This window comes from Diceros bicornis, chromosome 8 (genome assembly GCF_020826845.1).
Source record: "Diceros bicornis minor isolate mBicDic1 chromosome 8, mDicBic1.mat.cur, whole genome shotgun sequence".
In the NCBI taxonomy this organism is placed as follows: Eukaryota; Metazoa; Chordata; class Mammalia; order Perissodactyla; family Rhinocerotidae; genus Diceros; species Diceros bicornis.
In genome coordinates this window covers 36,660,376-36,804,554 of record NC_080747.1, presented here as the reverse complement: position 1 = coordinate 36,804,554, position 144,179 = coordinate 36,660,376, and the positions used below count along the sequence as shown (strand labels likewise).

At 36.2% G+C, this 144,179-nt stretch overlaps 3 protein-coding genes across 7 annotated transcripts; 2 read left to right on the top strand and 1 right to left on the bottom strand.

Annotated features, from left to right (window-relative positions):
- The first annotated feature begins 29,611 nt into the window (after positions 1-29,611).
- GNPDA2 (glucosamine-6-phosphate deaminase 2) lies at positions 29,612-70,964 on the top strand. 4 transcript variants are annotated; one of them, XM_058546990.1, is made up of 7 exons: positions 29,612-29,745; positions 32,738-32,899; positions 36,693-36,794; positions 38,058-38,240; positions 43,935-44,119; positions 47,935-48,109; positions 70,918-70,964. In XM_058546990.1, the coding sequence occupies exons 2-7, from the start codon at positions 32,776-32,778 to the stop codon at positions 70,920-70,922; spliced, it is 774 nt and encodes a 257-aa protein (XP_058402973.1). In that variant the 5' UTR covers positions 29,612-29,745; positions 32,738-32,775; the 3' UTR covers positions 70,923-70,964. The 4 variants fall into 4 exon arrangements, with proteins under 4 accessions (XP_058402973.1, XP_058402972.1, XP_058402974.1 ...); XM_058546989.1 differs by lacking the exon at positions 70,918-70,964 and adding an exon at positions 57,501-57,561 and having other exon boundaries at positions 29,648-29,745; XM_058546988.1 differs by lacking the exon at positions 70,918-70,964 and adding an exon at positions 56,461-56,540 and having other exon boundaries at positions 29,649-29,745.
- Positions 56,492-81,948, bottom strand: GUF1 (GTP binding elongation factor GUF1). 2 transcript variants are annotated; one of them, XM_058546987.1, is made up of 17 exons: positions 81,907-81,948; positions 79,777-79,888; positions 79,477-79,625; positions 79,121-79,201; positions 77,757-77,834; positions 76,942-77,025; positions 73,411-73,475; positions 72,697-72,900; positions 70,959-71,098; positions 69,399-69,522; positions 68,913-69,045; positions 67,669-67,812; positions 66,565-66,698; positions 63,605-63,706; positions 62,583-62,702; positions 61,041-61,077; positions 56,492-60,234 (listed from the first exon to the last, which is right to left on the bottom strand). In XM_058546987.1, exons 2-17 carry the CDS (start codon positions 79,874-79,876, stop codon positions 60,097-60,099), a joined length of 1,833 nt encoding a protein of 610 aa, XP_058402970.1. In that variant the 5' UTR covers positions 79,877-79,888; positions 81,907-81,948; the 3' UTR covers positions 56,492-60,096. The 2 variants fall into 2 exon arrangements, with proteins under 2 accessions (XP_058402970.1, XP_058402969.1); XM_058546986.1 differs by lacking the exon at positions 81,907-81,948 and adding an exon at positions 81,599-81,900.
- An 18,210-nt stretch (positions 81,949-100,158) lies between these two features.
- On the top strand, positions 100,159-124,646 carry YIPF7 (Yip1 domain family member 7). Its single transcript, XM_058546992.1, has 5 exons — positions 100,159-100,274; positions 108,743-108,901; positions 115,542-115,689; positions 121,410-121,591; positions 124,484-124,646. Exons 1-5 carry the CDS (start codon positions 100,159-100,161, stop codon positions 124,644-124,646), a joined length of 768 nt encoding a protein of 255 aa, XP_058402975.1.
- The last annotated feature ends 19,533 nt before the right edge of the window (positions 124,647-144,179 follow it).

Below are 144,179 nucleotides of genomic sequence, written 5' to 3'. Positions count from 1 at the left end.
ATCCACACCCTCGTGTTCCCAATTACTATGTATGAATGTGAAAGCTGGACAGTGAAGAAGGCTGACAGGAAAAAAATTTATTCGTTTGAAATATTGTCTGGAGGACAGCTTCACATACACCCTGGACTGCCAGAAAGATGAACCAGTGGATCCTAGAGCAAATTAAGCATGAATTATCGCTGGAGGCAAAAATGATAAAACCGAGGCCATCCTACTGGGCACCTCATGAGAAAGCAGGATTCTTTGGAAAAGACAATAAGCTGGGAAAAGTAGAAGGCAGAAGGAAAAGAGGAAGACCAAATATGAGATGGATTGACTCCATAAAAGCAGCCATAGGCATGAGTCTACAGGAGCTGAGTAGGGCTATCAAGGAGAGGACACTGTAGACACCACTCATTCACAGAGTCACCAGGAGTCAGAGTCGGACTTGGACTTGACAGCCCGTAACAACAACAACAAATTGGGTTAGGGCCCACCCTAGGGGCTTCATTTTAACTCATCATCTCTTTAAAGGTCCTATCTCTTAATACAGTTGCATTCTGAGGTACTGGGGAGTTAGGGCTTCAATATAAGAATTTCGTGGGGACAGAATTCAGCCCATAATAGATGCAGAGTAAGACAGTCTACTAGCCCAGAGTCTCAAACACAAGAAAACATGCCAGAACCGAACTATGTGAACTTTAGTATAAAAGAGAACCTGGGTCTTCAGAAAGAAAAAAGAATATGAAATTTGGAGATTGAAGATCTGGGCTCAAGTTGTGGTTAGCTTACAAACTAAACAAATCACTTGGATAAATCACTTACTCTTTCTGGATCTTGATTTCCTGAACTCTAAAAAGGGGTTGGTAACACTACTTGCTTTATTACTAAACAGAGTTTTTTGAAGATAAAATAAAATGTGTGAAATTCTTTGTAGAGTATACCACAAACACTAGTTATTTTTTTTTTTTGTCATTGACAGATCTGAGGCACAAGATCAGGGGACACTTGGCTTATCACTAGTGCTGGAGACTGAAACAGCACCAGGCCTGAAGATGAAGGGTAAAGGATTCATCTGAGAGTAAATCTTTCTTGGCCAAAAGTTGGAAAAGAAAAAGAACCCAGCAGCTCCTGAGCCAGGAATCTTTGGATCAATCAGCACCAATTGAATAACGGGAAAAAAATTGATAAAATAATAATTCATTAAGCAAAACTGATCAAAAGCATGTCACCCTGACCTAAAACACTATAAACTTCCCAGAGTGTCGGCTCCGCCTTGTGCTTCACATTCACCACGAAAGAAAAACTTCTAATAATAGTCACTTCATTCTCCTGTCATAAATGTTAGGTACAACAAAAAAAAAATAGTACTTTTGTTGTTGCTGTCTTAGTATTTGTCTATCACGGAAATGAAAGAGTAAAAATAGTTTCATTCCCTTTTACCTGAAAACTTTAAAATCTGACAGATACTAACAAGGATCTGTGCTCTTGAAAGACAGGACCAGAAGGAATACTGAAATCATGGAGGCTTCCATCTTCATTTTACAAAGGGAAAAGCTGGGAGTAAGAGACTAGATCAGGTCCCTAGCCAGTGAGGGATAGAGCCAGAGTGGAACCCAGCTCTCCTCCCAAGTTCTCAGTCATGCTCGGTCCATTTCCCTGCGCCAGGTCTCCTCCATCATTCTCTGGACCTTGGAAAGCATCCAGCCCATAAACTGCCTCAAATTTGTAAAGTATTTTTACCTCTCCTAAAATACATACATGGCTATTTTGAATATAATTACTCTTTAGTTATCTCTGAATAAAATCTCTAGAAAAATCATTGGCTCTGCTGAATCACTTAATTTTCCAAGGACGATATTTTAATCTCTAGGAACTTATGTCTAAATTTAGACTTTTCCTGCAGCAATGCTTCTTTAAACTGTAAACCACACACTACATATTATCCAGTTACGTCACCTCAACTTTAAGCAACTGGATTTTCAAAATATAGGTAAATAGTGACCCCCAGTGGCAAAACTTGTCAGTATCCGCACACTGAAGAATTGAAATAAGATGAGATGCTGCTCTGGACAATGTTTTGACTAATAGCAGAATATTAGTGTCCAGTAAACATACCTTTACTAAAATAACAAGGAAAGAAACTAGATGATTCTCTCCTGCATTTCTATGAAATACCTCTAAATGAGAAGTGGGAAGTTATTGTCTAATTTTGTGCTATTAAATACTATTGTTCAATTCTAATTGTAGTGACACTTTTTTCACTTTCACTATATTCTAAAAATTAATTAATTTGAAAATTGACTTAAAAGCTGTAACTATGAACATAAACTAGAGTTTTTAAAAAATAGCTGACCTTAAAGTACATTTTAATGTTAGTGCTACTTCAGCAAAATCCAGACAGAACACAATCCATATATCTAGGCAAGAAGATTGACTTGTATGGGTTTAGTGAGTGAGAGACCAGTAATGAGTGAAATGATTATTTCTTTGCTAAATAAATGTTGCCATGCCAGAGGATATAGGTTGAGGCCATGAACCACTTCCCAAATTCTTAAATATTATAACACATACAATCTCCTTCATAATATATCATAACTAAATGCAAAAATTTAGTGTCTTTTCACATTCTTATGGAATTTAAGAAACAGCTCTAAATTTTTCCACTTGTAAAACTATAAAAATTAATTCTCCCTGGAGCACTCACTGAAATAATTTTATGATTCATATTTTCACATTTCTATAAACAACCTATGGTGGACTTGCACATTACATACAGCCAAGCCACCATTGAATTTGACTGCCTGGTCTTAATTTAGCCCAAGCTGCTATTTTCTAAGAAGTCATTTTGTAAGACTTCTTTACTTTCTCATTATTTCCATCACCAGCAATAACATTTCATTTCCTTTTCGGGTCCAGTTTCAACAGAATAAAGAGAGTTTTTTATCACATATGTGATGAATCAAAATCACTAAGTCCTTGTGTTTGTGTGTGTACACATGAGTGCTTGCATGCATGCAAGTGCGTGACTACAAATATCAAGAATCTTCTATATCCTATGGAAATTTCTTTGAATCATTGTTAGGATTTAAAATATACATCAAAAAATGCACATTTACAGATAGTCTACATGAAAATCACATTGTGTATGGGGTCAACACCAAGTACAAACTCTCATTTAGAGTAACTGAGGTATCAACACACTTTGAAAGGCAACTCTTAGTAACATAAACAGAAACTGATTTAGAGAAAAGCAAAAGGCAAGCTATGGCATCAATTGAAGCTGAATGTTTAAAATTTTTGCTGTGAAGTCTGTAAGATATAGGAAAACTAATCTGACTTCGACAGTGATTTGTTTATTCTTTTTAGTTCATAAGGACACTTCAACTGTCCAAGTTATTTTGCTGTCTTTGGGAAGGGACAGGTTATTTGTGTGTAAGGATCTATTTACAAATTAATAGAATTTCATTTTGGGAAATTGCAGTCTGCTACTTGGGGCTTTTAGTTTTTGGACTTCTGTTTCCAACTAAATGGTTTATTCATTGAGCTAATAATCATTAGGGTCACTTAATTTCCCCAGGATGTTAGCACAACAAAAAAATGAATAACATACATTAACAGCTGATTTAACACTAAGAATATATTTAGAATAAATTATCCCACTTTTGATGTTCTAATTTCCCCTACAGGGAAATAAACAAGTCACTGAATTTTATAATTGGCAAATAGAACCAGAATATACAAATGTGTTACTCTTCCATTTAATCCAAGACTATAACTACTACATACTATTAAAGCATGTATATTAAATGCTTGTTAAGGTGACATTGTATTGACTATAACTTTTTATTCAGAAGCATTTCTATGCTTAGTAATAACTAACATCCATATTAGTAACCTGGAAGCCTTGAAAAATTCCTCTATATGATCAATGAATGATTAATTATAACGTTTATATAGTTTCTTGTTAACTAGATAACAAAGTAGAAGTAACATGAGTAGCAATGATGGTAATAACAGCAACACCAGCTTACCTTTATTCAGCATTATGTGTTAGTCATTGTTCTAATGTCTTTATATTAATAATCTTGGTTAACACAATCCTATGAGATAAAGATGATAAAAATATGCTTAGCAAGGTTACATGCCAAGGTCACATAGGTGTTAAGTGGTAGAAGTTATCAGTTGAAGGTCACAAATGTGTTATGTAGTAGAGGTCATGAGTCCCAGTCACATAGATGGTGAAGCAGTAGAGGTTATATGTCCAAGGTCACATAGATGGTAAGTGGTAGAGATTCTATGTCCAAAGTCACATAGGTAATAAACGATAGAGGTTAGTTGTTCAAGGTCCAATGGGTGGTAACTAGTAGAAATTATGTGTTCAAGGTCACATTATCGGTAAGTGGTAGAGGTTAGGTATTCAAGGCCAGATGGGTGATAAGTGGTAGAAGCTATATGTCCAAGATCTCGTAGGTGGTAAATGATACTGTCTCTCTAGCCTCCATTCTCTCATTAATAAACCGAGGGCTTTGGTCTGGGTGATTATGGAGCACACTTCTAATTAAATCAAAATCTATTTCTCCATTTCTGCACAGTAAGAGAGTTATAGCTGACGTGACTGCCTAACCAGAATTTTATTTCCTAGTGGCCCCTGTAGACAGGTGTGGCTTAGTGACTGACTTCTCACTAAAGAAATGTCAGCAAAAGTGACACCACTTACAGGCCTGGCTTATAAAACCTTGCACTAAGGTCCTGTATTCAAGTTCTCTTTTAATAAACTAGAATAAGGAAGTGTATGAACCCAGCTTCATTCAAGTAGTAAAGACAATGCCCTAGAGAATTGTCCAGAAACAAGGTAGAAGGAAGCTGGGTTTCTGAAGGATTGCCTGGAGCAGAGCTGTATGCCAACCTAGACTGTAACATGAGAAAAAAAATAAACTTCTATTTTCTTTAAGCCACTAAACTATTGTGAGTTCTCTTTGTTTCAGCAGCCAAGCTTTACCTTAACTAATATAGTGAACTTTCAGATGGGTTAGATTCTGAAATTCTAAAGTTTTAATCATAAAAATGAAAAGATGAGACTGTTATGCCCACAAATCTAAAAACAAACAGCAATTATAGTTTAATAAAACCAGAATCTCTAGCACTAGACTTTTTTCACTAAGATGACTTATAATGTATATCACTTCTGATATGGATTCTAATCACTGTCTTTCTTTATATCATGGCATTGTTAAATATAACCTTAACATCCCCTATCACATTTCCTTGGACTTTTAATCCATACAACAACGTTAAGTGAAAACTGTAATAAAGAGATCATGCTATTTTGTTATGGATAAGAATTTGTGCCAGATCAATTTTCCAGCACTTGAAAAACTTTATGCTCAGATCCATGACTAAACTGAAAGAGATTTTCTTTCTGTAATACCAATCACCTGAATTTTAGTGAATATGAAAGAGGGCAAAACAGTATGAGAATAAATCAATTCATTCTTCACCAGAATAGCAGCTTCTAGCAAGTAGTCTCTGGAATAATATATATTATAAAAAATATGTTTGATATTTTCTTGTTGAAAATAGTTCTGCAAAAATTATTCTAGGTTTGGCAAGATGGGAGCAAGTCTCTCAGCATGTTCCATATTACATAATAGTAGCAGTTTCATCATTAAATCTACAAGTGTTTTGAAGTATCCATTAAATGCTCCCATGGATCAGGGTGTCACAAAAATGTGTAGGACACATAGAACAAAGCTGAAGGACTCACACTTCAAGATCTTATTTCAAAACTTATTACAAAGCTACCATAATCAAAACAGTATGGTACTGGCATAAAGATAGACATACAGACCAGTGGAATAGAGTGCCCAGAAATAAACCCTTGCATATATAATCAGACGAGTTTCAACAAAGGGGCAAGACCATCCAATAGGGAAAGGATAGTCTTTTCAACAAATGGTGCTGGGGAAACTGGATATTCACATACCAAAGAATAAGTTGGACCCTTATGTAACACAATATATAAAAATTAACTCAAAATGGACCTAAACATAAGACCTCAAACTATAAAACTCCTAGAAGAAAACAGGGCAAAACATTCATGGCATTGAATTTGGCAATGATTTCTTGGATATGAGGCCAAAGGCACAGGCAACAAAAGAAAAAACAGACAAATTGGACTTCATGAAAATTTTTAAATTTTGTACATCAAAACACACTATCGACAGAGTAAAAAGGCAACCCACAAAATGGAGGAAAATATTTTAAATCATATATCTGATAAAGGATTAATATCTAGAATAGATAGAGAACACCTAAAACTCAAAAATAAAAAAACAAACAACCCCATTCAAAAATGAGCAACGGACTTCTACAGATATTTCTCCAAAGATATACAAACGGCCAATAAGTATGTGAAAATATGTTCAACATCACTAACTAAACATTAGGTAAAGGAAAATCAAAATTACAATGAAATTCCACCTCATTCCACCTCATATATACCACAATGGGACACCACTTCATACCCATTAGGATGGCTACAGTCAAGAAAACAGAAAATAACAAGTGTTGGTGAGGCTGTGGAGAAACTGGAACTCTTGTGCACTGTTGGCAGGAATGTAAAGTAGTACAGCTGCTGTGGAAAACAGCATGGCAGTTTCCCTAAAAAGTTGAAAATAGAATTACCATACGAGTCAGCAATTCCACTTCTAAGTATCTAACCAAAAGAATTGAAAGCAGAGTCTTGAAGAGATATTTGTACACCCATGTTCATAGCAGCATTATTCACAACAGATAAAATGTGGAAGCAATTCAAGCGTCCATCGATGGATGAATGGATAAGCAAAATGTATATATACATACAATGGAATATGATTCAGCCTTAAAAAGGAAAGAAATTCTGACATATGCTACAACATGGGTGAATCTCGAGGACATTACACTAAGTCAAATAAGCCAATCACAGAAAGACAAATATTGTATGATTCCACTTTTATGAGGTACTTACAGTAGTCAAAATCCTAGAGACAGAAAGTAGAATGATGGTTTCCAGTTGCTGGGGGAGGAGCTAAGGGGAGTTATTATATAATCAATATAGAGTTCCACCTTTCTCCGTTGAGGTGGTATATGATGTTTGGTTTGCAAACAGTGATTCTAGTGGAATGCTTTTTTTAATCATTGGAAATCACAACCTTGGGTCAATAATATACGAAAAATCAACTTCATGTAATATTTCCCATCTCAACATTCCTGAGACTATGTCCTATAGCATATATAGTCATATGCATTCCATCCATCCATCCATCTAGCATTAAGAACATTAAGTTTATAAGAAGAGAAAATATTAACAAAAAATATATAACAAGTATGAAGTCAGCACATAGCATATGTAACTTGAAAATTCTCTTACCATCAAAGATCACAATATTTAAATTGTCCTTGTATTCATTCATAGTGGCTAAAGGGGTAGGAACCTTTCTGTTCTGACCAAACTAGGCAATTTCTACAAGCCCTTAGTGATGCCATGCTCCCAAACTTCGACTTCTTCCAAAGGTTTTAGTTATATTATCACCTTCCAAGTTTTTCAAGATCCACATGGATCTATAGTGTTATTCACATGCGCCCTACCCTCACCCTCTCGCCTACATTGAGTGCCACCCCAATGGCCTCCTTGCCTACAGTTATCTGCAATCACTCCAAGAGCAACCACAGCTTTAGCATTTGGGAAAGAAAATCAGAGCCTGACTCATTTCTTCTCAATTACTTCCTCCATATCTTTATAATGTCCTAAATTCATAATCAGCATTAATGATGTTCAGACTATGTGTCAGGCATTGTTCTAGATGATGGAGAAACAAGAACAAATACGACAGTTTCTTCCCAAAAGGAACCAACAGTCTGGGGTGCATAAGCCAATATATGCCACGCAAGATGTACGAGCAGGATACTCTGGGGGCATAACTTAGATCATGACTGATTATATCAGTGGAGTCTAGGAAAGACTTTATTAAGATGGCACTTCTTGAGAGAAGCACTGAAAGACAAGTAGTCATATGGACAGAGAGGAGGACTAGAGGCTGGAAAAAAGAGAGGCAGGGACCAGGCATTTGAAACATTGAAGCAACGTGAATAAAAATATGAAAGTTTTAAATAACATGATACATACTGGAAGAACTGAGGGTTTTTGCTTGGGTTGTGAAGAAGTCATAATGAAACAAGACTTTAGAAAGAGAATAAAAGAGCCAGTTCAGGAAGGTTACATTTTACACTAAGAAGTACAATTTGTAGTACACATATTTGAGTAATTATGTTGTGCCAAGTTCCATTCTAGACTCTATTTGCATAAACTCATTTGATTCTCACAAAAACCCTATCAGTTTGTTAGTATTTTTATTCCATTTTAAGCATGAGGAAACTGAAGTAGAGTAGTTTAGTAACTTACCCAAGGTCACACAGCCATTAAGTGGAGGAGCCAGGAAATCTGACACAACAAACTGGGCTCTTAGCCATCAGGCTGACTCCCTTTGGCAGTGTGTGCTTTATCACATTGAAAATGATGAGCCATTACAGGATTTTAAGTAGAAGAATAATGTGACTATTCTAGTAGTAGAGATGAGACAGGATTAAAATTGAGATAGAAGGCAGTAAAGAAGAAGAAAATGAAATGTAGAGAAATTATATTAAGGAAGTAGAAGCTATAATACTCAGAGAATGATTAAATGAAGGAGGGTGTATCAGCTTTTGTTGCATAATTAACCACCCCAAAATTTAGTGGCTTAAAACAACAAGCTTCTTTCTTTTTTTTTTCTTATTTTTTTTTTGTCTTTCTGAGGAAAATTAACGCTGAGCTAACATCTATGCCAATCTTCCTCTACCTTTATACGTGGGTCACCACCACGGCATGGCTGACGAGGGGTGTAGGTCCGCACCCAGGATCCAAACCCGTGAACCCAGGCTGCCAAAGCAGAATGGGCTGAACTTAACTGCTATGCCATGGTGCCCCAACAAGCGTTTTTTTTAAATCATAAATTTATGGATTAACTAGGGCAAGGAAGGTTTAGAAGGGCTTTGCTCCTGTGTCCAGGTCAACTGGTGGGTCAGCTGTAAGATAGTTCTGCTGATCTTGGTTGGGCTCTCTATCATGTCTGAGGCCTCAGCTGGGATGAATCAATTGATTCGGCTATGCTCCATATGGTCTTTTGTCCCCCAGTAGACTAGCTCAGACCTGTTCTCCTGGTGGCAGAATAGAGGTCTAGGCGAGAACAGCAGAAGTGTACAAGGTTGCTTGATGCCTAGGCTTGGAAATAGCACCGTCATCTATTAATCAAAATAAGTTGCAAGGCATTACTCCAAAGAAGATATACAAATGGCCAATAAGAACATGAAAATATGCCAGTGTCATTAACCACAAGGGAAATGCAAACCAAAACCATAATGAGATATCACGTGATACCACTAGGATGGCTATAATCAAAAAGACAGATAACAACCTGTTGGCAGGGATATGGAGAAAGTGGAAACCTCATACACTGCTGGTGGGAATGTAAAATGGTACAGCCACTTTAGAAAACAACTTGGCAGCTCCTCAAAAAATTAAACGCAGAGTTAACATATGATCCAGTAAGTCCAACTTCTAGGCATAAACTAAAGAGAAATAAATGTATATGTCCATGCAAAAACTGGTACATGAATGTTCATAGCAGCATTCATAATAGCCAAAAATCAGAAACATTCAAATTTCTATCAACTGATGAACAGATAAATAAAAAGTGGTATATCTATACAATGGAATATTATTTATCAATAAAAAATAATAAAATACTAAGACATGCTACAACATAGATAAACCTTGAAAACAGTTTGCCAAGTTAAAGAAGCCAAACACAAAAGACCACATGACGCTTGACTCCATTTATATGAAACGTCCAGAATGGGACAATCCATAAAGACAAAAAGTAGGTTAGTGGTTCCCTAGGGTCAAGGAGTTGGATGGCCATGGGGAATGACTGCTGATGGATACAGGGTTTCTTTTAGGGGTTATGAAAATGTTCTAAAATTGATTATAATGATAACTGCACAGCTCTGTGAATATCCTAAAAATTGTTGAATTGTACATTTCGAATGGTTGAATTTTATAATAAGAATTATATCTCAATAAAGTTGTTAGGTTAAAAAAATATTTATTGGGCTAAAGATAAAAGGAAATTGGGATGACCTTAATTACAGATTTTCAAATATGGTTATTATACTTGATACTAGAAAAACAGTTTGTTTAATGTGTAAATATTTGAACAAAGAAAAATACATAAATATATTATATATGTTATAGATATTATATATCATATATATAAAGTCACAAGACGCACTCAGATTCAAGGAGAGGGCAAGCAGATTCATCTCTTGGTGGAAGGAGCTGCAAAGTCACATTGTAAAGGGTGTGGAGACAGAAAGGAGTACATCATTGTCACCATTTTTTGAAATCTAATTTATGGGAAAAAGGAAAAGAAAACATCAATAATGACTCCCTGTTTTCTTGCCTAAGAAACTGGGTGGATGATGATGCCGTTTACAGAGATGGGGCCAGTAGGGCCCCTCACTGGTTTTCCCCAGAAAGTGAATACATGTTTCTGTGCATATTTTCAGGGGTCCGAAAATAACAAATAACATGGCAATAACAACTGCAAGAACTATGTAGAACAGTCAACATAAGGTCAACTTTTTAAACAGTTGTTATTGAAAACTATATATTGTATGATGTGACAGCAGAATCTACTGAACTTTTATAGCAAATGCTGACAGAATGTGTGAAAATAAGCCATGATTCCCTTTGAGGTCTGAAGCCATATAAAGTCCACTCACATCTGCCAAATCAACCTTCTTGTGGGAATTCACCGAAATCAAACCATTGTCAAGGACACTATATAAATAGGCTTTACATTCACTGAGCTCTGCTATGTTCAAATCAAGTTAAAGGCCCTTCTAGGAATAGGAACATTTCATGTGTGCTATTATAGAAAAGAGCAGAGTGGGTTGTGAGAGAGAAAGTCTTTGGGGTCAGGGGATATGACTGAGGGCATTCATTGTCACGAACTAGGACACACTACTGCATGACAGAAAGGAAGTCAAAGTAGTTGTCATGGTTCATCAATGTGCATTCTTTGCTTACCTCAAAGGAGACTATCAGACTATGAACTAATTTTATAAATGAGGTTCACTTTTTTAATCCAATCTGCTTCTAATTCCTGACTCCCATGTTTAGTGAGAATTTGCATAAGCAAGTAAAATAAACTGATTTTTTTCACCCCAATATTCAAGGCTTTCCCCAGCTTTCCCCAATTCATGTCTTGACCCATATTTCTCAATCCTCTCTTAAATTTAGCCACTGTTGGTGTCCAAGTGATCTATGCGCTGTCCACAAACATCCCTGTCCTCCTTTGTGTCTTTGCCCTCACTCACCTCTATGTTCTCCGCCTGTGCTGCTTCCTCATTATCTCGAATCTTCCAAAATCTTACTTGTCCTTCAAGTCATGACCCCAGTACCAACAGATTCCAGCAGCTTATTATGATTTTTCTGTTTTCTGGACTTCCATTCCACATTGTACCTCACTCTCGTCATTTATTTCCCTACACCTGCTACTAAAGTTTGTATTTGTTGCTGGGGGTGGGCAACAGGGGGTGGGGGAATTGGGTGTAGGTGGTCAAGTGGTACAGACTTCCAGTTATAAGATGGCTAAGTCCTGGGGATGTAATGTACAGCATGGTGACTATAGTTAACAATACTGTATTGTATATTTGAAAGTTGCTCAGAGAGTAGTTCTAAAATGTTCTCACCATAAAAGAAAAAATTGTATTTTGTGAGTGATGAATGTGTTAACTCACCTTATTGTGGTAATCATTTTGCAATATATACATATACCAAATCATTACACTGTATACCTTAAACTTACACAATGCTATATGGCAATTATATCTCAATAAAGATGGGAAAAATTTTAAATAAAAAATAAAAGCTTTTATTTGTTTTATCCTCTACTCCCTTGTACATTTCCAAAGGACACATGAATTCACTGTTTTTCAAGATGGAGTTGCCAAGAGTGGGAAGTGAAGAGTGAGGTTAGAGCTCTCCTTTGGCAGACAAAACAGTTCCACTTTTATCTGCTTCATATAATGGTCTATAGACTTCCATGGAATGTATCATTTCAAGAAAAAGTCTTGTAGATTAAAAAAATGTTTGAAAACTACTCTTTGCTTACTTTTACATCCCCTGCTGTTTCAAACACAATCCATTTCTCCTGATGGTGGGTAGCAATATATACAAGCTAAAATTAGAATGATGAATAAAATTGTTGTTTTCTACCTGCCAGAAGGTAGCAATAAAGAGATATCAAATAAGAAAAAGTTCATATTCAATCAATTGGCATATATTAGTGATAATTTCAAAGTCATTTGCTAAAAAAAGTAGAAGTGGCAAGCCAGCAAAAAAATAAGTACTGTTAAAGAAGGTAATTGCCAGTGATGGGTTCAACATGGATCAAATAACCATAAAAAAGCATGATCAGAACTTCTTAAAATAAGTAGCGAACTGAGATGTGAGCAAGTATTGAATTGTAGTGCATATTCGCCCCTGCACTCCTGACCTAAACAAACAACCATAACCATACCATTTTATACCACCTTAGGCCTCTATCTTTGCTTTACCCACTGTGGTAAGCAAAATAATGTGCCCCGAAGATGTCCACATCTAATCCCCAGGACCTGTGATTATTTACATTACATGGCAAAGGGGAGTTACAGTTGCAAATGGAATTAATTGCTAATCAGCTGAAGTTAAAATAAGGAAATTATCATGGACCATCCAGGTGGGCTCAATGTAATCATAAGGGTTCCTCAAATGTGGAAGAGGGAAGCAGTATAATCAGAACAGAGAGATGGTATCGTGAGAAAGATTTTACTGGCTTTGAATATTGAAGGGGGCCATGAGCAAAGGAATCCAGGAAACTTCTAGAAGCTGGAAGAGGCAAGAAGATGGATTCTCCCTTGGAACCTTCAGGAAGGAATACAGCCCTCCCAGCACCTTGATTTTAGCCCAATGAGATCCATTTCAGACTCCTGACTCCCAGACAATGTAAGATAATACATTTGTGTTAAGCCATTAAGTTTGTGGTAATTTTTTACACAGCAATAGGAGACTAATACACCCACAAAAATTGTTCAAACCTTCCCCAGATGCCCAGAAATTCCTCCCTCCTTATCAAATATCTTTTCTATTTTAATCACCTGTCATTACTCCCAAACTATCTTAATTTGTAAGATGATAAATATAATTTGATAAGATAGTGATGTTTTCTATAAATTGTTTTGTCAAAACAATTACTAGGAAAGATATTACCAAAGACTTAATGAATATTCAAGTCATGATTATACAGCTATTTTAATTAACGTCGTTCCAGACACCAATTTACCAGCAAAATATATTCTTAAATCCTCAAATAGCACATAATTTTGATGAGTTTTTTTTTTTATTTTTGAAAAGACAAACTTGCTGTTTGTGTTGTGACTTGATCTCTTCTTTAAGAACAGACTATATAAGAAAATTAGGCATTGTTTGTTTGACTTTCCAATAATTGTTATGTAAGTGAAGCACAAGAAAATGAGGAGAATAAAGGTGATATCTCACTTCTAACACAGTTTCTCCAAGATATTAAAAATGTGTTTAAATGCCTGTGAAGGTCAAACACAATTGGGAATTGGAGAACTCGAATTAACGTTCATGGGTATATAGATTGCTTCTGTTTTGAAAATGCTTTTATTTCAGTACCTTAAAGAAAATGTGACACATTTTTTTATGTAAACAAACAAAAAAAAATCATCACCAGATGAGATTTGGCAATATGCTGCGAATCCCTCTAAACCTCAGTTTTTTCAAATGTAAAAGAGAGCTGACTTTACCTAGCCTATTCCCCACATGGGTTAGTGCTGAAAATCAAATGAGATAATGTATTTAAAGCAACTTGTAACCAACTAAACCCCTTTTTTCCCCTCAGTTCTCACTACAGGCCAAACATCAGTCTAGGCACACAAACAATAATTAGACAATAACTCAACAATTAATATACAATATAAGACACAGAATGCTACGAGAGTCCATGGCTAACACAACCTGGAAGCGGTGTGGTGAGGTATCTCCATCCATAGGGAATCAGAGTGCCTGCTGTGTGCCAGGCACCATGTATACTGTTTTATGCACTCTATATCATTTAACCCTCGCAATAACCTGATGAGGTAGTGCTGTTGTTTTTCTCTTTTTACAGATGAGAAAGACAAAGCTTAGAAGGTTAACTAACTTCCAAGGCCTGAGAAAAATAAGGGATAAAGCCAAGGCTCATCCATTTCTTCATTCATTCAACAAGTAATTACTGAGCACCTACTGTGTGTGAGGCATTTTTCCAGATGCTGGGGTTACAGGAGTGAAGACAACAGACAAGAATACCTACCTTCAAGAAACTTACAATCTAGACAGGGAAACAGAAGATAAACAAGATGAAAACTATACATATATATTTTATATATATACACTTTTATATATAAAAGGGGAATGGAGATTGAGATTTTAAATAAGATGATCAGGGAAGTTCTCATTTGGAACTTGTCAAGTTTGACATGCTTTTTAGACATCCAAGTGTATTTATGAAGTGGGCAGTGAATATATAAGAGAAGACAACACTTGAGTAATTGCTTAAAGGTAGTGAGGGAGTTGGACGTGTAAACATATACTGAGAAATCATTTAAAGGAGAATAAATAGCAAGTAGAAGGGTTCTGATGGAAAGTTGGTGTGGCTGAAGCTACGTTAGAGAAGGGAAGATGACTCTGGATGGCAATAGTGAAGGGGGCAGATCATATATGACCTCATAGTTCATGGTCAGGTTTTTGGCTTTTCCTGATATGAAAATGGGGTTTTGATCCTAAGAGGACATGTTTTAACAGGATTACTTTGGCTGCTATCCTGAAAACAATCTGATGAGAGGAAGCAGAGAGAGTGGTTAGAACATGTCTTCAATAATCCAAACAACAGAAGGTAGCACTTTGTACAAGGGTGATAACAGTAGAGGAGTGGCAAATTGTCAGATTCTCAATATATTTGAAAGTAGAACCAACAGGATGCAGAAGATTGGATGGGGGTGTAAGAGAAAGACAGGAGTCAAAAATGATAGCAAGATTTGAAGCCTGAGCAACCAGAAAGATAAATTGCCATTAATATTTGAGAGGAAGAGATTTGATGAGAAATACCAGGAGTTTAGATTTAGACATGGTAAGTTTTACATTCTTATTAGACTTCAAGCGTACGTGTCAAATAGAAAGTTGGATATATCAGATTGGAGTTTAGGGGAAAGAGTCTGGGCTGGAGAAACAGACCTGCAAGCCATTAACATATAAATTTAATTGCAGATCTGTTTGATTCCCAAAACTACCTAGTTCCTAACTGTTGGGAGCAATTCTCCATTGCATTTCTACAATGTCTCAGATTATCTTTTCAAGGATATTTACACAGCAAACATGTTTGGAAACTAGAGAAAGTGTCTCCCTCCAGGTTGAAGTGCAGATTTGTTTCTTGATCAAGATATTAAAGGTAATGTCTCCCTTGGAGGTGAAGATTGGATAGATTAGCTTGTAGTTTATAACTCCCATATAAGATCAGTTTCCTAAGCAGCATGTTCCTCAGCTATGACACAAACACATTGTGTGTGCAATGTCCACCAGGACCCACCCTGCATCACCTCCATGAGATGAGGGGAGAGCAAGGGGAACCATTACAATCACGAAGCTCATGCTACCTGATGACTCATGAGTAACAAACTGTCTAAATCCTTTAAGCTCATTGTTTCCTTTCCAACCACATTTGTGGAAATGTGGGAAGTCTATCTAGCAGCTAAAGTGGTAGCTGCTGCTTAAGGACTGTTTGGCCACTTAACAGCAACTATTATTTAAGAGGAACCATTGAAAATTCTGTAACAAGGGCAGAGGAATGATCTGACTTGAAGTTTGAAACTAAAATCCCTCTGATACCAGAGGAAAAGTTGGCCTGGAAAAGAAGTAGATTGGAGGCAGAGAAACTAGTCAGGCTGTTGTTGCAGTAATCCGTTCAAGACATGGTAAAGGCCCAAACAAAGATATTAACAAAGGGGACTGAAAGGAGGAGGCAGATTCAAGAGATACTCAGGAGCTAAAATCAACTGGCCTTGAAGTCGCATCACAACTTCAAGTTAGAATAATTTCAACTGTAAGTAAGAGAATAATTTTGGGTCATTTTCTTAATAAGAAGACTGGAGATAGGCACAGTTGCTACATCCGTGTCAGAACTCTGTGTTGACTTCTCCATGCGTTTATTCTCTCTTTCATGGTCTCAAGCAGCAGCCTTGACCATCACATCCTCAAACAGCAATGTCCACAATGGGAAGGAAAGGGAAAAGCCCATTGCACAGGCATCTTTTTGTTTTTTAATCAGAGAGGAAGATCTTTCCCAGAAGCCTTGTAAGCAGGTTCCCCTCATGTCCAGTTAACCGGGATTGGGCCGAATACCCATGCCTTAAATGCAAGGAAAGTTGAGAAATCTGGTCCTTTCAGCTTCCATAATGGGAGGTAGTTTCTAATAGTAGTGAAGAGAAGGTTGGGATTGGCTGTTGGAGAAACAACTAATAGCGTCTCCCAGTGTTTGATTAGATGTGGAAGCTGAGAAAGAAGGAGGAGTCAAAGTAACTGCTTAGACACCTGGCTTGAGCCATTTTCCAGACAGTATTGCCATTCACTGAAGTAAGCAATGAAAGAGGGACAGGTTTGGGGTAGGAAGCAGTGAGATCTCTTTAAACATATTTGAATTTCTAGTTGGAAAGACCAGAGCTCAGTTTCATAGGGGTCTAGAGCTCAAGACTGAGAGCTAAGCTAAAGTTATAAGTTTAGGACAATATAAGTGAAGTCACAAAGTAAAAGTTTGTTCCAAGACAGCATGTAAAGTTATTAGAGAAGAGTCCAAGAAGGAATCTTGGAAAGAGAAGACCATTTGAGAGACTGAAAAGAAAAGTTCATGAAAGTAATATGGACTGCAGGAGAGAGAAACATTTTAAGATGGAAGAGAGGTCAATGGTACTAAATGCTTCCAAGAGATGAATTAAGAAGATGTTTAAGAAGATTAGGAAGATGAGTGGCTATTGGTTTTAGCAAAAAATATGTCGTAGTGGCCATTGCCAAGGAAAAAAATATATATAGGGAGATAGTTATAGAGAAATGATTTTTTTTTTGTTTACTTGTTACGCTGTTTATTTTTCGGTGAGGGCACAGTGAGCCCATGGGGAAAGAGATGGAAGATGGGGAGTAAGAGTGATCTGTAACAGCTCTACAATTGTAATATACAATTGTCAGGAAGTGTCTGTGCGTTGGATCTTTGTAGAACCAGCATAGCCACCTAGCAACAGTCTAGGATGGTCAGTAGAGCTCCCTCCTTCTCCCCAACATATAAAATCTTGGGGACCACTTCTCCAATTCCATCCCTTGCTTATCATCACTATTTTATATTGTGAAGAATATATTTTCTTTATCAAGGTTAATTTCCTTACACTAATTTGCTTTGGTTCACTACTCACAAAAATGGCAGAAAAGGAAATTTAAGGAATATGCTATCCAAATAAAAGCACGACTCCTGAGGCAGTGATCTGAGACAGAGTCCCAGTTCATGTGGAACAGTTGCTATTAAAGAAAAAGATCCCCAAATTTTACATCACTGTATTTTGCATTTTTCCTTTTTAGTTCTCTGGTAAATCTTTTAAATATTATAAATGAAAGTGGTTAGTAAGTTTTATATTATAGTAAATTTTAGTTTAATGGCTTTATTATAGTCTTCATTGTCTGTTACTGCTCAAGTATAGAAGGTCAGCCACAGTGACCTGCTATACATAAAAAACAATTGGAAAAAACAAAACCCACAGTTTACAAGAAAATGCAATGTACAACTATGACATACAACTATCTAGTGGGAGAAAAAGGAAAAAAGGGAGGAAGATTGGCGACAGATGTTAGCTCAGGGCCAATCTACCTCAATTAAAAAAAAAAAAAAGAAAATGCAGTACTATCAGCACAGCCAGTCCTATATCAGGTTCAGTCATGCCCTCTTGTGTATAAGTGTAGCATAGGAGCTCCCATTTTAAATTGAAATGCAATGAACACTGATCACCCACTATGTGCCATGTTCTATGCTAGGTGCTGAGGATATAGCTGCGGACAAGACCTACAAGGTACCTATCTTCATGGAGATTATTTAGGACTTAATTTAATTATTATAGAAGTTTAAATTCCGTTTGAAAATCTCTGGATGAAGATAAAGCATTTCATTATATGGTACAAATAGTTTGATCAGTTAAAAAAGAAATATTGTCAATAATTTCTTTAGTTTACAATCTTAAATTATTCATTTACTTTGCCCCTAAACTTTTCTTCTTAACTTCCAGTGGTAAAAATTTCATAATAGACTGATTTAACTTTATAGCTATTATTTACAAAGATATAATCTTCAATACAATACACTGTGATGTTTAATTCTAAAGTTCTTATTTAATCTTAGTGTTGTCATTGAGAAGACTCTGAGACTATAATTTCATAGTTTATGATCCCAGGAAAACTTTATGAAATTACAGACAAGAGACAGTGCTATAGTCTATGTTATTAAAATGGACATTCCCTAAATCTTATTATATATTCTTACCATCTGCATTTTTATGATTCTTATCTAAAGAGATCTTCTGAAAATCTCAGTGCGGATATAAATTTCTCAAATTTTACTGCCTGGTTTTGTGGCTTTCAAAAACAAAAGTTCTTGTTTTAATTTAAAGGAACAGGGACTCAGTTGTGATGGCTGCATATAGATGACATCCAGAATTCACTTTCCTATAATGAATGCAAATATGATAAGATGTAAATGGTAGGCATATTTGGAAAAATTTGATTTTAATGAAACATTTAAATCAATAATCATCCATTCTAGCTTTTGATTACACAAAGACCATTGTTTCACCCTTAACAGTGAAATCACATATTTCTGTATCAGGAATCCTTTCATTCCTAAGTGTAAAGACCACTGTGCATCTCTCATTTAATCCATTGCCCAATCCCTCTTACTCTTACTGTAAGAGTATTCTCTCATTCTACTTCAGTGTTTGAGGGGAGGAAAGTATCTAGTTTAGTCCTATAAGTGGTGACTTTAACCCCTCCCCCAAGCGTATCAAACCCCAAATGACCCCAAATAAACCTAAAATCTAATTTAAAACAATGAGCCTGCTACGACAACGTAGCTTCAAATCAAGTTCCCCAGTACCTCTTTACAGCCAAACGACTGACTCAAAACACCATTTCCATTAAAAATGTAAGTGCCCCCATTTGCCCTCTCAGACTGAGTATTCTATTTTCTTTAAGAAATGGATAATATGAGCATTTTTCACTTTCCTCTAGGAATGCTTTTGACCCATCTAATTGTCTATTCAAATATCTTGCTAAAATCATGAATGAAAGCTTATCAAATTTTAAGGCATCTTGCATTGCCTATCTCGTATATGGAGGCCTAAGTCATGGGCCAAGGGACTGATGTGACAAATATTTGCTCGCACATATAATGCAAAAGGTGAGGCAACACCTTTGCTTGGGAGTCATGAAACTCACCTCAGCAGATATTTCCAACATCTGTGAGAATTTTGTCATCAGATTTGAGATTGGAAGGGTCCACACAGATTACATCCTTTCTCCAATGCATTACAACGGAAGTGTTTTAGTTAGCAATTTCTACAACAATGATGTGGAATAACCTACCACGAAGCCCAGTAACATTGGAAAGGGGGTGGATATAAGGAGAGATGAAGAATTGAAGCCATTTTTGCAATCTGTATGCCACAAGATGTCCAGTAATAATGGGTATAAAATTGTCACCTTTCTAAATCAAATCTGACCTTACTTTTGCTTTTATTATACGCTCTGAACAAGGAAAACTAAAACACACATATAGGCACACACACACTTCCTGGGTGCCCCCACCAACATCCATGAGCTCACTCATGCCAATCCCCATCTCTACAGCTGCTACTTATAGCAACAGGTCCTTAAAGATTTAGACTCATGGGGCTGGCCCTGTGGCGTAACAGTTAAGTGTGCGCCCTCCGCTGCTGGCGGCCCAGGTTCAGATCCCGGGCATGCACCCACGCACCACTTGTCTGGCCATGCTGTGGCTGCGTCCCACATAAAGTGGAGGAAGATCAGCACAGATGTTAGCTCAGGGCCAGTCTTCCTCAGCAAAAAGAGCAGGATTGGCATGGATGTTAGCTCAGGGCTGATCTCCCTCACACACACACAAAAAAAAACATTTAGACTCATTTTTCATGTGAGGGCATATAAACATTTTCATGTAATGGGAAACACAGGAAAAGATCATATATATGTACAGCACACTGAAGTAAACTAGAGGAGTTTTGAGGGCATCTATGTCAGGCTAGTGCAAAATTTTATTAATTTTCATATTATATAATTCAGACAAGAAAAATGAAATAGAAAGTATTAAGACATTAAATTTTAATTTGTGTAAAACTTTCACATAAAATCTTTTTATTTTTATTTTCTGAGAAACTTGAACTTGATTCCATGAACATAATTTTTTTTCTATCAGGTTTTATGTTTGACATGGCTATAAGTAATTCCTGATAGTGACTTTTTAATGAAGAAGTCTCTGAAAATTTAATAGTCACTTTCATAGGAAGCCAATAGGTTGTTAACAACTGGCAGAAGAAAATGTATTGCTTTTTCACTAGCCACAGCAACTCACTTTTCAGCATTAGACAGAATTTGGGTGATAAGATTTAACTAAACTGTATTTCAAAGATTCAACCACTCTTTAAATCCAGCTGAGCTGGAGTCATAAGGATCTGATTCACCCTCTTGACTTAACCAAAAACCTGGACAAAATATGTGAAAGAACAGCCCTCAAGACACTAAACATTGTGCAGTGAAGGACAGTGATGCCTTAGTGATAGGAAACAAAAAAGAAGTGAGCCCTGCAGTAGTCCCAGCTTAATGCCTAGAGAAAGTTTCTACACTATAGCATAGGGAAAGGGAACTCAGGTGGAGACCCAGGGTCTCTCTGTGTTCAGGGGATAGAGCTGAGAGTCCAGTGAAGCCAAGGTAGCTCGAGTTCACAAGGCAGTGTACCACAGAGAAAGAAGACGTATAGATAGAGAATTCTAAAGATCTGAAGAATGTTCCCCTGGAGTATTCAGTTGAGTACTGATCTGCACAAGCATGTGAAGAAACTACCTGAGGACGAGGAGAGAACCACCTGAAAAGATTAGAGGGACCAGTGTCTGAGGCAAATATAGGGACAGACACAGTTCCTATTCCCACACTAGAATAGAAAATATCATAATTCATGAGGTAAGGTTATAATACTAAGAATGATCTTGCTTTAGTAGTAAGAAAAATTAACTCTAGAAAAATCTCTGCTCTATTCCCACCTTAAAAAGCTTGAAAGCAAGACCCAAAGGGATTAAACTGTTTCTAAACTGTTTCTTTCTTTTTTTTTTTTAAATTTTTTGTTTATTGCAGTAACATTGGTTTATAACATTGTAAAAATTTCAGGTGTACATCATTGTACTTCTATTTCTGCATAGATTACATCATGTTCACCACCAAAATACTAATTACAACCCATCACCACACATATGTACCGAATTATCCCTTTCACCCTCCTCCCTCCCCCCTTCCCCTCTGGTAACCACCAATCCAATCTCTGTCCCTATGTGTTTGTTTATTGTTGTTATTATCTACTACTTAATGAAGGAAATCATGAGGTATTTGACCTTCTCCCTCTGACTTATTTCACTTTGCATTATACCCTCAATGTCCATCCACGTTGTCACAAATGGCTGGATTTCATCGTTTCTTATGGCTGAGTAGTATTCCATTGTGTATATATACCACAGCTTCTTTATCCATTCATCCCTTGATGGGCACTTAGGTTGCTTCTAAGTCTTGGCTATTGTGAATAACGCTGCAATGAACACAGGGGTGCATGTACCTTTGCAAATTGGTGTTTTCAAGTTCTTTGGATAAATACCCAGCAGTGGAATAGCTGGATCATATGGTAGTTCTATCCTTGCTTTTTTGAGGAATCTCCATACTGTTTTCCATAGTGGCTGCACCAGTTTGCACTCCCACCAGCAGTGTATGAGAGTTCCCTTCTCTCCACATCCTCTCCAACACATGTTGTTTCCTGTCTTGTTAATTATAGCCATTCTGACGGGCGTGAGCTGATATCTCATTGTAGTTTTGATCTGCATTTCCCTGATAGTTAGTGATTTTGAACATCTTTTCATGTGTCTGTTGGCCATCTGTATATCTTCTTTGGAGAAACGTCTGTTCAGGTCTTTTGCCCATTTTTTAATTGGGTTGGTAGTTTTTTTGTTGTTGAGATGCATGAGTTCTTTATATATTTTGGAGATTAAGCCCTTATCAGATGTATGGTTTGCAAATATCTTCTCCCAATTGTTAGGTTGTCTTTTCGTTTTGTTGATGGTTTCCTTTGCTGTGCAGAAGCTTTTTAGTTTGATGTAGTCCCATTTGTTTATTTTTTCTATTGTTTCTCTTGCCCGGTCAGATGTGGTGTTTGAAAAGATGTTGCTAAGACCGACGTCGAAGAGCGTACTGCCTATGTTTTCTTCTAGAAGTTTCATAGTTTCAGGTCTTACATTCAAGTCTTTAATCCATTTGGAGTTAATTTTTGTGTATGGTGTAAGGTAAGGGTTAGGGTTAGGAATAGGTAAGGGTTAGGGTTAGGGTTAACAAATGGTGCTGGGAAAACTAGATATCCACATGCAAAATAATGAAAGTAGACACAAAAATCAACTCAAAATAGATTGAAGACTTAAACACAAGACCTGAAATTGTAAAACTCCTAGAAGACAACATAGGGGAAAAGCTTCTTGACATTGGTTTGGCAATCGTATCTTGGATATAACACCAAAAGCACAGGTAGCAAAAGCAAAAATAAACAAGTGGGACTACATCAAACCAAAACCTTCAAAACAGAAAAAGAAATAATCAACACAATGAAAAGGCAATCTACAGAATGAGAGAAAATATTTGCAAACCATATATCTGACAAGGGACTAATATCCAAAATATATAAGGAATTCCTACAACTCAATAGCAAAATAACAAGTAACTCAATTAAATAACAGGCAAAAGACTTGAATAGACATTTCTCCAAAGAGGACATAGAAATGGTCAACATGAAAAGATGGTTAACATCACTAATCATAAAGGAAATGCAAATTAAAACTATGATGAGATATCACCTCACACCAGGTATGATGGCTATTATATATATACAAAAAAAGGGATAACAAATGTTAGTGAGGATGTAGAGAAATTGGAACCCTTGGAAGCTGTTGGTATGAATGTAAAATGATGCAGCCACTATGAAAAACAGTATGGAGATTCCTCAAAAAATTAAAATAGAACTACCATACGATCCAGCAATCTCATTTCTGGGTATATATCCAAAAGAACTGAAATTAAGATCTTGAAGAAATATCTGGAGTCCCATGTTTACTGCAGCATTAGTCACAATACTCAAAACATGGAAACAACCTAAATGTCCATCAACAGATGAATGGATTTAAAAAATCCAATACATACATATAAGAGACTATCACTGAGCCTTAAAATGAAGAGAATTCTGCCATATGTGACAAGATGGATGAATCTGGAACATATTATACTAGGTAAGATAAGCCAGTTACAGAAAGACAAATACCTCATGATTCCACTTATATGAGATATCTGAAATAGCCAAACTCATAGAAGCAGAAAATAAAGTGTTGGCTGCCAGAGGCTGGGGGCAGCGGAAAATGGGAATTTGTTGTTCAACGTGTATAAAGTTTCAGTTACACAAGATCAATAGGTTCTAGAGATCTGCTGTATAACATAGTCCCTATTATGTTAACAATACTGTACTGTGCACTTAAAAAATTTAAGAGGGTAGATCTCATGTTAACTGTTCTTACCACACAAAAAAGAGAGGCAGAAGGAAACTGTTGGAGGTGATGGGAATGTTTATTTCCTTGATTGTGATGATAGTTTCATGGGTGTATGCATATGCCCAAACTCATCAAATTGTATACATTAAATATGTGCTGTTTTTGTATATCAATCATATCTCAACAATTTTGTTTAAAAAAAAAGAAACCAACTTTAAACATAAAGACATGAATAGGTTAAAAGTAAAAGAATGGAAAATATATACCATGTGAACACTAATCAAAAGAAAGTTGGAATGGTGATTTCAGATTTCAGAGCAAAGAACATTACTGTGGATAAAGAAGATCCTTTCATAATGATAAAGTGGTCAATTTGTCAAGAGTACATAACAAACCTAAATGTTTATGTACCTAATAACACAAGATCAGGAGACATGAACCAAACACTGATAAAATGGCAACAAAAAATAGACAAGTCCATAATAATTATCTGTAATTTCAACACTTCTTTCTCATTAATTGATAGAAAAAGAAGACATAAAATCAGTAAGGATATAGGAGACTTGAACATTATCAACTAGCTTTAGCTAATTGCTATTTACAGGACAATCCACCCAAAACCAGCAGAATTCACATTATATACACCATATTCTTGACCACAAACAAGTCTTAATATATTTAAAAAGAATCAAGTCATACCAAGGATACTCTCTGACCACATATGAAGTAAAATAGAAATCAAAAACAGAAAGATATCTGAAAAAGACTCAAATATTTGGAAATTAAGAACACACTTCTAAATAACCCCCGGGTCAAAGAAGAAACCAAAAAAGAAATTAGAAAGAATTTTCTGCTGAATGAAAATGAAAAGACAAGATATCAAAATTTGTTGGACGAGTTCTATGAGGGAAATATGTAGCACTACAAGTCTATATGAGAAAATAACAAATGCTGCAAAACAATGATCTCAGCTTCCACTTTAAGAAACTACAAAAAGAAGTGAAAATTCAACCCAAAGTAAGCAGACCTAGGGAAATAAAGATTAGAGTAGAAATCAATGAAATAGAAAACAGAAAGCAATGCAAAACAACTAATCCAAAATTTGGTTCTTTGAGAAGATCAATTAAATTGATAAACATCTAACCACAGTGATTAGGGAGAAAAAATAAAGATACAAATTACCAAATCAGAAATTAGAGAGGCGAGATCACTGTGGATTGCACAGATAACAAAGAAATATTATAAGAATTGTTATATTTAATTGTTATATTTAATTATTATATTATAAGAAATGTTATGCCAATAATTTTGGCAACAGAAATTTAAAAGTTCCTTGAGAGACAAACTATCAAAGCTCTCTCAAAAAGTAATCAATTGAGGACATCAGCAAAAGTGAGAGGGTAAAGATATCCAAAAATCAGCCCCCCTAAAAGCAAGGAGAAAACTGGCAAATTATCAAAATCAACTTTCTGAAAACTCTAGAGATTAATGAAAGACTTCCAGCAACTTGGAGAGGGCTTATTCAGGATAATTAGCTGAATAATAGTAAGAACAGTGAGTTTTGTGGTGTTTTACCCTAGTCCCATCTCCTGCTCCCAGATCAATGGTAGTCTCAAAAATAAAAACACAAAACAGCCTACCTTCCCAGTACTATAGGGAGCAAAACCAGGTTGCAGCACTTTCAAACCCTCATTCCCCTCTGTTTAAGATAAAAGAACACTCAAAGAAACCACTAAAATGCTTGTCTTTGTTTTGTTCAACTCTGAACTCTTGCCTAGGGCTAAAGCCACTCCCAGGGGAAAAGGGCACTTGTCAAAAACTTTACAGGCAAATATTTAGCTGCTACAGGCTGAAAGACCATGACTACGACCAAGAAAAAACATGCCCAAGTTAGGTGTACCTCGGCAATGCCAGGTGTATTTAACATTCAAAAATCAATCACTGTAATTCACCAACAGACTAAGAGGGAAAGCCATATCATCATTTAAATAGATGCATGGAAAATGTTTAGTAAAACCTAACATCCTTTCTTGGTTAAAAAAAAAAAAAAAGCTATCAGCCAATAGTGAAATGCCTGATACTAGGGCTGGGGCAGGGAAAATACAAAATAAGCCTAGAGACTTTCTGTGTCTGGATTTTTGCTGCTATAATACAATTGTTACTGCCCAAAAAGGGGGTTCGTCTGCCCGCCGCAAGGCATGCCAATAGTCAAGAGGCAAGGTGGTAGGAAAGAAAGGACTTTTTATTACAGCTTGCTAGCAAGGGGGAAAATGACTGACTTATGTCTGAAAGAACCATCTTAAGGGGGCACAAAATCTTACAGCAGTTATATAGGCCTATGGGTTATAAGGGAGGAGGTTAGGAATGTTGATCTTCTGGCGTTACAGACTGGGAGTCACCACACCAAATCTTTCACTTCTCATCGATGATGGCTATCAGTGTAGACTCTCTGTTCAGGGGTCATCACATTCCTAAGGAACTCAAAAGAACAAAGTTATCATCTTATCGCAGCTGGAAGGTACATGCACAAGCAGGAGTTGTAAAATCTACAGAGCAGTTAGATCTCCTGGAGGGTGCATATCCAGCTGAGTTAGTCAGTCAGAGGTCATTCAAAGCTACAGTCGGGTTTCTTTTCTACAACACAGCTTCCCTCATGTCAACCCTGTCTTGAGCCAGTATCACAATCCCCACCCATTCTACCTCCTTCTTCCTAAAACACAATCTGCTAGTCTCTTATTGCATTCATAAAGCTTAAGGGGTTCTCTTTAGCCTACAATATAAAGTCTAACTTTATATGCATAGCCTATAAGGTACTTCATTTCACCTGGATCTGTCTTTCCAGACTCAATTTCTGCTAGTTTTTGAAATACATCCTACGCTTAGCCACATGAGTCACTCAGAAATCCCATAGCTATGTCTTTTACTTTCCCAACTGCATACCTTGTGCAAGCTATTTTCTGGGCTTAGAGGGTCCTCCTCTGTATTCTGTTTCTGCCAAAATCCAGCTTACCCTGATCTACTCCTGATCCAACTTCAGCCTGTTCTTTACAGGCATACAGGGTGATTCTTCTTTTACATACAAATCTGATCACAGTATATCTCGCTAAAACATTGTGCAGCATACAGAAATTTCATAGGCCATGTATTCCAATCTGCTCGTTTTTTTCTGTAATAACTTTATATAATATAGATCTTTAATATAATTTTTACTTAAATCTTTCCTCAAGCCCCATTCTCATGAGAGCAGGAAACTTACATCAGTTATTTTCAGGTTCATTTAATTGTTTTAGTGTTTTCTTAGTCATTTCAAATGCAAATTCTGTCCTTTCTGAGTATCCTTCTTCCTCACCTTCAGCTCAGGATGGCATCTAAGGTAATAAGGAGGCTACTGTAGTTACCTACATCAGCAGAGGCATCTGTTCTGGGGTCAACATCCACTGCAATGAAGAGGAATCTCTTCCTGTGTGTTTCTAGTCTTCAGGATATATCCCCATCGGTATCTGCTGAAACATCTTTTGTCCATTGGCCTCCATTTGAATGATCCATTTTGACTGAAACGACTTCAGGCTCTCTGTCGGCTAACTTCGGCTCTATGTCAGCTACTCAGGATCACAGGGTATGACTGCTGTCTGATGCTTCTCTCTGTAATGTGTAGTAGATCAGGGCTATCATCAGGCATATTTTCCTATCACCTACATAGCCACCTCCACTGTACTGCTCCTATGCCTCTGTAAATCTGTCACCTTCCCTGGGTGACAGCCTGTTAAAACTTTCCTACCAAACTCTCCATCCAAAACTTTGGTTCAGAGAACCTTTCTGTGAATCTTGCCCTTCCTTGGGGCTCTATTTAGAGGACGAGACACAGGTCCTTTCTATGCTCAGGTCATCTCCAAACATAAAGGACTATCTCAATTAGAGATAGTCCCGACAGAGACGACTTTGCCTTCTTAGGATTTACTAGGTGATGTCTGTATCTCCATAACACTCTCAGTTCACTGAGGGCAAGGACTGTGTGCCTGTTTTACATAACAGGGTTATGAGAAAGAATACATTTTACTAATATCCCTCTATAATCCAATAATATTCCCTGAAAAGCTCTTTTTATTACTTGCAGATCTTTTTGACCCCAGTAGATGCACAATAGGTTTTTGTTAGACGATAAATTATAGTACTGGGATGGTGTTAGTGCTGTTGTAAACTAACTTAAGGCTATAGTGCTAAGAAACCTTGTCCTCTAGTATCAGTTTATGAGAAACTTTGCTGTTTGAAGTTATATCATTGAGAATAGAGCCTCCTACTCTTGCGTAAAGAATGCAAGCAAAGGGGGCCATTTGACTCAGAGAAGCAGGCTGGATTTACAACTCAGGTGCAGAACTTCGGATAAGGAGTTTGGGGACACTACATGTCACATTTATCTTAACTCCGTAGTGTCCAAGGAAACAGCACTTTGAGTCTGTCTGTCAGGCCATGCTGGTAGTCAGATTGTATTGTTTCTAACAGAACTCTAAATAGTGTTTCTAATGGGACATAGTGACTCTTCTTTGGAGTGACTGCTGCTTTGTCAACAACAACTTCCCCAGCCCTGCTTCCTTCCTTCTCCCTCCTGAATAAAGATCTGTGATTCTGCTTCCTCTACTCCTTAGAATCATTCAGCACGAGTCTATACCCCACTAACACCTCCTTCTAGTTTACTCTTACTAAGCGGCTCCAAGGTTTCCCACAGCATACACTTTGCCTTTCCGCAGCACGTAACGAACCTTTGTTTCAGGAGCTTATTGATAAGCACTTAGCTGTCACTGCTTACAAAGTAGACATTCAATACTACTCAGCCATAAGAAGCGATGAAATCCAGCCATTTGTGACAACATGGATGGACATTAAGTGTATTATGCAAAGTGAAATAAGTCAGAGGGAGAAGGTCAAATACCAGACAATCTCACCGATTAAGTAGTAGATAATAACACCAACAAACAAACACATAGAGACAGAGATTGGATTGGTGGTTACCAGAGGGGAGAAGGGGGGAAGGAGGGCAGAAGGGATAATTAGGCACATGTGTGTAGTGATGGACTGTAATTAGTATTTGGGTGGTGAACATGAGACCACGATGTAATCTATGCAGAAACAGAAGTATAATGATGTACACCTGAAATTTATATAATGTTAAAACCAATGTTACCACAACAACAAAAAAAAGGAGGCATTCAATAGCTTGGGGTTAGAGAGAGAGAGAGAACGCATATTGCCATTACAAGCAACAACTAAATTAATGCTTATGTATGAGCATTGCAGTCCCACATGCTAAATTTCATAAACCCAAAGAATCGACCTCAATTCAACTTCTAAGAGGTGAAAAAAGAGTAGGGGCAAGATGATAGCCCACGCACTGGAGACTCCCACGTTGGAGACGCTTCCTGCTGCAGGGACTCCAACCGACCTCTACGCGGCTCATCCCCAGCGAGCCCCAGGCACGCGCGTGCGCAGCACCCGCCAGGCCGCGCTGCCGTCCCTTCTGCGCCGCGGTTTGCATCCGGGTCCCTGGGCTTTGCGCTCTACTCGCCGGCTGGGGTCGCTCGGGGTTACTGGGTGTTGGTTGTTCCTGCTGTTCCAGCGTCGGAAGAGCTGGTGTTCGGCCGGTGAGTCCAGGGGTGTGGACCAAGAAAGGGAGTCGGGCGAGGAGCCGGCTGGCCATTGCCCTCTCTGGTAGGCTTTTTGCCTATTTGGGGACGCGGGACCCGGGACGAACTGGGGTACCGGGAGGCTCGAGGCAGGGGAAGGGGGGGCGCGTGGCATCCCCAGCCTGGCCCCCCTCAAACTTGGCGGGTCGTCCTCTTCGGAATTGGGCCTCCGGGAGGGGACTTCCCTGTTCCCTCTTCCCTTGTGGCTTTCTCTTGACACTTGTAAAAAATTTGGAACAGTCATCCTGGTTTGCGTTCGTGCTAGTTTGCCAGGTGACTGGGCCCAGCAGCCTCGCGGGGGTGGGTTTGCAGCCCCCGCCTCCCGGGCGGGGACCACAGACTCCTCTGCTGCTCCTCGCCCCTCATCGGGATCCGGCACCCCTGCCCTGCACGCCCCGCCTGCTGGAGCTTCAGAGCCCTTCTGAGGTCAGGTGTGGTGTGGTGTAGGGAAAAGCTCAGGGCGGGGATTCTGGAAGTCTAGATTCTGGATTCGAGTATCGATTCCAGACTGACTGTAACCTCAGCCGTGTAGAAGTTCCCATTCAGCTCTGAAGTTCTGAGATCTGTGTTCGGCAGCCCTTTCTCCAAGTTTTGCACATCCAAAATGAATCAGCACCAGAGGAAGATGAGGGAAGGGGTGGTGCTGTGTCATTTTTTGAGTGCTATCCGGTGGTGATGCCAGAGAATTGCCCAGGGCCACAGCAGTCTGGATCTCCGGGGATTGGCAAGAACACGTTTTAATCTGAATACATATGTCGAAAACATTCTGTTTTCCTCTGGGTGACGTGATTCATTTGGGACTTTTGGAAGTGAACTCTGAGCTTTCTGGAGAGTTTAGAAAAAAAGCAGAACTTGCCTGTACCTGTTCTGAGGGATCTAGTTGAACCTCTTTGCAATGAAGTCACCATGTATGGTGTTCTTTACCAAATTTATCCTGATTGTAATAATCGCCTGTGATATTTGTGAAAATGCAGATTCCCTGGGCCCCATTTCAGATCTTCTGAAACACTATGTCCGGGGAGAGGGGCCTGGGAATCTATATTTTAGTAAGCATCCGAAGTGGTTCTTACTTAGAAGACCGTTTTGGAGCATGGATCTTTCAGTCACATAGACCCTCCAGCACTTAATAGCTTTATAACTTCAGCAAGAAACTACTGAGTTGCCATTTTCCTTGTCTGAAAAATGAGGATGATAATTTCTACCCCAGAGACTATTAAGTGATTCTAAGCCTTTTAATAGTAGGAACTTTAATCTTAATCATTTTTGGTCTACAAAACCTAGCTTAGCGCTTGGCATTGAATAGGCCTTCAGAAAAGTGTTGAACTGAGAAAAGAGATAGTGTGCCCACAACACACAACACAGTGCCCACAGAAGACCCTTGGAAAGCTCTAATGCCTTTCCTCCTCCTTACCTTACAGGTTTTTTTGTAATCAATAATCAGCTTACTGAATATTCTTATTAGAAGTATATCTCTTGATGGTCATAACAGCCAGGAAATGTTCTGATTCTTTGGTGTAACTTTGAAATTGTTTCTGGCATTAGATTATTAATGAATGGAGGCCGAGTCCATTTGTTGGACTGATTTTATGACTTACTATGTAAATTATTGTCTGTAAATGCTGTTTATTTCTTGTGACTATGCCAGAATTCTAAATCATGGTGATCATAATTTTTTATATTATGCCAGAATTGTAAATCATTGTATTCTTAAGGATTTAGATTCCATTTAGATTTCCGTTCATTTAGATTATATTCATTTAGATTCCATATATTCATTGTAATAAGACCTACTACTCCCATTAATTTAAAGCGTTTGACTTATTACTGTCTGTAAAGTGTGGGGGTACACAATTCAGGACTGCTGAAGCCATTTGTAAAAGGATTGGTGTGGGTGATGGATTCATTTAAGTATAAACTAAGAATTAAAATCTGAGAATTATGGTTGTAAAACAGTGTAAATGTTATAAATCTTGACAATATAAAAATAATTCTGTGATGTATTACAGAAATCAGGGAGTGTGAGAAAGTGTAAGAATGTAGTTTTCACATCTTTCGTGATAGTAGTTCAAACCACATTGTCTAAAATGTAATCATATAGTTTTTAAATGACTCTGATTTTTTAATACTTGTATAATATTTTTTTCTTAACCTTAGAGTATTAGGAACTAAAATTGCTTTTTGTGAAGAAATTTCTTTTCCCCAGAGCTCAGCAGTTTTTTTAGTTCACTTTTTCTTCTGTTGAATGCAGGAAGAATTAAATGTGCTTTTTATTAAAAAATAGCATGATTATTATGATCCCATTGTTAAAAATTATTTCTATACGTCCTGTTTATATGTGTGCATTAGATAGATATCTGGAATGATGTATACCTAATATTAATGAGAATTACTTCTGAGTGGTAGGATTTGGGACAATTTTTTTTTTAACTTCTTTGTACCTTTCTATATTGATTGAAATTTTTTATAAGTGTGGGTATCATTTTTATGAAAACCTTATTTAAAAGAGAGGTTTGTTTATTACATTATTTATAGGGAGAATTCTGGATTTTAGTAAGTAACCCAAAAGTTGCTGAGTAATCATTACTACCATTAACTTGCAATCAAGAAATGAGTACTGCTTTGTTTTCCTTTAGTTTTGTTTTATACAGTATCCCTGTAGAGACAGTGCAGTGTGGTGTCTTGATAGTAAGTTTGCCTTGATGAGAATTCTGGCTTTGTCACTAATTAACTGTGTGACCTCAATCGCATTGTGTGAGTCCTTCCCCTCATCTAAAACCAGGCATTATATTTACTTCAGAAGATTGTTGTAAGGATTAATATATGTACTAAAATGATCTAGGCCACTGCCTAGAACCCAAGGTCCCTTCAAAAGAGAACAGCTGTTATTACTATTTTAAAAGTACAGATTGTGGTTGTATACATACATATCTTTCTTAAGTAATGTCGTTATTAATATCATCAGTGTATTACACTTGTCTATAAATTGCTTAAAGTGCTCTACAATGGAATTTTCTCAGGTTTGAACTGCTTGTCCTGGAAGCTGTGCGTCACCATAATGAGGCTTGTAATTCTTGATAACTATGACTTGGCTAGTGAATGGGCAGCCAAATACATCTGTAATCGCATCATTCAGTTCAAACCTGGACAGGACAGATATTTTACACTGGGTTTACCAACAGGTAATACACTATTTTTTCCATTTTAGATACTCAAGGTTGTAGAATTGAAGGGTTTCTCTTAGTAAAATATGTTTCCCCTTTATTTCTTGCCATATCACTGATTGAACATATTAGTACATAAAGCCAGAAATATATATATATCTAGTATCTACATTTTGTTACTGTTTTCTTGATATAGCTAGGTATCTACATTTTGTTACTGTATTAAAATTCTATCTTACCTCCTACTCCAAAATGCAAAAGGAAATAGCCTAAGTGATAGTCATAGTATTTTTTGTACCTTTTTCTACTAGTCTTTTGTTTGTTTTTAGAGATGTTGCTTGCACTATTCAGGTAATTTCTTGGTAGGTTAGCCTTCTTATTAATCATTAAGAGGCACCTAAAGTATGTACTGTTGCCACTTAATTTCACCTCATCTGCCTCATATTCTCTTATCCCTTTACTATTTCTGTGTTTATTTTCTTTCTATCATAGAAGTACTGTAAGTAAAAATTGAAGACTAGTATGTCTTCATGACAGAATAAACATAAGCATTAATTACATGTTTTATTGAATGTAGTCTTCTGTTAAGATTTTTCTTAAAAAATAACCAAATAGCGTCCTTGATCTCATGGCACTTTATTTGGTATAGTTGGCTTCCACAGGAAAGAGTGTTGGGACTGGAACCAGAGCTGCTCCTTTCTTGGTGACTGCAAGGCATTTATTCTACATTTCTAATCCTTGTGTTCCTTACCTTTAAAAAGATAAGGATAATAATAGTTTATAATGCTGTTTTGAGATTCAAAGAAGATAGCGTTTGTGCAAGTCCCTCATATACTGCACATACTGTGTACAGTTAAGGTTCTCGTATGTGTGTTTTTTTAAACAGCATTTTCTCCTCCTACTCCTCCCCCCGTACATGGCACCTACATAAAACCTGCCATCGTAATGTTTTTCCACTTGCATAATTCCCATGAAAGGTTCTCTTTAGCTCACCAAGTTGATTTTTTGTTTGTTTGTTGTTTTGCTTTTCGTTTTTTGGTCCAGGGCAGTAGATCTTTGTGAGAAAGGCGAAGAGGGATTTTTTAAAATTGTACGCACCAGTACTGGGCCCTCTCAGAACCCACAGCTCTGATGTGTGAGCCCCAGTGGTTGAACAGGGCCTCTGACAGTTTGCATACTGTAAACCTGGGCTACACTCAGGCTAGCTGCCGTTATCAGTCTGTCTTAATTATGCTGTAGAAATAAACAGTAATTTGAGTGAGGGGGCAGAAAGGCTTCAGAGTCATAAATGCCAGCAGTGTTAAACATGTTTTTGTGTATTTAGATCTACAACTTTTGTTTTATTTTGGATAGTATAACTGCCTAGTAATACACCTGCCGAGGGTGTATCTCCAAAAAACCTTTGTTGACATTTTCCGCTCTTCTCCTTCATTGACCATTGACAATGTTAATCATGCCCCCCCATGCTTTTGAAAATTGAACATACATTTCTGTAATTGCAAGTATTGTAATTATCCCTCCACCAAGTACAGTTTCTTATGCTTATACTTTATATTTATTGAAGTGATCTTAACGAGGTTGACTTTTAAAGGCCTGCATGCTGTGGGCCTGACCTGCCTCCCAGACTTACTCCCACCATCATAGACACTGACTCATGGTAGGCAGATCACACTGCTTGTAGTTCAAAGAATAGGCCTGAACTGGCTGGCTTTACTTTTACTCGTGTTGCTAGTGTATTATATAATGAAAACTATGAGCTCTGGCACCAGACAGAATCTCTTGAATATCTGACTTCACTGCCTTGTGATATTTGACAAATTCCTTAATCTTTTTGACCCAGTTCTTCCATCTTCAAAATGGGAAAGATAACGCCAATTTCCCGAGGTTGTGAGATTTGCATGAGCTAATGTATAAAAACACCAGCATAGCATCTAGAACATAGTAGGCATACAAATGTCATCTCTGAACCTCCTCACCCATCTTTTTTCTGTTCTCAACTACAACTTACCCCATCTTTGTTGGAATTCCACCCCTTCTTCAAGACCCAGTTGAAATGACATCTTCTTTGATTCTTCCTCCAACAAGGAAGACTAGTCTTGTCTTCTTTGATTCACTACAGTTCTCCAGACTCCTTATAAGTTATTTATAATATTTTTCCTTGTGTTATGGTTGTTTTATACTTGCCTATCCTTAGTTTGTGAGTTCTTCTAGGATAGAAACAGTCTTAGTCTTTGTTTTATCTGAGTCATAGTAAGCACTTGCTAAATATTAGTGAGTATTACAAGGCAAATATTAAAATGAAGTTACTTTAACCATTTCACCCTGTACCGTATCTTTCATTGTTTTCTTTTCTTCAGCCACTTTGATTAAAAAGTAGAAAATGAATATGTTTTTTGTCATCACCATTGTGACAACTTCTCACTGTTTTTATTCATATATCCTTAAATTAAGGAGGAAGTCCTATAACTATTCTCTTGACACTGAAAGATAGACACAGACGATTTGTTTATGTTTCTAGAAAGGAAGAAGGAAAAGCATATTTATCCATCTTTAGCCAGGTTTCATGTTAGTGGGCTATAGTTTTTTGAGAACAAATTGTAAAATTTGACCATATAAATTTTAAATTATTAATTGCAATTTAAAACAATGTGTGCTTAACTAATAGAAAATCTATTAGTCGTCTGTTTTCTGAACCTATGTGATATTTATTATTTATAGCCACTTCTATAATTCTATCATTTCAATTGAGAGGCATCTTTTTACTACTCTAGAATTTCCTTAGTATTTTTTTTTTTTTTGCCAGAGACTGTTTAGTTCTATCATACTTCTGATTGCTGCTTGAGTAGAAATTTTGTGTACTAGTGTTTTGTTTCATTTTGTGATGGTGAGTAGACGAGGAATCCATACTCCAACCAGGATTGGGAGGGCCAGGTCACTTTTTGTAAGAATGCAGTCAATCTAGCCTTCCAGTTTGTAGTTAAAATGAAAAAATATAGCAAATTTAGAAAACAAAAGGAAGCCGTCTTCAAGTGGTTAAATTCATTTGCCTTGATTGTGCCATATCATGAATGCTCTCAAACAGATTTTAATTTTATACAACATGTAAAAGGATCGCATTTATAAACAATAAAATCAAGAACTCAGATGAAGTATCCAAAGCCAACATCCCATTTCCTAGAACTCATTTTACTTTATACATTTTAGCTGATACGTGCTGAAGCCAACAAAGACTGAGAAACAGGAGCTCCAGTTAAAAACTTAAAGGCTAAGGTTCCTCACTTAATCCTTGCCAGTTTCGGAATCTATTTTGAAAGTAGGGGCAATATTTAAATTTAGCTCTAGTTTCCCTTTTGATTTCATTAAATAGTCAACACTTGACCTATTTATGTATCATTTACTCTACAAATCCTTCCCTAAATAATAAAGATTTTTCTCAAAAGATGGGATGTTTATTTTTCTTTTAATTCTGATGTGCTCTCTAGAAGTTACTAATCTTGGAATCTTCAACATTAATTCCAAATACTCAACAATTCAAGAAGAATTTTCCAAACTGTAATTTCTGTTGATAGATGTCCAGTTTTTATTCAACAATTCTAGTTTACTAAAATTTTAAGGTACCTTGTAAAGAGACTAATTTAACTTATATTTGTTAATTGTTTGCCTAATTAATAATTTTTTGCCTATTAATAATTGTTTGCCTAATAAATTAGAAATATAGAATATCATTAAGAAGAGAATAAAGATAATATAAACTTTTTTAAAAAATAGATTTTCAAGTTATGTTAGAAAATGGAATCATTGTCTGTTTTAGGGAGTACACCTTTAGGATGTTATAAAAAACTAATAGAATATCACAAGAATGGAGACCTTTCTTTTAAATATGTGAAGACCTTTAACATGGATGAATATGTAGGTAAGCTATATTATTTGAATATATTATTTGGATATCTTATATATTATATTTTAAATAAAATGAATATATTTTGAACATATTAATATATTATTTGAATTTATGTTTTGAATATAATATGAATATATTTCTGGAGTATATTGCCTTGTGATGAGGTTGAGAGTTTGTATAAAAAAAAATCTATATTTTTGTGATGACAGCACAATAAAGTGGAAGGAATATGGAACTAGAAATCAGAAATCAGAAGATCTGCATTCATCTTGGGCTCTGCCACTTACCAATCATGTACCCTTGAGCCAGTCCCTTCACATTTCTCATTCTCTTTTTTTTTCTTAAGGCAAAGTTAAAACCAGTGTTGTTGTGGAGATAAATAAGTAATGTGTATGTAAAAGTAATTACATAAAATAAGGATTTTTCAAATACAAGGCTATTTATACAGTCATGTTTTGCTTAATGACAGGGATACATTCGAGAAATTCATCCTTAGTGGATTCATCATTGTGCAAACATCATAGAGTGTACTTACACGAACCTAGATGGTATAGCCTAGTGCACATGTAGGCTATATGGTACTAATCTTATTAGGCCCACCACTGTCCATTGTAGACCAAAACGTCACTATGTGGATCGTTACTGGATTTGTAGCCACAAAGCTTTTATAATTTATTGATTGTTAACTTACTTAACTGGAAAGATCTGTGATGCATCTAAACTCTGTGTTAAAATTTAAATACAGGAATACATTTTTAATGGTAGTCTAAGTGATAGTCGAAGAACCGTTACGATTCAATTTTCTTTGCATGTGTATAGGAAGAATAAAGGCGGAACATGGACCAACATGTCAATTGTATGGCTAATTATTTTATGTCGAGCTTAACGCACGAGTCAGTTCCACTGGTTAAAATTTTGTGTGTTTGAGAAGTGGAGTATAGTGATTAAATTGCACATGAACCAGACTTCTGTGTTTGAATTCCAGCCCTTCTGTGAGCTATGTGACCTTGGGAAAGTTACTTAACTTTTCTGTACTTCTGTTGTTCTTCTATAAAATGGGATAATAATATTTCCATAGACGTTATACAAATTGAGTTAATACGTTCATGTACAGTGGTAAAATAATGCCTGGCATATGATAAGCATATATTCCACATAAAAATGCTTTTAAGTTGAATGTGGTATTTTAAATAACATGTATGTCTTAATCAGAAAGTACACTTTAGATTTATTTCTGGAAATAGCTACATTTTTATTTATTAACTTTATATTTAGGACTTCCTAGAAATCATCCTGAAAGCTACCATTCATATATGTGGAATAACTTTTTTAAGCATATTGATATAGATCCTAATAATGCTCATATCCTTGATGGGAATGCTGCAGATTTACAAGCAGAATGTGATGCATTTGAAAAGAAAATAAAGGAAGCTGGAGGAATTGATCTTTTTGTTGGAGGTATGTAAAACATTTTGTCATTAATCATTTTTAATATTTGAATTAGATGCTTTAAGTAAAATTTAAAAAAAAAAAATCTTACCATTATATAATGTAAAGAACACCCATGACACTGTATAATACCCATTTATTGAGCTACTGATTTATATTTTACTATATTTTCATCAAAAAGTAATATTAAGGTTGCAAGTTGGAATTGTTTAAATTATGTCTTGAGAAATAGGTCCAAATCCCTGCTGAATTCTTCTAATTACCTCTTTAGAATTGACAGTTTAACACATCTTACAAAAAGAGTGATATATTTCTTTTCCTAAATAATATTCTTATCCTTTTACTTTTCTTTAAAACTCCAAGCCAGCTTTCTTAGCAAATTACAGGGTCAAATCTCTCAAAGTTTGCATGTGGAACAGGTGGATTTTAGCATTTCTGTACTGAACAGTTAAATTACTTTATCTCACTAAGAAATTGGTTAAGAATGGTGTAAGACTTTATCATCAGGCTTTAGTTAATATGAATTAAGCTGTGTAATTGTCTTAATAAACTCCAAAGTGTATAAATGTTTAATTGACTAATTCCACTTGAAATTTATAATATATATACATATATGTGTGTACATAATCTACCATTTAAAATAGGAGGAGAAGTTTCTTCCTTTGTAATGACAACATGGTTTTCTATTATCAGTATGAAGCATCTGAAACAGCTAATTAATTACCATCAGAATAGTATAACATCAACTAAACTGAAACCAAAATTGTTATTTGCCGGATTCTTTAGTATTCAGCTAAACATACTAAAGCTCTAAATTAACATTAAGTTCTCTGGATGTATCTTATAATTAATTTATTAGAAGACTGCTCAAAATTACATGAATTTAGATCTTCCATATTGCTGTATTGAGGTTAATTTATGGTTGAGGTGGCCAAGTATGGTTGAGGTGGTTGGTTGTCCCTGGGAAAAATTGGGTTTTAGAGTCAGAGATAAATTTGTATATGGTTTTGGCCACTTACTATCTGTATGACCCTGGGAAATTCATTTAAGTTCAGTATAATTATTTGTAAAACAGGATTAATATTACTCATTCCAAAATTTATGAGAATTAATTGCATTACAACATGTATAAAATGCCTGGTACAGTGCTTAGTATGTAGTTGGTACTCCATTAAATGTTACTTAAGTCTTCTCTTTCTATCTGAACTGTAGATGCTGAAATAATTGTTCCTTAGATCATTAAATTTTCGGCTTTTTTACTGAATTACCTCTAAGGGTATCCAGTGAGATTGAAATTTTCTATGAGGAAATTTCTCTCTCTGCCTGGCAGAACCAATATCAATTACTTTATTGTGTACATGGGATGGTTTTTATCTGAACCAGAATCCAAGTTAGACTATTTTGCTTTTCAAAATAGAAAATTATCTGTTTTAAATAAAATTTGTAATATTACTTCAATATTCCTGGAAAATATTTGCATTCCATTTTTGTGCACATGGCTCAATTCTGAGATAATTACCATTTGCGTCTGCCAATATCAAGGCTAAGGCAATAGATATTGGAGAGCATTTAAGGAGTGTACTACCCATGCATTCTTTAGACTTTCTAAACTCTATACCAAAATCAAGTAGAATTATAGTCATGTATCACTTAACGACAGGGATATGTTCTGAGAAATGTGTTGTTAGGCGATTTTGTCATTGTGCAAACATCGTAGAGTGTACTTACACAAAGCTAGGTGGTGTAACCTACCACGCACCTAGGCTATATGGTGCTAACTTGTGGGACCACCGTCATATATGCGGTCTGTCGTTGACTAAAATATCCTTATGCGTCACCTGACTGTTCTGTAATATAATATGCCTAAACTGTTTATCTTAGTTATATCAGGACATATTTTCACTCATTTACTGTTATACAAAAAGGCATGGTAGTTATTAAAGGTTCATTATTGAAAATGACTGCATGAAAAATGTCTTTTTTTACTTCTTCATTTGAGGACTTTTTTTTTTCTGTTAATTTATTGTTGACCTGACATAAAGATTCATGTGACAAATCCCTTGGGGACTCAATGCCAGCAAATAGAATTTACTGGGGGGGAAAAAAACTGATAAGAACTCTTTAACTCCATTTTGTCTTTTTGCCTGCTTGCCAGAAACCATCTATAGCTTAAAGTAGTTTTTAAGGCTGAATCTCCCTTATCAAAGACTTCTAGTAGAACTTTCTTCTTTCCTCATAGCTTTAAGTCACTTGTCATTACTTTTTGCTGAAGCTTTTTGGTTCCTTTCCTCACTATAAGCCACCTTACTTGTCCCTTTGAAATAGATGGAGCACAAATTATAATTTTTTATGTTTATCACTGACTCTTACTACTAAAAAGAATTTTACTTTGTTTTTTTACAAATTTTTGTTTTAAGCTTTCTGTAGTTGTTCTCTGCAAAAAATTGTAAGAGGATTTCCTTGCCTCTTCCATTAACATCTTCACTGTAGTCATGTGATGATCCAGGGTCTAACATTTTATATTTATTATCCAAAAGAAATAATTACTCTGCGTATAGGGAGAGAAGGGTTAGCTTATAGCATTTTTTTTTTAACTGTTTCCTGTTTGGGATACCTTATTATTGGATGTGCACTCATGAAAGAATCTCACTGATTCTTTGCCTTTGTTGATCTAGGTTTATTATCATTGGATTTTCAAGATGAGGCTTGGTATTTGGGTCTTACCACTTACCCTTCTTTTGTTCCAGGGTTTGGTTAATAAAAACACTAAGAACTGAGCCAAATGGGATCAAAATATCAGCTTTATTAAAGGTAAAGTTGGATTAGAGATTGCAGGTTGGGCTTGAGGCCAGAATGGGGTTTCCCACTTCTCCCCTCTGAATTGGAAATAGTAGGACAAGAAGAGCTCAAGAATATTAATCCACCATTGCTCACTCCTAGGAAATGGAGCAGGAATTCCCCTCCCTCAGTAGAAAAGAAAAAGGAGGAAATATCGACTCTCAAATGTTCTCATTCTTCCTCTGATGACAGAAGTGTTGAGAGAAAGAGTAAGGTGTATCATGCAATCCCTGACCCACGCCCAGCAAGAAGATACACAAACATGGAATTTTATAAGTAGACTCTAAAGGCATTATTAACTTTACAATTATCTTAAAATAATTTGTTTTTAAAAAGTAAAAATAAGGCACTGGGGAAAATTTTAACCCATTCCTTTGGTTACATGATTAGATTCTTTGGTTTGCGAGTAACAGTAATTTACTAATGGGACGTGAAGTGAATTACTTGGAATGATTCTGGGGTAACTCACAGAATTGATAGAAGAGTTGAAACAACCAAGTCTTTGGAAGAACAAGAACCAGGGAGCCTCAGATCTCCAAAGCAAGAACTCATCGACCCTCTCTTGCAGTGCTACCATCAAATACCTCAGCTCTAGATGCCTTCTTTCTTTCAGTGTCCCTGGTCAAGTTTCAGAATTTGTGGAGAGAAATTCTGATTGTTTCAGCTTGGGACAAGTACTTATCCCTAGACGACAATTATTCTGCCTAAAAGAGACATAGGGTGTTAACGATTGTTTTAGCCCATGTTGTGAGGGGAGCAGAGCAGGGTAGAGGAAGGAGAGAGAAACTATAGTGAGCATACCTAAGATTAGCAATTATCCATTCCTTTATTCAGCCATTATGTATTGAGGACCTCCTACGTGACATGTTTTATTCTCAATGGTAAGGAAGTAATGAGGAAGACAAAGTCCTTACTCTCGTGAAGTTTCTATTCTACCTCACAGAAGTATAGGAACGTAGGAAAGACATATAATCCAGACTCTGAGCTTTTAGAGATGTTTCATAAAGATGCTGATATCTTACTTTAGACTTAAAGACTGAATAAGAATTAGCCATGGTTTTTAGATTTCATGATATTTTTAAGAACGTTTTATAAAGCTTTGTAGAATATTTTTAAAAGACATTTTATATCAGGAAACTCAATTTTTGATAGATACTCAGGGTCAGTACCCTGTGAATGTATTGACCCTTCTCCATCATGAACAATTGCTGATAATTTCGGCTTTCTGTACACTTTTGTGTGACCCAAATCACCAGTGTTGATCTTTGAGGACTTCCTGTTTTTTCTGGAACTTTTATTTTCCTGGTTCCATCCTTTCCTCTTTATACATACAGAGAGAAATATAAATATATATTTGGTCAGATGTATACTTAAGAGAAACATAACAGTTTTACAAATCTAGAAAGAAATGCATATCTATAATTTAAAACTTATAGTTATGGTACTTAATAGTGGAAACAGTCCATACATATTAACCACATGTAGGTCTGGCTTTATGTCCCCACATTAAAAATTCCTAGATTGTTGTGCTTTGATAGTTTATATCTGCTGCCTAAGGTTTTCATTTCTTCTTTCTTCCTTCAAAATCAGGTTACTCTTTGTCATTATTTTTACCTTGTTGTAGCCTGGGAAAAATTTGTTAGAATTGTATGTTGAGTCGGTAAAATACACATATCTATCATTAAAGTAAATATGCAGAATATAAATATAACATATTTTGACTCACAGAATTTGTGGGTTTATTTTTTGATTGAAATTGCCAGAAATCTGACTAGCTAGTAAGGTACATGTATATAAAACTTGATTTATTTATGCCATAGAACGATTCTTGATTTTATAAAAACATTTATCTCCAATTTCCTTCAAATACGGAATGTCATCTTCTTATCTATATTTTAGGGGCAGTCCTAGAGTATTAGAGCTGGCAATAGGTCTCCTTAAAACAGTGTTTTCAAATTGCAGTTGTCACCCATTATTAGGTCATGAAATCAATATAGTCAGTCACATCCAGCATTTCCCTTCTGTACCTTTTGTTAATGAAATGGAATGTAATCAAAAGTAGTTTGTATGGCTACTAGTAAGGGTAAGTATTGTTTCATGCAATTTTTATTTTTATTATATTTATATGTGTGTGTGTGTACTAGATTGCAGTGCAAATGTATTTCTTAGAATAGGTTGCAGTCAAAAAAGTTGGAAGAAAACTGCTGCCCTAGATAATATCTTGTCCAATCTATACATTTTTATAAGTAAGGAAACTATACTATAGGGAGGTCTAGTAGTTAATTGCCCCATCTAGACTAGAACCATGCAAGTTAAAAAGTGTGAGTATAAAGACTACTGAGTTAGGAATCAGAACATTTAGATTTGAGTCTTATCTCTGTATTTACTAAACTGTTACCTTGAACAATATGGGACAAAACAAGTCACATATTATCCTTGAGCATCAGAGTTTTCTTTTGAGCTTAAAAAAAGAGTAGGGAGATGAGGGAAATAGACATGCATAATCTGACTGTCTCACAAGATTGTTAAATATATCTGTGGTTTGAGATGATGCATGTGAAAATGCTTTGTAAACTGTAAAGTGTTACTCTAATATAAGGTGATACTTAATTTTACTGCTATTAAAATCATGCTAGCTCAATACTAAGCATATGGAAAACATTGAAATACTTGTTGAATCAAATTCAGGAACAGATATTTTAATGCAGCATTAGAAATTCAGCTATCAAATAAAACAAGGTAAGAGTATTTATGACTGTTTCTGTGCTCTTAAAACATGTTGAACTTTGAGAAACTATTTACTCTATATGAGCAACCTTGTTTACTTTATGTGTATATGTGTGTATGTTGTATTTCTTTTGAAAGGAATTGGTCCAGATGGTCATATCGCTTTCAATGAGCCAGGATCCAGTTTAGTGTCAAGGACAAGATTAAAGACTCTAGCAATGGACACCATTTTGGCAAATGCTAAATATTTTGACGGAGATTTATCGAAGGTGCCAACTATGGCTCTAACAGTTGGTGTGGGAACAGTGATGGATGCTAGAGAAGTAAGAATTAAATGTTCTTTGATGTTTTTCCCTTGAGGTCTATAGATTTGGGAGAAATTATGGCGCCAAATAAGTGATATTTTGGTTGCATCCTCTTTGCAATATAAATTGTCTAGCTGTTAATAGTTGCTGTCAGTCTCATTGCCATGTTTAAAACTCAACTAAATTAAGTCTTTTGGAGCTGTAAACTAAGAATTAGGCACCACCTCTTTTAGGGTCCTACTTCACTTCCCTATTACTGCTTCACAGTTTGAGGTCCTAAAATCATACTGATCATATGGTCTGTTTTTAAGTGAAATAGTCTTGTGAAAAGACTGTTGGGACAAAGATGCAATGCTAGTTAACACTAAACTACTTTTGGAGGCTCAGGATAATTTAATGTGCTTCTTGACTGTAGGAGGATAGCCCAGTTGGTTTCCAGCAGAAAAAGAACCCAATTGGGGCTGGATCTGTTGTAAATTTGATATATTTAAGAAGGCAAGAGCTCTGAACAGTAGATCCTGCCTAATTTTTAGCTTTTTAGTTGGACTATCATTTCCTTCCCTGAGAGTAACAGAACAAATTATAGTCAGCTTATAAGTGGTTAAATTATATGGAAACCCGAAACTGCATTCCTTTCTGGCAGCAGGATGGGACAGGTTCAGAGGAAAGAGTACAGACAAGGTATGATGAATAAGTAACTGATCTTAACATAAATATATCTGGACTTGAACATACAAATGTAGTTTTTCTTCTAAAAATCATTGGTATGTAAAAAAAGACCTTTCAAGGACTGAAATTTCATAGTAAGTTGACAAAAACATTTTAGAGCAGTCTTATTTTATTTATTTATTTATTTATTTTTTGTGAGGAAGATCAGCCCTGAGCTAACATCCATGCCAATCCTCCTCTTTTTGCTGAGGAAGAGCGGCTCTGAGCTAATATCTATTGCCAATCCTCCTCCTTTTTTTCCCAAAGCCCCAGTAGATAGTTGTATGTCATAGTTGCACATCCTTCTAGTTGCTGTATGTGGGACACGGCCTCAGCATGGCCGGAGAAGCGGCGCATCGGTGCTCGCCCGGGATCCGAACCCGGGCTGCCAGTAGTGGAGCGCGCACACTTAACCGCTAAGTCACCGGGCCGGCCCGCAGTCTTATTTTTAAAATGACATGTCTGTCATTCTCAGCTGCTGCTTCTCCATGTCTAATCAGTCACCAAATCCTGACCACTTCACAGATAGCTTAGAGATAAATAAGGATCCAGCCCTCTATCACAACTACCTTAATTCAAGCCTATATCAGTTTTTTTAAAGATTATTGCAAACCCATCCTAAATCATGGCTGTCTCCATTCTTTACCTATCTGTTCTCTATATTAGAGCCTGAATTATTTTTTCAAAAACAGTTCAGTTATTATTCATCTATCATATTAAGAGTCTGATTCCCTATTATTCCATCACAAGATGAGGTCTAGCCTCTTTGTTTGGCATAAAAAGGCTCTGTATTTCAGATTTCAACCAGTTTTCAACCATTTCTTTCCATTTCCCTCTGCTCCAGCCTTAACGGATTTCTAGCTTTTTACTGACCATAACTCTCTGAAATGCCCCCTGTGTGGAGCTTTTTTGCTTATCCTTAAGACTTGGTTTCAGATAGGAGCTACTCTAAAGCTTTTCCATGATATGAGAAATACTCTCCTTGAGAACAGTGGAGCAGGTAGAGTAGAAGTAACCACGTATCAATGTCAAATTATATTCTGAGACCAATTTTTTTCAGTTTCTGCTTTTCCATATATTTCCTCTTAATTCTCAATGAAAGGTTGTATATGTCTTAGGCATGCACACACACTGAGTAATTCTTCATCCCACCCCAAACTTCCACCAGCCTCCGTTCCTTCCACTCCCTTCATAATGCCAATGCTAGCATCACTGTGTAGTTTCCTTCTCATCAACGTTTGTCTTTTCATTTTTTTCAGTATACATTTGATGTTGAAATTTCTTGCCACCTCTCCTATTCTCTTTTATAATTTTTGCTTCAATAATGAAAGACTCTTAGCTCATACTGTCTAATTGGTAGATCTTTTTTAACAGTTTTTGTCTCTCAAAAGGCAATATAATGTAGTTGTTAAGAATATGAACTCTGGAGTCAGACTTCTTGTTTGTGTCATAGCCTTACCAAGACCTTGGGCAAGTTACAGAATATCTGTGCCTCAGTTTCCTTTTCTGTAAAATATGAATAAGAATAGTATTTATCCCATAGTGTTGTTCTGAGGAGTTAAATGAGATAATTCAAGGAAGGTGCTAAGTTCAGTGTTTAACTTTGAAACCACCAAATCATATATTAAAACGCTCCTGAAATGAACTTCAGAAAATATCCATCATGCAGTAATCACCAGATATTTTCATTTAATTCAGTGTGTGTTAAAGTAGCTTTATAGAGACTTTCCAAGTGCGGGTCTAAGAACTTCTGCCAGATTGCATAATGATCACTTAATGGACCGTGATTCCTGGATTCTAACTCCAAAGATTCTGCATTAGAAGACAACATAAAGCAAAGAACCTGAATGTTTTTTTTTTTTTTTTTAAACTCCATATCAGTCTTAAAAAAAAAAATTGCTATAATGTCCAGCAAGGAAAACTAATTAACAAATCCATTAATCAGTGTTGTAGTTACCTTATTGTATCAAACATGATTGATTTTTGTTTTAAACAATAAATGCTTTTAATTATATGTGATGCCATATTAAATTCTTCACTGAGCTTAGATCTTTATACTTAAGAACAAGAAGTATCAATAAAAACATTAGTAGATATTCATATATATTCTAATGCATTCATGGGCTTTGATATTAATCAAGATGTAGCTTCAAAATGAAAAACAAATAGTAATCTTGATGAGATAAATATAGGAATATCTGGTTCATTAATCTTTAATTTCCTCCCTGTTTAAGAAAGTCTGGTTATAAAATATGCAATGCAGAATTTTTATGTTGTTATAGATACTTTAGAATTACAACCACCTTAACATTCATTTTTTAGTTAACAATTTTAATGAGAAAAAAATCATGTTTAAAGATTTATTACATTAAACTGTTTAGGTGAACTTGTAAAATACGATCCATTTACTGCTAAAAATGATGAAGATTCATATACATTCACTCACATTTGCACATGTTCTTTGAATTATCTCATAGGCTGTTAGGGATTTGGGACCAGGGGCTTGGATTTTCTCTAGTTCATAAGGATATCCTCAGTCATGCGTGCTTAAGGACACTGAGGTAGACCCTGAATCCTTCTTTAAATCTAGTTTTTGTTCCAAGACAACTTTAGATAGCACATGTTCGATGAAACAGTCTTGAAGCTTCTTTCTCTAGATTAAATATCTGTTATTTTAGAGTCTTTTGCCAAAGTAATAGCTATAGTTCATCTGGACTAGAGCAATTTGGTATATCATTCCTGGTTGTATAAATTCTTTGTTGACCTGTAATTCTGCTTTTGCAAAACAACCCTTTTGTTTCTTTTTCTTCATTCTCCCAGGTCTCTTCTGCACATCAGTATTTAATATATTAATAATGAGAGGCACTATTCTATATTCAGTAATACTCCATAACAAGATACTATTTTACTTTGTTAAACCAGAAGAGATACACTTTGTGCTTGCCTGTTACCTTAAAAAGTAGAAATAAATACCTTGAACTGTGAAGAAATATGGAGCTGTTTATTTTTATTTTACCGTCAGGAGAATATTGGTGCTGAAGTCTTTGTTTTAAAAAAAAATAGAGCTTCTTAACCATTTGGATCATGTTTTAAGAATTAATTAACAAGTAACGTTCATTTTTCAGGTAATGATCCTCATAACAGGTGCACACAAGGCATTTGCTCTCTACAAAGCAATAGAAGAAGGAGTCAACCACATGTGGACTGTTTCAGCTTTCCAGCAGCATCCTCGAACTATTTTTGTGTGTGATGAAGATGCTACTTTAGAATTAAGAGTTAAAACTGTGAAATACTTTAAAGGTGAGCATTGAAATTTCAAAAGCAGACTGTAAGAATGTTCCATTGTAGATGACATATAAACTTAAAATAACCGTGGAGTTACATCCTGCACTGTGGCCTGTTGAAAACTGGCGTGTGTTGACACAGTTGCCAGTTCTTTCAACGAAGAGAAATGTCTCACCTCAGATTATAGTTTTCAGAGTAGTTTCCTATTTTTTTCATGAAGAGAATCTCTTCATATTTTCAGTAAACAAGATTTTTCTTGAAATCCAAAATTTAATAAAATATTTTACTTTCATATTGAATATACAAGATTAAGTAACCCAAAACAAAATGTATATATGTCCTTACTGATTTTCTTTTCATTGTTTACCCATCTCACCCCCCTCCCCAAGCTATGTTTAGAACCTAATCAGAGAATAAGATGGGTCACTCACTATCTCATTTAATCTTCACAGTTTCAAACAAATTATTCCCATATATTAAAGTTATAATGGCTAAATGTCAAAAACAGTATAGAATAAACTCTGTAAGTAAGCAGGAGTTTGATTGTCCAGACTTCTGCATGTGTGTTTCCTTTTGCTTCTTCCTGCAGTCCAGTTCAATAGTTCTTAAACCTTACCATACCAGGTTGTGTATATAAAACCACATCCGCTTGATGTAATGGGTGATGTAAGAGATTTTCAAGGAAAATTTTGACTACACTCAGTTTAGAACTCATTCCCTGCTTAAGAGTCAACTCCACATATAAACACACACACCATATAAACACACACATATACACAAGATGTACAAATAGGTACTCTTTGTAAAGCACCTGTGTTTATATAGCTGATATGAAAATATTATGAAATTAGTCATACATGTCAGTAATTCACAAAGTATGTAGTATGTGAACTACTGATATTACATGAATGAATATATATTTTAATCTTTTTACTCTAGTAACTAGGTGTTTACTTAACATGTAGTAGAAAAAATATACTGAATCAGTCAAACCTGTATTTCATGGATATCAATGCTTTGACAAGGTTAAAGAAGTTACCACATTTTATTGCCTCTAAGACACATCTTTTTTCATATTTACCTTATCTGAAATTGGGATGTGTTTAAAATTGGTGTCATAGCTTATCTGGTAGCATTTTTTTCCTGTGGTACATAAAATAATGGTGTGTCTTACAGTCTTCAGTGTCATATTCATGAAATGTAGTATGTAAACTTAAAAATTATAAGTTCAATTTTTTTTGTGTGTGTGTGAGGAAGATCAGCCCTGAGCTAACATCCGTGCTAATCCTCCTCTTTTTGCTGAGGAAGACCGGCTCTGAGCTAACATCTATTGCCAATCCTCCTCCTTTTTCTTTTTCCCCCAAAGCGCCAGTAGATAGTTGTATGTCATAGTTGCACATCCTTCTAGTTGCTGTATGTGGGACGCGGCCTTAGCATGGCCAGAGAAGCGGTATGTCGGTGCGTGCCTGGGATCCGAACCCAGGCCGCCAGTAGCGGAGCGCACGCACTTAACTGCTAAGCCACGGGGCCGGCCCTATAAGTTCAATTTAAAGGAAACCAGTAACTCATAGTTCATGTAAATATGTGAATATGGCAGAAATCTTGAAGGTGATACACAAATGATTGAAGTATGGCAAACAGTGGAAATAGTCTAATTTTTAAACCAAAATTTTGATCATTTGTATATAGTTTTGTATTTGCACTTATCTGTTGTAAGTATTTTCCTGTCTTAGTATTCTTCAGAAGCATTTTTAATGGCTATATAATAGTCAAGTAGACATATCATTATGTCTTTTTAAGACATTAAGACATTTACTTAAGCATTTCCTTATTGTTAAACACTTAAATTATTTCCAGTCATTTATATTTTTATCAGTTAAATTACCAGTTTTTTACCAAGCCAAAATATATCAAATTAAACTGAAAAACTGATAGCTTCCTAGTAATTTGACAGATAAAAGCAGAGACTATTTCAGTGATGAGTTGTGAATAAGACAGAGCTCTCAGATGGAGTTTTACACATATATATCCATATAGTACTCAGATTTCATAACAAATATTAGACTCCTTGAAAAAGTTAATAGAAGGAATCCTCATTATCCACATATTTTAATGGCAGTTTTAAGGGGATTCATTTAACATTGCCATTTTATACTACCCGCAATCCTCAGATAAACCTCTGTACTTGTCTGATTTTGTCAATTTGGTTTTTAACAGGAAATTTTTACATTTTAGAGAAGTTAATATTTAATGAGATATTTAATAATAATAATAGCCAATACTTTTATGACAAGGCATTATTCTAAATGCATTATTCTTACTGATTTACTTAATTTTCACAATTCTATGAAATAGGTACTCTTATAATCCCATTTACAGATGAGTTAACAGGCTTAATAGAGATGTTAAGTCCCTTATGCAAAGTCACACAGCTTATATGTGAGCTGGGTAAGTGAAACCAGGCTTATCTGGAGTCTGGGCTTCTGTCCACTGTTTTACTGCCTTAGAGAAGAAGAGTAAACCCTAGCTATGTTATATGACCTAAATCGTATTTCTATTTTTTTTTCATACCATAATAATTGCTTCCAAAACGGTAAGGACATAGGTTAAAGATAATTTAAAACAGAAGGGAAGTAGATGATTCTAAGTATTTAGTTCTTCCAGTTATCTATCCAGATTCTAAGCTCTTCTGAAACATTTTGAAGTGCAGACTATTCATGAGCGAATTGCTGCACTGCCCTTTTGAGGACACTGTATTTTCCACTTTGGAGCTGTATATTTCTGAAGAGATTCAGGATATCAGCCTGTCAGGATGCCTCCTTCAATATGGAGAAAAATAGAATTGAGATTTTGTTCTGGGCTATAGATAGATCTCATTTTATAGTATTTTGTTATAGGGTATAATAATTGAATATTCAGAAATTAATACATATTATAAATGTAGTTTTATACATTTGCCATACCCTCATTCAGTTATATCACTTCAAGATGTACTGGAGGATATGAATCTTGTAGTTATCATCTATAATTCTTCAGATTCCATTCACATCACTACCCTTTCTTCTGTCATCACCTAAAAGTGCCAACAGGAATCTTAAAGGGTTCTAATTAATTAGCTTCTGAAGAAAATCTAGGTTAACTACATCTAAAACAATAAGAATTATTAGTAAGTGGAAGTTTATTTCAATATATACCTTTTGAAAGACACAAGTAAATCACAGGAAAACCAAGTTTAATATTTATTAGTTCTAGTTTTTTGTTTTTGCCTTTTCAAATAAAACTTATGTTTTATGTCCTTGAGATAATATATTTTCAAGACATCATCATCCTGAACATTTTTTTCTGTTTCATCCTTTTTAGACCATACTTCAATAGGTTGACAGAGGTTGAATGAGTTCAGATTGAGCCAAAACCATAAAATTGACATTTATGGTCTAGATTTAACTTTTCTTCTTTTGGCAACATGTCTGGAAGTCTGTGCATTTTTATTAATACTCAGAATAATTATTTCTGTTTATGATTTAAGTACAATTATTTATTTTTATCAAATTCTTGTGTAGAAGGTTGTCCAAATATTTTTAAGTCATAGTAAATTCTTGATTATCCAAAAAGCAAGTAATAAAATTTTCAAAATAATTTCCAGTCTGGAAGCAGCCTTACCTTATGTATAAAAGTTATAGCCAATGTATAGATAAAAAAAAACTTTATAAAGGAGTTGAATTTTTAAAATTTATCCCAGTGTTCTAAGTGTATTTTAAAGCTTTAATATATTCTTTCCATGATCAAAGCTGTAAGCAAAGGACAGATGAATTCTGTCAAGTAGAATGATCCTCTACAATCTGATCCTCTACAAGACAATACATCTTCTAAACCACATGGCTGAAATTACCATTGTCTTTGTTCTCCCCTCTCCTTTCTCTCTCTCCAGTTTCCATTTTACTTCTCTTTACATACTGACTATTGAAAATGGATTAAACTTTTCAGTTAGATCCTGTTTAAATAGGATTGGTTCTGTTTGGAGATATCGTCTGGTAAACCTTTTTCATTAGCAGATAGTTCTTTTGCACTATAAAAAAATTATTCTTTAATGTATATTTTTGTTAAATGTGTATTTTCCAGTTAGTGTCATCAGCCAAGAAACATGGGTTAAGGTGCCTTCAACTACATTGTCTCACACAGTGTTAGTCCCAATAAGTATAAGAAGTATCCCTGCCTAAAAGTAGTTGACATTCTTCATAAAAAGCTGATTCATTAACACTGAGAAATTTGAGAAAATAAAATGTAATATGTTGCACTAAAATAAAAGCTCCACGAAGTTAGGGACTTTAGTTTTGTTTGCTGCATTATTTCAGTCTAAAAATGTGCCTGGTACATTGGAGGCAGGTAGATGGACAGATGAACACAAGACTGAAACCATTTCAGTTTAAGTGCTAAATTATGTAAATCACACTATTAAGTCGAAAAATATTAAATAAGGGAGAGATTTACCGTTAAATAGTTGAAGAAAATTGAATCTGATGGGATAGAGGGCCCTGGAAGACAGGTAGCATTTACTTTGGAAGGAAATGGCTTAAGTAACAGCACAGATGTAAGGATGAGGTAACACAGCAGTTGAAAAAGTTCCTGTTAATAGAATACAAAACAAAGTGTATTAATAAAATGGGGCTAGTTTGTACTTTAAAAACAAAAGGGAATGTCTAGATTAAGAGCCAGAAAGCAAACCAGGGCTCATGTGTCAGTAGCTCTTCACCTTTTGTGGGTCATGGACCGCTTACAGAATGTGTGCACATGCACATACACAAGTGTGCATACACATAAGTATGTAAATTAATTCAGGAGGATTCAAGGACTCTTTGAACCTCCTCTAGCTGTTATATCCTAGGACTCCAGGTAAGAGTTGTTGCTTTACTTGATTTCTACCAGGTGGACAGCTTCTAACTGTCATCAGTCTGGAAGTCAGAACTGGTTCCGTATTGATTGCTCTATTTTTTCTTGCATGCTAAGTTTAACTCTTTTGTTATATTTGAATATGGAGTGTTTAACTTTTTTAATAATAATGGTACCTTCGATTTTTTTTTTTTTTTTTTTTTTTTTGGCGAGGAAGATTAGCCAAGCTAATATCCGTTGCCAATCCTCCTCTTTTTGCTGAGGCAGATTGGCCCTGGGCTAACATCTGTGCCCTTCTTCCTCTACTTTATATGTGGGACACCTGCCACAGCATGACTTCATAAGCGGTGCGTAGGTCTGCGCCTGGGATCTGAATCAGCAAACCCTGGGGCCACCAAAGTGGAGCTCGAGAACTTAACCACTACGCCACTGGGCCAGCCCCTCCTTGGATTTTTTTTTTCAACCTTGAAAATCCCAATATTAGAATGTAGGCCAAGAGCAAAAGGACTAGTGTAGTTTAATACTAGCTTCCACGAAGAACACAGAATGTTCATTGACAGAATGCTTGTGGATTAATTCTGCCCTGGCTTCCCTCAGAACTCTTGCCTTTGAACATCCTAGTGCTAATCTCTTCCCTATGAGGGTGTAAAATTAACTGCAGCAGCCTTTATAGCACCAAAAGGGAATGGGGTTTGGGGAGGAGGGTATTACTGAGAAAAATATTCTTACTTGTTAACATTTTTTTGAGCAAAGAACAAATGCCAGTAAGTATCTTTCAAATCCAGCCTCAGGGATAGCTTTGCATAAAACAGTCTAATGCATGAAGTATTTGTTGGTTTGTACACATATTCATGGGTTTTTATCACATGCTTTTTGTCTTCAAAGCACTGGTAAGCATGTGGAGGGGTTGTGTAACTTTATAAGGAAAGTTACACAATGGAACATTGTTTCACTGTGGAAACACTATGGAAACACTGAAATATTAGAGATTACATTATCTAAGACATATCTAAACCAAACATAATTGTAAGACTTTTATGCAATATGTTGAGTAGTACATTGCTCTGTTTTGAATTTTTGAGCTGAGATTACTCCATTTTATAAATAAAGCCTGATAGCTAAAGTGGCTGCCATATACCTAAGGTGGAGGCAGAACCAATCAAGTGCCTTCATGCTTAGTTTTGGTACTTTTTTGTACAAGAATCCTTTTATATCCTGGGTTAGTTGTTGCTCTGAGTTTTGCTGTTTTCAACCTTTTCCCATTACTCATCTTAACCTTTTGATCCTTCTTTCCCCTCAGCTGCATGGGAGGCTTAATTTATGACCCTCCACAATCCTACCTCTACAATTCTAAATATATCTTAATTTTCAAGCATCCTTTCCTTTCAGGTCTAGCGATTCTGCCAATGCCCTTGATCCTTTTCTGTCCTAACTTCCCTAACTTTAGGACCTTGAACTACAGAATCTATGTCTCCATCCGCTCCTTTTCTGCTGCCTCCTTTTTATCAATATACGTTCTGGGTTTTTAAATTATTAAAAAAAAGCTTCTAGATACCACGGTCTCACTGAGCCTTCACACTTTTTAAAATAAATGTTTATTGAGCATCCACCATGTGCCATGACATTTTTAGACCAAGACTTAGGGCAGTGACTATAAGGTCCTGGACCATAGTTTCTAGTTGAAGACATGGTAGAAAAACATTTTCTAAGAGTGAAAATTGCCCTAAAGAAAGTGAAATTATAATTCATTTTAAGGTGACATTTGGGCTGAGACCTAATAAACAAGAGGCAGTCTTGTTTTGCTCAGGGAGAAGAGCATTCCAGGCTGAATGAGACAGCAAGTATAAAGACCCTGCACCGGAACCAAGCTTAGCCTTTCTAAGTAATAGCAACAAACCCTGGGTTGACTACAGCATAAAAGGGAAAGTGAGAGGACATGAGATCAGGATAAACAAAGACAACAGAATAAAATCTAAATTATTTTCTAAGTGACCAGAGCAATTCGGGAATTTTAAATGGGGAAATGGTATAATAATGTCTGTTTTTAAAAAGATTAGGTTGCCTGCTGTCTAGAAATTTTATTATGGGATGGGGGAAATGAGTGAGTAGTGGAGTGTTGAGTTGGAAGTAGATTAGAGATGACAGTGGCTTCAACTAGTATGGTAGCCATGGAGATAAAGAGCTGTGGCTAGTTTGGGATATATTTTGAAAGTAATGCCAACTGGTCTTGCTGCTAAATTAAAGGATAGAGGAAAAAATCAGTGAATTTTAGTGGTCTGGCTTTAGCAGCTTATTAAAGAAAGGGTAACAATATACCAAGATTTTAGTTGAAATGGTTTGGAAGGGAAACAATGGGTCTGGACCTTGTGAAGTTTCAGGTGCTGATTAGACACTGAAGTAGGCAGTTGAGTAGTTTGCATTTTCTCACTTTCAATTGCTCTAGTGAATGTTGCTCTCTTCTCTCAGGACTCTCCACTTCTGGTCTTTGTCCTACTACATCACGACTTCAGTGCTCTTTGCATGTCCCCTTCTTTGCTTATCTCTTAAAAGTGAGTCTTCCTCCGAGTTTGGATTCTAGAGTGCTTTTGCAAGCCTTCCTGACAAGAACATCTCCTCACTAACACAAGTACCCTGTGTCTCCAATCCAATAAGCATGTTTCCTGAGAAAACCACATTTTGAGTCCTTTTGCTCAGCTCAGCCCATGTTCTTAACAATCTGGAAAATTTAACGCATTTCTTGAACCTCCAGAATAAAAAATCTTTAATTCGTTAATTGGAACAATTTTTTTTTCCTCAAAGAAATATAGTATGTATACATTAAGACATAGGAGTAACTGGAAGATATTTTCCAAAAAGCTTTAATAAGAACAATTTAGTAGTATACCAATTATGAGATGAAATTTAATTCTACTTGGAAATTAATACTTCTGTATTGTTTTAATAAACCTGCCTCAGTGTGGCTTGTAATCAACCCCTATTGTAAATACACATGTAAAAATAATGGAAAATAATTCGCCAGATGAATGGATAGGGTAATATATTGGAGAATTAAAGCTATCCTAGTGTAATAACAGTTCTGAGCACCTTGCTGGAGTCTGGTAGAGGAATTGCCAGAGGATCCAACTCAACAGACTGTCAGATGTAATTAAAATGTATTAACCAAGTCAATATTCAAATTTATCTTGTCATACTGAAGCTCTGAAGACAAGAATTGCTCCTACTTCTGATTACTCCCAAAGAAACTATAACACATTCTAGATCTACAGATTCATAAATAATTGTAAATTGGTATTTGCTAGGTAGTTAAAACTAAACATTCTAAAACATTTCCATTTGCATTTTTCAATAAAGCTAACTATTTTGTATCAGATGGGAACCAACATACTTAATGTATCTTATAAAATCTTTTGTTTTCTAAAGTAAATGAGAAATAGTTCAAAACTAAAAATACAACTAGAACTGTGCTTTTTTTCTTTAAGGTTTAATGCATGTGCACAATAAACTTGTGGATCCACTATACAGTATGAAAGAAGGAAAATGAAGGAGATTGGAGCAAAATTCTGCCTGAATGAACAGAGCACTTATAAATAGTAGATGAATTTTCAGCTATGCAATATGATAAAACATGGGGAATTGTTGAAGACTGTCATTTTTGAAGTCCAATATCTATGTTAAACATTCCATATTTAAAATATGTCCATTTTTACTAGGGTTTAGGAGTAGTTGGCTCTCACAATTAATTGGCTATTTATAAAGTACATAAGCCACATAGACACTCGATAAAACAGCACAGAAATGAAATGCCTGCCTGTTTAAAAAGTTAAAAAGTAATTTTAAAGGTGAAGATTCTGTATATCAAGTACCATTCATATGACTCCAGTGGCATTCTTAGATTTTTACTTTTTAATCACATGAAGACACTCCAAGCCTTTCAGGTATCAGACTATCACTGCAAACCTTTATGTTTGGAATGCTGTCTTTCTTTGTATTTTTGGGGCATTACATACAAGCTTTCTGCACGTGGTTGCCTTAGTCATCTTTCTGCAATAGCATCTGGACATCAAAAGTCCTGCTATATATTGTTGGTACAGAAAATCTAGAGATGACAGCGCCTAAAATACAGTTTACGTCCTTTTGGAAAGTATGTATAAAGTGCATGATTTTTGTGCACCTTCTTCTATAGCACTTTTTTACAAACGTGCTCTTATTTTTATGTAATGACTTGGGTTCGTGCTTTTAATATAAGTATTTTGGCAATTATGAGCTTTATACCTAAGCAACAAACATACTTAAGGAAATTCTTTTGAAGAAAATTTTCTGATTATTGTTAAACTTCATAAATGATTAGCTTTATTCCTTACATATATAATGTTTAAAAGGATAATAAAGGAATTACTATAAACTATTTTAGATTGTTATAATAACTTACATCATTAAACTGCAAATTAAAGTACATTGTTTTCTATCTTTAATTCAAATAAAGGTTATAACACATATGTTATCTAAATTTTATTTCCAGAAGTGAAATTGAATACATGCATCTGAGAAATTCCAACAATTAATAGTAGCTGTGAGCCTGCATTTACTGTTTTGTTTGTTGCCATCATGCAATTAGGAGATTTAAGTCAAAAGACAATGTCTCTGCCTGTAATTTCTTAGTTTTGGTCCTTGGGGAATAAAAAATGCTCCCTTTTCCTCTGCATGTTTTGCATCTTACAAGGCCACCTAGTAGAAGAAGCATTACTTATATACCTGCTTAATTGCCTATGTGATTGAAATGTATTTATGGTTAAGTTCTTTAAAATATTTAAATAGCAAATAAAAAGAAATAAAACCATTAGATAAAATATGCTGCTTTAATTCCAGTTAATGAAGTTTTAATAACCTTAAGTGTTATAAATGGTTTTTAAACAACTACTGAATCCATATCATCTTCCAATCACACTCCTGGTAATAAAGCATTAGTTACTGCAAACTAACCTTATTACATTGGAAGGGTCATATAGTATCATAGTGAAAAAACTAAGGCTATCTGTTTCCACGCATGGTTCACCAGTTATATCTGTGCTTAACTGTTTCGGTGTCTAAAAGATCTCCTTTCCCATCACTGCCCTTGATGTTAAGAGGCCAGTTTAGGTCCATATACTCAAGATGCTCAGTGAACTGCTTTCTGGTCACTTTAGCTCCCTAAGTCAGGAGCTAAGCTGCTGTTAAGCAAAGAACTAAGAAGCCTATTGAAGCCAGTTCCACAAGAGGCAATAAAGCGTGGTAGCTAAGAATTGGGGTTTTGAGAAAGAAACCAGTGTGAATCCCAGCTCTGTCAGTAACTGTGACATTGGGCAATACATAACTCTGAGCTTCTTGCCCTGTCTAGTGGGATGGTAACAGAACCTATACCTCAGCTGTTGTAAGAATGAATGAGGGAATGACTATAGCGCTCAGCACAGTGGCTGTCACACATTAAACTCAATAAATGGTGACTCTTCTAATACTTGTATCATAGTTGACATTATTTTAGTGTTTGCAAAAATCTTAGTAATATAAGGTCCTCTGGGGGATATATTTAGAAGACAGACAACTCTCACATCATGAAAATCACCTGTTTGGGAGAGTGGCCAGGGAGAGAACTTAAGCTTATGCTTAAATATTTGAAAAATACTTTTTTGTACTGTTATTACCACAACTGTTTCCTAAAAAGTCTGAGGTTAAAGGAAGAAAATTAAATGTGTCCAAATTGCAAGCATACTAATTAAGCATAAATATTAAACAGTAGACATGTAGTGCATACTCTGTGCCAGGTACCAACTTGTAACTTTCCCCTGGCAATAATGGTAAAACAGAATATTTTGTTTTACAAATTATATAAAAATGTTTTTCTAGTTTCAAATAAACTGCTATTTTCCAAAATACTATTGCCATGGAGTCTCATATTTCATCTGTTCTATTACAGCTAGCAGAGATAGGGAAGATACCTAAGCTGATTAATTTATATAACTAGGACTAGCAGGTTATTTAACCTCTATACACAATTTTAAGTCCCCACTATCTTAATTTATAATTAAAATCATCTCATAATGTAATAACCTTAGTATTAAATTCATCATTGACAGTCTTATCCCGAAAAGGTATTTACTTCATTCATTTCATTCAAGGTGGAGGACAAAAATCAATGGCTATTTTATCTTACTGTAATACAGTCCGCCCTCTGGTTTGCTCACTGAGTCACCATGCGAGATAGGAGCACATGTGTTGGAAGTAAGACAGCCATTTACTGGCTTTGTGACCTCAAGTAAGTTACTTAACTACTCTAAAGCGCAGTCTCCTCAATTATGAAATCCAGACAATAATTATTGACTGTTATCAATAACAGCTTCTGCTAATACCAAACACCTATCACTTTGCACAAAGGCAATTAGCAGAAAAAAGACAGCCCCTACTCTTAACTTAGATGTATATGTAAACTGTCTAGTTTCAAACTAACATTTGATAAAATTTGTAAAAATTTTATCAAAAACTAGAGCACATATCTGAAGAGTATGTTATTTGACTTTATTAAATAACTGATTTATTAGGCTAACAAACTGCTACTTGATCTTGAAAATACTTTATTTTGGGCTTGAACTAGATAGAATCTTAAGTACGGGGCCTTTTAGTGTCAGTAAGAAAAATATGCACGAAAACAAAATAGTTAAGATTCACTGAGCACTTACTGTGTGTCATGCACGCTTCCGAATATTTTAAATATCTCGTTTAATTTTCACAACAACCTAGGGAGGTAAGTAATAGTATAATCCTGATTTTACTAAAGAGTAAATAGACAAAGAGAGAAGTAATCTGGCCAAGGTCACCTTGCTAGTAAGTAGTGAAACAGAAATTTGAAATAGGAAATACAGCTTCAAAATCCAAGCTCTCATTCAGCCACTACTTCCTTGCAAAGAAAAGCCAATGGGTTATGTAAACCTGAAAACTCTGAAAGTAACAAGCAAATTTTGTAATTTTCATTCATATTATAAATTATATTTATATTATAAATTACATATACTAAAATAAACTACTAAAGAATTAAAGGGTATACAATTTTTAATTTATGAAAATTCCTTATATTTGCCCACCAATTATTTATTAGATTGTGTTTTCAGAACTTTTATAAAAGCATCTTTTGGAACTTCAACGTTGCCAACTTTCCTGAGTTTTTTCTTTCCTTCTGCTTGTCTCTTCAAAAGTTTCATTTTTCGGGTAATATCACCACCATACTGAAACATATTTTTAAAAATTGGAAGACCAAATCACTCCACAGAAACAATGATACAATTACATAGAGACATCTATACAACAACTTGACAATTATCCACGAGGCAGACATCTGCAAAGATACCTCTCTAACCCCCTTTCTAGCAGATCCTAATTTTACTAACTTCTCAAAGAATGACAAAGGCTTTACTTATTTTTTTGGTATGGAGATGATCCCCAAGGAAACCCAGTACTACACTGTGCATGTCAAGGAAGAATTATCAGACTCCTTACTGATTCTTAAAATTTTGGATTATATAGCTGTAGTCTATATTGAAACTCACAAAGGCATAAATGTTCCAGTCCCCATGCTAAGGATTGAGAAAGAGCATTTATCACTTAATTACTATAATAACCTGAGTTAGAATAATTCTTTTTTAATAGCTGAGACCAGCAAACTTGGCAAAGCAACAGAGGAGAGGTAGATTTCAGTTTCCACACTCTTCCCACTGTAAGACATAGCCATGGTCTTCAAAATCTTTCCTTATAAATTAGACGAACAAAACATGTTACCCTGATCATAACTGTTATATAAAACATTTTCTTAGGTATTACATATAAAGGAATTTTTATAACATGGAAAAATAAGAATGTGATCAAAATGAATATGCTATCATAGTCAAGCTCAAATTTACCTGTTTAAAAAGAAAACTTGGATATGAAAGGGTATTATAAAAACCAACAATGGAAACCAATGTATTTTTACCCCCTTTGATTTTAAACTCATAAAACAGATATATTAAAAAGTAGAATATAGGTAGATACGTACACATTTTGCCAAAACATTTTTCCTATAAGCTTTCACACTGCAAAAGAGGAAATTTTCTGTAAGTACATAACTTCATCATACTATTTAAAAGTACTTTATTTTCAAAAACAATCTTCCCTTTACTAAGGATTTAAATGACTGTGTCATACCTGTGTAAAACTGCTGTACGCAAATAACTGTAGCTCAAATGCTCTTGTATTTGAAAGTATTTGGGATGAAACAAAATGAATTCAACATGAATATCAACAAATTTTATTAAGAATAAAAAAAGGTCAAGGCTTGTGGGTAGTCTTGATTAGGCCAAATTCAAGCATGGTGTGACCTTGATTACAAGAATTATATAAGGTCATTTCTGGCTCAACCTAAAAATACTACCACTGCTACTTCCAAAAAAATTAACTAAAAATGGTTATCTTATTACTCCTCCGAATGGGGGTCAAGAGCGACTAGGAATATAAAGATGTATTACTTTTATAAAACCCATTTCATGGTAAACTGAATTTTAACAATCCAGGGTAAACTGAATCTTCAGGGTAAATACTTTTAATATATCCATCCAAATAGGTATAAACTAACCTATTTCTACAATGTTTCTGAGAAATTTGGAAGGATCAGAATTTTGAAAATAGCTCCATTAGTATGTATTCCATAAGATGTATTCATGCAACACAAAATTTCTAGCTAAAGCAAAATAGTGTTAAGAAATGAAATTCATTGCAAATATAGGCATAAAATTTATCCCAAGACTTTAAAAATGATGGTTGTATTTCACCACTACTGATACATTAGCTTTGGGTTAAGCTAGAATTGAACAGCAATTTCCAACTGAGGAGATACTTCTGATTTCCCAGAAGTTTTATGATCATCAAGGAAAGGAAATGGGAAATGCTGCAAGATACTTCCTACACTTACTGTTAGAGCAGCTTATTCGATGTCCTGATTTATACATCACATTTCATGAAAAAGACCCGTTTTCTACACAAATTAGCCTATCTTCTGTGTCTACTGTATCACATCTGAGGTCCTTAAACTAGAATGCAAAGCCTAACATGATATTAGCATTCATTCCTCTCTCACCTTTCTGATTTACAACCTCAATAGCTCTGAGGAAGTGATATTAAATGCTTTAAGGAAAAATCAATTTAGTTTTGTCTTTTTGAAGAATATCTCCAAAACCTTTTCAGTTTCAGTTCCTATTAGCTTACAATCTACTTAAAGGTATAAAACCATAAAAACTTTACAGAAATTCCTTACCCAGGAAATTCAGTACAGTCATTCAGTAAACTGAGTGGAAATAAAGCAATTTCTCAAACCCATCTACATTATATTAATAATTGTAAATAATATCACCCAAAAGTGTTATATAAATAATTCAAAGTAATAATCATCACTTAAATTAATGGAATTAAGAGTCACATTAGTGTTTCTACAAGTAGGAATAAAGCTTAGGCCAATGTTAAGTTATATTTTTCAATATTCTTTCATTTTCTAGGTATATCATTTCTAAAACCAACCCAGGAACAAAAACCAATTTCAACTTACGTTTCTCTTGCAATGATTTTACTTCCAATAGCAGCTTGAATTGCTATTTCAAACAGCTGCCTAGGAAGAGAATCCTTCAGACGTTCACATATGGCTTTGCCAACAGAGTGTGCTTTGTCTCTGAGACAGAAAATGCAACTATTTACATATCATAAATAAGAATGTTTACAGTAGCTTTCTAGTCCATATGCATAATCAACATAAAGGTGATTTCTTAAGGAGGTTCAAATGGAACTCGTTTAGCATCAACATCACTTACTCTCTGAATCATATATGACTTTTCTGATTGCAAAATAACATGATCTATTACAGAAAATCTAGAAAAACATACATTAGAGAATAAAAACCATTCTTGATGCCCCTCCCCTCACCCATAGAAAACTACTGTTAAACATTTTAGAATGTTTATTTTAAACATATATCCTTCTAGTTATTTTTCTGCATCCATACTTGTATTCATTTTTTACAGTTTGGATCAGAGTATATATGATATATTCTACCTTTTTATTTAATAGATATTTTTTAAGTCACTATATATTCCACAATACAGTTTTAATGGCTTAAAATAATAGATTATTACATAGGTGCTCCATAATTTATTTTAACCAATCTGCTATTTCTTGAACATGTAGGGTATTTCTTTTTTCATTATTATAAATTTTTTATGAAGATAAAAAACATTTTGTTCTCAATTCAAAATCTCTCATAAAGTTTAAAAACCATTTTCTTTTACTTTGTCTTACCTGTATGGGGAAGGGCACCATTTTAAGGGCACCATTTCTTTCTATGACATTATTCTTTTTGGCTATCATAATTCTATTCTCCTTTTATATTTTTAAAGTTTGGAAAGAAAAGCATGGAAGAATAATGGAAGGAAAAACTAGTAAAGGGAAATTTAATTAATTACCTTTAAAAGTTTTCAAAATATAGCTGTCAAATAAAAATGAGCAACCAATTGTTAAATAAAAACACGTCAAAAGTTGTTCCTTTCATATTCCATGATTAGTTTCTGTTCAACTTACTTGTGTACAACAGTTACTAGCTCTTCTACAATATTTCCATTCAGTAGAATATCCATTTTTACAAGTTCTGCAGTCTGGTAGCCTGCATCTTCATAATCAAAACTAACAAGGAAAAATGTCCAAGTGATAAACATTATATTTCCCAAGAGATTACATTTTTCTTTCTTTCCAAAATATCTTTTTTCTACCCCCTTCTCTACTCCCACCAAAAGATCTTACTTTCCATCAAAATAGTACATATACTTATTAGATGAATGGATCTAAGTGACCACAGTAAGAAAGCAATTTCCTCATCTTTCTACATTTATGAGATGAGAGGCGAAAGCCAGGGCAACATGCTCTACAAAAGGAAGGAAAAGAAACTAGTAAGCCAGTCTAGGAAAATGGATGACTGAAAGCAAATGTCACCTTCTTCCCAATGTTCCGTCCCAGCAACTGGCTGACTGTAGACAATAGTTATACTAATTGGTCATTCTCAGATTCATGAGTTGGGTTTCTATTTAGTTTTCTATTACCAGTTAAACAAATGCTGTGGAAACGATAAACGTCCAATAATAAATGAGATGTTTGGATTTCATATATAGCTCTTCAATTTGAACCTTCACAGGCCTTTTTTGAGGCTAAAATGAGTTCATACACATAGGGCACTTGAACAGTGCCTAGTAAATACAGAGCCTAGCCTAGCGCATATAAGCACTTAGTGTCAGCTATTACTAGTAACAATATGGTCAAAGCTTACAACGCTAGTCAAAACAGACATTAAACAAGAGTTTAACTTACAAACCTAAAGTCTAATGAGAAAGAAAATTTCAATTATGCTTACATGTCTTCCCAATTATGGACAAGAACATGTACATTCCTATTGTCTTAATTTTAAAACAAACTGGTGCCCAGGGTTGCAAATATATTTGGTTTCTAAAGGTTTTCAACAGGAAGGTCACAAAGTGATACTAATGCTCTCTAAAACCAGATTACTGCCTAAAGTGTTGCTAAAATCCTTCCTTTCTTCAACATCATTAAGCATTTACTAGATGAAAGACATCATCATATTAAGTACTATACAGGATACAAAGAGAGAAAACAGACATAGTCCCTAGACTTTCACCTTGTTTACAGCTTTATCATGTTCTGGTCTCCAAAATTTTAGAATTTAATTCACTTTTTGAAAAGAAACCATTATACAAATGTCTGTGTTTCCAAGCCAGCCCAATGGAAACCTAACCTCTACTCAAAACACGAGAATTCCAGTGCACTTGGAATGCAGGAAACAGAACTCCAAAAGGCTACTCACGGGGTGAGGGCAAACAGCTCTGTCAGGTTAAGTATCAGAAGCAGCCTCACTACAGTCTTTCTATAGCAAAACAATCCTTCTTCTGACTCAGCTGCAGTAGACTCTTGCCATTTGGTATCAGAGAAATTGTTCCCGATCTCAATCCAGGAGAGATCTACAGCCTAGGCTACAAGGCCATGGACTGGGATGAAGTTTTGTTAGGAACTGACTGCATATGACAAACATCCATCTTGAACTTAAGAATTACTTTAATTTTGGAAGCTGGAATTATTTTATTTTTACGAAGTTCAAAATAAACCGTGTTCTCTCATTTAATCTGAAATATATCCAAGTTTCCAAGCTCAAAGATTTCAAGACCACTTAACTGAGAAAGTGATCCCCAAAAGCAAACTACAATCAACAGACTTTTGTTAAAAATGTTTATAAAGACTTAGCAATCATTCTTTTGTTTATATTAATTGTTTAACAACATGCTGCCTCAATTCATTTTACTTTAAATTCCATTGCCACTTGTTCTCAAAGATGACATGGAAGAAAAACACTGAGTGACAAAGTATAAAAAATAAATTCTCATAGAAACAGAGGATTCCTTGGTATCAAGAGTTATGCTCTCTTTACTAAAAAGCTCATTTTGTAAAGCTAAACTTCCGGTCACTGTAACATGTTCTTAAACACAGCAATTTTTCTTTGAATGTTCATTTTAAACACCCGTGCGTGTGCATGTTTTACAGATACAAATGTTCATTTTTCCCTTTACTTCCTCAGTATGTTTTATATTTCCTTTATACTCTATTATATGCTATACAGTAATAGATTTTAGGATACTAAGGGCATCTAGAGTCATTTACACCAACGAAAAATAATCCCCAAATACTATGCACCCAGTTCCTTGTTATTTAATATTAACTTTTCCTTCACTTTTATCAGGCTGTTCCTCCATGTACTTCTTGGGGATAAGACAGTGGTTTTCATGATGTAGACCATTTATTCCCTGGCAAGACCAAGTTATTAAAGTGTTCGTACATATGGGGGCAAAACCAAGCATTTTTTACAGACTAAATATGTACTTCTATTTTTCAAATGTATACAGATGCTCCTAGGATTACATAACATACAAACACATTTTAAAAGGGCCACTGAGATGACAACAGCTTTTTGAAATTATGGATAATTCTTAAAAACAGACAGGAGGAATACAACTCTTTTCGTAAAGAGGGCACTAAAATTTTTCCATTAAACAAGGGGTAATGGTTTGATGAATCAAAGGAACTCATTCTCCATGAGGAAATTCCAAGTACTCTGTGACACTTGTAAGGTTGCTCCAAGCCTAAACTTAGAGTGTGATTCTCAACTATCTTCAAGAGAGTTGAGATTGTTAAATAAGTGAAGTTACTAGTATACTCTTGTTGGTCAATGTTTCAAAAATATTGTCCATGGGGCCGGCCCAGTGGCATACTGGTTAAGTTCGCACACTCCACTTTGGCAGCCAGGGGTTCGTGAGTTCAGAACCCAGGTGCAGACCCACGCACTGCTCATCCAGCCATGCTGTGGCAGCTTCCCATATACAAAGTAGAGGAAGATTGGCACAGATGTTAGCTCAGGGCCAATCTTCCTCACCAAAAAAAAAAAAAAAAAGTCCAGGTATCTGAGTTTCCCATTAAATTTTTACCTAGCATATCCAGAAGACAAGGATTTCAAAGAATCATAAAAATCCACCACAATTTCATTCAAAGGGAAGAGATATTTAAGCATAACTCTATTTTGATCAATAAACATCATATCCGTCTCAACTGCTCTTCGAGCCTAAAAATTGAATAAAAAAATGTGTTTAATGATAATCTATTCAAATAATGGTTTAAAACGAAGACAGACAGATGTCAATTACCAACTTTAAAATTCCTTACAAATTCTAATAAAGACTGGGCAAAATGAAGGAATATTTAACGGTCTAGTAAAAATTTGTGAGCAATTTATAATACAGAGAGAACCATTTTGTATTTCAATTACAGTGTACTTGCTAACAAACCTTTTAATCCTTTGTCTTTAATAATTTTATATTTTTTAATTATACAGTATTTCATTTAACGATATATCAAATGTAACTACAGATAAAGTCAAAGTTCTAATTTCTTGTTGTACAAATAAAGAAACTTAGGTCCAGAGAAATTAAATGATTGAACAAAGTAATAATCTAGTTTGTGGTAACAGAATTAAAATTCAAGTCTACTAATCATCATTTGAGGGTTCTTTCCAAAATATGTCAGAGTATTTCAAATAGGTATTTTTTGAGGAATGTGATTATATCCTTTTTGTGGATTAGATCATTATTACAATATTGCAAAAACTAAAGCAAAACACGGAATACCTTTCAATCAAAGGTCTCTGAAGTATTATAATTATCTTTCAAACTATATTTAATTTCAACTACTCAGAAAGGCTAAAAGAAATTACACTTTAGCTACTCAGAACAAATAAGCATCCAATTCCCTTTCTTTGGGCTAAAGTATCAATTCAGTAAACTAACACAGATGATCAAAAATTCTGGCTATTTTTTTTATATAAAATCAAAATAATTTAAAAAGTATATGTATCTATATCTATATGTATAGATACAGATCTCTTTCTCTCTCTATACATACATATAGATCTTTATAAAAATTTCTTATTAAATTCAATGTGCTCTGAAGAGAGAAATCTTTCAAAACCTGAGCTGGGAACTACTGTTTGAGAGGACTAAAACTTACTTTTGTATTAGATTGTATTACATTTATACCTGGCAAAGCATCATTATTTTTCCAGTATATTCATCTGGTGTGATAATGGTGCCCAAAACAACTGGCTCCAAATATTCTTTTACTTTTGATTTATCAGGGAATTGCGCAGGATTGATGATTGTAATTTCCTCTTCTCTGTATTCCTAAAAATAAGAAAAGTCACCAATAGTTAGAAAGAAATCTTAATATAATTACTATGTTTTTAAATTTCCTTTAATTTATAGTACATGCTAGAATTTATTGTTATTAAATTTGTTGGAATAAAAACAAAAGCATTCCTAAAAGTTAGAATGTTATCTTAACATGCTTTAGATTAAGAAAACCTGCCAATTGTAATCATTTAATAACAATGATCAATAAGTAATATATTCTGGTTATTGACATTTACTAAACACACTTCATGTATCATTTAAAAAAAGTATGACCTAAGAATACATTTTAATCTGCCCCTTATAAGGGATTATAATTAGCTTCCTAGGTTAATTTTGTTGGAAAATATTTACAGATCCCAAAATTAATATTTGTTTAAAATGAACAGATTGCTACTTAGAGGGAATACAATATGGTCTCTATCATTAATCTGAAATCTAAAATTTCCTACAGCCATGTAGGAATGAAAGCTTTACTTTTCATAAGATAAATTATTTATAACCAAAATTATATTCTTAATTTTTGTGCTGGATTTAGAATAGTATTTTCAGTACTAAGTCTACTTTTTACCCTCGGTAACAGACAAGTATTGATAATGTGGAGATTTTATCTGGTTAAGAAAAATATTGCATAAATTAGTTCTCAAGTAGCTTCTCCATCATTAGTCGTAAGGTAATTCAATTTTTACTATTACTAATCAAGACATATTTAGTTGTTTTGTTTTTGTTTTTTTTTTGTGAGGAGATCAGCCCTGTGCTAACATCCGCCAATCCTCCTCTTTTTTTTTGCTGAGGAAGACGGCCCTGGGCTAACATCTGTGCTCATCTTCCTCCACTTTATATGGGACGCCGCCACAGCATGGCTTGCCAAGCAGTGCGTCGGTGCGCGCCCGGGATCCGAACCAGCGAACCCCGGGCCGCCGCAGCGGAGCGCGCGCACCCAACCGCTTGCGCCACCGGGCCGGCCCCAAGACATATTTAGTTTTAATAGCTAGTCAGCTACTGGTATACTAAAAAGTTTCTCTTGCATTCTGCATACACATACACACACACACTTATTTATTTTTCCCTTGTATGCTGGTTCACAATAGTACCTTTATCAATTTTGCTGATGAAAGAACAGCTTTATACGGAACAGTAGGGGTTGTCAAAATAACAGAAGCATTATATTCCTGCTCTAGTCGCTGGTTGAAAACGTCCATATGCAGAAGTCCAAGAAATCCCAACCTAGGGGAGAAAAAGCCAAACTCCAAAATGTTTATGTCCCGGGGGCTCTATTTTCTTTGATGACTATATTACTTTGTAGGGGAGGGGTGGAATCAAAGAGTCACTTGAGCAATTCACATCAAAATTAAATGCTAGCATAATTTCATTAAGATTCAAATTTTCCATTGGGATTCTATTTAAAATTGCTATAAAAATTATCCATAGAATATGAATCCACAGTGTGAAAAAGGCAGATATTGTTTTAGTTCACTTTACACTAATGGGATCTTATCTTCAGAATGTTCACGACCAACAAACCATTTCAACTTTATTTTTCAATGAAAATGGGACCCTACAATGTAACTGAATCTTACCTCCAGCCAGCACCCAGGGCAAGGCTACTATCCCGATGAACCGTCACACTGGAATCATTTAAAGTCAGTTTTTCTAGAGCACTCTTCAGGTTATTATATTCAGATTGGTCTACAGGGTACATTCCTGGAGACACAATGATTTCTAATTATCACATGTGAAAAGCTGCCTACAGAACTAAGTTAATATACAATGCAGCCAAGTTCCAAATTAATCATTTAGCTTTTAAATTACTTTCCTAGATTTCACTGACCAAAATACTGGTTTGCTTAAAAGATTGTGAATATTAAGTTACATTGGCTTCAAAGTATCTTGCAAGTTTCATAGCCTTAATGAATTTAAGTGTGAATCTAGATTCACACTCCAAGCCACATTTTTATGCTTTTGCAAAAATATAGAGAAAACAAAAGAACCATGGGAATTAGGACTATTAAGAAAATATACTGTGTTCAGTTCAAGAAACAAAAGTGCAAGACATTCTACATCCACAAATGAAACTCTATCAGTAGATAAAAAACAAGGGTAGAGGGGCCGGCCCGGTGGTGCAAGCGGTTAAGTGCGCGCGCTCCGCTGCGGCGGCCCGGGGTTCGCTGGTTCGGATCCCGGGCGCGCACCGACGCACTGCTTGGTAAGCCATGCTGTGGCGGCGTCCCATATAAAGTGGAGGAAGATAGGCACCGATGTTAGCCCAGGGCCGTCTTCCTCAGCAAAAAAGGAGGAGGATTGGCGGATGTTAGCTCAGGGCTGATCTCCTCACAAAAAAAAAAAAAACAAGGGTAGAAATGAAAACTACACTGAACTCTTAATCCTCTAGGGCAGATTACCCATTAAAATCAAAGATAAATTTTGCTTTTTTCAATTCACTGACAAAAACTATGAAGCTACTGACTCATCAGATTCTCTTTCCTCTCAAGTCCTCCAAAATCCAAATGACTGACACTGCCTAAACTTCGGGGTAAACAAAGTTCATAATTCCCAATGAGAGAGATACTAAAGGGAGAAAAATGAGAACTGGATGGATACCCAGCACAGAGTAACTTGATGACCTTCAATTAGGTCTTCCTCTTTCAAATGTCTGTAATAGCACACAGAAGTAAAAGGTTGTGAAGTTACACATACTTGAGGTGACACTATTCCTTGCCATGTCTACACTAGTACAATACAATATTAAAGAAAGACCAGCAAAGAGGAAGGCACTCAGTAAACGTCCACTGATAAGTGGTAATAAAAACATCCCAATTAGAAAACTATTTCAAATACAATGACCTACTCTCTAGGGAAACAAGAAAGAAGTTCATATTATTACTATGCTCTTCTATATATCAGACAGCTTGTTTCTTAAGAGGTTGTTTCTTAAGAAGTCCTAAAAAAATTTAGGAAATGATCTCCCAAATAAAGTTTCAGCAAACATATGAAATTAACTGATATTAAATAGCACACACACAAAAAAATTAAACAGTAACCTGGAATTAGCTGTTATTTAAGATTTGTATTTCTAGTAATTTTTATTTCAATTTACAGAATAAACTGGCCCTCATCCTTTGAATTTGTGAGCTCCTCACCTGCAAATACCATTGGTTTCGCTGATTTAAACCCAGGCAAGGGCTCCACTGGTTGTTTATGTAAATATAATGTATCTCCTATTTGTGCTTCAGTGACATCTTTCATCCCAGCAATCAGATAGCCCACCTGTCCTGCATATCTAAATAAAATCATTATATGGAAATATTTACTGCTACATGTTTCAAGTACATACTCAGAATTAGTTCTCTTTTTCCAGAAAATGATCACACTTTCCAAACAAAACCTCAACAAACTGAAAGTTAAGTGCTATGTATCAATGCTCAACTCTAAGGATTGTCAGCAAAAGAACATACCATGCTTTACAATCCATTACCAAGGACCTCTGCAACACAAGCCTAAGGGCTTCTTCATGACTCTGCCCACCTTTGCATTTTAAACAGCTTCTAAAATATAATGTAAATATAGTGAAACTGATAAGTGCAGAAATACAAAACACTTCTTGTAATGTCTATTTTACTAGCGAATTGTTAACAAATGTGCTTTAAAAAAGAAAAAAAGATAAATTTTTAACCAAGCAGAAAAACGAACTCTCAACAAATCTGACATCTATTTGATGTTCTTCTTGTAGGAAAAGAGCAAATCCCAAGATTTCAGAGTTTTGGTTTAAATTTTTTTTTAAAGCAAATTTCCTACATGATAACAAAGTAATTTACATTTAGGATGAGGTACAAGAATCTTAACTGAAGATGCAGTAATGGTCAATATATGATATATGTGGGCAGGACAGACTTTAGAAATATTTGAGTAAAATTAAAATAAAATAGACTTTATGACTCAAATAAAAAATGTAATGTGCACAATAGTGCTAATTTTAGACATATAACATTAAACTATCAAGGGTGACCTATATAGTCACCTGGTTCAATATCTCAATTTTTAAAGATAAGAAAACAAAAAACCGTACAAAGTTTCAGCTATGTGCCCACCGGTGATTTATCTCATCAGTACCTGGAGTATTGATGGGGTAGGCACTCAACAGATAACTGAGTTGAGTTCTAGGCTGGAACTCAGTTTTTCTAATGCATACTACCATGCTAACCCCACATGCCATGATTCTAGTTAATCAAAGTTTTATCATGAATTCCACACTAAAGAAAATAATATCAAATTTTCTTCACTACTTTTGTGTTGAAAAATCTGATTATAAAAAAATTTAATGTCAAAATTGATACCCAGTGTAGATATGGGTACCAGTGAGGGAATTCTCTCTTTTACTGTCTCATCAAATACATCAATATAGTACCCAACCTGCACCAGACCATAATAATACCTATGAGTAGTCAAAAGGAATAAAAACATATCAAATTTCTACTGTCCTTCATACATGAGATTCCTTTTTTTTTTTTTAATTTTATTTATTTATTTTTTCCCCCCAAAGTCCCAGTAGATAGTTGTATGCCATAGATGCACATCCTTCTAGTTGCTGTATGTGGGACGTGGCCTCAGCATGGCCGGACAAGCGGTGCGTTGGTGCGCGCCCGGGATCCGAACCTGGGCCACCAGCAGCGGTGCGCGAGCACTTAACCGCTAAGCCACGGGGCCGGCCCCCATGAGATTCCCTTTGAAAGACCATTCACTATATAGAAGCATTAAATAATCAGGTTTTGGTTTTTTCTAAGTTCCCAAGTTGGAATCATTCTAAGCATACCGAGTTGAGAAAGGCAGAGAGAGAAACACATACAAATATTATTTTAATTACTAATGCAGATTACTTACAGTTTATGAGTTTGCTGCTCATTAGGATTCAGAATTCCTATTTCATTAACTTCATATGTTTTGTGAGTATGTGCAGATGCAATTTTATCTCCTTGGGAAACCACTCCATCAAACAGTGCTACATTGGCTATCACACCCCTATACTGGTCAAAGGTGGAGTCAAATACCAAAGCTCTCAAGGGATTTTTTCGATGCACTTTAGGACTATCAAAAATAAGTAAAAAATAAATACACATAATAAATTAAAATCTTAACAAAATGCCTATTTTTAAACTCAAATATTATGCTTAACTTATTCTAATACCTGAGAAAGATTGAGAACTGATAGCCAAAATAAAAGGAGCTTTCTATAAAATAAGGTATAATGCCTCTTTTTATATTAGTTCAAATTCAACCTTGGGTTTTAAATAAATGACCGCTATAAAATTACTTATGAAACATGAAATATGTTTGTTCAGTATTAAAGCAAAGAACAATAATTGCCAATGTATTCAAGACTCTTTATTACAATGATTTTTAAGAGATCCCTATCATTGTTGTCTTTATTTTTCTGTACTTTGCCTTCCATATATTACTAAAAATAAATAAAAATTTATTCTCACTGACCACAAAAGTGTATTTGCCATAGCTACTAAGCGAAAATAACAGATCAAACTGATGGTCTTGGTACTATTAAAAGATAAACAAATAGTATAAAAATACCAAAATACTTACGGGGGTATTCTTTCGATGACTGCCTGAAGAACACTTTCAACATTTATTCCAAGTTTTGCAGAAATCTAAAAATATGTATGTGAAAAAATAAACATTTCAAGTTAAGACTCTACTTTTCTGTCCTGGTGACTGAGCTTTATGATCAGAAAAAAGGAAGAATTCTAACAGTTACCAATTTGTTTGACAAACATAGTAAAAGGAAGCACAAAACATACAGCATATTGATCCATGTCCAGTTAGGTGAGCCTGTGGTTCCTGGATTAAATTACAACAGCATTCTAATTATGGTACTGAAAAGTGCAGTGGATAAGAGTTCTAAATATCTGGGTAACAATCGGGACTATGCATGGAATGTATCACTTTGACCAAAACATATTTATTTGAGCTTCAAGTTCCTCATCTTATAAGTGAAGTGATTATTCATATCCTGCCTAAATCTTAAGGTGTTGTGTGGAGAAAATAAACAATATATGTGGACGACATACAGGTAATTATACGGCATATTATTACTATTGTTCTCAGTGACAAAGCAAACCAAAAGATTGAAAGCACATGTGCATGACTGACCTTTGTCATTACCAATAATCAGACTGTCTCTGAAATCTTGATTTCAAAACCCTTCCCTGAATACCAGCTCTTAGCCTCCATACTCCCTCTGGGTCAGTTTCTCAACTCAGCAATAATGACATTTTGGGCAGGATAATTCTTTGTTTTGGGGGCTACTGTGTGCATTGTAGGATGTTTGACACCATCCACGGAATCTCATCTACTCCTAAGATGCCAGTAGCACCCACCCCCAATTTGTGACAACAAAAAATGTCTCCAGGCATTGCCAAATGTTTCCTGTGAGGCAAAACTATCCCCTAACAAGAGCCAGTGCTCTGAACTCTAGTACCTTCTTTGCAACAATCCTCTCAAGTCACTACCTCTAAGCCACTGAATGCACTACTTTTTCTCATTATCCGTTAGACCCCTACCTCCTCCTTTTCATCCTCTCATAGATGAGACTCCAAGGTCCACTATTTACTATCACTCTGTTCAACAACTTTCTGTTCTCCGTCATAAGCAGCTGGTAAAGCTTCAAGTGTGACTGCATCCAACTATGTGCTTTTTCTATGCCTATAATCAGAGTAGCTTAACATTACTGGAGAAAAGTCAAGTAACTGGTCTGGCTGGCTTCTTGTGAATTCAAGACCACAGATCGCAATGTGCAGTTAACATTTCCTGGCAGTCCCAGAAAACATCCCCTAGTAAGTTCACACTATCGCTCAGTAAGATATTTCACACTATCGCTCAGTAAGATATTTCACACCATCGTTTTTTTCAGTCCCCACATTTTCCCCTCCAGCCAATTCACTCTCAGATGATGACTTTGCCTCTTATTTAAGGAAACAGAAAACATAAAACACTGCCTTATCCAAATATACAGATCCATCTGCACTTAACACCCACAACCTCTTTGCCTTCTCTCATTATAATCTGAGAATTATTCCCACTTTGAAAATTCAATACTTCCATGTTTCTATTCTGAATCATACTCCCTCTAATCCTTCTCAAGTTCTTACTTGTAACACCCCAAAAGTTGACAATACTGTAGTCTGATTTCTAGGACCTCTTCTTTACCTACACTTTCTCCCTAGGAAACCCCTTCCATTTCCATGGCCTCAATACCACATACATGCTAATGACTCCTAAATATCTATCTCTGACCCAGCCCTCTCCAGCCTGAATTGTAGATTTACTCAATATCTCTACTTCGGATGTCTAATAGACATTGCAAACCCATTATGTCCAAAACGGAGCTTTCTATTTTCCTCCCATATCTGTTCTTCCCCAAGTCCCGTCCATATTAATAAATACAAGTATTCAACCAGTTGCTCAAACCCAGAGCTTTCCTGATTTTTCCCTTTATTTCATGTCCTTACATGTAACCCATCAGCAAATGTATTGTGTCTACAAAATATACATCAAACTTGGTCCCTTCTCCAACATCACCAGGATATACTTGGCCACCACCATTCTGCACCTGGGCTATTACTGCAAGCTGCTTTCCCGTATCTCTTCTTACCCTTTTCTACTCCATTCTCTATAAGGCAACCTGAATGATCAGTTTATGTTCCTCTCTTGCTTTAAAAATCTTTCATTATTTTAGAATAATTTTCAAACTCTTTAACACAGCAAGAGTCCAAGCGTGACTTCATTTCTGTCTACCCCGCAAAGCCGTCTTGCCTAATTTGCCTCTCTGTTCCTTGAACACGCCAAATATGCCAAGCCTTTACACTTGCTCTTGCCTCTCTTCCTGGAAAGAACTCCCAACTCTTCATTTCTTCAGGTCTCAGTTCATTAAAGAGGCCTTCCCTAAGTTACTCTGTATCACAGCATCTCTATGAGAAAAAAGATTTTTCCTTTGTGAAGTATGGCACTGCACCTGGAACAACACAATTTGTTGAATGAATTTCCTTGACAATATCTGTCTCATTCGATAATTACTATGCTTACTTCTTTGTTTCCTTATTTAATGACTGCCTCCCCAAGTAGAATATAAACACAATAAGACAAGGGTCTTGCCTGTCCTGTTCACTACTGCGCCCCTAGCTGGCACATACCAAATAAGTATCTGAAAAAATTTTGTAAAGATTTATTAAAATAAGAATAGTTCACTACACTTTAATATAACACAATCCAAGTTATGAAACCATAATTTCAGAATTGCTTTATAAAATGAAGTCCTTTTTCATAATAATAACCATTAAATTTTATATATATATATCCAAGAAAGAAAAGTATTGCTTTTTCAGTTATTACCAAATTGTATGTAATCATCCATGGTGTTAAGGTTAAAAAAACGAACAAAAAAACAGTTCATCACCTGAAACTTGCTTTTTCAAACTTCAAATGAGACTGAAAGTAGAAGCTAAACATTATATTGTTGCACTGACATACTACACAAGCATGCCAGCACAGCACAGTTTGGCTGTGGCTATTTAACACATAAACCATCTTTACACAGTAAATAAAAAAACCCAAATTTAAAATAGAATCAACTTTGATATTAAAAAAAATCTATTGTTTCCTAAGATTATTACTATAGCTAGCTCTTTTATTAAAAAGCTCTTTGTCAATTCCAAGAGTGATACATATAAATGCCTTGAAATTAGTTTGAATCCACTCTTCAAGGAGAATATTTCCATAGAGGCAAAATGGAATACAAGAAATAAAACTGCAATTAGTTTCAGAAAGCCTATGTTTTAGTCCTGGCACAAGAGCTAACTAGATCTGTAATCTTAAGAAAGTGATAAAAATTTTGAGCCTTCAGTCTTTAAACCATGTCACAAGAAAAATTCCTGTGATGTCCTAACTATGTAAAAAGGATTTCTGGTGAGGATCAAATGAAATATTAGTAAAAATAACTTTGTAGAACTATTAAAACATTATATAATAATGAGCTATCAAATAGCATGAAATTTGACTTAGGCCAATTACCTGAGATTTTTAAAAGTATAACTGAGTCTTCAAAAGAAAGATATTTACCTTAATACATTCATCACTTGGAATATCAAACACCTTTTCAATTTGTTTTTCAACTCTTTCAGGATCAGCATTCTTCAGATCTATCTTAAAAAAAAAATTCATTATTCATACCTGCTTTTAACCTGACCCCTCTATGATTTTTTTCAAAGTATTAATGGGCAATACAATTTTAACAAGCATGGCCACTGAAAAATACATGGTAGAGAGCAGAGCATGCAAAAAGTTTAGACAGCTACACAAGGCAGTAGAAGAGATCAATAACAATTTATCAATTAACACCATGTAACCTGATTTTATGCGTTAAGTTAGATATAACTTATGACAACAAACTGACTTACCTAAGGGCAACCTTCCTTCTTTTAAACTTAAACTCCAGTAACAAAAAATATCATTGAATACAACGCAGACTTAATTTATTAATTTTAATACATTAAAGGCAAAGTTTATCAACAGTGCTCAGTTTAGCACTTAACTGTCATGTTTTATTGCTTCCTCCTAGATCATATGCTCCTTTTCTTTTCCTATATATAGTTTAGTGTAACAGACCTATTTGGGCGGCTCTGCATCCCTTTCCTAAGGAAAGAGCCCTCCATCACTCTCTGTAATTCAGGGAGACTATCTTCTCAATTACGTGAAAGGTTATAGGAGTTTGAGTTGCAATTCTACCACACGCAACTCAGAGATGAATTCCACCAATATATTTAATAAATAGTTGAAGATCCCTCATATAAAAAATAGTACACTTGATATCCAAACACTAAATAGACTTTTAGAAAATAAAATAATAAATAGCATTGTTTTCTCATTGTAATTACCTTGTTTATAACTGGAATTACTGATAGCTGTGCTTCAAAGGCAAGAAAGAAGTTTGCTACAGTTTGGGCTTGAATACCCTGGAAATATCAAGACACAAGATACTGAGATGATCATTCCATCATCTATCACAAAACTTGCACAGTCATCCCTCAGTATCTGCTGATTGGTTCCAGAACCATACCCTCCTTCCCCCAGGGATACTAAAATCCACGGATGCCCAAGTCCTTTACATAAAATGGCTTTTGTCGAAAGTATTTGTATATAACCTATGCATATCCTCCCATATACTTTAAATCATCTCTAAATTACTTATAACACCTAATACCATGGAAATGCTATGGAAATACTTGTTATACTGTATCGTTTAGAGAATAATGACAAGAAATAAAAGTCTATACATGTTCAGTACAGACACAACCATCGTAGGCCTTTCAATCCGACGTTGGTTGAATCCTTGGATGTGGAACCCACGGATACGGAGGGCCAACTGTAATTCAAAACCATTCCACACATCTTCATCAAAAGCAGAGGTATAAAGCAAACTATGGTATCTATACTCCATGCATCTGGATCATTTCCTGTGAAAATTGCTTTCAGTTCAGGAATCATTAACTGAAGGGCACTATGTTAGGCATCGGAGACACAACCGTGAAACATGAACCCTTACGATCATCAAAGCCAACTAGAGGACACAGCCATGTGATGCAGTTTATAAAGCCCACTATTATATATATAAGGTAGAAATTGACTTTCCCTGACAGGATCAGGGAAGATGTAACACAATAAAAAAAGCATCTTTCGGTTTTGAATGAAGAGTTTGTGAGAAACTGAAATAAATCAAAAGCTTACTTTAAATAGTGTATCATAGCTCTTATATGGTCATCTGCTGAATATGTTCCTATGTTTATGCCACAAAAGGATCTGTTAATATTATTTACGTTTCTTTAAACCTAACACTTCCCAAATTATTACCTTAAAATCACCCCAAATGACCCGAAAACTAAAGATTTGTTTTCAAGTTCTGCTGAAAACTGATATGGAAACTACTGATTAAGAACTGCTAAAAATTGAGTTTTCTGGTAGGATGCATATATGACATTACACTTCAGTAAAAAATACAACCATCTCTTGCACAAGTCCTCCAATCAGCTTAAAAATATTAAAGGATGAACTAGTCCATTTCACAGAATGCTTTAGTACAATAAAACTTCAAACTAACATGACCAAAGCATATGATTTTGGTTAAGTACTACAATAAATCTTATTTTTTCCAAACACAAAAATTCTATTTCCAAAACACATTTTAAAGAAAACCTCCTGAAATAACCAAAGAAGCACATCATATAAAATGAAAAGTACCTACCTCATTTGCATCAACCACAAGTAAAACACCCTGGCAAGCAGAGAGTGACCTGGAGACTTCATAACTGAAATCAACATGGCCCTGAGAAACAAAAAACATTGATGTCTCGAAACGTTAGTGATAATTTTTTTAGGGAGGTGCATTATGGCAAATCTACTGACTCCACCTGATAAAAAGTCAGGGGGTTTCTTTTTTTTAGCCTGCACTTGTGAAACAATTTACACGAACATTAGGGAACTGAGAAAATAAAAAGCAAAGTTCAGCGTTTAATGTTTAGTTCAAAAACTAAACAAGAATTTGTACTATTAGTACAAGGCTGACTTTAACAAGAAAGACAAAATTAGTATTAAACTTACTGGTGTATCAATGAGATTTAAAAGGTACTGCTTTCCTTCATAATTATAGAAGAGAGATGCTGTCTGTGCTTTAACAGTGATTCCTCTTTCTCGTTCCACTTGCAATTTATCAAGAACTTGCCTATTATTCTTTGTTTTATCAATTGTCCCTATAAACAGAAACACTTGATATTTCTATGTGCTTTTAGAAAGAGACAATACTACATATAAAATTAAAACTCAAATTTTAAAAAGCATGGTAAAAGTAATTACCAATTACTCATTGACATCAATTAAGTATATAATATAAAATGAAAACACCTGTTAGTTCCAGGAGCCTGTCAGCTAAAGTACTTTTGCCATGATCCACATGTGCAATGATACTGAAATTTCTAATATTTTCAACAGGGAATCCAGACATGTCAATTTTTTCCTAGAAAGAGCAGAGAAATATTACATTTGAGCATAAATTTTGTACAGTATGAAACAAGTATACTAAGTGTAACAACATTCTTTTAGTCTTCTTTGGATTATTTCATTTATAGAATTATATTGTTTATATTATTCCATTATTCTAACAATAAAGAGATGTATGGCTAAACTCATATTACAAGCAATGGATTACAATAAGACTCACCAAATACATCAGTTTCACTGTCAAAGGTGATGATACAGCTAAGTAGAATTCTCTTATAATATTCCCACCACTTGGCCAATGAGGAACTGACTTTATTTTCATGAATGGAGAACACAAGATACCCAGAACTTCTTAACAGCCTTAGAGGACATGGTCTAACAAAACCTCCTCAGGCTGAAAGAACAAAAGGAAATTCTTGGCCCTCATCGTACATTTAATCACCAGAGTCAGATCTATTTAAAAATCTGTGCTCCTATTAAGAGTCTACAAAAGTTTAATCTAAATACAATTTTGTCACTTGGCAATTTCTCTGAAGAAAGAGAAAAAAGATCACATCACCAAAAAAGGCTCTTAATTATCACTTAAAACTCAAAATTATTTTAAAACGAAACTCCTGATTTTTACCATACACATCTTCTTTAATGTTTTACTGTGAGTCATTACAAACTGCTAAAAATTGGTATTCAAGTAAATTATGTCAGTTTTTTGTATGTTATTTTCCCAATCAAATCTGTATTTCATAGCAAAAAAAATGAAATTACAATAAAATATAAAAACCTCATGAGCTTTAAGTTTCCTTTTTATAAGTGCTCCAATACAAGACAGACAGTAAGGGTGCAAATGTATTTGTAAGGAATTCTGCAAAAAAACTAAACCTGATTTGTTTGCCCTGTACATTTTTTTTCCGCCATTCAATTCACAAGATATTCAGGACCGCACCACTTTTAAGCACTTTGAATTGCAACATAAACCTATTTAAAATTCCAAAAGGCATTTTAGAAAAGGGCAAAATTGATTAATTATACAGTCTTATTTTTTTTCCAGTTACTCCTACCTTGCATTCAATTACTTCACTTTTCTGCCTAAACTACCTCTCTTCATAGTTATCAGACAGTGCAGTTTTTCGAGTTGCTGAACCGCAGCTCCCTTCTCCAACCATAAGAACAGAGTCAGAATTACACAAGTTCGCGCTGTCTGAGGTAAAATGAAATAATAAAACAAACAGAAGCTAAAGCATACCCAACACTTCTTATATTCTAGGTATTGGACTAAAAAGTTCTATGCCTTACATCGTGCGATCCTCATACATATGATGTTTTATTAGTACCTCATTCACCAAAAGAAAAAATAGTCACAGAAAGGTCAAGTAACGTGCCCAGGGCACAAGACTAATAAGTTGCAGGAAAATGGAGTACTGGCAGCTTCTTCGGTAGGCTTGCAGAATTAACGTAATACATGCAAAGCGCTTAGGGCACTGCCTCCCATAATCAATCAATGACTTAGTTACAAACTAGGAAACTCAGGAAGTGACTTGCCCAAGGTCACACTGGTGAGCGGTGAAGGATTCAGATACCTGAGCAAAGCCTGCTCTCAGATCTGTCTCCTTCACAGAATCGCAACCCGCGTTCACGGGTAGGCCGGGGAAGCCCTTCACATTTCCAAATTCGCAAGGAGCTGCCTCCCAAGTTTTAAAACCTGTCTGATCAGAGTCTAAGCGGCGGTCACCTTGCGGTCTGCAGAGCTGCAGAGCCTGTCCGGGGCCCTGCACTCGGCAGCGGACCCACCGCTCGGCATGGGGTGAGGTCCGGGGAGGCCCCGATGCGCGGCCCCTGTGGCCGAAGCCGCGAGCGCGCGTCCGCGCCACCAGCCCCGGCCCGCAAGAGTCCACATCCTCCCGGGCGACGGAGGCGTCACGAGAGGATCCCGAAACGCGACGGCACCATCACCGGCGGCTCGGCTTTCCCCAGGACGTCCCACCAGGGGCCCGCGGACACGACTCAACCAGGCTTTCGGAAGCCGAGAAGAAAACGTACCACACACAGCACCGCCCACCTAGCGGCCCCGGCGGGACCCTGGAGACGCAGCGCCACTCCCCTCGGCCGCACGACGCACGACGCCGTGACGTCAGCATGCCTCCGCGCGCGGCGGTAAGGAAGTCACGTGAGGGGAAACTCTCGCGTGGTGTAAGTCGTGCTCTTAGTCCGGGGTGTTAGGCTGCTGCTAAATTGCGAAATAATATTGCAACTTCTAAAATCTGGAAGTCGAAATATATTCCATACGTTGTCGGTGATATCGCTAATATTTCAGCGGATCTGAAAGGAAACGAGAGATAAAATTGATTGCAATAATGTGTCCGAGGAAAGTTTTGCCCAGAAGTGAAGGTGGAAAAAATTGACACACTGAACGCCCTGATGTCTCCGTCATCTTCAAGTTGCGACTTCAACAGATGTTCGCCCTGCAGAGGGCAGAGCGCTGGCTGAGTAACGTGAAGGATAATGGAAGGAGACCACATCCGTTGGTCTGTCTCCCGCTGTCTCCTTTGGGCCTGTGTGGAATATCCAGGGTTTGGTGCAGAGGAAGGAGATAGCAGCTGTGTTGAGTTCACTGCTGTATTGTTTCTAGTTTGTTCTTGGGACTACTATACATTAAAACAGTACTTGATAAACCACTAATTGCTACTGTCACCGTTGCTAAAGAATAAACTTTACAGCCACCTTGACATGCAATGAACACAATAATTCATAATATTGTATATACATCGCTGTTGCCCAAAGTGCAATAATTTGCGTATTATTTTCATTTTCACCGTGTCTTCATACTGCTGTTATAGACTTAATATTTTTCTTTAAATCAACGTACCTTTTATACTTAAATGAATTTATTTTAAAAGAAAAATTGGTATCATTCCGGTAAATGGAAGAAGCACTATGACATAAAAATAAAGAACCAGTAAAAATAAGTGTAGTGAATAAGAAATGTGATTCAGTTCTAGCTGTTACCTGCTAAAGGCTCTGAATCTTCTGATTAAAAAGGAGATTAGCAAGCATTAGAGAAGGATTTAAAAGCAGCACCAAACTGAGATTTTTCTCCTTGACCTAATCAGCAGTACTGAAATAAAGTTGAAAGGAGAATTTTCTCTGTGTGATTCAGTGCCCTTAACGGCCTATTTCTCACCTAAAATCAACTTGGTACCTCCATTAGTCTCACACTTTGAGAATACTGCAGTATCTTGTATGGTTGACATTATATTCCCAAACCCACAGATGAAATATGTGTTCATTAGAAAAATACTCAGTAAGCATCCGTGTGTCAAGTAATGTGCTAGATGTGGGAACTCAGAGAAATTAAGCCAATTGTCTGAAATCACATAGTAGGTAAATGGAAAAATCTGTATTTGAATCCAAATTGTTAGAAACCAAGCTCATCACTCTGCAGTATCTTTGACAGCTCAAGTTTATTTAGTATTCAACCTGGGAAGAAAGGGCAGATTGAGTCACTTAGGTTTCAAAGTGGAGGTATACTTTCTTCTGGGCCTTGAAGGATAAAGGTTTTTCTCTAGGAGATAACCAGAGCGTAATCAAGCAGAGGGATCATCAACAGCATAATTGCACTTAACTGTGTTCCCAGCACTGTTCTACGCACTTTGTACATATCAACTCATTTAATCCTTACAAAGCCCTCTAATGCAGCCCTTGTGGTTGTTTCTATGGTACAGATATCTGAGAAAAATGTGGCCCAGGCTTTTTAAGTAATTGTCCAGAGTCACAGTTAGTGAGGAAGTGGGCTGTGAGCCCAAGCCATCTGGCCCCAGAGTCTGCACCCTTAACCATTCCATTAAACTCTACTCAGCAAGGGTAAATGAGTAAAAACATATGACATATTGAGTTAATGGTCAGTAGAAGAAAATGGCCAACATTTGGGATAGTGGCATTTTACTTGAGGCAAGGATATCTGAAGAGCTCACGTAAACAAAAACTCACATAGATCAGAATCATTTCCCCCTAGGAGTAAATGATAATAATAGAGAGATTACATTGTTACATAGTACATTAGTCCACAACTGTTGTGTTTATGTTTTTAAATGTATTTGAAAGGGTTATTAGTTTGCTAGGGTTGCCATAACAAAGTACTACAGACTGGGTGGCTTAAACAACAAACTTTTTTCCCCACAGTTCTGGAATCTAGAAGTCTGAGATCAAGGTGTCGTTAGGGTTGGCATCTTCTGAGGCCTCACTCCTTGGCTTGTAGGTGGCCATCTTCTCCCTGTGTCTTCACATGGTCCTCCCTTTGTACCTGTGTCCTGATCGCTTCTTATGAGGACACCAGTCATATTGGATTTGGGCACACCCTAATGACCTCATTCTGACTTAATTACCTCTTTAAAGACCTTATCTTCCAATACAGTCACATTCTGAGGTGCATTGGGGGTTAGGACTTCAAAATATTAATTTAGAGGGGGACACAGGTCAGCCCATAACAAAGGCAATAATAAATAAAAATGAATAATAACTTTATCACCTCTAAATTTTATTTCAAAGTTGTTGATATTAGAAGCATTTTTAACACTAGCGTACCGTTAACAAACCTCACAATCGTCATCACAAGCACAGGCACAAGTTTATAGCATAGCCATGTGATATTGACAAAGGAGCTCCAGTACTGCTGTTAGGCAAATAAAATGGTGCCACCATGTGTCTACAGTGGAAAATACAGCTTAGAATTCATTTTTTGTTAGTTTCTTTAAATCTTCTATGATTTATTTTTTTTAGAATTTCATATATTTTCAAATTTGGGACTTAAGTTAGGGCTTTATAAATATTTTGTAACACAAAATCAAAAGTGCTTGGGGAAAGGAAGAGAAAAGTGGCAGGAGTTATATATGGAAAGAACGATTTCAGCCAAGTTTGTGAAGGACTTTGAATAGGATCTTGCTACTTAGTATTTCACCATTATCCTGTGCCATTGTAAGCAAGGAAATAACACATCAGGTTTTTGATTTAGGAAGCTTACTCTGACCATGGTATGTAAAAGGATTGAAGAGTAAAGTGAATAAAGGGATGAGAGAGAAATAGAAAGAGAGCGGAGAGTCTCTAATTTTAATAATCGAGATGGGACACAGGAAGAGCCTGAATGAGTCACTGGCAGAGAATAGGGATGATAGGAGTGATTGGTAGGTATTTTGGCGATAGAATTAACAGGGTTAACTTGAAGTAGAGAGAGAGGAAGTAGTCCAGGGTAACTCTAAATTTTCCGATTTTAGTAGACTGGAGAATGTAATTGATGTTTACCAGAATGTGGAACTTAGATATTCAATATCTCACGAGTAGTTATAAATGGAGCTTGGGAAAAAGTTCAGGCTAGAGTTTTGGAAACCATATATAAAAAGGTAAGAAAAATTGTGGTGTTGGGTGAGTTTTTGAAGTCAGAGAGTAGGAAATAAAATAGTTGAAGAAAGAATTCGACATACCTTAGGGTACCCTTTTGTAAAATGAGAGAAACAGTCCTCACAGTCACCAAATAGCATGTATGGTGTATGTTTACATTTTTCAGAAATTCCTCTAAGTAGGGAGTAGAGCACAGTAGTAAGTCATGGGGATGCAAAAATGAAATAGATATGTTTATGCTACTGAAATGATTCACCATCAAGGGAAGAAAGTCATTCTATAAAAGAAAATTGTATTACAATGTTGCAATTGCTTTGATAGAAATATGGATAAGTTATTATAGGAGAGCAGAGTGAGGGCACCTTCTACCATCAAAGAGTGGAGGTATCAGAAAGGTGTTCACATAGCAGGTGACAATAATGTTTATTTATACACACTTATAAGGACTTAATATGTGCCACATACTCTTCTGAGCACTTTATAAATATTACCTCAGTTAATCCTCAAAACAACCCTATGATTCATATTATTGTTCCTGTTTTACAGATGGGGAAAATGAGGCATAGGCAGGTTTAATAATTTGTTTAAATTCACACAGTATGTAGCAAAGGGACATTCAAATACTACTCTGATAGATTTCAAAACCACTGGCATTCCATTGAGCACAAAGTTATGCCCCCTAACTTGGGTGTTAAAGGGTGAATCAGGTTTAACTAGGCTGAGAATTGAAGTGGAGGGTGGCAGAAGGCCCTACATGAGCAAAGGCCTGATACCTGCAGGAAACTTCCAACACTTCTAGGTTTCAAGAATTTAGAGTTTAGAAAGAGATGAAGCTAGAAAAGAAATTAGGAGCCAGACCATAGAAGGAGGAGGAGCTTGGACTTCGTGTTGCAGTTAACTGTAGGCACTGCAAGGTTAGAAAGGTTTTAGGCAGGGGGAATAACATGGTAATTGAGTGTTTCATGTAGGTCATTCTGACAGCTGCTCGAAGGCAGGGAATAAGTTCGATTTAAGTGGTAAATGATGACAGCCTATGAGGGTAGTGGTAGTATGGATAGAGAAGAAATAAAGTTGACTAGAAGGTAAAATTAGCCTGTCTTAAAAAATGTATGGAATATGAAAGAGGTGACTGCCTCTTAAAAGCCCAAAGTAAAACAAGATTTTCCTATTTCACACTTGAAATGTATCAACTGGTCTCTGATTTCCATTCCTCACGGATATCATCTATTGGTTTAAAAAATTAAGAATGCAAGGTAAGAGGCCGTGTTTAGTTTTGTATTGCACTGTTGAGACTTTTGTGACGGTCTTGTCAGAGGAAGACCAATTCAACTACTTTCTAACTTCATGGGATATTGGTCTTTATGATTAAAAAAAAAAAAGAACTCAAAAGTAAAGCTTATGGTTCACAAATTCCTCAGTGAAACTTATTGATTCAGGGATCTAGAAATAACTGAAATGACTCGTCTTTGGCATCTCCCTTTTCCTGTTTGAGGTTACAGAAACCTGTTTGATGCTTAAAGTCTTTGACCCGCTAAAATGATGTGCTGGTTGTGCACCAAATTATGTCACACACGAACAGCCTGGCTGCTTTGTTCATCAGTGTAGAAACTTCTCTACCCCGAGGGAATGCCCAACAATGGCTGTGCTCTTTGGACTGTCGTATGTTTAGGAGCACACATCGTCACTAGTAAAACTGTGAAAGCTATGTCTTCTTCAAAAGCTATGTCAGTGAGCATCTGTATTTCATTTAAGAAGAAGACTTCATTAAGAGTTTCGACAGATTTTGCTATAAAAAGTTAAATTACTTATAAATAATATGGATGTTAATGTGTAATTTTTATCCTCACAGAATACAGGAAAGCCTAAGGTTAGAAGTGTTTAAGCTGAAAAAGTATCCCAACCCAACATATACAACAATAGCTAAATAAAAGGCAGCAGAAAAAGACACTTTGATTATTACAATGCGTCTACCAGAGGGCGTGCTGTCATTCTGGTTGGACCAGGTGACTCTCACACAACATCAGCAGGGTGTTCTCCAAAGGAAAAAGTAGGTGCTGGCAGGAAATGAACACAGAGGTGGATACTGGGGAGCAATAAATGCCTATTACAGGGATTAAAGGACACGTGAACAATCCAGGTGAGAGTGTTTCTAAGTGCACAAATGTCCAGGAAAATAAATCTTTACTCCTTAAGGGAATTAATTTTTCAGTGACTTCATTTGTCTTGTAGAAAATAACTTGAGCATCTACTTCTTACCTGCTTTATTTTTTGCTTCTCTGACATTTTTTATTCTTTTTATGTGAATCATTACTTTTAGAGTGCTGATTAATTTGTCTTCTTCTAATTGCTCTGATTTTTTATCATTGGTTTTAGATTCATTAAACACCTCACGTAAGTATTCGTTTATTTGAAAGGGAGTCACCTTAGGGAGCATCATTTCCTTTTGTGCTTATTTCTCTTTGGCAGTTTTGGAACATTTTTTTTTTCTTGCTCTCACAGAAATAATGTGTCACATCTAGAGTAACGAATACAAGGAATAACACTGTCAGTGTTGCACTAGGAACATGAAAAAAGTAAATAACTGTCAAAAGAGAAACAAAAGGCCTAGAGGCTCTACTCCAAAGAATCTCTGCATATTGCAGTGGATTTAAGTTTGTAATAAAATGCGTGAGCAGAAATCGTTGGCGCATTCAGGCTGTGCAGCAAGAAGCTTTGCTTCACAGGGAGCAGTCTCCCGTCAGAGCTACTGCTGTGACCACGTTAAGAGTGTAGTGTTTTTTAGGTGCACTTATTTGCAGTATTTCAGTAGTTATAGGAGGTGTTTTTTTTACATCATGTGGTCCAAAAACTTCATTTTATTGATGAGAAAACTGAGATCCAGAGAAGCTAAGTAAATTGCCTGAGGTCAAACAGAGGGAAGAAGGCAGCTTATGTTATTGGACATAAGCCTACAAGTTTGCAGGAAATGGTGACTATGGAAATCTCTGACACAGAGCTCTGTGGCTGTCTAAGTGGAGAAACTTGATACTGTTCTTCCCTCTAGAAAAAGATGAATTTTAGGTCCCCCGTGTAAGTTTCATTGGATGAATCTAATGTGTCCCAATTCCCTTCTTTACTAAACAATTTATTAAATTATTTTAATAAACAATAAATAATTTAGGGAGAAATAGTGTGACTATCTGACACAAGAGGAAACATTATAATGGCTGTTGGTTTGCTTGCCATATGAACGATCTGACTTTCTTAGAAAATCAGAGTTGCATAATATTGGCATGATATTATGTGCAAATAAGTTTGGTTCATTTAACCAATAAAAAAAAAGAACTATGTAAAGTCAGTTTTACTGACAAGGTCATTGTATCAGTTATCTATTGCTGCAGAACAACACACATTCATTATCTCATAGTTTCTGTGGGTCAGGAAACCTGGCATGGCTGCTTTGGGTCCTCTGCTTCACAGCCTATCACAAGGCTGCAGCTGAGGTGTTGAACTAGGAACTTGTCTGAACTAGAGTCTCATCAGAAGGCACAATTGGGGAAGAATTCTTTACCACACTCACTCAGTGATTGTTGGCAGCGTTCAGATCCTGTCTGTTGGACTGAGAACCTCATTTCTCACCTGTCTGGTTACTAGAGACCTCCCAGTCCCATGCCACCTGGGCTTTTCCCACATTGCAGCTTGCGTCATCAAAATGTGAGACGTGGCTGTAATGCTCCATCACTTTTGCCATATTTCACTGATTAGAACCAAGTTACTTGTCCAGACTACACTCACGGGAAGGTATTGTACAAGGCATGAATACCAGGATCCTAGGGTCAATGGGAGCCATATAAGATGCTGCCTATAACAGTTAGAAAGCAACCTTTCCCATAAGGCCTGTCAGTGTATTATTCTGTGAGAACCATAGTATGATATCCACAGCCCACAAACTAGCTTAGCAGGAGATTTACATATAGAAACGTTGATGCAATAGAAAGTAAAAGGTAGATTTTGAAGATAATTTTACTGTATTTAAAGCACATAATATACTTACTTTGGCAATAAAAAAATACCAGAAATTGTTTATAACCTATAATTTCTTATTTCTCCAACCAAAAAGGTAATCAAGCATATTTATTAATGAGATTTGAATTATATCTATTTTTTTAAGACTATTTTTTAAGAGTAGTTTTGGGATCACAGCAAAGTTAAGAGAAAGGTACAGAGATTTCCCATATCCTCTGTGCTCTACCTGCCCATCCCTCCTTTCCCCCTAATCCCTGGCAACCACTCATCTTTTACTCTCTCCATAGGTTTGCCTTTTTCAGAATGTCTTATAGTTGGAATCATACAGTAGAATCTGTAATTTGGGCGGGACTTGTTTCCATTTCCTGATGTCTGTGGCCTTAACTGGGATGACTGGAAAAGCTGAGGACTTGAAAAAACCCAGCATCTCTTTCTCTTTCTTCTTTTGGTCTCAGGGCCTCTCCATGTGGTCTCTCCACATGGTCTCTACAACATGACAATCCTAGGAGAATTGGTCTTGTTACATGGCATTTGGGCTCCAAGAACAAGTATTCCAAGAGACCCAGGCAAAAGCTAAATGGCTTCTTATTATCCAGCCTTGAGAGTCTGAGAACACTACTTCCACTGCATTTTATTGGTCAAGCAAGTCACTAAGCAAGGCTAGCCCCTATTCAAGACAAAGGGAATTAGATCCCACTTCTTAAAGAGAAGAGTGTCAAAGAATTTGCATCTATCTTTAATACGCCTCAAATTGCCAAGCATTCAGCTGCAGAGGTGAATCATGATTTATTTAACTAGTCCCCTAATATTAGACATTTAGACCAGTATAAGATTTTGCTTTAATGTGTGTCTCTGATTACATTCTTAGTATAAATTCCTTCAATTAGATTTGATAAGACAGGAAAATTACAAGTTTTATAATGCTTTTCAATGCCTAAGGATTTTTTAAAACAGTATATACTAAAATAAACTCTATATGAGAATTCTGGTTGTCTTCATCCTTATTAAAAATAGATGTTGTGGGGCCGGCCCCGTGGCTTAGCGGTTAAGTGCTCGCTCTCTGCTGCTGGCGGCCCGGGTTCGGATCCCGGGCGCGCACCAACGCACCGCTTCTCTGGCCATGCTGGGGCCGCATCCCACATACAGCAACTAGAAGGATGTGCAACTATGACGTACAACTATCTACTGGGGCTTTGGGGAAAAAAAGGAGGAGGATTGGCAATAGATGTTAGCTCAGAGCCAGTCTTCCTCAGCAAAAAGAGGAGGATTAGCATGGATGTGAGCTCAGGGCTGATCTTCCTCACACACACACATGCAAAATACATGTCATTTAATTTTATCTTTGTTAAATTGATAGGTCAAAATTATGTATTATTTTAGTTTAAAATTATTAATAGTGAGTTTAATATTTTTCACTTTTGCCTATTATGAATTACTCATTTCTTTGCTCTTCTTTTCTCTTTCATTTTAATTTCTTTATACTTTTATTCTGAATTAGAAAGTAATATCTTATGTTCTCTCTAAAATTAAGTATTACATTTTCTGCACTACCATTTATACTCTCTATCATTTCCATTGAAGATTTAAATTCTATTTTAGTAAATGGTTTTCTTTTGTGCTTCCTAAACTAACACAACTCCCTTTTTTTGTATTGAGGTATAATTGATATATAACATTTTATTAGTTTCAGGTGTACACCATAATGATTTGATACATGTATATACTGTGAAATGATCACCTAGGTAAGTCTAGGTAACATCCATCACCATACATAGTTACAAATTTTTTTGTCTTATGGTGAGAACTTTTCAGATCTACTCTCTTAGCAACTTTCAAATATACAATACAGTATTATTTATTAACTATAGTCACCATGTTGTACATTAAATCCTCATGACTTATTTATTTTACAATTGGAAGTTTGTACCTTTGTCCACCTTCACCTATTATACCCACCCTATCCTCAACCTCTGGTAACCACCGATCTGTTCTCCCTATCTATGAGTTCAGTTTTTTTTAATTTTGTTTTTTGTTTTTAGATTTCACATATAAGTGAGATTGTAAGGTATTTGTCTTTTTCTTTCTGGCTTGTTAAACTTAGCCTAATGCCCTCAAGGTCCATCCATGTTGTCACAAGTGGCAGGATTTCCTTCTTTTTAATGGCTGAATAATATTCCATTGTGTATATTACATTTTCTTTATCCATTTATTCACCAATGGACGCTTAGGTTCTTTCCTAAGGCTATTGTAAATAATGCTGCAGTGAACGTGTGAGTGCAGATATCTTTTAGAATTCACAACTCCTTTTAATGTCAGTTTCCTACTCTTAGGTTTTCTTTGAATCTATTGTCTCCTCATTTAATCTGTTATATGACTTTGACTTTGAAGCCATGTGTGCATATTTTGAGGAAATGTTTAAGTTAAAAAAATCCAATGCATAACTCCATTTAATGGGCACTCCTAACCCACAATACCTCAAGGTCCTACCAAAGAGAAGGGATGAAAATGGACACCACTGTCAACCTCTCCAAGTTGCGGGCTCCCACTCCTCCCTCGGGACCTCACCAAAGCTGCAGATCAACCCTGACAAACAGAACAGTACAGTGTAAATCTGTATACTAAATACTGGTAAAGCTTAATATTTGCCTTCTTATTAAATAACAATAAATACAAAAAGTAGTTCTTCTATTGGTTTCTATGCTCCAATAGATCGGGCTGCACATCTTTCACATCAGATCATTCAGTGAAAGTGGTGTGGTACATAAAAAGCTCTATTCTCCCAATATTCATTGTCACTGGATGCCTTTTGTCTCTGACCTTACAACAGCAGGATACGGGGAGACAATAGTTCCCAGGATGCATAGAACCATAATTAGTGAGAACCTCCACTCCAATCCCACTAAGCTGCAGTCACGTTCCCATGTTTCCTGACCCCAGTCCTCCTTTCCACTGGGAGTGGCTTTCTCTAAATATGTATCAAAACACAGGAGCAGGTGGCAGGATTGCTCCACTGGCACTTACAAAAGCAGCATCCTTACGGAAGGGAGATGGCTGCTCTTTCTTCTATTTAATATAAAACCTAAGTCTCCAAGGGTCTAGGGAATCTTCCCCCTTTTTTTCATATGAGTGGTCTGTTTTTGTGCCTGAGGGAAAGAATGCAATGGGCAAAAATCATTTTTCTCACTATAGACTCATCAACTTTATCATAGAAATTTCACCCAGATTCTGGCAGCACGTTGACTCCAAACATTGGTTTTTCAGACTGTGGAATATTTATCTTTTTCTAACCCCCTACTGGCATTTTTCTGGGAATTGTGAAGCAACTGTCTAGTCTAGTGCCGTTTTAAACCAGAGACCCCAAATTTTTTTAAAAGAAAATGAAATTATATTCAAAATATTATTTTGTTATTCTGTACACTATTTTTCCTAGCTCATATATGTGAATGAAAATATAAAAACTGCAAGGTAAAGAGTTGTCCTTAAAAGAGATCCTCTATATCAAGGCAGTGTTTGAGCAAATGTCCCAAATTAAGTTAAAACTCTAAGCTGTAAGTAGTTAGTGAGGTCCTATTACCAAAAGATGGTAGAGATACTGATTTATGAAATAGAATTTGTATATTGACAATTAAATTTATGTCATGTATGGTTAATTTTTTCAAACCACTGTAACTACTTTCACCCACTGATCATAATAAAATATTAAAATTAAACTTGGAATATCTTGAGAAAATATTAATAATGGTACAATTAATAAGATATAATTACGGCAGAGTCTTGGGAAGGATTTTGCCTGTCGTTGCTGAGAGAAGTATAGCCAATATATGTTTGCATCTTTACTGATTGGTACCTAAGGGAGTTTAGCCACGGTGATAAGTGGTATCTTGGCAATAAAGTCCACTCTTAGCTTTTCTATTATTAGAAACTTTATTTCTTTATTAAAAAATAAGAGAGAACTGCTGAAGAAATGTTTTATGTCTAATCACAATTTGTCTATGTGACAGCATTTGCAAATACTACCCTCCCACCACCTTCTTTTGGTATAATGGGTTTTTCATATAGATTTATGTAATGTCAAAGTAGAGTTCACTAGAAAATATTTATGTGTTGAGTGACTGTAAATAATGGACACAAAAGTAAATACAGACGCCTTCTATTGATCCAACTTCATTTCCATCAAGACACATAATCACAACAGATAACATTTAATGAGCATTGGCTACTTGCCCCCCACTGTGATAATCGCGCCTGTTGCAAAATCCTGTCTAATCCTAATATTTTATACACAAATTTATTTATAACCCACATATGTTATATATATGTATTGATTAATAATGTATATTATTAATACATTATTGGATTAATAATATGTATATTATGAAACATATGGATTAATAATGCATATTATTAATATATAATGGATTTATAATATGTATATTATGAAACATATGGAAAAATAAAATTAATTTGATGAGATAAAGATAAAATAAATAGCCCCTAAGTAGGGGGTATAAAATTTATTCTTGTTTTATGGGTGTGGGAACTGAGGATCCATGTAGTTGGATAACTTGTGGAGGAATTTATGTAATTCCCAGGAAAGATTTCCTATAAAAATTAATTATGTCAGTCTGCTAAAAGTATATAAATTTGATTTATTATTACATTTTTAAATGATTAATATGGTTACTAAGAGTGTAAAATTCAACTACTACTCATATCAATTTTCATAATTTTAGGTGCAAATTATGTTTTTGCTAACATTTAGTTATTACCAAACTAAAATCTTTATAAATGTTCAGTAATATTTCTGCTAGATTCCAATTTTTTCTGCTAAGACAGAAGTGGAAGCTAACAAGAAATAGCCAAATTAAAAGTCAAAGATAATTATGATAGTATTAATGAAGGAAAACCCTGTAATTTTATTTTCTTTTCTTGCCATAGAACACATTGAGCTCTTTAAAATTCATGCAGTGAGACAGAATTTTATGCCCGTTTTCATGTGACTATGTAATATTCAAGGCTGCAGTTTCAGGCTTATAAAATAGAAACAGCATAGTCTTTAAAGGGCAGATGATCAGGAACAAATCTTATGTGGTATTAACAAAAGAAGCACGTGGAGAATACTGGCCAAAATGTATTTAAAAAAGTAATGGAAAACAGAATGTATCATTTTCCACTCTATCTTAATAAGGGTAGTAATTTATTGGTATGATGGAATCAATGTACATTGAATTGCAGTACAGACTGCCAAAATAAAGTAATTACTTGATAAACACTGGTAACAAACAACCCATTTCTCTGTTGGCAGAGGTAGAAAATGATGACATATTTCTCTCTTGGTTCATGGCAGCTCTGTTCAGCTGAAAAATATTTTTTGGAGGTTGTAAATAAATATCATTTAGTGTTTCCAAACAGGTACCTTCAAAATACCAGTATTTTGGCAGCCATAGATAGTCTTTTGGGAGAAACAATCTAGTAATGAAAGGAAACTGGGCTGAGTGAGAGAATTGAGGCTCCAGGCTAAGTTCTGTCACATGCTTGGTGTGTGACTTTGCACAAGTCACTTAGCCTCTCTAAACATCCATTTTTATATCAAAGGATTACTGTAATGGATGTCATAATTTTATATGAATCTTAGATTGATATACACCAATTGAAATACTGGGTTCTGAGTACTCAAAATTAATAGCAATGATCATTCAGCAATCCATCTAACCATTCATCCTTTAATTTAACAAATATATATGCATAATTGTCTGCTACAGGGCAAATTGTTTCAGATATAGCTTTTTTTCTTTTTTTTTTGCTCGGGAAGATTCACCCTGAGCTGACATCTGTTGCCAAACTTCCTCTTTTTGTATGTGAGCCACTGCCACAGCATAGCCACTAACAGATGAGTGGTGTAGGTCCGTACCCAGGAACTGATCCCTGACCACCGAAGCGGAGTGCACTGAACTTAACCACTAGGTCACCGGGGCTGGCCCTTAAGATATAGCTTTTGATCAGCTCAGAATCTCTTTAACACTTCATAGATCACCAGAGAGAGACTAAGAAATTATGGATGGAGATTCTTCTTATTTCCACTGCTAATTTCAGTCAGCAACCACAGAAGAAATTTTTTCCTGATTTTGGCAAGTCACTGTGCCACTAGAGGTATAATTTTTACAGTCTTTATTATGTAAACTTTATTACAGCTTACCAATCTGCTACTTTAAAGGGGGTATGTCACTTTATTAAATAATTACTGGCAGAAGTCTACGTGAGAGAACATGGTGGCTTAACCCAGGGTGATAGCAGTGGAGATGGAGAGAGCTGGTTAGTAGGAGATATATTTTAAAGATAGAATCGATAGAATTCATTGAAGGATTAGATGATATCTAATTTGAGTGAGTGAGTGGTTTGTGATGCGATTTCCTGGAATGGAGAAGAGAGTGTTGGTTGGGGAGGATAGAGATTTAAAAAATCAGTTTGGATTATACTATGTTTGAAATGTCTGTGAGATATCAAATCGTCTGGAGCTGTGAAGAAAGGTGAGGGCTACATATGTGCCTTCAGGAACCGTCTCTATATGGATGGTATATAAAGCCAGGGGAATGGATGAGATCACCTCAGGCGACAGTTTAGAGAGAGAACAGAGGAAAGGAAGAGAAGGATGGAGCGAGGAAGAAAAGGAAAAGAAAAAAGAAGAAAAGAAAGGAAAGCGGCTCTGAGTACAACATGGTGCTCTTTACATCAGGTGAGAATCCTTGTTCATCTTATGCAGTCTTTTTGATCTTTCAGAACCCAGAAATAATTATTTAAGTAGATGAACTAAAATAATCAATTCATGAAACTGTGACTATTTATAATGTTGCTTTAAACTCTGTCCTTCAACATACACTATAACAATGGATGATTCATTAATAGAAAAAATTTTAAATGCATATTTTATACAGATACATTGTTACTTAGAGTAGCTTCAAAGTATTCTGGCATTATGTATTAAGGGTCCATTAATGCACTTGTCAGGAGTGTGAAGTCATTTGGTTTTCAATGTTTCATGGCTTATAGTTCACTTGAGGCTTGGATCATTTTCATTTTTATATGCCATTTTCGATCCACGTAGTTTTGCAATCCATTTAATCAAGCAGGTTTTTCATGAAGGAAAACTAAGTTGAAAACTATAAAATCACAAAATAGGTTTAAAACAACTAAATGGACTAAGATGGAAAGTATTATCTTTGGGAAACTTTTCAGTAAATTCATATGTAGAAAAAAAGAATGCAGCCTGAGTCCCTGCTGTTGCATAGGGAAATTCTAGAAATCATCCTCGATAATTGTCCCTCTCTTCTCCCTCCTCTCCAACAGAAGCTGAACCCTATAAAATCTTCTTTCCACATATCTTTTGTACCTGTTCAGCCCTCTCTATCTCCATTGGACCTTCTCCAGTTTGGACAACTCACCATCATTTCCCTGGAATGATGGATCTTATATGCCACTCCAGTCTTACCTCCTTCAATTCATTCTTCCCTCAGCTGCCGTGACTCTTTACCAGTTCTCCCACTTCCACTGTTAACCTAGTCCATGCCCCCTGTATCTCATGCCTGTGTTACTGCCACAACATCCTCCTAACCAGTCTCGCTCGCCTGTTTCTGTTTAAGACTGATCATATCATCCCGTTGCTTAAAACCTTGCAGTGGCATCTCATTTCAATTACAGTAAAATCTAGACTCCTTATCTTATGATCTCGCCTCTGTCTAGGCCTCTGACCTCATCTCCTTCAACTTTGCCCTGATTCAAAATCACTAGCTGTATAACTTTCTAAACCACAAATCACCAAACTCCTTGCCATCTCAGAGCATTTGCTTTGAATACTCTTTGCATAGTCTTTTAAGTGGCTTTTTCTTTCTCATCAATCTGGTCTCGATCCAAATGACCTTCTTAAGAGGACTTGCACTAAATACCCAAATTCTCTCCCTTTTGCACTCTCCATCTCCATAACATATGTTAACTTCTTGATAGATTTTGGTTAATTCCTGAAATTATGTTGGATAATAATGTGGGCTCTAAACTCAGACCTGTACCAGTTTACAAATGTTAACTCTTCTACTTACTAGCTGATAACCTGGGCAAGTTATTTAATCTCTATTTGTTTTTCTGTAAAGTGGGATAATAATACTTCTTAAAATAGTTGCAAAAGTTAAATGAGTTAAACATGAAGTTCCTAGAACAATGCCTAACTTATCATTATTATTCGTTGCAGATGTGGTAGAATTGATACTAAAATATATGTCTTGAAATGCAAGTCTGTTTAGTTTGTCCACTTCTGTAACTACAGCATCTAGAACACGGTCTGGTACTCAATAGTAGACCCTCAAAAAATGCGTGAGCCACTGTTACCTGACTAGTGACTTGGTAAAGGATAGCTCTGCCTTTGGCTCTAGTTGAAAATTCCTAAATGCCAAACAATGTACCCTTGAACAGCCAATTTCAGTTACTGAGATCTGGATACATGGGAATTCTCAAGTCCTAGAAAGAAGGATCAATATGAAGCAGATCACAGGGGACCTTGGCCTCCAACCATGAGGTTTATATTAGGGACAAACCCAACAGATCCAGGTAGGAATTGGGAGTATTAGCCAGGTTACCTGGATCCTGGCAAGGACTAGGGAGAAGGCTCCTGGAAGTGACCCACGGGTGTAGAGGGAGCCAACTCAAGTAGTTTCCTGTAGTAGAAGTGGGTCTGATGCCTTCCAGCGGTTGGGATTGACTCTAAAATGGGACTGAACCTGCCCTGCATGTGAGAAGCACTCGATCACATTAGCATATCCATCTTGAGCTCTGCTGGAGAAGTAAGAAGCAGGGAAAAGAATCAGAGGCAGATCAGAGGTAGCCTTCCTAAATGTTGTTTATATAAATTAAACGGTACAGATTTGGATAAAATTGACACCACCTCATTTTCAGATTATTGCTAAGATCGTTATGGTAAGATCTTGTACCATATATTGATTTTTACCGCATATTATTAGGAAATCTTATCTAGGTTGAATATATTTTTATAGACTATGAAGCAGAAGGGGCATTAAGGCCTCTTACTTTTCATTTCTTGTCTCAGATACATGTTCTTAAATCAGAGTTCAATGGGACATTCATACAAGGAAACAATCTACCATTCCATTTTATCAAGTTGTATGTCTGCACACTGTTCACTGTGTTTGCAAACTTGAACGAGTGTTATAAGATACTGTGTTTGGCTTTGATAGGCTTTCTTTTTTTTGGCTGTAGCATCTGTTCAGAGTGTCAGAGTACAAATTTAGAAGCTTATTTATATAGCCAGCAGGTCATCTTTTCACCAGCTGATTTGTCATAAATTTCTCAAGTAAAGCTACATTTGTTGGAGGATCTTTCGGCGTAAAATAATCTAGAGGTATGTGTCTGATCCTTCTAAAAAATTTGAATTTAAACAAAATACAAAGCTGACGTATGTGAGGACCCTAATGCCAATAGTTATATTATTTAAGGCTTGGCATGTTATGAAAACTTAGTGTATTCTCAAGTGAAATTATTCTCTATGCTTTATAATAACATATTTTCATGGACTGAGAAAGTTATGCTATTAAATTTTAAGTTCTTTAAATTATAAATTGTTAAAAGATTTAACATTCTCCTGGTCCTGATTTTAGTTTACATAATTCATAGCCATATACATTACTAATGAAAAATCTTGATTTATTAAATCAGATGTATGAATCACTGCATCTAATTTTAGAAAAGCTTTCTGTATTTTTACTGAACTGCAAAAAATTGATGTATTTGACAGTTGTTACTTGAATATTTCTGATTAATGAGGCTCTTAGATCTAAGGCTGTTTATGCAACTTTATTTGAAATTTATTATAAGTAGTATTCCATAGATTATTATAATTATATGGATTACTCCTAGTGATTTTTAAATTCACTTTTTTGAAATTAAAATTTTTCAAAGAAAAATAGATTAAAATGTTGAGTTGAATAATCCTATCTGTCCCATTGAAAAGATTCTCTACTCCATTCTCCAATTTTCATCCAAAGAGCCACTATTATCTTTCTATTACCTTCTTCCCCACCTTTTCCTCCTCTCAAATCTTTCATCTTCCCTCTGATATTCCTAGCCATTAGGTCTAAATGAAGATCGTGCACTCCTCTTCATTCTCAGAAGTGAGTAGAGACTATGTACAGAGTATACAGAAAGAAAGGCTATTCCCTTAGCAGAATTGAACCTTTCTCCTTCTGACTCAGCCAGAAGCCCAGGTGCAGCTGGCAGGGCAAGAGAGAAAGGAAAATGTTCCAAACGCTTTTTAGGAATTGCAAAGTAGAACTAGAAAATTGGTTTGTAGACTTTTGTCTTTGTTTTGGGGAGCAGGGAGGCTGTTAGCACACTTTAAAGCTCCAGGAAAAATCAAACTCTAATAGTATTATTACTAATAGGCATTTGCTTTCTGATTTTGCAACAGGAGTATATACATATATATATACACACACATATATAAATGTGCTTAAAGTGAGGAACTAACGTTGTTTATGGGAAAGCCTTCTAGATGTATGCCAAATTTTAAGCTTTTTCTCTTAAACTGTTGAAAATAAGGTATTTGGGGAAGAATATTAGTTCTTTCAGATCAATTAAAGTCAATTTAGTCAAGTCACAGTCCTAGTGACTGAAAACTTCAGAAAAGTTAATTGACTATACACGTTTTGTAAATGACTTTCTGGTATATATTTCCACACCCTTCCTTCAGTACTTAATATACCCCGTCCAAAGAATATCTTGTTCTCTGATAGGAATCCAGCCATAACCACATCATCAATTAATCTTTGCAAATATCTCAAAAGAAGTTTCATCGATTCATAAACTTCTCAGTAAAAAACACTCTTATTTTTCAGGATGTCAAACTTGGGACAATTTGACACTGATTTTTACCAATCTAATTATACCATTGATAATCAGGAGCAGAGTTGTAATGATTCTAATGCCTATGGAAATCTTTATGGATCTGGAAAGTAAGTACTTATGTTGAGAAAATATGCTTTCATTTTAAGAAGTTGTAATATTATGGCAAAGGGTTCCTGGTAGGGCAGTTTCCCTGGGGGAAGTAAAAGCTCTCCCCAGCATATCTCATAAGGTGCCCATGAAGAACTGTCAGGAAAGGGCAGAGAAGTGAGTTCAGTTCTCCATGTATGCCCTTGATCACCTCAGGCCCATTTATAGGTGAGTGGCTTGTCTCCTCTTTTCAAAATATCACTTAACAGGGAGCCTGAATACAGGTACTGGACAAACAGAAAGCATCTTCCTTTTACCTGATATTTTCCAGGGCACTGCTCGAGAAACAGATTTTATTTAATTTAATAAACGTTTATTGAGTGCCTGCTTGTGTCTCAGGAACTAAGAAGGGTGCTACAAACCCAAAGAAGAACTCCATAATCTTTTGCTTCACAAAACTTAAGAATTCATGTTAGATAGGTGGACAATTAAATATGCACTTATAATATAGGGTGAAAACTCCTAAATGGAATCAAGATAAACATATTTCAGAATGCGTTAGTTATTTGATTTGACAATTCAACTTGAGTTGAAAATAAATCTAAATTGGTCAACAATTTAATATTTACCCTTTACTGGTGCCCCAAAAAGGGCATTTAGAGTGAGAAGAATTTAGAGCGAGAAGTTCAACTTCTGGCTCTAGCATTTGTTCTTTGTGACATTGGAAAAGACTTAACTTCCCAGACTGTCTTAAACTGAGAAATAAGGATGTTAATAATCCCCACTTCATGGAATTATCATGAAGAACAATTGTGATAATGTGTAGGAAAGTGTATATTAAAGTAAAACCACTTTATAAATGTTATTTATTCACATAATTATAGTTTGCAAAAGCAATTGCCACTTTGTAGCCTAAAGTCGCTTAAAAGTGTATTCGGTTATAGAGTTGCTTCTTTGGATGTTCTTTTGTGGGTCCAGATAAGTGAACTGTGAGAAATGTTGGACCTTTCAACTTACATAATAACTAACATTTGTTGAGCTCTTATTATACGTTAGGAACTGTTCTGAGCTTTATATCAATTAACTCACTGGATCCTTAGACAACCCAGAGATAAGTACTATTGTTATCCCCATTGTACATATGAGAAAGCAGGGACTCAGGGAAATTAAGGAACTTTTCCAAGGTTATACAGCTTGTAAGAAATGAGTTTAGGATTTTAGCCCAAGATGTTTGATTAGGTCCGTAACTAGGCTGGGCATATAATTTATTGTAAAATCAAGATATTTTTGAGAGTTAAATGGGTGCTATGAATAATAAAGTTGATACAATAGGAGTAAACTGGACCATCTTAGGCAAAGATGTATGGTCACCATGCCGTTTCAACAAGTTCAGGCCGAATAACCACATATCAAATATTTCAAATTTATGAATTCTTGAAGTTTATTTTTCTAAACATAGATTAGTACCACGAAGGTTGGGATAGAAGGAGGAAAAGACAGAATCAATGCAACAGGCTGTGGGGAGTCTTCTCTTCCAACTGTGCTCAGGACAATTTGACGTTGTTTTCACTGGTGGATCATTCCTATAGACACAGGGAGATAGGCGCTGCTGTCACGGGCTACTTCTTAGCCGCTCCTGCTGAGCCACTGCTCTAAGGCGATAGGGAAAAAGGTATTGGCATATAATATTTTTATTTTTTTTATTTTTCATTTTTTTTAATTTTTTGTTTATTGCAGTAACATTGGTTTATAACATTGTAAAAATTTCAGGTGTACATCATTGTACTTCTATTTCTGCATGGACTACATCATGTTCACCACCAAAATACTAATTACAACCCATCACCACACACATGTACCGAATTATCCCTTTCACCCTCCTCCGTCCCCCCTTCCCCTCTGGTAACCACCAATCCAATCTCTGTCCCTATGTGTTTGTTTATTGTTGTTATTATCTACTACTTAATGAAGGAAATCATACGGTATTTGACCTTCTCCCTCTGACTTATTTCACTTTGCATTATACCCTCAATGTCCGTCCATGTTGTCACAAATGCCTGGATTTCATCGTTTCTTATGGCTGAGTAGTATTCCATTGTATATATATACCACATCTTCTTTATCCATTCGTCCCTTCATGGGCACTTAGGTTGCTTCCAAGTCTTGGCTATTGTGAATAACGCTGCAATGAACACAGGGGTGCATGTACCTTTGCAAATTGGTGTTTTCAAGTTCTTTGGATAAATACCCAACAGTGGAATAGCTGGATCATATGGTAGTTCTATCCTTGAATTTTTGAGGAATCTCCATACTGTTTTCCATAGTGGCTGCACCAGTTTGCACTCCCACCAGCAGTGTATGAGAGTTCCCTTTTCTCCACATCCTCTCCAACACATATTGTTTCCTGTCTTGTTAATTGGCATATAATATTTTTAAAACTGTAAAATTTAAATATCTGGAATGTTATCTCATTCTTGCCGCTATTCTATGTTGTCCAGCATCAGTCAGGTGCCATAAGAATTTCTTAAAGTGAAAAATAATCTATGCCTCTATCTATCTATCTATCTGAATATTATCACTAGGTAAATTAAAATGTTTTAAAAAATATTTATAAGAAAAATGGGGGAAAAGGACAAGACTGTATAGAATTGGCTCAATCATTGCAGAATCCAACAACATAAAAAGAACTTGATTTTATTACATTTATGATTTACACTTTGGAAGTTCAAGAAAAAACAGAAACGTTTGAGGCAGAGGGAGTAGTTTGAGCATTCAAGTATTATAGGATGGTAACTCAAAATATGTAATCCACAATGAGACCTATTTAAAAGGATTTTTTAGCTCTGTTCTCCTGTTGTATTGAAAAGAACCAGTTGCCTTGAAATTCTGTTTTTTTCTTCCTTCTCTTCTCCAGGTAGGATAAGCACCTGTGTAGCATCTGCAATCTACATTTTCAGACAAAACTAAACTAAAAAGTTCAATAAGAGAGAGACAAAGCTTTCTCCTTCAGTAAGGGCTCATGGACACAGCCTTCTCCCTCACCCCACCTGCCTGGTTTTCTTTCCCCGTTTGATTGCACATATCAATTTTGCCCAGATGTCAAGATGACAAAGAGATGAAAATTAATATAACCAAATGAGGAAAACTCATGATTACATTGTATCAGGTTGATGGCCTAGCCTGCTTCAGAAGCTTAGCATTTAAATCCAAGTCCTAATTTGGATGTGATAACATTTAAATTACAACCGACACTGCAAGTCTCAGGTATTAGAAAAGGGCATATTAGCTGTGGTAGTTTTATGAGGTACATAAAACGTGCGGTCAGGTCAGTGATTTACTAGTGTACATCAAACGAACTCGGGAGATTTGATCTTTTATTCAGACAGTGAATAGGTCAATTAAAATATACCTCAAATCAGAATAAGGTGCTAATCATCCTGGCAAAAGACATAGGAGTCCAAAGGATAGTCATAATCAATTAGTTTCTGTCTTTGTCTCTCTCCCCTCTCTTCTGTTCCGATATATGGGAGTTTGTTTTAAAAAACTGATTGGGCTCAATGACATACTGATCTGAAAGCTGGTTGACTGTGCTTATTAAGTCAATAAAGATATTTATATTTAAAAACAAGTTTTCTTATTTTAGAATGAACAAAGTGTTTTCTCATTTTAAAAAACATAACTATCCAGTCATTCAGATAGATATTATTTCCAATCACCTGTAGCCAGTTATCTAGGCTGTATTTTCCCCACTATATTTTTTCGGATTTTTGAAATGGGAAATCTATTCAAATTATTTAGAGAAAGAAATAGGTATTTTTTCAGAAAGATGACAACTGGAAAACTCCCTTTGAGTATAGGGAGTAGTTTTTACTAGGATTCTAACAGACTGATACTGAATCATCATCTTTTTGGAATCTCCAGACTTGATCTTCCTCTAGTGTTTTAAGCATAGCTAGTGGCACTGTCAATGGCACATAGTCCTGCGCACTCACTGGCCAGCCAGGATCTGGGAATGTTACAAAAGCCAACTCCCCCAGCTACCATTCCCTAAACCACACTACCATCGAACTGATCCTGTGCAATATGTTCTTACCAAGGACACTTAGAATGCCTGATTTTACCAGCTCAACTGGAGACTTACATCCAGACTAAATTTTTTTAACCAACAGAGCATTTTTGTTGTAGATCTGTCATATTGTTGTCTTATGCTGTTTCACGTGGTGGTGTTGCAAATTCTGAAACCCTTTGTAGTCTCGGGTTCCTGGAAGGGTGCAATGTCACTTGATTGTATGAAATACAAATGTACTTGAATGTGAGTCCAAATGTGGAGATAGACTTACAATGAATTGTACTTATTTGATGGTACATTTCTTACCATCTGAAATACCGTCTACCTCTCCATATGATGCTGGGTGTGAGCACATCACCTGTATTCCCCCAGGGTCAGACTGACAAAGGAAAGCAGCATCCTGTGACCATCATGATGGAAATCCAAACCTATAGTTTTGGAAAAACAAAGCCTCTGATAAACTACGTAGCTAGTGATTATGTAATGGGGCACAGGAAACTGACTCTGTGCTACACACGTATCTGTAACCACAGAAATTATAGCTAAGTCTTCTAACAACAATCTTCTACATTTGCATTGGAAGGTGAATAAGTCCTGTTGACTAAGAGACAGGTCAAAAATTTTCCCCAGCTGGAGACTATGCCTTATCTTAATATCTTTACTTACAAAATCATGTGAGTGAAGATAACCCTCTGGAGGCCAGTTGTACCTTTATAGTCCCAGGTGTGGGTGGTGAAAAGGGGAGTAATGATGAATTGGTGAGCACATAGAGGGTTTTTATAAGGATCAGGTGTGTGGCCATTGCTTTATGGCTCAGAGTCAGAACTCCTGGCATGGTTAGAGTGGAGATTCTCCTAGGAGGAAAACACAGGACTGGTGGGATGTTGTTGAAGACCGTTTGAGGGTTCCAGGGAAACCAAAATGGGAAAAGCTAAAGATGATCAGCACAGAAGGGATACAAACCTTGGCCTCCTATTAATGTTGTTTTCTTTGAGGAAGTGACTGAGAGACAACTATTACAAGTACAGAAGATGCTGTTCCAGGGAGTGTGGAAGGTGTCTGTAATGCTTTAGTGTAAGTCTCAGGAAGAAAAGAGCATACAAATATTTAGCTAATGCTTACTGATCACTTTTTTGTGCCCAAGACTATTCTAAGTGCTTTACGTATTTTACCTAATTTAATTCACAACAACCTTATGAGTTCTATTATTATCCTCATTTTACGGATGAGAAAACTGAGGCACAGAGTGTGATATAAGTTGCCTAAGATTATGAAACTGGGATTTGAACCCAGGCAGTCTTACTCCAGAGGCTGTGTTTGTAACCACTCTATTCGGTTCAGGATAAATCCTACCGTTGGACTATCATTAAAAACAGAAATGTAACTCCACAGAGTCAGGAAGCAAAAGAAAGGAAATATGACCAAGAAGGTTGCCAGTTGTTCTAAAGAGCCTTTTGGAGTCACCTCACAGTTCGAAGTGATTTTTACAGGAAGAGGAGTTGCCTGCTAACAAAGCTAATGTTTAAATCCTACCAGCCAGAATCCCATGTTTCTTTTGGTCTAATTCCGTTGACTTTTGTTTCATCTGGAATAATGTGCTGAGTTAGAAATCGTCAAAATTTCAGTATTTACTTTCTCATAGAGCTAATTAAGATGCAGTATAATCAAGGAGAAAAGGAATATTTTGTTGGTATACTCTGCAAAACTCCCATTGCTGTGTGGGGCATAGATTTGATATAACCTTACCATCTTAAGTATTGGGTATACTAATCTGACTCATGCAATTGTCTTAATAGATTAATAATTCAGGTGTACAGGCTTAACAAAGCAAATAGTAAAGTGTCCAATGTCATTCCCCCTGAACTGTTTTATGAAAAGATACTGTAGGCTTGAAAGATGTCACTAAAAATATGAGAACTTCATTGGCATAGCCATTCAGAGTTGGCATCATCTAATAAAAAAGGATAACATCAGAAGACATGGGACTAAGTTTAGATTCAAGATATATAGTTTAAATTATGGTTGTTTATACCAATTTTCAGAAAAGGTCTAAAACATGAGAATTGGGTTTTTTACAAAGTTTGCTTGGTGGGACTTTGGACTAATAATGTGATCATTTTGGTATTGCTTAGGTTTTGCTCATTGAGATGTAGTGTTAAATGTTAGTCAACATGTACAAAGTCAAAGAGATAAGATAAAAAGAGAGAATTTTAATTTAGACAGTGATTGATAGAAAGTGACCATGGTAATTTTTATAGATAAAGGATTTTGAGGTTTCCTTTATGGACAAATTTTGAAATTTTACTTTCTTAAATAAGTAGTCGGGGAATTCTGATATTCAGCCTTCATTATGACAAGAACAGCAAAGGCCAAGCTCCTGATGAAGACATTTTGTTGAACGAAGGAGCAGAGAGGGATGGAGGAAAGAGAAAGGGGCAGGATTTGGCTGGTAATGGAATTTTTTTTCTGTAAAAATGTGTTTTTCTCTTTGGGGGTTGGGTCAAAGTAGCTATCCATGTTAAATTCCCTCATTCACAGAGATTGCTTTGCAGAGAGTAATTGTGAAAGTTACACTTCCTCAAGCCTGGTTAGTAGCACCAGGGCGTAGATTATGGGGAGGCCGGGGCAGTATGTCAATGAAATAGTCACATTTAGACACTGGCCCATTGAGTCATCTCTATTTACCCATTTTATTCTTCTAGAAGTGCTTACGCTAAAAAAATACATATCTGGGGTACTTTTATCAACAAACAAACCATTCAGATTCTTAGGTATAAGCCGTTCTTATTCTTATTTATTTATAATTCATTTCTACCTGTACTTTTGGTAGTGGGCCTACCTTGCTGAAGAAAAAAAAAAAAAGATTAGGAAGATGCCACATAGCTAAATGAACAATGACAGTAATCAGCATATGCTGTGGGGCATTCAAGAAGTATTACACCAGGTCCCTGCCCTTAATGAGCTTATGGCTGAGTTAGACAATGATTAAATGTATTTATTTCTTCCTATCTCAGTAGCTTTATTTTCCAGAAGAGCTTATTTTATTATCTGTCAGAGTTACTCATATAAGGGAGGTTGAATATGTCATTATTAGACTTCATATTAAGATTGATGTTGGAAGGAAAGTAGGAAAAGCCATTGTGTAAATATTTTAACACCAGGAGATCCCATGGAGCTACAAAGTTCAGAATCCTGGACTGTATTTTTAGTTTAGCCTAAGGGGCTTTGATGAAAGAAACTTATATGTGTTAATAAGAACAACTTCTTATGTCTCTTGTGCTTCCTTTAGGTAAAAACAACTTAAAATGACCAAATAACCTTATATACCCTCCCTTTTTTCCTCCTTCCTTTCTTTAGCACTAGCAAGAAATTATTTACCAAGATTGTTGTTTTCCAACTTTCTCACACAAATGGTGAAATAAAAACAAACACAATTATGGTCAAGGAAGAATTGAAACATCATGTTTTGACAAAACTAAATTGCACCTTTCAAAAGAAGAACACTAAAACCAGCCAGAGAATACTTTTAATTAGGTACTCAAAGATAAGTCAGTTGGCAATAATTGTCTGGGAACGGCCAGAGCAGAAAGTCTATTTCCTTATGGACAACAGTCAGTTTATGTATTTATTTTTTTCCTATGAATTGACTATACTATTAAAATTGTGATTTTATTGCTGCTTTCACAGATTTTTAGAGAATGCCCTGTTTGGTCATTGCCGCTGAAAATCAATGAGAAAGCAGCATTGTGTAGGGAGCAGAGAGCAGCTCAGACAACTGCAGTTCAGACCCAACACCCGAAATGATCTTGTGTGATAACCGGCAAGTCATTCAGTCTCCATAAGCCTCTAGTTCTTTTTCTGTAAAATGGAATTAAAACTACAGTTTTTACCTTACAGAGTTTTAATTGCATGAGGGAAAGTGTCCAGCACATGGTACATAATCAATACATGTTAGTTGGAATGGATCATTTTCCTAGATCCTTCTCATAACCAGTTACTTCGTTGTGTTTTGTTTTGTGAGGAAGATCAGCCCTGAGCTAACATCCAACGCCAATCCTCCTCTTTTCGCTGAGGAAGATTGGCCCTGGGCTAACATCCATGCCCATCTTCCTCTACTTTATAAGGACACCGCCACAGCATGGCCTGACAAGCAGTGCGTCTGTGCGCACTTGGGATCCGAACCTGTGAACCCCGGGCCGCAGAAGCGGAGTGCGTGCACTTAACCGCTGCACCACTGTGCTGGCCCCTACTTCATTGTTTTTTAAATTAAAGTTAAACTTTAAGCAAATTGTTTCTTACATGGGTAAATACTCATAAAAACTAGGAGAATTGATACAAGGAAAATTGTAGTTTCCTTCCTTAATTTATCATGATATCCTTTTCTAGGAGGTCTACATATCAGTATTTTCCTTTCTCTAGACCACAAGCCAGTGAGCAACCTCAGCCTGCGTTTGTCCCACCGGAGATGCTCCTGTCATCAGGTTACGAGGGACAATTTTTTCAGCCAGCGTTCAACGTGGATTCTTATTCACAATCTCCTTACATTGACAGTTTTGATGAAGAGCCTCCTTTGCTAGAAGATAAGTTAAGGCGGTGCTATTAACATGTGTACAGCCCGAAGAATAATGGCAATAATCAGCACTTAATGTGCGCTGTCAGCGTGCTGTGTACAGTGTTTTATGTGTGATCGTTCCGTCTGTAAACAAGAGTCTGTGAAACCAAGACACTTAAACCATTGGAAGTTTGTCTCATGTTTGTGTGGGGAAAATCGGAAGTAGATATGTGCTATTCCTGCGTTATTGCTGCAGTTATTATATGTTTGTTTACTGTTTCTTAAATGTGGACTCCCTGGCCGTGTCTAGACAACACTGAAGACATCTTTGGCAAACTCGTTATATCAAAGTAACCACCCTTCCCACCCCAGTCAATGCAGATACTTCATAACAGTGTATTTTATTTTCTGCTATGTTTGCCTGGGAGCAAAGGGGGTAGTTTCTCAGTATTGTTTTTTTGTTGTCATGGAGACACGCGAGTTTTTTTTTTTTTTTTTTTCCTGTCTTGGCTCATATGATTCCCCTCATCTCAGCTAGGTATGGCTAAGTGGGAAGGAATATGATTCCAGTAAATAGCACTGCTGGTGGCGAGGAAACCTGGGGACAAAGCTAACATCTGTTGCCAATCCTCCTCTTTTTGCTTGAGAAAGATTGTCTCTGAGCTAACATTTGCGCCAATCTTCCTCTACTTTATATGTGGGATGCCATTGCAGCATGGCTTGATGAGCGATGCGTAGGTCCACACCTGGGACCTGAACCCACGAGCCCTGGGCTGCTGAAGCGGAGTGCCCTGGCCGGTGCTTCATCACTAGGCTGCCAGGCTGGCCCCTGATTTTTTTTTAATCCAGCCATCTGCTGGATTTGCTCTTAAAGAATGTCAACATGATGCTAGAAGCACAGGTGCAAGAAAACTAAAACTCAAGTAGATTTAAATTTGAGAGCCAAGGAGAAATATTCACAGGTTAACTGCTCTAACTCCTTTATATGTGGTCAAGGGAAAAGGGATAGATTAAAATTCCCAATATTTTATATCACAAGACAATTTTTTCCTCATATGAACACAGCCACCCATTAAAACATTCTTCTTTCTTTGCCTTCAAAATTAAAAAAGGTGAAAGATTTAAACCATTTAGAAAAGCACAGAAATTTATATAATAGATTTGTTGGCTCTTTAGAAGCCAGTTAAGTTTTTGGATCAGTTATGTTTAATTAATTCATTCTATTTTGCCTCTACAATTAATAGTCAACACCTGAAAGTTATAAACGATTCTCCTTAAGCATTTTCCTTGACTTCACCATCTCTACTTTAAAAAAACTATCAGATTGTCTAATTATGAAAATAATCTATATTCAATATAGAAATTTGGAATAATAAACATATGAATAAAAATACAAAAATCACCTAAAATTTTGTCTCTGAGACATGACTACCAATAATGATTTGATGTATTTTCTTCTAGCCTTTATTCTATTTTTCTATGAATATGGATATATATACTTAAAAATAAAATACTATATTTTTTGCATATATATGTATTTATGAATACCTACAAATGTAAGTTTGATCATACTATGGATATAAAGTTTTATATTTTTTAAAGTTACTTTATGTCATAAGCATTTCTATACATGCATTTTTTTAGTTATGAAATATTATTTGAAAAGATGATATACAATGGCTTCATAATATTTTATCATATAAAAGTATCATAATTTAAACTCACCTTGTAGATGGTTCTTTATAATAAGTAATGCTTTGGCGAACATCATAGTAAACAACTTTGACCTGTACAGCGTCTGTCCTTAGGACGCATCCGTGACAGTGGGATTACTGGGTCAAAACGTACTTACGCTGTCAAACTGATCTAGAAGAAGGATGATCCACTACACCTTCATAGTAGAATATGAGATGTCTTCTTAATTTGATAGGCAAAAAGTAATACTTTGTATTTCTCGGTCACTAGGAAAGTTAGACATTTTTCCATATGTTTATTGACTGTTTTTACTTCTTCCCATTTTTCATGTTTTTTGTCAGATTTCCCATTGGAATCTTAAGATTTTTCCTTTCCTTGTTTATTTATAGAGATAATTATATGGTAAAGATATTTCTGTCTGAAATATGTATCTTAAACATTTTTTTTCTTAGATTGTGTTTGCCATTTAATGTGTTTATGGGACATTAAGGCATATAGAAATTTTAATATTTATGTTTTCAACTCCACAATATTTTTCTTGATAACTTTTCTTTCCAATTGCTCTTTTGTTTAGAATATATTTCTCCAGCTCTAAATACTGCTCATCCTTTTGTAGATTCTTAAATTTTTAAATTATCTTTTGTTTTGCACTTAAATTTTTGATTTATTGAAAATTGCTTTAGGTTAGTATGTGAAGTAGGATTTAAGTTTATTTTTTCTTTAATGATTAACCAATTTTTCCTGCAACATTTATTGAAAATATCTTTATCTTTTCTACTTGTCTGAAATGCCTCTAAACTCTAATATATCCTCCCCTAATGTCTCCTTAAATTCGAATAGGAAATATACTAGCTTTCCCCTCCCACTTTATACAGCTCAGAGAAAATTCCTAGATTGTTTTTTTTTCTTTTTGTGATTATCCCCACCAAATGTAAAGTATATTAGAAGAGATAGCACCTAATATGATTTTGCATTTTGAATCTATGAAATTTCTAGACTCTGATCCAGTATGTTCTTCAGGCTGGGTGACTTTGTGAAAGCCTCAAGCCTCATCTGTCTAAAACATATGCAAAAGCCATAGGCAGGATTTCTGGGATAAGATGATAAATGGCATTTGCTAGTTTTTATTGAATGTATGCCAAAACAGCCTATAAAATTACAAACCTATAATAATTAACATTCCTTTCACAGAACCATGTTATTTGAAAATGTGCTTGTTTATTCCTTAAATACTTTGTTGTCTAAAAGACTTGTCTGGTGTTAAGTAAAAGTGATAATTTTTGCTGTTTGATAGTGTACAATCGATATGTTTTTGCTATTTGATAGTGTACAACCAACATGTTAACAAATGCGTCTTGAAGACTAATAGTCAATTCAAGTCTGTCAGACCAGAAAAATTACTGTGATATTTGGTATTTGTCTTTGTAGCGTAGCTTGATGTTTATATTTGAAAGGCCAATGCCGCAATGTGCGTAGAAAACAAAGATATTCATTCACTTTTATAGCATATATATCGTATACTTTATTACCACTAGATGACAGCAAAACAATAAATTTTGCATTCAAATTTCAAGCAGTTTCAACTTCTTTTATCTTGTATAATAAGGTGTTAAATTAGGGTATCTATAATTAATAAATAGCTATAATCTCATTCACGTCCCTTGTAATAAATTTGAAAACAAAATAGTATGGAGATGTATTTTGGTAGAAGATGCATAAAATCTTTTTTCTTATGAAGATATTTAGTAGGTCTTATGTTCATTCACTGTTTCATGACTCAATGTTGAAATGTGCAGAAGTTGATTATGCCATCAAATAAATGGTTGAAATCAGTAATAATGTCTCATAAAGCATTTTTCATCTGAGTTTCATTAGGGATACTTATGCTTTGTGAGGAAAAATGTATTTTGAATTAAAGGCCACTTTATTGTGGTAAATACTGAAAACATAGTGTTAGCATAAATATCTAAATTGAAAATAAGATTTGAAAACAACATAAGCCTCAGGTGAAATTAATTTAAACTACAGCATTTCTCAATTTTTAAAATCTCCTGCTATTTTAAAAATTGCATTAGACATTCTAAGCTTATTTTAAGCTTGATGAACTGCTCATGTTCTCCAAAGTTTACATTCATTAAGAAATACATAAATACACTGTGAAAATAGAAAGGATGCAACATGGAAGTTGAAATGTAAATGATTTGCTATTAATTTAACCAGTCAAATTTTCTTTTTTTCAAGCTTTGAATAGTAATTGTCACCCTGAATGTGAAATGAGTGAAAGAATGCACTTCCTATTCTAGTTCAGACCGATGTCTGCCTGACCTGAAAATGTCAAGGTCCTTGTTAAAGCAAGGTCCCTCTATGTTGTTGCCATCATTAAAAGTCCTTCTGGTATTCTGTGTATAGAATGTCAGCTTTGCAAAGTGTTTAGGTGGTATATGCCACTGTAAAAGAAGTTGAACTATACCCTGTATCTGACCAGAGAAGCTTACTAAATCTTGAGAAGAGAAGTTGAATGCCACATACTAATGATTTAGGGAGACAATCCTTCACATGGGAGAATTGGGCTCAATTAAAAAAAATACAATCGATTATGAGATTAGCTGCACATTGTCTCTACCACAGCTACATGATTACAAGCATGAGTTTCTTTTTTTTTATACTCTTTTACCAACCTCTTCCTATTTTCCCCAATGCCAGGCCCTGGCAACCACTTTTGTACTCTGTTTCTTTGAATTTGACTTTTTGTTTTTTAAAATTTTAGATTCCACATAGATGTGATACCATGCAGTATTTGTCTTTCTCTGTCTGGCTTATTTCACTTAGCATAATGCCCTCAAGGTCTATCCATGTTGTTGCAAATGGCAAGATTTCCTTCTTTCTCGTGGCTGAATAATATTCCATCGTATCTATGTATTGCATCTTCTTTACCCATTCATCCATTGAGGGATATTTAGCTTTTCTTCCATATATTGGCTATTGTGAAAAATGCTGCAATGCACATGGGAGCTCAGGTATCTCTTTGATATCCTGTTTTCATTTCCTTTGGATATATATCTAGAAGTGGCATTGCTGGATCATATGGTAGTTCCATTTTTTTTAATTTTTGAGAAACCTCCATACTGTTTTCCATAGTGGCTGCCCCATTTAACAGTCCCACAAACAGTGCACAAGGGTTCCTTTTTCTCCACATTGCCAACACCTGTTATTTCTTGTCTTTTTGATGATAGCCATTCTAGCAGGTGTGCGGTTTTGTGGTTTTGATTTGCATTTCCCTGATGATTAATGATGCTGAGCACCTTTTTGTGTACCTGTTGGCCACTCGTATGTCTTTGGAAAAATGTCTTCTCAGTTCCTCTGCCCACTTCTTAATTGGATTGTTTGGGTTTTTTAGAAAGCATGGTTTCTTGAGTCAAATTCTCCAGTGTTGAAACCTCACTTTTCTATTACTAGCTCTGTGACTTTGGACAAGTTACTCAGTTTCTCAAAACTTCAACCATCTAATACACAAAATAGGAATAAAATAACAGTACTAGTTTCATCACGTGTCTGTAAGACCAATGCATGTATATCTTGTAGGCCTCCAAACGTTCAACTCTTTTTAGTTGAAATGTGTGTACTTTACAGTTCAGCTCCAGTTTTTCCTAGCCTCCACCTCACTCTTATTCAAATTTAAAATGATAGGAGCATAACCACCTTGATTATTGGTTCCTGAATAGTCAAGTCATGTTCTGCTCCTTTTTGAGTGTTCTTTCTTTTCTACTCAAGATGCATCTTAAAGTTTATCTTTATAGGAGTAGTGAGAAAAGAAGCTGATGTGGTGTCAATATTTATTTCTATATTCAATTGATGTCAAACGGCCAGGGGTTTTTGTTTTGTTTTGTGTTTCTTTGGTGGGGAAGACTAGCCCTGCGCTAACATCCATTGCCAGTCCTCCTCTTTTTGCTGAGGAAGATTGGCCCTGGGCTAACATCTGTGCCCATCTTCCCCTATTTTATGTGGGGCACCTGGCACAGCATGGCTCGGTGAGCAGTGTGTATGTCTGTGCCCAGGATCTGAACCTGTGAACCCCAGATCGCCCAAGTGGAGCGTGCGAACTTAACCACTATGCCACCGGGCTGGCCCTGTTTTGCTTTTTTTAAACAAAATAATGTAAGAGGAGGAGAATCTAGCACAGGGGTCTTTGAGGTGGCAGTCAGAATTCTTTGGAAAACAAGGCATTGGAGAAAAAATTTTGAAATTTCTACATGAGTTTGGACTCATGGGCACTGAGCCCCACTGGTTTTGGATACTTTCTTCTACCACCACCACTCATAACGGGAAAGATTAACTTGTCTCAAGAATTTAATCTTTGAATACACAGACTCAACTGCGTAGAGCATTGACCTTATTAAAATATGAGCGTACGTCATGATTACCTTTACTTGCTGAAAGAGTCACCCCCTTTTCTTCTCTGTGGAGTTTCAGGCAGTTAGCGTAGAATTGCTTTTCTTATCAGGCAGGGTGGAAGTAAAATTCCAGACCTGGGCGAAATACCTTTAGCTTAGATAATACAGGGAACTGAAAAATTATGCCATATTTGATATGACAAGATTTCAAAAGTGTTAGTAACGGAAAATGTGAGAAAAGGCAATATCTAAATGGGCAATAGGATGGGACTTTTGGTCTGTTAACTATCATTTTATTTTATTTTTTACCATAGAATGTCCATTTCCCAATTTCCAACTAGATTTCAAGCTTGAATTATTTCTGTAAATTATTTCTGTTAGCTCATTATTTTGAAATAAAAAATCTTTTTTTGTTTATTTTTTTAAGGTTGCTATTTATTACATAGAACTTTAGATTATGAAGGTATAACAATCAGATTAAAAGTGCTAAATAAATTAATCAGGTATGTTAACTTTAATTAAGGATATTACTTAAGTTTATTTTTCGTGCTTATATTCTCTCTCTTTTTTTTCTTTTTGCAGAACTTGGAATTAATTTTGATCACATATGGCAAAAAACCTTGACAGTGTTAAACCCACTGAAGCCAGCAGATGGCAGCATTATGAATGAAACGGACCTCACTGGGCCCGTCCTGTTTTGTGTCGCCCTAGGAGCCACGTTGCTTCTGGTAATGGACCGCAGCAAACACCAGATTTTAATGTCCTTTCGACTATCATTTTTGAAGAGGTCTTTGTAAATACAGAAGAAAGAATGTCACTTTATAAAGTGAAAATTGTTTGCTTAATTCATAACTACATTTTTTTTGTGGGAAACATGTATTTAACCTCACCATAGTGACAAAAAGAAACTACCATCACGTATTACAGCAGCAAAAAATATAAATTTAAATAGAATTTCAAAAATCAAATCACCAGGTCAAATTTTCAACAAAGCAGGAGATATTTATGTCATTCTTGTTATTAAGAAAAGACTGTCAATCTGAAAAAGTTGAAGGAACATATGGATTTGAGAAATATAAGGGCTAAATTTTATTTCTTGCTTTCTGTGAGATTTCTATTGTGACAGTGGACAAATCTCTTCTCTTTGCTCATCATTTCCTTTGCTGGGATGTATCTCTAGAGTATTTCAGACATTCGGTGAGGTATGATGTGTGTCTCCTTGTTTCTAGTTAGGCTCCTACGAATAAATTAGCTTGCAATGATAACCAATGATTTGTTTATTAAGCCTATAAATTTCTCCTATTATTTCAGTTTTCTGCTTTTTATGAAGGCAATTTTTCCCCTGGCTTCACCATTTGTCTTGTGTATGGGCCTCTTTCATTCTTTAAATCTGAGAGTAATGATATTGAGTCATCAAAAAAGTAAAGAAAAACATATATCCACCTAAAGTAAGTTCAGAAGACATTTAGCTCAGAGTTTAGAAAAATGTTTCATTAAAAAAAAAAAAGGAAGAAAAAGAAGAAATGAGAGAAGGTCTATGATTTTATACCAAGGAGGTAATGACAACTCATTAAAAACAGAGGGTAAAAAAGATGGTCAAACCAGTCTGAAAAGTATAGTGTCATTAAGGTGGGAAGAGATAAAGTTGGCAGAAGAAATAATACAGGAAATTGAAAATTCTAGGAAAAGCTCTTAAAATAACTATTCAGTCCACTTCCCCCTTTTACAGCTATCCACTTCCCATTGGGAAATTGTTTCTTCCCCAATGTAGCTACAGTTTTCAAAAGTAACTGTAAAATGTATTTGCAACTAAATACATTTTTCACCCTTTATTTATTAGTTACTTCATACCAATCAAAATACTGATAGCAATCTAGTTTCTGCATAGTAATGTGGTCAATAATCACATCATATTTATTCAATACAATAGTATTTAGTGATAGAATCTTATTTCTTCATTTGAACTACAGCAAATGCAAATACTCTGTAAATTAAACATGTATCAACTAGAGTTTTAATTTAGTCTCTAACCTCCCTTCTGTCTTTGTCACAGTAATTTGATAATCTTAGATTAAGCTGCTAAATAAGACCATGTCTATTAATCAAATAGTCGGAAACAATCAATTTAATATATTAACTCATCATTCTTTTTCAAGTAATTTGTAATATAATGGCTGTTTGCTTTTCTGTAGGAAATATTACTGTTACCATCCGTCAAAGGAAAGCATTAATCCCATTAAGATATTTTGGGGGTGTATAATGTTGGTTGGGGTTATTTAAATATCCTCTCTTTTAAGTACAAATCAATATAGGCAAAGAACTCAACTGGAAAAGAGAAAATTGGATCTACCCCTAAGTTTGCCTCTAGCTGTGATCTTGAACATTTTGCTTCCTATTTCTAGGCCTTCATTTCTTCATTTTCAAGACAGAAAGGGTTTATTTACATGATTCTTAAGGTTCTTTTCAGTTCTGAAATTTTGGGGAATGTGGGAAAGTGTATATTTTCTGAAACTTTTTAGGCAAAAATTATCACCTCGTGGGGCCAGTCTGGTAGTGTAGTGGCTAAGTTCACGTGCTCCACTTCAGTGGCCCGGGGTTCACCGGTTCAGATCCTGGACACAGACCTACACACCACTCATCAAGCCATGCTGTGGTGGCATCCCACATACAAAATAGAGGAAGATTGGCACAGATGTTAGCTCAGGGATGATCTTCATCATGCAAAAAGAGGGAGATTGGCAACAGATGTTAGCTCAGGGCCAATCTTCCTCACCAAAATAATATCACTTCAATTTTACCATTAGATGTGGTTACTTTAGAATTGATTCTGATAAATATAGAGCAATAAAGATAAGAAAAAAAGCACAACTGGATATTAATAAAGTCAGATTTAACTCAGAATCCATTTGAAGCTGTTAATCCTGTGTTGGATATCTATAATTAAAATATAAAGGATGATTTTATGGGCTGGTATATGCATTGTACTGGAGGAAGCAAAACTAAATCCAGAAACAATATCCAAATCTGCTCATATGTCCAGAGGTGTAAGATTCATGGTCACATACTCATCATTTTTATGATTCATGTTACATAAGGCACAGTACCTTTTAGTGGTCTTTCTTCATGTCGAAGGAGGCAAACCAAGAAGAATAGCTTCAAACACTTAACACAGAGGTTTACTTATTCCATCTCTCAAAATTATTTTCACCCCTCAAACAATGAAGACTAGTGGTTTAAAGCAATGGTTCTATTTAATTTTTCTGGTAAGGCTAAGAGTGTGATCTGGAAAAGTAACATGCATGGCCAATATGAAAGATAATCACAAGAGTAATACATACTTCAGATCAAGATGTAGTACTTAGCAGAGTACAGGGAGGGTCCTGAAAAATTCTGAGTTTAAAAAGAAATGGAGGGCCCGCCGCGTGGCTTAGTGGTTAGGTGCACGCGCTCTGCTGCTGGCGGCCCGGGTTCAGATCCCGGGCGCGCACCGAGGCACGGCTTCTCCGACCATTCTGAGGCCACGTCCCACATACAGCAACTAGAAGGATGTGCAGCTATGACATACAACTATCTACTGGGGCTTTGAGGAAAGGAAAAAAAAAAAAAGGAGGAGAATTGGCAATAGATGTTAGCTCAGAGCTGGTCTTCCTCAGCAAAAAAAAAAAGAAATGGAACACCATGACTAATCATCAGGAGGTGCAAATCAAAATACAACGAGATATCACCTCACACCTGCCAGAATGGTTATTATAAAAAAGACAAGAAATAGGAAGTGTTGACAAGGATACAGAGAAAAGGGAACCCTGGTACACTGTTGTAAATGTAAATTGGTGCAGCCACAAGGGAAAACAGTATGGAGGCTCCTCAAAAAATTAAAAATAGAACTACCATACAATCTAGCAATTCCACTTCTGGATATCTATCTGAAGAAAATGAAAACATTAATTTGAAGATATATATGCACCCCTATGTTCACTGCAGCATTATTTACAATAGCCAAGATATGAAAGCAACCTAAGTGTCCACTGATAGATGAATGAATAAAGATCTGCTATATGTATACAAAGGAATATTACTCAGCTCTGAAAAAGAATGAAATCTTGCCATTTGTGACAACATGGAGGGACCTAGATGGTATTATGCGAAGTAAAATAAGTCAGAGAAAGAAAGACAAATACCATATGATTTCACTTATATGTGGAGTCTAAAAGACAAACAAACAAAACAAAACTGAAACAGACTGGTAGATACAAGAAACAAACTGGTGGTTAATAGATGGGGGAGGTGTTGGGGATCAGATGAAACAGGTGAAGGGCATTAAGAGGTACAGACTTCCAGTTATAAAAATAATGTCATGGAGATGTAATGTACAGCATGGGGACTATAGTCCAAAATATTGTAATAACTTTTTACGGTGACAGATGGTAACTATATTTATCATGGTGATCATTTTGTAATGTATATGAATATCAAGTGACTAACATGTACCGTTGAAACTAGCAGGATATTGTATGTCAATTATACTTCAATTGAAAAAAAAAGAAATGGAGCATTTATTTTTCCATTTCACTTACAAGCCTTTGTTAGAAGGTGAAACAAATTAAAAAATGGCACCGTCCCCTGCCAAATGGAATTACAAAAGTGAATAAACTGACAAGAGAAAGAGAAGAACAGAAAGGTCAGTAATTGATATGGGAAGGGACAATTTTACTACCATGTTAGTTTCATCCATCCTCTATTTACCCCACCCCATTCACAAAACTGCTTGGGCTCAGGAAGGTCCAGTTATGTGTCCTTTGGGTGTAGGAAGCCACCTTTCACCATTACAACTATCCCTATCTCACAATTATACCATTCAATGAAAATATTAAGTAGATTGTTTCTCTAATACATGAAAGTTATTTGAAATTGTCATTTTTTAAGTGGAGCAAACACACCCAATAGAACAGTGCATAACTGATGTGTTTCTTTTAACATGTCCATTAGCATTATTAGCATTATTGACAAAATAGCCGTAAGAAGACAAAAGATACTCAATGAGCGCTTATTATGGCTGATGCAGGAGAGAATTCTGCCAGCACAGCCCAGGGACATTTTGTCAAAGGACTTAGCAGTGATCAACCTCCCCAAATGCAGAGGAAGAAGAATTATATATAGCTGGACAATTTTGAACATCAAAATGGTCATAACATTCTCCGTTACCCTTAATTAATTGCAAAATAAATATCTCTTTATTCTGTAAGACATAAGGACTTCATGGATAACAGCCATAGAGAAGAAAAAATGACAGCTAAAAAGCTCTCTCTCTCTGAGTCAATTTACCAGATCTTTCAGTGTTTTTGTGCAATTCCCATGAAAACCAGAGTAGCTTATTCAAGCTTTAACTAGAATTTCTAATCAGCTTAATGTAAATATAAAAACTAAATGCATTCCTTCTGGAGCTTTGGCACCCTCAGGTAGCAAACACTAAAATATCTCCTGTTGAATCAATAGTAGATTGTGACTTTCTCTGGATGAGTTTAATGGGGCTACTTGAGCTCCTGGTCCCTAGTGCTCTGTGGGCGATGGCTATTTTTTGAGTTAGTGGTCTATCCTGAACACTACTGACTTCCTTTAATAGTTCTTCTTTGATGATTCATTACCAAGTGGTTTATATAAATCACCTTTTTATAAGGTGTGTTCAATTAAACTGGTAATAGGCTTTAGGAAATAATAAAGAAATTCTGTGGCCAAAAAGTTTGAAATATGCTGGGTTAAATAAGGTTAAATAAGTCCCATTATTTTAGGACTTGTTAGAGCTCCCGTAGATGTTAACAATCTAAATTTTAGAGCCAGGCTACCTGGGTTCAAAGCTGAGCTCTGCCACTTACCATGATTTTACTTTGGGAAAGTTATTTAACCTTCCTGCACCTCAGTTTCCTCATATGTAAAACTGGTATAATAATAGTACCTATCTCATAAGGTTGTTGTGTGGATTAAATAAGTTAATATATGTAAAATGCTTAGAATAGGACCTAACATAGTAAATCCTATAGATGTTTGTTAATGTTACTAATATGCCTTATAAATCTCCAAGAGTAAATTGGAATTTTTTTCATTAATTCATTTAATTATTCAACAAAGATGGGGAGAAAATATATTCTTACTTATGCCTTGTACCTCTAACAGGCAATCCATGATAAAAACAAGTTGTACCTAGAAATAGTTCATCTTTTCTGTAGCATGCTTGTGACATCCCAAGTGTAGTCGGAGGTATTTTTTTTTTCAGGACCTGAATTCATTTGATAGCCAGTGTTTTTTCCAGAACTCCCAGTCTCCTGATGATTGTACTACAAAGATATGGAACAGCGTTGAGCTTATTGATTCGAAAATACTTGGCTCTGTTGACAGTCTGATTTCCTCTTAAGGTTTGTGGTGTGTTCAAACTGTTTTCTTCCCATTGTTTCAGGCAGGAAAAGTTCAGTTTGGTTACGTGTACGGCATAAGTGCCATTGGCTGCCTTGGGATTCATGCCTTACTAAACCTGATGAGCTCTTCAGGGGTGTCCTGTGGCTGCGTGGCCAGTGTATTGGGTTACTGCCTGCTCCCCATGGTCATCCTGTCCAGCTTTGCTATCTTCTTTTCTCTGCAGTAAGTGTCTGTGTACGCTAATTGACCCCACATGCACAGTCATCGCTGAAGCTTGTAACATCAGTGCAAAGGTTAACCTCTTTCTGATCATTTTGGTAGTGGAATTGGGGAAACTATGACTATTAAAAGCTACACACAGATTCAGGAAAGTAGGTCAGTTTTGGCTCAGGTGGTGTTCCCATTTCAATGGTTTAAAAAATAAATTAAACCAAGTGATCTTTAAAACTGTCACTTTGTAAATTGTCACATTCTTCAATGTGAACTATTGTCGTGGGTAATATAACAACTGCCGAAAATTCACTTGTTTGATTTTGGAAGAGTAAGTGCCTGGTGAGCACTGACAAATTGCTTCAGCTCCCAGGCATTCTGCCTTCTAGGCGGGCAGCAACTGTTCTTTCTCAGTTGGGCTCCTGGTTGCACAGAATTCCCAGGAACCCAGATGAGGATATTAACGCTAGAGAATTTTATAGCATATATGCTCAGTCAATAATTTTTTTTCCTTCCTGAGCCGTTAGTATTGGCAATTCAAAACTATTAATAAGCATCCAGTAGATCTGTTTCTCTAGGGCACTTTCCCGGGGCATATGCATATCACTACCACTTTGGTTGAGGAAAGCAAGTAATTACATAGTCCTTTGTCACCTGCTATGCTCTAAACCCAATTAGAAATAAACATTTGCCATCAGTGCTCATTCTTCCACATTAAAAGGAGACACAATTCGTATTTTTTTCTTGGATGATCCACATTTTATTAACCCTACATTGGATAGAATTTTATATAAAGAATTTACAAATGCCAAAGATAGACATTTTAGAAAAGCCTTTAATATTTTTATTTAGATATAATCTCATATAAATTTTTTTCACAACATTATTGAGAATGACTTAGTTGGAAATAATTTTTCGTTTTAATATGGTCTCATTTTTAACATTCTTGAGAAAAATTTAGAGCAAACTCTTTCTTTATCAGTGAGTACTCAACATTTAAAGAAGAGGAATACAGGGCCGGCCCCATGGCTTAGTGGTTAAGTGCGCGCGCTCCGCTGCTGGCGGCCCGGGTTCGGATCCCGGGCGCGCACCGACACACCGCTTCTCCGGCCATGCTGAGGCCGCGTCCCACATACAGCAACTAGAAGGATGTGTAGCTATGACATACAACTATCTACTGGGGCTTTGGGGAAAAAATAAATAAATAAAATTTAAAGAAGAGGAATACAATAGAAAATGCATACCTTGAATCTATAAATACAATGTGAGTTATAGGTATATTTATTAAGTCTTATCCGTGGAAAAATTCCACTTTTTGTATATCATGATCTTTAGCAAGCTATTCTGTTTACTACAGTGTTTGGTACAAACATTAGACAAGTTAATACAGAGTTCAGTTCTACAACTTATATTTTGTCAGATGCTTTCCCCAAAGAATACTATAATGATTCACTATTTAAAAATTCCAAGTTTTAAACATTATTTCCAGTAAAGTCGACATTTGGAGCATCTAGAGGAAGAAAATAAAAGCTAAAACTTTTGGATTTTGAGAATCATCAGAAGTCTGGACCTTTTTTCATTCTGAAATTATAAAGGATGATTTAGAAATCTTTTAAACATATTAAAGGGGAATAAACTCCCTGACCCCTAAGACCATTACACTGAAATTGCCCTTTTGGCATATTACTAAATCATTCAAATTAATCATATACAATTTTACATTTTTGTTCACAAAAACTTGTAAATTAAATAACTCTAGAAATTATTCTCAATAGATATTAATTAAACCAATGAGTATAATATTTATTGGAGTGCTTTTTAAGTATTTTTGGTTTATTTATAATCCAAGGCATTATAAGCTATATTATACAGTTTTTCACTTGTTTTGCTTTGGTTCGGTTATTAAAAGTAGGTATTCCTGTCATTGTCACAAATAATAAACACAATTCTCAACTTCAGATTCAACCAGGATCAAGTTTGATGGTGAAAAGAACAGTGTGCGTGGAGTTAGGAGATTTTGACCTACTGCCCATTTTACTACGCAAATTTGTCAAGTCACTTCATTGCTTTAAAGCTGGGGACTAGATATACCCTGAGATCTCTCCTGGCTCTGATGTCTTATTTTCCTAAATAATGCATTAGGTTTTGCACGTAAGGAAAGAAATTCACTCTTGACCACCCACACCTCGTTTTTGATTCCCAAGGTGGAAGACTTAACTACCTTATTTGCCCATTTCTTCTTAAAGAATCAATTGCCTCTACAGTTACTTTTTGAAGATATCAATTTGAACAAATCCATTTCAGTATTCTAAAATGTCCACATATATACATATAAAAGGGATCTTCAGTGATAGGGTGGGAGGCCACACATGTCTGTGCCTTCCTGTTCCATGTCTTCCCTACTCCAGCTCTCAGGCTTTGCTATCTCAGACGAAAACCTGGGAAGTGGACCTGGGAGCAGTGGGGACTAGGCACCCTACTGGAATGCAAGCCCAGTTATCTTTCTGTTCATACTGTGAGTAAATTTAGGAAGCAAGTGGCAAGAGAGTGGGTGGGAAGGAATTCCATAGCTATAAAAAAAATCTCTAAACATAGTTTAAATAAAAGAATTTCAGATGTTGGGATTTGGATGTTGACATATAAAAGTGAGTGGAGGCAACTTCTTCTGTTTCTATTAACTAGAGTTCTATTAACATATAAAATGTTTAGCCTCTGATCGTGAATTTGACACAAAAATTTTCTAACTGGCTGAGGCCTCTGAGTTCATGTGGTTCCTCACCCTCATTTTACAAATGGAGAAAGTAGTTATAAATACTGTACTGAGGACATTTCAGAGGCAGCTCTGATTCAATAATCTCTTTTTCTCCTCATGTAAGGTAATCGTCTCTTTTGTCTTCGCAATAGGGATGCCTTTGGAATCGTGTCTGCACTGGTCATCATTGGCTGGTGTAGTCTCTCAGCTTCTAAAATCTTCATTTCGGCCTTGGACATGGAAGGACAACAGCTTCTCATTGCCTACCCTTGTGCCTTATTTTATGGACTTTTTGCCCTCCTAACAGTTTTCTGAAGAGTGTTTGAGATGGCGTTACAAGATTCTATTTTATTGCTGGTCAGATTATCCTGGAAATGTATTAGCATTCAAAGTTGGTAATATGATTTCTGTTTTATTGCTGTTGAGATAATAATAAGCAGAGAGGCAAAGCAGCACTTAAGGATGGCGCTCTAATAGCCTGTTGGTTTGAATGATGTTGCTTTTTGGTTTGGTGCATTAAAACATTTTAAAATACTTTAAAATAAAAAGGGATATAATTGTTGTACTGATGGACCCTGCTTTTCTCAACAGATATATTTCTGAGAAGTTGTAAGTAAATAAAATCATATGCTGACTGGATAAAGGAAATCTATAGTGAGCCTTTTGAGAAAGCTTCTTGACCGCTCAAGCTGTGAGCACCTAGTTTAAGTCACGCTGTCCAGCACCTTGGAGAATTGCAGGGGAGGGTTAGATAGGGTTTTATTTACCTGAGACTCAAAGAACTTCTTGTCTTTTAATTCATTTACTTTAATGCTGTTCTTTGTTTCGTTAAAACAATGCATTAACTCATCACATTTTCAAGCCCTCGCTTCCTTCTTACTTGGTTTAGGTGCCATGGTCCATTTCTCCTTTGCATATAATTTCTCCTTTGCATATACCTGAGTAACCTTGCCATTTGCTCCCTAAATAGATGTATGTGACTAGAGGAAATCTCACTTGTTTCACTTTAATTATATTACTGTATCTTAAATGGTTCCTCAGCACTGCCTTTTTAATCCTACTACATCACTAAATTTGCTTTCATACTTTCTGAGAGGATTATGTTACACCATTTCTTCACTGCTCAAATTTCCAATAGTCCGTCCTCATTTCGCACTGTTAGTGGATGACTTTTCTTCTTATTTTATTGAAAAATAGAAACATCCAGAAAAAAGTGCATCATCTTCCCACCACCAGATCTACCAACCTGCCTGCATCTTTGTATATATATGTGCATACATGTATGCGTACACACACACACACACACTCTGCATTCCTTCTTGTCACTGTCTCTTCTCTCCACAGCCAGCTTTTCCACCTACGTAACCAGTGTTTTCCTCTTGACCTATCATTCACATCAGCAGATAAACATATTTCAATATCTCCTATCTTAAAATAAAAATCCTTAGTCTCAACGTCACTCTCCAGTTATGGCCCATTTGTAACAAAAATCGTTGAAAGAGTTGTCTATTGTCTCTGCCTCCACTTTGTCACCACTCATTTTCTTTCTTACAGTCCAGTAAAGATTTCATCCCCCTATTCACCAAGACCACTTCTGTAAAATCAGCAACGACCTCCACATTTTGCTAAATCCAAAGGTCAATTCTCAGGCATTCATTTTATTTGAATTCTCAGAGGTATTTGATCACCTTTCTTAGTAATTTCCTCCAGCCCCTGTGTTGAACACTTACTTCTTCGCTAGGCTTCTTGTGTGTCATACATTCTTGGTTTTTTCCCTACCTTACTGATGCCTCTTTCTCAGTCTTCTCGGCTGGCCTCTCTTCCTCTTCTCAACCTCAAATCTCTTCTCTATTTATACTCACTTGGTAGATGAGCTCATTTAATTGCATAATTTTAAAATCTAATGACTCCCAAATTTCCATCTCCCATCTAACACTCTCCCTTGAACTCTTGACATATGTATATCCAACTTATACTTGATACCTCCATTTGATTTTTTGTATGATAGTCTCAAAAATAGCATATCTGAAACAAAATCCTTGACTTCTATCCTGTCCTAACTGTTCCTCCGCCAAACTTCCTCATCTTTCTAACATCGCCCTTTCTAAAATTGCCCAGTTGCTCAGTCTAAATACTAGTAGTCTGTCTTCATCATTCTTTTACTTTCACACCCAACATCTAATCCGTCAGACACTCCTGTTGACTCTATAATCAAAATATATCCCAAATTTGACCATGTCTCATGAGCTCCTTCACTGCCAACACGACTCTAAGCCACTATCATTTCTTGCCTAACAGAAGCAGTCTCCTAACTGGTTTTCTGCTCCACGCTTTCTCACCAATAGGCTTTTCTACACACACAACAGCCTTTGGAATCCTTTTAAAATATAAATCAGTTATATCGTCCAAAGCCCAAGACCCTTTTATGGCTTTCCTTCATATTTACAATAAAACCCAACCTCCTTTTCATAGCTCAGAAGCTTACTATTCAAAAAGTGATCCCCAGAACAACAACATTAGCATCCTCTGGAAGCTTGTTAGAAATTCAGAATCTCAGCCCCTGCGTCAGACCAACTGAACCAGAGTCTGCATTTTAACAAGATGATTTGCATGCACAACAAAATCTGAAAAGCGCTAGTGGAGAGAAGAAGCTTTGCCTGCATGATCTGATCATGTTTTGCCTTCCAATCTCATCTCCTTCCATTCTCTCCCTTGTTCACTAGTTTTATTGCTGCTTCTTGGACCACCAAGTTTATCCACCAAAGGATCTTTATACTTAGTCTACTTGCAACATTGTTCCTCCAGATCTTTCATATTAGTCAGGCCTCTGTTCATATTTTACCTCCTTAGAGAGGTCTTCACTGGCTATTCTTTCTGAAACAGTATCCCTCCCCACTTTACTCAGTCTATTTCATTAACTTACTCCCTAATAACTCTTAGAATTACCTGAAATTATGTTATTTATTTACTTCTTTGCTTTATGTCTCTCCTCTTTGCTTTTTATCTCTAAACGCTTTGAGGCCAGGAACCTTGTCTATATACAACAGCTCCCGACAAAGAATAGGAGATTAATACATGTTTATCGAATGAACGAGTAAATGAATGAGATTGTGATTGGGTATAGGTCATTGTGGTAAACAAGACAACCATACATTGGGAGTGGAGGAAAAATAGATAATAAACAGGTAAACAATAAATAAACAAGACAATTACAGATGTATGAGAAGAATGCTAAGCTAGGAGTGTGTGGAAAAGAAGGTAGTGGGGTAGTAAATATTAGACTTTTCTACTTTATAACCCGTTAATGAACCTGTTACTGAAGCATGGAGTTTTCTTAAGTTCTTGCTCTTTCTGTTTGGTCTGAGATGGTCCTACTGATCACTTTGTGAGATGAAGCAAGGATGCTGTTTATTGTAGTGATTTCTCTATAACATCATCTATTTCTTAGAGGAGCATTTATATTATGACATTAAAACTTTTACCTTTTAGAAAGTGCTTTTACTAAAAAACGTTATAGGGAAAAATTGCTCTGAATTCAGGATGTAGGTTGATGTTTTTCTATGCATAAAAACAGAGTCATACACAAAAAAGGTTTGTTTTTTTACTATGAAAAATTATAACATCTGTATAAAAAGCCCATAAATGAAATACTAAATATTTCATAACAGCAAGAAATAAGAATAAATTCTATTTAATAGTTTCTAATAGCAGAATTATGAAATACCTAAGAATTACTGTAAAAATAAATATAGATGATCCCTATAAAAATAATTGCAAAATATTAGGGGTAATGTTTAAGAAGATTAGAATATGCAGACAGATATACTATGTCCCAGGATGAGAAAACTGAACTTTGTAAAAGAATCTCCACAAAATAAATGTATAGATTTAATATAATTCCAATTAAAATTCTAGTAAATATTTCTTAGAAATTGGCAAAGTGATTTTAAGTTTAATCTGAAAAAATAAGCAAATATGAAACCACGAAAAATTGGAAACAGTCTAAAAATTTATTACAATAGGCAGGGAGTTAAATCAATTATTGTTCATCTCTATGGTTGAATGCTAGGTAACTATATGAAAATATTTTGAAAGAATTATAATATGAGAAAATGTGCATATTAAATTCTCATAATTTTCAATATTTACTGAGGACTTACTTTGGGTTGATCTAGATACTTTATGTTATTAACTCATTGAATCCTCACAATAACTGTATGAGGTCCTCTTACCATCACCTCCACGTTACAGATGAGGCTACTGAGTTACAGAGAGGCTACATCACTCGCCCAAGGTTATTCTGCCAACTACCAGCATTTGAATCCGGGAAGATTGATTCCAGAGTCCATAACCACAGCATAACACTACCTGTTAGTGAGCAAAAAACCTCATTGCATCTTCATGGCCATCAACATATCTACTATTTATTCAACTCAGATTTATCCTTTCCCTTTGACCTTTGACAATAATAGGCAGAGCTAAACAGCTTTACCTGCCAGGGAAAAATAATGCAAAAATAATACAGAAGAAGAATCTAGAATGTCTAAAAGGACTAAAGTGGTACCTAAATGATTTCCAGGTCCATTTCTGCACTCTAGTTGATATAAGCTATGCAGATTTAGATCTAGTTAGCAATTGGGTAGAAAAATCTCACAAAATATAGGCCTCTTCTTCCACTCCAAGTAATGTGTGTATTATATGAATTTGTACAGAATGGAGGTATTTTCCTTTTTTAATAAATGGTGACATTTATTTATGGTCACTAGGGTGTGTTACAGAACAAATGAGAAATTGAGAGAAAGTACATTTAGTGTGCACAACTAGAAATAATATCTTTTTTGTTGAACAGGCCCTGGCAAGTTTTTTCACTTTCCCTTTTCCTCAAATGCTTCAACTTCTTTTATCTGAGTGTGAAACATTTTTCCACTTTTCTGTCTTTACTAGTTGAAAGTTACAGATTATGTGCTAAGCGTAAATGGCACATTTGGAGTCAGGAGATGGCCTTCATTTCTACAGGAATGATTGGGGACATGTGCTGAAAATAAAAGTCTTGAATTACTTAGACTCAAGTGCCCCAGTTCACAACAGTTTAACTAGGGCAGTGGCCTTTGCAGCATTTGATGACAGATGCTTTCTACTCTGCTCTGGTTCCCAGTGAAGAATGCCGACTGTAAAACCGCACTGACAACCTCCTGCTCCTCTTTTCCTTACACTTGTGGGTTCTATTCTGTTTCTCAGTGACACAATCAAGGATCTATAGCTTTTCAAATCAGTTTTCATTTCATTCCAGAGTGGACATCTGGAATGATTTTAAATGAGTGTTCTGGGAACCAAATTTCCACATGTGAAGGGAGGGGGACTTTCCTTCACAACCAACAAGCAATTCTTGGACACCAGCAGAGTGCATGAGAATTCAACTCAATTCAACTCGCTTCTGATACTATCTACCCAGAGATACCATCAGATTCCACAGGTTAAGGGTCAGTCCTACAAGGCTGTCTCTCCACCCCCTTCAGATGCCAGTTGCAAGTCCAAGTTGTCACCTGTACTTCTGACAGAGTGGCTATAAATCAGAGGTTCCCATGAACCTCCCTGGGCTCGTTTAATTTGCTGGAGTGGCTCACAGAACTCAGAGAAACATTTTACTTTTTTTTATTACTAGTTTATTATAAAAAGATATGGTAAAGGATACAGAGGAACATCCACACGGCAGGGATGTGTAGGGCAAGGTATGGGGAAGGAGCACAGAGCTTCCATGCTCCCTTTAGGTACGCCACTCCTCCCAAATCTCCGTGTGTTCACCAACCCAGAAGCTCCCTGAACCCAGTCCTTTTGGGTTCTTATGGAGGCTTAATTATATAGGCATGATTTATTAAATCATTGGCCATTGGCAGTTGATTCAACCTCCAACCCCTCTCCCCTCCCTGGAGGTGAGAGGTGGGATGGGACTGAAAGTTCCAACCCTCTAATCACATGGTTGGTTCTCCTGGCAACCAGCCGCCATCCCTCAGTGAGTTCCAAAACACTCTTCATTAACATAACAAAAATACCTTTATTACTCTTACCACTTAGAAAATTCTGAGGATTTTAGGAGCTCTGTGCTAGAAAGGAGAGGAAGACCAAATACATATATCTTATTATAAATCACAATTTCATAATTTTTTTTTTAAGTTTAAGAAACCAACCAGGCTTTGTCACAGAGAATTCATGATGATGGTGACCAAATATATATTTTCAGGAAAAAAAATTGATTTTTTTCGTGAAGGTAGGATTCTTGGGCTTTTACATTGCTGATTAGCCATGCAAAATGGTGAAAATATTAATAGCAAGGACTTGGATATAGAAGAAAGAAAAGAGGGAAGGAAGGAAGAAAGGAAGGGAATCCTCTATTTTAGTCTTGGCTCTGCATATAAACAGGGTGGTGACTTTGAGACCTTTGTGTACCTTTCTGAATCTCATTTTCTTCACATAGAAAATGAAGTGAATGATACAGAGTTTGCAAGGTCATTATGAGGACTAAATAAGATGCTGCATTATAAATTACCTAGCCTAGTGCCTGGAATATAGTAATTACTCAATAAATAGAAACTTACCACAGCTGTAATAGATCCTCTGGGATGAGAAGATAAGAAATACTATTTGCCTTTCCCTTATATCATGAATAAAATTATGGATAAAGTATGATGACCTTAACTGATATACGTATTTAGCAGAAAGCAATTGTTTTGGCACAGTGGTGCAGTTGGTGAGGGGAATCATATTAAGGTCAGCTCAACTTTTTTAGGCGTTATTAGAAATATTAACACAATTTTATGAATTTGAAAAAAGGGTCTTTATTGAAGTTTCGTTATTTGGCTAGCAAGCATCTGAACCTCCCTCTTATATGGAAGGTATTCTTCATCGCCCAAAGCAGAAACCAAAGCAGAGAGTTTTACCCTCTCTCTCAGATCTCTGGCAGCTAGTGGCATATGAACTAGGATCAACCAATTAGATCCTCTTGTTTAATGCCTGGAATCCTGATAAAGTGATAGAAAGACAGAGGGGCATTTAGAAATACTCATGGAAACAGAAGACCAGATTCGAGCCAGGGTAATGGCTACGGACAAGTAGTTGAGGTTATACCTGACAGACCAAACCTTCTGACAAGACCTTAGCTGTGTTCTCTGCATGGTCTCTTTTGGATGCCCTTTTCCCAAGCCTGGTCCTCTTGCTTTAAGGTTGATTCTGTGATCTGTCCTGTATCCTTCTTATAAATCCCATTTTCTTTTTCTATTAACCAGAATCAATTTCTGTTTTTTGCAATCAAGAACTCCCAAGGGATCAGTAAACTAGGGAACATTTCCTTATCTTGGTATCACCAAACCTTTGGAGTGCAAATTAGGTTATCCTATTATAGAGGATTTAAATAAGCGTACTCCATACATTGTCCGAGAGGATATAACCATTGTACTGTATGTAGCTCTCACATGCAGAATACTTAGCACCTAAACTGTCAACGTAGGGGTGTTATCACAAAAAACCAACAAAAAAAAATGGCCCTCTGAAACTGACTGTAATCTGGGGAGATGATTTTGGTAACTAATGTATAATTCCCAGAATCTGGGCACAAATTAAGAATGGGGGTTTTATCTGTCCCACCAGCAAACCTTCTGAGATTGTATTTGATGGTGTGTAATGTGATATAGAGGGACGAGTCATGCTAGAACAAAAGCAGCGTGTGAGGAGGAACAGGTTAAATATTTTCCAGAGGTGGAATCCAGGGCAGGGGCAGAAGGAGCAGTAGGAACACTAGCCCCAGGCAGAGCAGTCAGAGGATCCTCTCACTGACCCAGTGAAAAGAGGGCTCAACCTCAGTCACTGCAGTGAAATCACCACCTTAATAGGCACTGCAATCTGTCTTGCCTTTAAAAATGTGGAAACTGGGGAATTCATCCTTATTTAAGAAAAAGTGTGGGCCTTGTAGATAAACCACCACTCTGAACTTCCCTCAGAGAGGTCATTTATTGAACAGACAGGGGTGAGAGAAGCTGGTTCAAGTACAAGCAAGGTTGTTCTAGTGTCAAAAGTGTATTAGAGGAACCTTTGTAGAATCTTTTCAAATTTATTGGATTCTTTCAGAATGTGATTGTTTGGAGAGGCCCCAAAATGCTGTTCAGTGTTTCTGTGTTTGATATTCTTCATTTGCTCGGAGAGATTTCTGGAGTGAGTCCAAAAATTATATAGGATATGCAAGGATATTTTTACACCTAGCATTATTTTTGTAAACACTGACTACAAAAGCATTTATTTTATCTCTATTTGGATTATGACCCTGGGCTTGTCTCTTTTCAAGGAATCATAGAGCCTGGCGTAATACCTTGCACACCTATAACCTATACTCTGTTTATCTGAGTCATGAGTGCTATTGAGAAACAAGGCTTAATTTAAAAAATAAATCAGAAATATAAATAACTCCTCCTTGAAGAGTGATATGCATTCATGCTTACTTGATCTTATTAGAAATACCACTTCCAGGAGGATTAACCAAGTTAAATTCCCTTCAGCATAAACTCTTTTCCATAAACCTTTTATCATTTATAAACTTTGATAAAATAGACTCCTCAAATAGCTATTAGTATTTGCTTAGACATTATGGATTTCATAGATTATTATTTAAAAATAATGAGAAATTCTATTTACTAATCTTTCCTCTCAATCATCATTTAAACTAAACTTGAGAATATTCTTCTTAACTTGAGCGGAATGAACTAACCCAGAATATTTACAAATTATCATCAGAACCATCCTGGATCATGTGCACAGCTTCACAGAACTTCAGAACTAGCAGCCATTTGGTTGTGAAAGTCTTCTCTCCTAAGTGACCTAAAGCTGCCAATGCCAGGCCTCACCATGGCTCTGAGTGTGCAGCCAATAGGTGTCGGCCAATGGAGTTTTTTTCAGACTCTTCTACTCTGGCTTTCTAGTTTTTTTCCTTCCATGGGTAGAAGGAGAAAAAACATTATGTATATAACAATAGGCACGAGGGAAGTATCTAAAGAGCTATTATATAGTGAGCATCTATTATGTTTCGGTGTTTTATAAAGAATGTCTCATTTTACCATCAGAAAAAGCAATGAGACATTACGCTAATGAAAAATATAAACTAAGAGAATACTCTGCCTTTTTTATATGCTCTCATGGCATCCTGTGTCTACACTTGCTGCAGGTAGTAGAAATGCTTATTTATTTGTCTACATCTTCAGTGGAGTTAAGTATCTTGAGGATACTGATTTTATAAGTTTGCTGGGGCTGCCATCACAAAGTATCAAGGACTGAGTGTCTTAACAGAAATTTATTTTCTCACAGTTCTGGAGACTGCAAGTCCAAGATTAAGGTGTCAGCAAATTTGGTTTCTTTTGAGGCCTTTCTCATTGGTTTGCAGGTTTGCAGGTGGCTGCCTTCTCCCTGTGTCCTCACATGTCCTTTCTTGGCTTGTGTTTTCTATGTCCCAATCTCCTCTTCTTGTAAGGACACCAGTCATACTGGATTAAGGACCACCCATATGACCTCCTTTTACCTTAACTACCTCTTTAAAGGCCCTATCCACAATTACAGTCATATTCTGAAGTACTAGAGCTTAGAACTTCAACACATAAATTGGGGAGAGGAGCACAATTCAGTCCATAACACTCTCCATGTCTAATCATTTTTGTATCCTCACTACAAAGCTATTGCTTGTTTCTGTCATACCACCTGTTTATCTAAGTAATTTTCTAATCTCTTCCTCAGTCTGCTAAGAACAACTATTTTCCTTACCTCTTATGACACACCCCCACCACACACTCCTGCCCCCTTATGTAGGATCTATCAGGAAATATGGCTGCTACCAATAATTCCTTCCCTCTGTGTACACGTGTGATACTCCCTGTCTTGAATCTGGGCTGCTTGTGACTGGTTTGACCAATATATTATGATGGAAATGGCACTGTACCAGTTCTGAGCCTAATCTTTAAGAGGACTGGCTGCTTCTGTTTCCTGGCTCTTGAAGCCTTGAACTAACTGCGTAAGTTCAGGCTTCTCTGCTGGAATAAGACACACCACAGGGAGGAGCACTGAGGTGCTAGAAGTGTTAGTGAGGAAGACATCTTGACAGATAGCCCCTACATTGAGAATATGTTGATGGGAACTCTAACCAGAAGAACTGCCTCTCTCTTGATCCCCATCCTTTGAGGCCACAACTACCTCTATGCTCATTTGTCTTCATTGAAGCTCCTGCTCCCATTTTACCACCTCGTGGATGGATAGGTTTCTATAACCTTAGAGAAATGCTTTACACTAGCCCAGTACATAGAGTACGCAGCGAGGGCAATCTTGTCTTCTGTCCATACCCAAGAAGTTAGCTGGCTCTGTCTAAAGGGAACTCCAAGCCTCTAAACAATTTAATAAAATTATTATATTTCTATGACACACTCTTGCAGTTTTAACATAAAACCAATTTCACATAATTTGAAATCTATTCACTGGAGCAATCATCCACAGAATGGTTCTCAAATATCCTTGAACCTGAAATGCCTGTTAAGGTACAATTGGTACTGTCAACATTCCTTTCCCAATTTTAATGAGAAACAAATTAAAAAGCACACTTCTCCATACAGCCATTCATTAATCACCATAATGAATTAATTCATTACATCTGAACATATTTTTTTAAGGAGTGATGATAATTAAAAATGTTAAAAATCAAAGGGTTGTTTTTTTTTTCCAGTTAAAAAGAGAAACATTCTGAGAACCTCAAACTTGGAGGCAGTACTGCAATTCTCATCTTTCCCCCACTGTCACTTTCTGTATGCTTCTTAGGCCATGCCTAAACCCTCTTTCTTGCCACCCTCGCCTCCAGAGGGCCCTTTGCATCCACTGGGGACTTAGGATCCTTATTGTATCCTGCTCTTTTCTCAAGGGACCTGCATATTCGTATGGATAACTGCAGGACCCTTTATTTCTCCTCTGTTCAGCATCCTACTACCATAACCACACTCTGGACTTCGCTGTTTCCTAGAATTGTTCCATCTCAAAAGAAAAATTTCATTAGGATTCTCAATCATTCAATTCTTTTCTTTTCTTTCAGTAAGGTTTTCCCATCTCAAGACATTTCACTTTTGTTTGGTGTCTCACACTTTCAACACTCTAAGCCCTTCGCCCTTCTACCAACTTGCTTTGCTAAACTGCACACAACCCTAAATTAATACAAACTCCTAGTTTCCTTCTTGGTCTGATGGGAGCTTCTGGAAAGCTGGAGAATCACGCAACTATATTAATTAGCTTGATTTCAAGTTTATAAACTAAAATATCAAACAGGTTCTCAAAGCAACTTAATTTTTGTAAAAGTAAAACATGTTTATTATAGAGCTTATAAAAGCAAACAAAAATAACAAAGTGTAGGCAGAAAAATCACCTATAATATCACACAGGAAAACTACCATTAAGATTTTGGTGCTCCTCCTTCTAATCTCATTATGTCTATGACCGGCAAAATGTGCATAGTATTTTACAAAATACTCCTTAATATTGTAAAATGCACTTAGTCCATGTCATGGAATTTATTTACAATGTCTAATTTTTAATTTCATAATATTTCTCCTTTTAGACATATTGTAATTTATTTTTAACTTTCCCTTACTGGTGTAATTTAGGTTGTTACTGACCAGCAACTCAAACGTTTTTCTCTAGAATGAATCCCTAAAGATAGAACCTGGAAACTAAAGAAAATAACAGTTTTGAGGTTCTTATGCACATTCAAATCATCTTTGAGAAAATTGAGAACAACATATTCCCATAACAGTGGAAGTACGAACAACTTGGCATACTGAGTAGCGTATACAGAAGTAGCACTGAAAATCTATGCATCTTTGTTAATTTAAGTGACCAAAAATCTTGTGTGTGTCTTTTATCTCTTTGATTACTGGCAGGATTAAACTTTTCACTTTATAAGTTTCTCAGTAGTGTCTATTATTTTATGAATTACCTATTCACATTTTTGTGTGTGTGTGTGTGTGTGAGGAACATCAGCCCTGAGCTAACATCCATGCCAATCCTCCTCTTTTTGCTGAGGAAGACTTGCTCTGAGCTAACATCCATGCCCATCTTCCTCCACTTTACGTGGGACGCCGCCACAGCATGGTCTGACAAGCGGTGCGTTGGTGTGCCCCAGGGATCCGAACCCGGGCCGCCAGCAGCGGAGCGCGCACACTTAACCACTACGCCACGGGGCCGGCTCTCATAGTCACATTTTTTAAGTAATCATTTGTACTGTTCCTGGCCATCTCACTCTCCCATTCCTCTTAGTCACTCTTAGTTTTCATTGTTCTCTAGTAGTCACCCATTCCATATCCATACCTTCCCAATTCTGCTTCCTATATTTTAGATTAAATTGAGTCTATCTGTCAAAAATATTCCTTCTTCGGGGCCGGCCCGGTGGCGCAAGCGGTTAAGTGCGCGCGCTCCGCTGCGGCGGCCTGGGGTTCGCTGGTTCGGATCCCGGGCGCGCACCGACGCACTGCTTGGTAAGCCATGCTGTGGCGGCGTCCCATATAAAGTGGAGGAAGATAGGCACAGATGTTAGCCCAGGGCCGTCTTCCTCAGCAAAAAAAGAGGAGGATTGGCGGATGTTAGCTCAGGGCTGATCTCCTCACCAAAAAAAAAAAAAAAAAAAAAAAAAAAAAAAAAAAAAAATATTCCTTCTTCTTTATCCCCATACTCTGTCTTACGTACTGTGCTGGTTTGTCTATTGATAACCCAGAATCACGTTTCCCTTTTTGTGTTACTTTTTATCACAGAGGATAGAAACCTGGAAATTAAGCTTACCAAAATTCCACCAAGAGAATTCCACATGAGATTCTGTTAAGTCTTTCATGCAAGATGCAGTAGGCTGAAAAGAAGCAGAAGCCACCGTTCTTCCTAAGGGTGGTGGGCAAACATGGGCTTTGGCAGAAGGCAAATCTGAGGTTTCTCACCTTCTGGGTATCCTACTTGTCACCCAAGTTGATGCTACAGGCAGCTGAGATTATCACTGTCATTTTCCCGCAATTCCCATATAAATTGAACTATTGAATGCTAGAGGCTTCTCAGTGAGGAGTCCAGCTCCAGACCAAAATCCTATGTGATCTTTCAAGCTGGACAACAGGCAATTACAAGGCTTTGCCAAGCAGGCCTCCCAGGGAGAAGCCACCGTCCTTACACCAGATTTGTTGCACAGCCAGGGCATTGAAGTTCTCTGGAGGGAATGACAGTCAAGGAGTCAGGCTCCTCTGGACCAGCCATGCTTATTTGCATATTGGAGGTCTGCTTATCAGCGGATCTCTCTAAGGCACTTTTCTCCACTTTGACTTTGACCTTTTGGCTGCTAGGTCTTCCCCAAGTCCCTCCGTCCAGCTCATGGATCCTTGAAGAGATAGAAGCCTTTTGTCTGAGACTCCTCAGTAGTGACAGGATCCCTGCCATCCGCTCCGCACCCACCTGACCCTGCCTGGTGCCCGCCGTGGGGAAAAATGGAACACTGGGAAGCCACTGTCTCCTCTTGTCCCTTGCTTGCACAGCAAGGGAATAAAGGTTTGATTGTTACTTTCAGTTTGGTTTGTTGTCCTAATTGACCACATCACACCTGATTGCTGACCCCCCAATATTTGCTCCCCTGGCCTCTAATACGCTGTGTTAAATACCTTCCTACATCAAATACCCAGACTTGTTTCTTTTGTTCTGACAGAACCCTTACTCACACACGCCTAGCATTTCTTCCACTTTCCAGGAAGAAATCTTTACATTTCCTGCTCAAGGTTAATAACTCATTTTTCAGTCATTCATTCACTCATTCATTAAAACATATTTATTGTACATCTGGTACTGTGTTATTATCACTGGCTCCGTGTTAATTCCCGAGACTATAAGATGAAGTCTTGGTCTACTCCCTCAAGGAGTTTTATTCCTGAGACACAAATGGACAGATAATTACAACACAGAAGCAATCACAGGATGCTACAGGGAAACAGAAGAAGGTCGCCCAATCTAGTCAGTAGTTAAGTATTTACAGAGGAGGTAATATGTTGGCCCAGAAAAATCGTACAATAAAAATTTGTTAAATAATGCTGAATAGAAATGGGAGCTTGTCAGAGGGCATGAGGCTGAGGAAAATAGGAGGGGGAAAAGATAAGGAGGAGGGGGAGCTCTTCAGCCAAGAAAAAGGAAGGAGAAGCACTGGGTGTGTAGAGAACTGCAGGCAGCCATGTGTTAACCAAGTGTGAAGGAGGGAGGGAGAGAAGCCACCCTGGAAACAAGGTGTGGCCAGCGAACGTAATGACATCTACGGGAAGAAGGGGTTTGGCTTACTCTTGAAGGTAACAAGGAGTTATTGAAGAATTTTATGCATAAAAGTTATTAACTAAAAAGACAAAATGAGTTCCTTTAGCAATTTTAGGGCACCCATCACAATGAAGAGCTTTCTGTAACATGGTGCTGAAAAACTTGTGAATTCTTGGAGGCTTCTTGGCAACTTCCTGAGAAGAAGCTGGGCATATGGAGGCATGTGAGACAGGCACGTGCAGGGCGGATAGCCAAAGCCTTGCCTTCAGACTCACTGGTAACCAAATAAATTAAATTTAGCAAATTAAAATAGCAATACTGCACTACTTTCACCTCTAAAATTAGCAAAGATAAAAATGAATGTTAATACTTATGAGGGTACGGCGAGGTGGACCTTCAGCTGTAGTGGTGTAAATTATTGGAAACTTCTCTGAAAATCAATTTAACAACATGTGTCAAGAGCCTTGAAGCGTTCATATGTTTTGACCCAGTAATTCCACTTTTGTGGATCAGAAATGCAGACAATAATTGTCATTACCAACTGGAAAACAAAATGGCAACAACTTACATTGCTGTGAAGAATGAAGAAGATAATGCTTTAAAAATATCTGTATTGCTGCTAGGACATAGAGGAGTTCAGTAAATGTTAGAAATCATTCTTCTTTTACGTCTCAATTTAAAATGTGCTCATGCAATCAATAAATGAGTGAGCGAACCACAGTATGTGTGGACTGCCCACTATGTGTCAGGCTCTGTGCTAATTGCTGAACATATAATTGTGAATATTGTCAGCTTGGTTCTTACCCTTATGATATAGTGTGTATTATAGTGGTGAACACAGGCTCTAAATAAATAAACAAATAGTATATGGGCTGGCCCGGTAGTGTAGTGGTTAAGTTCCCACCCTCCGCTTCTGCAGCCCAGGGTTAGCAGGTTTTGATCCTGGGCGCAGACCTATGTACCGCTCATCAAGCCATGCTTGGTGGACACCCATGCGGGTGTCCCATATACAAAATAGAGGAGGATGGGCACAGATGTTAGCTCAGGGCCAATCTTCCTCACACACACACAAAAAAAGTATAAAATCTGCCTATTGTGTGTGTATATTCACACACACACACACACATTGAAGGAAAGGAACATGGTGCAGTGAGAGAAAAACAAAAGAGATTAAATTTAGAGAGGCAGGGACAGGGCAGCTCTTGGTGACCAAGTGAGTCTTAACCAGGGACCTTGTTATGGACTGAATTGTGTCCTCTTGAAATTCTTATATTCAAGTCCTAGTCCCTAATGTAACTGTATTTGGAGATAGGGCCTTCAAGGAGGTAATTAAAGTTAAATGAGGCCATAAAGGTGGAGCCCCAATCCCATAGGACTGGTGTCCTTATAAAAAGAGGAAGAGACAACAGAGTTTTCTCTTTGCTTGTGTGCACAGAGAAAAGGCCATGTGAGGACACAGCAAGGAGAAGCCATCTTCAAGCTGAGGAGAGTGGTCTCACCAGAAACCAGCCCCGCTGGTACCTTGATCTTGGACTTCTGGCCTCCAGAACTGTGAGTAGAGAAATTTCTGTTAAGTCTTGCAGTCTGTGTTAGGGCAGCCTGAGGAGACTAACACAATCCTGAATGATGGGAAGAGATAGCTACGTGCAGAGTAAGGAGACAAGCATTTCCAGGGAGAGGGGACAACAGACACAAAGCCCAGGGGGCTGGAAAGGGCTTGATGTGTGTGGACAACTGAAGGCAGAGCAGTGTACCTATGATCCTAGGGGTCCATGGTGTACATTTCTGAGATAGCTTTGTGAAATGAGGCCAAGATGACGTGACAACTAGTTGTGGGAATAACAAACTGGTTTTGGGCGTGGTGGACCTGAGTTCCAGTTCTGAGGAGTGCAATGTGATTGTGCAGGGGGAAGAGACTGAAGTTCTACATGCTGGCCGTGCCTGAGGTGCTGATAACCACTGAGTAAGCTCAACCTTTGCATGTTACGGGTGTCAAAATCCAAACACAGAGAAATAAAGAGAATTAACGGAGATTAAACAGACTCACGACACACCAGCTAATGTCAGGCACATTTAAGAACCTAGATCTTATCGTTCTCAGACTAATGTACAATAAAGCCAGGAATGATAAGAAAGTCAGAAAATAAAAAGACCCTTCCACCTTCAGAAAATAAGAAGAATGCTAAAAAAAAAAAAAAAAAAAAAAGAACCTGGGTCTCCTATATCCATGTCAAGTGCCTTAAAACAACTCCATTAAACTAAGCCAAATTCCCCACCCAAAATTGATGTCTTGTAATTAGGCTATGGCATCAAACCAGAAAAGTGAGCTCCATGGTGTCTGAATAATTTTAAGGAAAAGAGAAACTGTAAGCTAAAAGCATTAACTGTTAATGCATTTGTTGAGTGTATTTGCCTCTATATTCTTAATAGTATTGACCAAGCACTGTCTGAAAGTTCGGGATTTGCAGGTCATGGATCTGTTGCATGTGTTGTTTATTAACATTGCACTACAACCTCCAGAAAATTCTCACTTTCATAATTGTAGTAATAGTAGTATAATGTATATTTATTGAGTATTTATGATACGCCTAATAGGTGGCTAAATGTGTTATAAAGCATATTTCATCTATGAGATAGGTACTTTTATATCAACAGATGAAGAAAATAAGGGAATATGTGGATAGGTTACCCAAGGTTATCTGGCTAAGAAAATAAAGGAGTGGACACTGAAGTGGTTTAACAATCAACTCTTCGGAGGGAGAAGCAAACCTTGATCTGCAGCAGCTGAGGATTTCTGTGAAGTTAATGCACTCATCATGGTTGATTTCGAGCTACAAATGTGACACCACTGAGCTGGGAACAGATGACAGTAGCACACCATTATACAGCACTTCAACCATACCCATCTGTTCTCACAAGCCTGGGTGAGCCAGTTGCGGGACATCACTGTACAATAGAAGAGTGGCTCTAGAGTTTGTACATCTAAAAACGATGCTATATTTTCTCTCTTTGACACTAGGCTTTAAAACTGGCACAATTGGTATAACTTGCCAGGTATATATAAGAGACTGGTTTATCAGCATTTCGCTTTTTTGATGTTTCATCTCATCAACTTCACAGTTACAGGTTAGTTTCTTTCTGGTTGGTAATCAAAGATTGGATCCATTTGGAAAGACATTGACTTCCTTTGTGAATTCCCACGCCTTCGGAGAGTAGATTGGGAAATGGATTGACAAATTCCTGTAATCGTGTTGTTAGAAAAGTATGAGGTCTAGAACACTAATTTTTAAAGAGGACGTAGGTAAAACTGATACTTTCTCACCCAACACTTATTCCCAATTTTTTCTCTGAATGCAGAGCCTACACTTGATTCTGGTCATATGTCCACCCTTCACCATCTGCTTTGGTAAATTCTTATGGGTCTAAGCCAATTATCAGGTCTCATAACCTTTGCCAATGATGGATTTTGGTTTGGGCGTGTTATCCAAATATGGCCAGGGAGATATGAAGAGACGTTTAAGAGCTTCTGAGAAAAGTTTCTGAGTTCCTAAACACCAAGACAAACAAAAGATCATCATTTTTTCCGCCTCCCTTCACTGGCATAGGAATATTTAATGTTAGGAGCCACAGCCATATTACAACAATGAGGTAAGCTGACTAGTTGATTATGACAGAATGGAAAGATGGCAAAACCCTGGATTGTTGCTAATGACTTTGAGCTGCTAAATTAATAACTCTGGAGTTTCCCTTCCTCAGGGCTTCTTGTTCAATGAAGTAATAAATCCCCTTATTTGTCATTTGAATGGTCTTCTGTTTCTTGGATCCTTAACAGCTAGCTCTGTACTGTGTTTCCATTCCAGTTTTTTCAGTCTCTATTTCCTCTGGATTATTTGTTATATCTTGTCTTATTTAAATTTTTGTAATGGGGTATCCTGGCTGAAATTTGACCAAAGATTTGTGAAATGTTGAGTAACAGCTGGGAGAAAATAAAAGTCACAAATATTTATGGCTCTCAAGAGCTGGAGGCATCAACAATCTTTTGAAATAAATTCTCTTTAATAAAAAAAGATAAATAATCAGTATAGGTATTTTATTTATATAAAAGTAGAGGCAGTACCCACCTATTATTCTTGTGAAAAACTAAAGAAACAAATCACTTGTATGCAGCTTTTTTAAACTGAAAATTCTCTTTCTATAATGTAAATTGTTGTTTTGGATGCGTCAATGTTGTGCCTAAGCAAGTTTTATTTTATTTTATTTTTTGGCTTAATTTGGAAATGGGAGAATTTTCTCCCTACTTTTTTTCCATGTGTGGGTATTGAGTGTACTCCATGTGTAAAGTTTTGCATGTTCTTATGGAGATGCTTATCTGTGTGGATGTGTGATAACCAGGTGTTTACAAAGAGATGAGAAGCTGGGATGCAGAGAAGCACAGGAGGATATGTGGGCCTGAACTTCATCTCAGTCTGGAGGAGAGAGTGTAAAAAAATTGGTCCAACAAGACAACTTGCCTGGAATCTTCTCACATGTCAGTGTCCAGAAAAACACACACCCACAAGAAGGATGAGGACCTGTTTGAGATTAATGGAGACTAAAAAGACATGATTATTAAATACATCAAATGAATGAAAATTTTAAAAATCTATGAGGAACATTATTGATACAATTGGCAACATTGAATACAGACAGTCAAATTTCCCAAATGTGATAAATGTATTGTGATTATGTTGAAGAATACCCTCTTAGCAGGTATATGCCAAAATGTTTAGAGATGAAGTGTTATATACTGCCTGCAATCAACTCTCAAATGGTTGGGAAAAAAAATTGTGTATAGATAGAAAAAAATGTGGCAAAATGTTAACAGGTAAATCTAGATGTAGGGTATATTGATGTCATGGTACTATTTTCTAGCAAGTTTTCTGTAAGTTTGAAGTTTTTTCAAAATAAAAAAAGTTGGAGAAAATAAAAATAAAATGGAAAGAATTTAGCTTGTGGTTGCTGAATCTGGATTAACTGCTGATATTCTACATATGGCAAATGACTCTGCGTTGGGAAAACAGGGTACATGGAACCACTGTGTTTTCAAGTGATTATCCAGTTGTGGAGAGAGAGTTAGGACATATTACCGACGATGGTAGGGGTAGTATTTTCCATGAATAGAGCAAATACTTCTTCTGTAGGTTTTCCCGGGAAGAAGTATAAGGTAGGAGAAGAAATGAGCACATGGAAGGCAGACTTTCGAGTGCGAAGGATAAATGTGGGAGGTAGGATCTGACATTTCACAAAAGGAGCTAGTACATGCAGGTGTACCTGGGTGGGATTACACTGGCCTCTGCCACACGGAGTCAGCCTTTTAGCCAAGCCTGGAAGTGCCATGGGAATTCTGAGCTTACAGGCTTGAGAATATTTACATCTACTGTTAAACCTTCCTCAAAGTCTCCTGAAATGACAGACTGAGCTCTGCAATGGGGACATAAGTGTGGCCTCTTTACACCCGTCCTAAGCTAAGCGGTGGCA

Coding starts and splice junctions, on each gene's coding strand:
- YIPF7 (XM_058546992.1), top strand. CDS start 100,159: ATGTCAAACTTGGGACAATTTGACACTGATTTTTACCAATCTAATTAT. Junction 100,275..108,742: donor AATCTTTATGGATCTGGAAA/GTAAGTACTTAT, acceptor TCCTTTCTCTAG/ACCACAAGCCAGTGAGCAAC. Junction 115,690..121,409: donor TAGGAGCCACGTTGCTTCTG/GTAATGGACCGC, acceptor CCATTGTTTCAG/GCAGGAAAAGTTCAGTTTGG.
- GNPDA2 (XM_058546988.1), top strand. CDS start 32,776: ATGAGGCTTGTAATTCTTGATAACTATGACTTGGCTAGTGAATGGGCA. Junction 44,120..47,934: donor CAGTGATGGATGCTAGAGAA/GTAAGAATTAAA, acceptor TTCATTTTTCAG/GTAATGATCCTCATAACAGG. Junction 48,110..56,460: donor AACTGTGAAATACTTTAAAG/GTGAGCATTGAA, acceptor TTTTTCTTTAAG/GTTTAATGCATGTGCACAAT.
- GUF1 (XM_058546986.1), bottom strand. CDS start 81,763: ATGTGGACTCTTGCGGGCCGGGGCTGGTGGCGCGGACGCGCGCTCGCG. Junction 77,026..77,756: donor TAATTCCAGTTATAAACAAG/GTAATTACAATG, acceptor TTTTTTTTTAAG/ATAGATCTGAAGAATGCTGA. Junction 67,813..68,912: donor CATCAGCAAAATTGATAAAG/GTACTATTGTGA, acceptor TCTTATTTTTAG/GAATACAGAGAAGAGGAAAT.